At 51.6% G+C, this 115,317-nt stretch overlaps 1 protein-coding gene across 1 annotated transcript; it reads right to left on the bottom strand.

The window, feature by feature from the left end:
* Nucleotides 1–24,446: 24,446 nt before the first annotated feature.
* On the bottom strand, nt 24,447–111,247 carry TEAD4 (TEA domain transcription factor 4). Its single transcript, NM_001435873.1, is given in 13 exon segments — nt 24,447–24,757; nt 24,855–25,007; nt 26,888–27,028; nt 42,681–42,854; nt 43,861–44,000; nt 45,436–45,491; nt 46,017–46,060; nt 47,077–47,205; nt 52,364–52,426; nt 53,537–53,601; nt 73,548–73,802; nt 110,585–110,677; nt 111,163–111,247. Coding segments are annotated over 11 exon segments (1,305 nt in total). The 5' UTR covers nt 73,774–73,802; nt 110,585–110,677; nt 111,163–111,247; the 3' UTR covers nt 24,447–24,643.
* Between the last annotated feature and the right edge of the window lie 4,070 nt (nt 111,248–115,317).

Below are 115,317 nucleotides of genomic sequence, written 5' to 3'. Positions count from 1 at the left end.
CACCCTGCTAATTTTGGAGTTTTTTGTAGAGATGGGGTTTCACCATATTGTTCAGGCTGGCAAGGTTCTTACTGCATCAGAGAGAATAGATGGTAAATGTCTCTTATCAGATCCAGAAAGGCACCAAACTTGTAGTTAATTCTCTCCTGGGTCAGGAAAAGACCTGGAAATAAAAGGGGGATTGTCTACAGAATGTAGATTTCCTCCACAAGAGACAGCTTTGCAGGGCCATTTTTAAATATGTCAAAGATATATGTTTTGGGGGAAAATGCTATAATTTATTTCAAAACCTGCTATGTCACGTGATGCTATACTAGAGTCCGATTGGAATTTGGTGTCTTATTGCTACAGAGTCTTTTTGTCAGTCTTAAGATCTCTGTTTTGATGTTAATGCTGGTCAGTTGTGCCTGAATTCCAAAGGCAGGAGGGCGTAATGAGACATGTCCTAACACCTATTCCTATCACCACCCAAACCGGTTTTTCAGGTTTACTTTGGAATGCCCTCAGCTGAGGTGGCAGGGGGCATTCAGTTGGCTGGGGGCTTAGAATTTTATTTTTGGTTTACAGCTAAAATTCCAATAGAAGCCCACTGGCTTTCCAGTGAGAGGAACCAGAGAGTGGAGCCCAGAGTAATCAAAGTTATCAAAGAGTGAGGGGTGAGACTTGGAAAGGAGAAAGCCAGAGAAGAGAAACCCAGAATTCTGTATATAAACTCTGCCTAAGTCTCTGATTCCTGCTGAACCTCACATGAACAGGGAAACCTACAGGCAGCCTAGCTAGAGATAAAAAAACTAAACTGAGGCTGGTCACGGTGGTTCACACCTGTAATGCCAGCACTTTGGGAGGCCGAGGTGGGCAGATTGCCTGAGGTTGGGAGTTCAAGATCAGCCTGACCAACATGGAGAAACCCCGTCTCTACTAAAAGTACAAAATTAGCCGGGCATGGTGGCACGTGCCTGTAATCACAGCTACTTAGGAGGCTGAGGCAGGAGGATCGGAGAATCGCTTGAACCCAGGAGGTGGAGGTTGCGGTGAGCCAAGATTGTATCATTGCACTCCAGCCTGGGCAACAAGAGCGAAACTCCATCTCAAAAACAAAACAAAACAAAACAGAAAATATTAAACTGAGACCAAAGCTCCTGCCCACTGAAGGTAAAACCAAGTTTGTAATTTGAATTTAACCAAGTGAATTGTCTGCTAAAGGAAAAAGATTAGCCTTTCTCTGAGGAATTAAATAGAACCTAGAGTCTCCTCAACATAACCTTCAAAATACTCATGATATGATCCAAAATTACTAAGCATACAAAGAACTGGGAAAACATGACCCATTCTCAAGGTTAAAGCAAACAACAGAGGCTAATCTCAAGGTAACTTGGATGTTGGAATAATCAGAAAAGGATTTTAAGGCAACTACTATCATTATGCTGAAGAATATAAAGAAAAACACACACATAATGAACAAATAGGAAGCCACAGCCAAAAATTACAAAATATTAAAAAGAACAAAATGGGAATTTTAGAACAAAAATACGTAGAATAAAAAATTCACTGGCTGTGTTCAGTGCAGTGCACCTGTAATCCTAGTTACTCAGGAAGCTGAGGTGGGGGGATCACATGAGCCTACAAGTTTGAGACCAGCCTGGGCAACATAGCAAGACCCCATCTCCAAAGAAAAACAAAAAATTAACTGGATGTGCTTAATGACCATTCCATCATCTCAGTGGAAAGAGCAAATGAACTTGAAGAGAGATCAATGGAACACTGGAAAGAAAAAGAGATAACCAAGCCTCAGAGACCTGCGGAACAATATGAAAATGTCTAATGTATGGATAATTGGAATTTCAGAAGGAGAAAAAAAAAGAAATGAGACCAAAAAATATACTTAGAAGCTTTTGGGGAGGTCCACAGATGGGTTCATAGAATTCACAGTGTAAGGGTAAGGATTTGGCTAAGGCAGAAAATATGACAGCACTTGCATCGCAACAGGAGGTGTAAGCACTCAACAGGTTTATTTTGCCCACGGCCCGGATAGAGCCAATTTATCAAGACAGGGGAATACAATAGAGAATTTTTTTTTTTTTTTTAGACAGAGTCCTGCTCTGTCACTTAGGCTGGAGTGCAGTGGTGCGGTCTTGGCTCACTGCAGCCTCTGCCTCCCGGGTTCAAGAGATTCTCCTGCCTCAGCCTCCCAAGTAGCTGGGATTACTGGCACCCACCACCACGCCCAGCTAATTTTTGTATTTTTAGTAGAGACGGGGTTTCACCATGTTGGCCAGGCTAGTCTTGAACTCCTGACCTCAGGTGATCCACCTGCGTCAGCCTCCCAAAGTGCTAGGATTACAGGTGTGAGCTACTGTGCCTGGATTTGAAAGAATTTAATTCATGCAGAGCTGTCTTAACAGAAGACCAGAGTTTTGTTACTCAGCCTCCCTGAAAATTCAGAGACAAGGGTTTCTCAAGGATGGTTTGGTGGGTCGGGGGACAGGGAGTGGGGAGTGCCGATTGGTTGGGTCAGAGATGAAATCATAGGGAGTTAAAGTTCTCTTCTGCTGAGTTGGTTCCTTGAGGGGAGCAGTGGGGACAGGACTGGTTGGCGAGTCCAGGCAGAGCCACTGATCATCAGAAATGCAAAAACCAGAAAAACATCTCAAAAGGTCAATCAGATTCTACAATAGTGATGCTATTTACAGGAGTAATTGGGGAAATTCCACATCTTGTGACATCTTCAATAATGACTGGGAATCGTTTCACTATGTCTACACCTTAGTAGAATTCAGACCCCTCTCATCCTCCTAATGCAATGGCCTTTCGTTAGCGTTACAAGGGCAATTTAGTTTTGGGGCTATTATCATTTAAGTTATGAACGAAATTTCCTACAAAGTTAGCTTGGCCCATGCCCAGGAATCAGCAAAGACAGCCAGCATGTGAGGCCAGCAGCAAGATGGAGTCAGCCATCCCAGATTTCTCTACAGTGATAATATGGCAAAGGCTATTTCAGAGGGAAAAGAAGTATAGGATGAGAGCAAATACAGGCGGATTTATAGGTTGTAGATGGGAATTTTCGTTTGGTCACTTCTATTTCCATGTAAAAGCGAAAGAAAGAAAGAGAAAGGAAAAGACAAGTCAGGCGCATTGGTTCACACCCATAATCCCAGCACTTTGGGAGACAGAAGAGGGAGGATTGCTTGAGCCCAGGAGTTTGAGACCAGCCTGGGCAATACAGTAAGACCTTGTCTCTACACAACATTTTAAACTTTGCTGAGTGTGGTTGTACATGCCTGTGGTCCTAGCATCTGGGAGGCCAAGATGTAAGGAACACTTGAGTCTGGGAGGCAGAGGTTGCAGTGAGCCGAGATTGCACCGCTGCACTCCAGCCTAGGCCACAGAGCAAGACCTTGTCTCAAAGTAAAAACGAAAGAGACAAGGTCATCTGCAAGTGGAGGTTTGAAGGAAGGGCCAGGGGCTTGGGGAGATCGACAGGGGTTTGAAATAATCGCTGTGGGAGAGTAAGTTCATCAGACAGTTATCAGGGCTTCCCAGGTGGAGTGAGGGCCCCTCTGGACATAGTAGTCATGAATTGATGTAGAACTGATATGCGCTGTTGTGTGACTTTCCCAGAGGCTGCCTGAGAGCAGGCACGGTAACAGATAGTTGGGTCCATACACAGTTGGGATTTTGCCAGATAGGATAAAAAAAATGACAACAGACTAAGATGAGGGCTTGACCAAGATTGTTAGAGACATGGACTCTAAGCATGATAAAGGAGGAAGGAAGGGAGGGAGACAGCTGATGGCGTGGGGATAAGTAGAGACAGCCACAGATCAGAGGTGCTGATGACGGTGAACAGGTGCACTGCGGGTACCCGCACAGGCCAGCCGTGGGGAAAGGAGCAGCAGTCAGAGAAGGGGAGAGTGAATACTCAGTGATTTGGAAGTGGAAAGTCTCAACTTCCAATAGTGCCAAAGCCCAAACTGTGACTGTGGAAGTGGGTGGCTTAGTGATAGTACAGGTGATCTTTAGGGAGGAGGAAGTCAAGAAGCTGAGCGTCCAGTTGGACTGTGGACAATTTCACCCAAACCAGGGCTGAACTGACCTAGGATGACAGCAGCACACAAGTGAGGAGGAAGTGGTGAGACTGATGCAGAGATCTTGGAAGAAGGAGGGACCTGCAGGTCGGTGGATGACGGAAGCTTTCAGGAGGGGAAGAGGGTGTCATAGCTGTACGGCTGAGACTCAGAAAAAGCCTAAGGGAAATGGAAAGCAAGGAAGACAATGACCTTACTGCCCAGCTTTTAAGCTGTGGCATCGGGAAAATGACAGCCACCACTGTAGGAGGGCTACGGAAGACACAGTGTGTGCTGGGGTATGATTGCATTTATCTGTGGCTGCAGAACAAATTACTACAGATTTAGAGGCTCAAAACAACACACACTTAGTATCTCACAGGGTCTGTGAGTCAGTCTCAGCATAGTTTAGCTGGGCTGTCTGCTGGGGATTGCAGGAGGCTGTAATCAGGGGGTTGGCCACATTGCCATCTGGAAGCTCCACTAGAAGAATCTGCTTCTAGCTCACTCAGGGTGCAGCAGAATTCGTTTCCTGATTCCTCACTGGCTGTCTGCTGGAAGCTGCCCTCAGTTCTTAGCCACGTGGGCCTTTCCAACGTGCTGCTCGTTTCACTGAGCCAGCAAAAAGTCTCCAGAACAAGCCTGTTTGCAAGACAGTCTCATATAATATCACTCCATCACAGCGTGACGTCCAACCCCGCTGCATATTCTGTTCATTAGAAGCAAGTGACAGGTGCACATGTACTCAAGGAGAGGGCATTACACAGAAGTGTGAGCACCAGCAGCCAGAGATCATGGGGGCCTCTTAGGGTGTGTCCTCTTCAGAAGGGGTGAGGATATAGGGTGTTTGCTGGTTACGCCAGGGCAGCATGGTGGAGGAGGTGGGATGTGGGGAAGGTGGGAGCTGGGTCAGGACAAGAAAGGCTGAGCACTTGAAGATGAGGGTGTGATAGGTGACAAGGAGAGGGGCTTGGACTTTGGGGACAAACTGATGGAGATAGAGTTCTCTGCTTTTCTCCATTGTATGCACTGTGAAAAAGAAATCTGCTTATTTATGAAAACACATGTGTGGCCGGACGTGGTGGCTCACGCCTGTAATCCCAGCACTTTGGGAGGCCGAGATAGGCGGATTGCCTGAGGTCAGGATTTCAAGATCAGCCCGGCCAGCATGGTGAAACCCCGTCTCTACTAAAAATACAAAAAAACTTAGCCAGCCACGGTGACCGGTGCCTGTAATCTCAGCTACCCGGGAGGCTGAGGCAGGAGAATTGCTTGAACCCAGGAGGCGGAGGTTGAGGTGAGCCGAGATCACGCCATTGCATGCCAGCCTGGGCGACAAAGCAAGACTGTCTCAAAAAAAAAAAAAAAAAAAAAAAAGTGTTAAAAGGTTAACTTTGTCAGATGCATGTTAATTATATTTCCTCCAGAAGCTCTCTGACGGGCAGGCCACAGAGACCATCTGAGAGGAACCCTGAAGATAACAGGGAGAAACAATGAGAAACTGACATCCCCGATCTCCAGTACCAAACGCAGGGAAGAGTCAGAAGGCAGCGATTGCTCCGGGAGAGCAGGGAGCCCACGCCGATGTTTGAAATTGAAATCAGGCTGGGTGCGGTGGCTCAAGCCTGTAATCCCAGCACTTTGGGAGGCCGAGACGGGCGGATCACGAGGTCAGGAGTTCGAGACCATCCTGGCTAACCCGGTGAAACCCCGTCTCTACTAAAAACTACAAAAAACTAGCCGGGCGAGGTGGCGGGCGCCTGTAGTCCCAGCTACTCGGGAGGCTGAGGCAGGAGAATGGCGTAAACCCAGGAGGCGGAGCTTGTAGTGAGCTGAGATCCGGCCACTGCACTCCAGCCTGGGTGACAGAGTGAGACTCTGTCTCAAAAAAAAAAAAAAAAAAAAAAAAAAGGGAAATTGAAATCAAAGCCTCGTGAATTCAATAGAGTTGGGTGAAATGAAATTGTGTGACTGTCAATAAAATGACCAGAGGATGGCCGGGCGCGGTGGCTCACGCCTGTAATCCCAGCACTTTGGGAGGCCGCGACGGGCAGATCACGAGGTCAGGAGATCGAGACCATCCTGGCTAACCCGGTGAAACCCCGTCTCTACTAAAAACTACAAAAAACTAGCCGGGCGTGGTGGCGGGCGCCTGTAGTCCCAGCTACTCGGGAGGCTGAGGCAGGAGAATGGTGTGAACCTGGGAGGCGGAGCTTGTAGTGAGCTGAGATCCAGCCACAGCACTCCAGCCTGGGTGACTGAGCGAGACTCTGTCTCAAAAAAGAAAAAAAAAAAAAGAAAGAAAGAAATTGAAATCAAAGCCTCGTGAATTCAATAGAGTTGGGTGAAATGAAATTGTGTGACTGTCAATAAAATGACCAGAGGATGGCCGGGCGCGGTGGCTCACGCCTGTAATCCCAGCACTTTGGGAGGCCGAGGCGGGTGGATCACCTGTGGTCGGGAGTTCAAGACCAGCCTGACCAACATGGAGAAACCCCATCTCTACTAAAAACACAAAATTAGCCAGGCGTGGTGGCGCATGCCTGTAATCCCAGCTACTCGGGAGGCTGGGGCAGGAGACTCGCTTGAACCCGGGAGACGGAGGTTGCGGTGAGCTGAGATCACGGCATTGCACTCCAGCCTGGGCAAAAAGAGCAAAACTCCGTCTCAAAAACAAAAAAAACAACAACAAAAAAAATGACCAGAGGATGATGGTTGATAAGACACACAAGGATTATAAAAGTGAAGATGGTAGATCTGAAGCCCCCGCCAGGGTGTCTGGGATCTAAGTGGATATACATCCATTTATGACGTTAAAAAGTTCATTAATGTTTTAATTGGAATACACATATGGGGGGAAGGAGGTAAAAAAAAACATATATATATATATAGTTGTTATTATAAAAGAAGAATAAGCTGGAAGTTAAAAGGGCACAAAAAAATGAAAACCTTTTATAACAGGATGTATTTTTTTAAAGGACTTTGACTTGGAGTTGAATTAGACACATCAGCGCGAACTCATTTCCCAGCTCCCACTGGAGCGCACTAGAAACAGACACCTGCCTTTGGTTCTCATGTGGATAATGTGATTCGCACCATGAGCGCCCAGACATAACATTCACCTAATAACATCTGCCACTCAGAGAAACAGGGCTCCTTGGGGAATAGCTGATTCCATACCTTGGTGCAAGAAAAATCATACTCGGCCTAAGTAGACTTTGCTAGAAGTATATAAGTTAAAAAACAAAAATGTTTGAGGTAGTGTTAAAAGGAAAAAGGACACAGCATAAAAAGTCAAAGCCGGCCAGGCACAGTGGCTCACGCCTGTGATCCCCACACTATGGGAAGCTGAGGCAGGAGACTCACTGGAGGCCAGGAATTCAAGACCAGCCTGGACAACATAACGAGACCCCATATCTACAAAAAATGAGAAAATTAGCTGGGTGTGGTGGTGCATACCTGTAGTCCCAGCTACCTGGGAGGCCGAAGTAGAAGGATCCCTTGGGCCCAGGTGTTCAAGGCTACAGTGACACTGTCTCTAAAGAGAAAAGAAAAGAAAGAAGAAAAGAAAAGAAAAAAAAAAAGGCAAAACTGTGATCATCTGATTATCAAAAAGAAAGCAAAAATCTAGTGAAAAGCCTGAGTCCATAACGGTATTGGATGCGGGTTATACTAAAAGAAGTATATGTGAGTTCCTGAAAATGTCCTGTTTTGTTGTTGTTGTTGCTGTTGTTTTGCCAAAGCCAATTGTTCTGAAGTGTCCACTTTTCAAACAATGTGCATACCATAGCCAAGTTTTGATTAATAATTAAGCTATGAATTTCTTGTACTTATGTATTTATATCGGGCAATGAGAGTTAAAGGACACTCAGGGATGAAAGATGCACTGAGTTATTTAAAAACAAAAACAAAACAAAACAAAAACAGTGAGAGTTCTATGAATCTTGTAAGTGCTGCAGGCAAAATTTGACCAGAGGAAGCCACCCACACTGATCATTGCCAGCCTGGGAGAAATGATTGCAGGAGGCACATCCAGGCCCCACTCCCAGACCCAGTACCCAGGCTCCAAGCAACTCTCCATGCCGGAACAGCAGGGCAGCTCCAAATCTGGAACTCATAACCTGATCTGTAACTGTCTCTCAGACCTAAATCTTCAACGGAGCCATTTCAGCCCAACTATGAGGCTAATTCTGCTTTCTTTCTTTGGATGGAGGCAATTTTTTTTTTTTTTTTTTTTTTTTTGAGACGGAGTCTTGCTCTGTAGCCCAGGCTGGAGTGCGGTGGCCGGATCTCAGCTCACTGCAAGCTCCGCCTCCCGGGTTCCCGCCATTCTCCTGCCTCAGCCTCCCGAGTAGCTGGGACTACAGGCGCCCGCCACCTCGCCCGGCTACTTTTTTGTATTTTTTAGTAGAGACAGGGTTTCACCGTGTTAGCCAGGATGGTCTCGATCTCCTGACCTCGTGATCCGCCCGTCTCGGCCTCCCAAAGTGCTGGGATTACAGGCTTGAGCCACCGCGCCCGGCCGGCAAATTTTTATATTTAAAAATAAAGAAGACAATGGACACAAACATAGGTTAATACTCTTGTGATAGCTTTAGGGGGAGTATGTTAGTAACTACTGCAAACATTGGGATGATCTGGGTTTTATCTGCTTTTTAGTTGAGGTAAAATTCACATAACATAAAATTAACCACTAACAACTTTAATGTATAGAATTTTAAAATCTGCTTTTTAAAGTGTTGAAAAAGCGTAAAAGCATGTGACATTAAACTTGTGATATTAGTTTAGTATTTAGGTAAATTAAGTTTGGTAGTTAAATGCTCAAATAAATCTAATTGGGTCTATAAATTGAGGCTATGTTTTGTGAATAGCGTTTAAATTATTATTGTTGGGCCGGGCGCGGTGGCTCAAGCCTGTAATCCCAGCACTTTGGGAGGCCGAGACGGGCGGATCACGAGGTCAGGAGATCGAGACCATCCTGGTTAACACAGTGAAACCCCGTCTCTACTAAAAAATACAAAAAAACTAGCCGGCCGAGGTGGCGGACGCCTGTAGTCCCAGCTACTCGGGAGGCGGAGGCAGGAGAATGGCGTGAACCCGGGAGGCGGAGCTTGCAGTGAGCTGAGATCCGGCCACTGCACTCCAGCCTGGGTGACAGCTCGAGACTCCGTCTCAAAAAAAAATAAATAAATAAATATAAATAAATAAATAAATAAATAAATTATTACTGTTAAATGCTTAGTGTCTAAGATTTTGTTAGATTTGTAAATCTGCCTTGTTAGATGTTTGATTATTAATATTAATATAGTTTAAACAGCCTAAGCTAATTTAATTAATCAAGCTTATAAGTAATATTTAATGTTTAGAGAATTTATAAGCTAATCAGGCATTAATCAAAAAACAAGTGATAGAAATACTAGATTTATGAGCAAAGTAACATAAAAATACTAGATTTATGAGCAAAGTAATAAACTGTATGAGTTGAACTTAAATTAACAAAACTAGCGTTGAGAATTTACAACTTTGGGTACAGTGGTTCACGCTTATGGTTCCACCATTTTGGGAGGCCGAGGCAGGAGCATCACATGGGACCAGGAGTTGAAGGCTGCAATGAGCCATGATTATACCATCGTGCTCCAGTTTGGGTGACAGAGCGAGACTCTGTCCCCCAAAATAAAGTAAAACAAAAAAAAAATGAAAACAACAATAAAATGTACACCTTCGATAAACTGGAAAAACAAGTAAAATTCACAAATAACTTTGTTCCTCTCCATGCATAAAAGCTTCCCTCAGGCATTAAAAACTCAACTGACAGTGACTTAGTAGTTTATAAACTAATACAAAAGTATAGAAAGCGATTTATTTGTTGAAATTTTGACAGTTAAAAAATATTACAAGTCAAAAGGAAGCACCTCTTTCAAATTTAATTTTCTTTCATTCATTTTTATTGGTGTTTTGTTTGTAAAGAGAAAAGTCACTAATTTTTACAAACAGTGATGAATATGCTGCTCAAATACATACAGAAGGAAGTCTCTGTATTCCACTCATATCCCTACTCCGTCTCCACGGGAGAGGAATTATTATGGATTGACCATGGCCTTGGGGTGATCAACCTGTACCTGGTCAAAAAGTCTATCTCTGTTGCTTCTCAAACTTCAGGAACCCCCTGCAGATTCTGACTGGGAAGGACGGGAGTGCGTGGGGTGAGGTTTGCACGTGCCGTGAGCTCCCAGAGCTGCCACCCTTCCGGGGACCACGCGCTGAAACCAGAAAGTAGGTGCTGTTCACAAGTGAGCGCCTGTGCATGTGGCTCTTTCCGCCGTCCCAGTGAACACAGGCGGGGGCTGCTCCCTCAGCGAGGCCCGCCCTCTCTCTCTGTAGTGTTGTTTTGTTACAGCGAAGGGGTCTTGTTATGTTGCCCAGACTGGTCTCAAATCCCTGGACTCAAGCAATCCTCCCGCCTCAGCCTTCCAAAGTTCTGGGATTACAGATGTCAGCCATTGCATTTTGTTTCACACAACAGCAGTGACCTTGTCTCAGGAGGTTTTGGGGCACCTGCCCCCTCTCACTTCTGCATCTCACACTCCCTCTGTTGATCTAGTGTGTGTGTGGCCTTGCCTCTATCACAGAGATCCGATCCAAGAGTAGTTTGGCTACGGCTGGGAGGGGGAGAAATAGCATAGGAGACCTGACACAACTCTTAAGTTGTTATAAGCTCCTTCAGGGCAGGGACTTTGATTTTATTCACTGCTGCAGCCCCAGCAGTCAGAACAGCGCCCAACACACCCTAGGTGCTTAGTACATGTTCATGGGATGAATGAGGCCTGGTTGGACACTCGGCATTCCTAGAATTCCTCCTGGAGGCCCCAGGGAGGACACAAACCCAGAGGAGGGAGCAGAGCAGGGGGCTAACGAAAAATGGAGGCCACAAGGGGAATGTGATGAGATGCCAAACCAGGGAGAGCAAAAGCAAATATCAAAGGCAGGGACTCCAGCCAGGAATCAAGACCCAGCGAGATGAAGAGACAGAGCAAGTGGGCCGATTATAAGCCGGGAGGGGCTCGAGGCCTTCCCAGGAGCAGGCATCTGAGGCGCGCTTTAATGTGTCTCCAGGGCCAGTGCTAGGGTGGATCAGTCAAGATGAAAGGGGCACAGTGATGTGATGGACAGAATGGTCTTTCCTGGGGGCTCTTCATTCTCCAGAACTAATGCTGGGAGACAGCATGTGGTCTAAGAAGTCACAGGCTGGCTTTGAGTCGCAACTTCCACTCTGACTGTGTAAACTTGAGCAAGTTACGTAAAAGTCACTCACCTTCGCTTGCTGTTAAGATGGTGCAAACCCTTAAACGGCTTAAAATCAGAAATCTGTCTGTCCCCGGCAACTGCAGCATAATATTGCCGTACACCAGCCGCAAAGGGTCTGTGCAGGATTGGTGTGGATTTAGAGAGAGAAATTGGAAAGAAGTCAGCCAAGTAGTCACTGGAGGAAAAGCCGAGTAAGAGAATCATGCCAAATTTCAGAACTTCTCAGCTTGGCCTATGAGGGAGGGAGACGGCAAAGAGAAGCAGATCCCTTTGATTCCAAGAAAGCATTTGTATAGTCACAAGACACTCAGCAGACTCTTGATCTGAACATCTGATTAGTCCCTGATTACTTCTCAGCTGGGATTGTTATGGCACCAGCTGGCAAGCACATTTCCCTCTCGTGGTGGCTGTCTCATTTTTACTTCCCTCTATTCTCCACAATTTCCTGCACCCCACATCACCCCTATAGAAACGGAAGTATTTTACTAGCCTGGGCAACATGGCAAAACCCTGTCTCTACAAAAAAATACCGAAAAATTAGCTGGCCATGGTGGTGCGTGCCTGTGGTCCCAGCTACTCTGGAGCTTGAGGTGGGAGGACTGCTTGAGCCTGGGAGGCAGAGGCTGCAGTGAGCCAAGATCAGGCCACTTCACTCCAGCCTGGGCGACAGAATGAGATCCTGTCTTAAAAAAAAAAAAAAAAGACAAAAAGAGAGAGAGGAAAGGCAGGAAGGCAGGAAGGCAGGAAGGGAGGGAGGGAGGGAGGGTAATTGTTGCACCAAAAAGGGATTGCTTAATGCTGGTGCTCTCTGGGGCCTTCAGGGACAGCTTCCAACTCTCCTACCTGGCCTTAGGCAAACCCTACACATTCATCACCTGCTGTCCACCCCTTTTCATGGGCACTGCAGAGGAGCCAGGACTTCCAATTGAAGTACAGCGCAAGATCTGCGACTTAGTAACCAAGTGGCGTGAGTGAGTGATTTCTCTGAGCCTCTGCATCTGCATCTGTGAAGAGGATGTCTACAGTATCACAGTGTAGCTGTAAACAGCAAGCAAGACACTGTATTTGAAAGTGCTTTGTAAACTGAAAAGTGCTGTAGTCAGGGTGGCTGGGCAAAGTGGTTCATGCCTGTATCCCAGCACTTTGGGAAAACAGGGCAGGAGGATCACTTGAGTACAAGAGTTCGAGACCAGCCTGGGCAACATAGTGAGACCTCCATCTCTAAACAATAAAATAAAATAAATTAGCTGGGTGTGATGGCATGCACCTGTAGTCCCAGCTACTCAGGAGGCTAAGGTAGTAGGATTGCTTGAGCCCAGGAGTTTGAGACTGGCCTGGGTAACATAGTGAGACTCCTGTCTCTACAAAAAATTTTAAAATTAGCCAGGCGTGGTGGCACAAGCCTGTGTCCCCAGCTATTCAGAAGGCTGAGGTGGGAAGATCACTTGAGCCCAGGAGTTCAAGGCTGCAGTGAGCCATGATCACGTCACTGCACTCCAACCTGGGCAACAGAGTGAGGCCATATCTAAAAAAGAAAAAACAGTTTCCAGGGATAGTGGTCAAATGCTACTGACAGAAAGTTAAGATGAGGGCAGATAAATGCATTTGTCGTAGAGACCCCTGGTTTCCTTTTCTTCCTGAGTAATGGGACTCCTCCGTATGGCATATGGTCACTTGGAATAAAAACTACATTTCCTAGAGGCTTCTACAGCTAAATGAGGCCAGTGGAGGTAAGCAGAAATTTAATTTCCAGAAATGTCCCAAAAGGGAGGGGCATGCTCTTCTTCACTCCTTTTTCTTTTCATTTGAATGGAATGTTACGTAACAGTCTTGGATTTCCTGAAGCTCTTCTGGACCATGATATGACCTTAGGAATAGAAACTACCCGTGGTAAGGAAACAAGGTAAAATGATCCTGGGGCTAGGTCCGGTGTCTCACACCTGTAATCACAGCACTTTGGGAGCCCAAGGGGGCAGACTGCTTGAGTCCAAGAGTTTGAGACCAGCCTGAACTGGTCAAAAAAATACCCCAACATGGTGAAACCCTGTCTCTACAGAAAATACAAAAAGTTAGCTGGGCATGGTGACACACATCCAGAGTCCCAGCTACTCAGGAAGCTGAGGGAGAAGGATCCCTTGAGCTCGAGAGGCGCAGGTGGCAGTGAGCTGAGATCGTGCTACTGCACTCCAGCCTGGGTAACAGAGTGAGACTGTCTGAAAAAAAAAAAAAGATCTTGGGTCCTTGATACCATGGAGTATCATAACAATGATGGACAGATTTCATGAGAGAGAAATACATTTCTATCTTAAATCACTGATATCATGCCATTGCACTTCCAGCCTGGGCGACGGAACAAGACTCCATCAAAAAAAGGGAAGGGGAGGGGAGAGGAGGGGAAGGTAAGGGAGAAAGAGAGAGAGAGAGAGAAAGGGAGGGAGGGAGCGAAAGAAAGGAAAGAAAGAGAAGAAAAAGAAAGAGAGAGAGAGAGAAAGAAAGAAAGAAAGAGACAGAAAGAAAAAAGAAAGAAAGAAAGAAAGAAAGAAAGAAAGAAAGAAAGAAAGAAAGAAAGAAAGAAAGACAGAAAGACAGAAAGACAGAAAGGAAGGAAGGAAGGAAGGAAGGAAGGAAGGAAGGAAGGAAGGAAGGAAGGAAGGAAGGAAAGTTGGAGTGCGGTGGCTCACGCCTATAATCTCAACACTTTGGGAGGCTGAGAAGGGTGGGTTGCTTGAGTCCAGGATTTTGAGACCAGCCTGGGCAACATGGTGAAAACCTATTTCTACAAAAAAAACGCAAAAATTAGCCAGGTGTGGTGGCGGATATCTGTAGTCCCAACTACTCTGGAGGCTGAGGTGGGAGGATCACTTGAGCCAGGGAGGCGGAGTTTGCAGTGATTTGAGATCATGCCACTGTACTCCAACCTGTCTCAAAAAAATAATAAGGGAAAGAAAGAAGAAGAAAAGCAAGCAAGCAAGCAAGCAAGGGGCTGGGCATGGTAGCTCATGCCTGTAATCCTAGCACTTTGGGAGGCCAAGGGGGACGGATTACTTGAGGTCAGGAGTTTGAGACCAGCCTGGCCAGCATGGTGAAACCCCGTCTCTACTAAAAAATACAAAAATTAGCCAGGCGTGGTGGTATGTGCCTGTAATCCCAGCTATTTGGGAGGCTGAGGCAGGAGAATTGCTTGAACCTAGGAGGTGGGGGTTGCAGTGAGCCGAGATCACACCACTGCTGCACTCTAGCCTGGGTGACAGAGTGAGACTCCTTCTAAAAAACAGAAGGAAGAAAAGAAGGAAGAGAGGGAGGGAGGGAGAGAGGGAGGGAGGGAGGAAGGAAGGAAGGAAGGAAGGAAGGAAGGAAGGAAGGAAGGAAGGAAAGAAGGAAGGAAGGAAAGAAAGAAAGAAAGGAGAAGGGGAAGGAAGCTGAATCCCAACCCAGGCAAAGCCACAAAGGAACATGACTCATACCACCAAACCCTTCAAAAGTCATGAATTGGTGGCACCAGGTATCTCCGGAAGTAGAGGTAGAGATGGGGCCAAAGACAGAAGAATTGATCAAATTGAGCTCAAGAAGCGAGAGATTCCCCAAATCTCTCCTCAACCCCGTGCAGTCGGGGGATTTCCCCTCCATAGCTCAGGCAGCAGCTGGGAGTTCTCTCCCTGGGGGACACTAGATACAGCGGAACACAAGAGCACAGTGCATAAAACAGGGGGATTAGTGAAAGTTTCCATACTGCAGGTTGAGACGTTCCAGCACTTGGTTCCCAGAATGCGGGTGGCCACAGGCTCTAAACAGCAAGAAATTGAAGAAACCCTGTCCATGGAATTTGACCAGGTCAGGAGGAAATACCCTAAATAAACCCACTTCCTAAAATAAGAGCCCAGCCAGATGGTCACAGAGCACGACCCAGCCTCCAGCACCTGCTGCACAGCCAGAGCCTCTCATCAGCTCTTAGCACCCAGTCTTAAGTTTGAACAACCAGGACTGCTGGGCTTCTGAGGAAAGGCTCCGCCATGAATGGCCAAGACAAAAGCGAACTGGGCGGAAACAGATGGAGCGGGGGAAAAACACCACCTCCCGAAACCGCTACTCTCCTCTCGTAAAAGATTGAAGATACACCCTTGTGGACGAGGACCAGGACGTCACTCCAGCCCTCTTTCTCCACCGGAACACATGGGCTCTCCTGCCTCCACACACCAGCCCTGGGCTCCTTCCCCAGGTCTTCATGTGGCTGGTTGCTGTGTCGCCTCAGAGGGGTCTTCAAGGACCACCCACTCTGAAAAAGCCCTTCCAGCTACCCCCTAATGCAGGAGCGGGCAACCTTTTTCTGTGAAGGGTCAGAAAGTAAATATTTCAGGTGTCGTGAGCCGTCTATGGTCTCTGCCACGACCACTCAACTCTACCACTGTGGCACGGAAGCAGCTGGAGAAGATCTGTAAATAAGGGGCTGTGGCTATGTTCCAATACAACCCTATTTATGGCCAGACGCAGTGGCTCACACCTGTAATCCCAGCACTCTGGGAGGCCAAGATGGGCGGATCGCTTGAGTCCAGGAGTTTGAGACCAGCCTGGACTACATGGCAAAAACTGGTCTCTACAAAAAAAATACAAAAATTAGAAAGGCGTGTGCCTATGGTCCTATCTACTCTTGAGGCTGAGGCAGGAGAATTGCTTGAGCCCAGGAGGTGGAGGCTGCAGTGAGCTGAGATAGCACCACTGCATTCCAGCCTGGGCAACAGAGCAAGACCCCATCTCACAAAACAAACAAACAAAACTCTATTTGTGGACACTGAAACTGGAATGCCATATCATTTTCCAGGGTCACAAATGCTATTCTGCTTTCAATTTTTATTCAATCATTTTAAAACATAAAATCCTGCTGGGCATGGTAGCTCACACATCCTAGTGCTTTGGGAGGCTGAAGTGGGAGGATCACTTTGAGCCTAAGAGTTCGAGACCAGCCTGAACAACATAGCAAGACCCCACCTGTAGAAGACATTTTAAAATTAGCTGGCAAGGTGGTGCAGTCCTGTGGTCCCAGCTACTCGGGAGGCTGGGGCAGGAGGATCACTTGAGCCCAGGAGGCTGAGATTGCAGTGAGCCATGATTGTGCCATTGCACTCCAGTCTGGGCAACAGAGCAAGACCCTGTCTCTAATTAAACAAATGTAAAAACCATTCTTAGCCAGAGGTGATCGTGTGGGCCAGTAGCCCCAGCTACTTGGGGGGCTGAGGCAGGAGGATCGCTTGAGGCCAGGAGTTCAAGACCAGCCTGGGCAACATAGTGGGACTCCGTCTCTAAGAAAAACAAACAAAATAGGCGCTGGGCTGGATTTGGCCAAATCCTACTCCAACACGTCATCTGGTTTTTGTTTTGTTTTGTTTTTTTTGAGACGGAGTCTCGCTCTCTCGCCCAGGCTGGAGTGCAGTGGCCGGATCTCGGCTCACTGCAAGCTCTGCCTCCCAGGTTCACGCCATTCTCCTGCCTCAGCCTCCCGAGTAGCTGGGACTACAGGCGCCCGCCACCTCACCCGGCTAGTTTTTCTGCATTTTTAGTAGAGACGGGGTTTCACCATGTTAGCCAGGATGGTCTCGATCTCCTGACCTCGTGATCCGCCCGCCTGGGCCTCCCAAAGTGCTGGGATTACAGGCGTGAGCCACTGCCCCCAGCCTCATCTGGTTTTATTTTCATCAAAGCACACATCACTTCCTGCTGTTTTCTTGTTTACCTTCCTTTTCCGTTGCTTGTTTCTGGGACGTCTCCCCTGCTAGAAGGGAGGCCACAGGAGAGTGAGGACCTCTGCATTCTGCCCCGCTGTATGCCCAGCACCTAGGACCGTACTTGCATCTAGTGTCTGCTCAGGAAATGTAGCTGTCGGCTGTGGTAGAATAGCCGCTGGGCCGCACCAGCCACCCTCACCCTGCTCATCACTGCTGCAGTGCCTGAAAGGACAACTCTCAGGGGCAATAACGGGACTCCCAACCTGGCTCCTCCCACATCCCTTCCGCTTGTGTTTTCCGGTTCCTTTCCCCTTCCTTGCTTTCGTCAGTCTCAAACTGTAAGCCTGTCTGTGATGCCCAGCACAACCCACAAGCCTGAACCAAAAAGAACTCAGTCTACAGCAGACCCTCCTCCACCCTCCCGGCCCTAAAGGTGAGGGGCCGTGTCGGGTCACTGGTCCAGTCCACAGTCTGAAAGGAAGGTGCGGAGCATGTGACCAGCAGGCCTCGAGTCTCCCCACCCAGACGGGGAGAGGAAGCAGGGAGAAACTGTTCCAGGTACAAAGGGGGCTTCCGAATGGTCCCCCTCTGAACCCTGAACTACTGAAAACGCGTGCAGTCGAGCAGCCAACTCTCAGGTGCTCAGTAGCGTTTGGGGAATGGCCACCGGCTTCGTCCTGTACCCTCTTCAGCAGCATCGTCACTTTTCCGCATGATGTAATGCAGCAGTCCTCGACTTTTGTGGCACCAGGGACTGGTTTCATGGAAGACGATTTTCCCACGGATGGCGGTGGGGGGAGTCCAGGGGGTATGGTTTTGGGATGAAACTGTTCCACCTCAGATCATCAGGCAATAGATTCTCTTAAGAAGAGTGCAACCCAGATCCCTCACGTGCACCGTTCACAATAGGGTTTGTGCTCCTATGAGAATCCAATGCCACGGCTGATTGGACAGGAGGTGGGGCTCAGACAGTGATGCTCGCTCTCCCACCCGCCGCTCGCCTCCTGCTGTGTGGCCCGGTTCCTAACAGGCCGCAGTTGGGTACCGGTCTGCAGCCCAGGGGTTGGGGACCTCTGAGAGCATGGACTTGTGGTGGCAAAACGTTGTTGGGCATGGCGACTCACACCTGTCATCCCAATTACTCAGGAGGCTGAGGTGGGAGGATTGTTTGAGGCCAGGGGCTCAAGACCAGCCTAGGCAGTAAGTATAGTGAGATCCCATCTCTAAAAAAAGAAAACAAACAAAAAAAAGTCATTGCTAACCGATGTCCAGAAAAAAGGATTTCTTGATCCTCGGATGGGAGAATTCAGGTCCCTGTAATGGATGCAGCGGCATCAGGTCCTCAACAATGGCCTGCAATCCTTTAAGGCCGTGCAACTCCCTGCGTAAGCACTGGCACCAGCTACCGTATGCAAGCGACCTGGTGCTCCATGGAGGAAGGAATGTGCTGACAGGCAGAGAGAAGCACTCGCATGTGCTGGGAGCGGTGCTGTTCCATGTGAATTAATGAAGCGGCACTTGGGCGTTATCAATCACGCTGTTCTGATGTTGGCTAGCAAGTCAGTCATGTGGGCTGCTAGTAAGTAAGCTTGCTTATTCCTGAGCCAAGTGCTAGACTCAAGTTCCTAGGATGCCAAGCTGTGGATCACATCTTGCCGGCCCCTGCCCGAACCTCTCCCTTTGGCCACTCTTCAAATCCAGTGGGTCCTGGGTCCATTATTGTTCCTCCTACAGGTGCAGTGCTCACAGAACCTGGTGACAGAACTCCTGGAACCTCGCTTGGGGACAGTAAAGGACTGATATAACCACATGGCCATGGAGACACTTGTTCCCAGGGAACCCAGTGATACTGGCTTGAACCTGACCCCAGGCTTGGAGGCGTCCCCGAGTGCTTTTCATTCTCTGAGATGGGGGGTTGGGTGGGAGGCTGGGCAGCTTGCACGGCTGAGTGCCCGCTTCCACTGCCTCGCTTCAGGCTATGATGGCCTCGGTGACCGCGACCTGCTGCTTCCACCTCTGCGCTCTGTGGACAGGTGTGCACCTGTCATTTCCAAGAAAAAGATCATGCACACAAAGGCCTTTGTGTATGTAGCAAACTTTACTGAAGATTTGGAGATGAAGGGGCTTTACATAGCAAAAATACAAAAAACTGAAAGTTGAGTATTAGACATCCATGAGCTTAAGAAGACCCAGCCATTTCTACCAGTGGGGCTCCCGCCTTCTATGAAGGCACCTGTCCACCTCTCCCTGCCATTTCTCAGGAAGCTGAATGAAAGTCAGACTTCCTGATGCTTTCTTAGAGTATTTTAGTCCTCCATTTGCTGCCCTCCCTTTCTTTTATTTTATTTATTTTTATTTTTATTTTTTTTTGAGACGGAGTCTTGCTCTGTCGCCCAGGCTGGAGTGCAGTGGCCGGATCTCAGCTCACTGCAAGCTCCGCCTCCCGGGTTTACGCCATTCTCCTGCCTCAGCCTCCCGAGTAGCTGGGACTACAGGCGCCCGCCACCAGCTAGTTTTTTGTATTTTTTTTAGTAGAGACGGGGTTTCATCGTGTTAGCCAGTATGGTCTCGATCTCCTGACCTCGTGATTCGCCCGTCTCGGCCTCCCAAAGTGCTGGGATTACAGGCTTGAGCCACCGTGCCTGGCTTTTATTTTTTTTGAGATAGGGTCCCGCTCTGTTGTCCAGGTTGGAGCGCAGTGATGCAATCTCAGCCCACTGCATCCCTGACCTCCCGCGCTCAAGTGATCCTCCCACCTCAGCCTCCCAAGTCGCTGGGACTACAACAGCCCTGCTGATTGTTCTGTTTTTTGTAGAGATGGGGTTTCGCCATGTTGCCCGAGCTGGGCTCAAGTGATCCTCCCGCCTCAGCCTCCCAAAGTGCTGGGATTACAGGTGTGAGCCACCGCACCCGGCCTGTCTTTCCTTTCTAGACTATCCCTTGGGGCCTCTTTCTCCCCTTAATGGGTCACAAAGTTATCTCCCCAATTTAGAACACTCCCTCCCCTTTCCTGACACCAGGGTGAAGATATAAAACTTGCACTGGGCAGTTCTCGCGAAACCAAGACTCGAGGTCTTCTACTCACCTTCTTTGAGGGACATTAGAGCTTTTTTTCCTCTAAAAATAAGTATGCGTGATGTGCGTGTGTTTTAGGGGTGGGAAGGGCACAGTCAGGAGACATTTTTACACGCCCACATTTCACATTCCCTGAGCGCACGCCATGAGTGAGGGGCGGCCCTGCTCCTTCACACGCCATGACCTTTCCTCCTCCCGACAGCAACCCCAGGTCGGAGACTTTATTCTCATTTCACAAATGAGATTATGAAGTTCCCAAGGGGGTGCTCGTCCAAGATCACATGACTCGTAAGAGGTCAATTTGATCACTGGCCTGGCTTAACTTTAAGTTCTTTTTGGAGACGGAGTTTCGTTCTTGTTGCCCAGGCTGGAGTGCAGTGGCACGGTTTCGGCTCACTGCAACCTCTATCTCCTGGGTTCAAGCCATTCTCCTGCTTCAGTCTCCCTAGTAGCTGGGATTACAGGTGCCCACCACCACACCCAGGCGGTTTTTGTATTTTTAGTAGAGATGGGGTTTCACCATGTTGGCCAGGTTGGTCTTGAACTGACCTCGGGTGATCCGCCCACCTTGGCTTCCCAAAGTGCTGGGATTACAGGTGTGAGCCACTGTACCCAGCCAAGTGTACATCCTTAAGAACAACGTACATAGATTGGGGAAAAGTGTCTCGTTTTCATTCTGAGAGCTAATACAACAGGGAGTGTATGAAGAGGTCAAACAAAGGGACCACTGGGTGGAGCACACTGCCACTCCACCTCGCCTTCCCCCTCTGTGCCACACACCTGATGCGGCCCCACCCAACACAGCCACGGCCCTCCTACCCCCCACCACCTGCCTGGTGTCCTCTGAGTCTCAGCCCAGCAGAGGGAGCAGGTGCACGCTCTAAGCACACACACGGTACAGGAGCTGGGCGAGGCCAACCATGCCAGCCCCTCGCTCCACACCCCACTGGCTTCCGTTCTGAAAGGGAAGAACCACACACACACACCCCCCAAACTCCTGCGTGGGTTTCTCTGTTAGAAAGATCATCCTGCTCTGAAAGACGGGGGCCAATGGGAAACAGTCTGCTGGCTCATGCCTGGACCCACTGAGAGAGACGGTCCATCTCCCGTCCCCATTTCCACCTGGACAGTGCTGCCTAACTCGGATCATGTCAGAATGGTGGAGGAGTCTCTATCCCCACAGGGCTCAGGGACCCTTCTTTGCCTCACAGGCCCCATTGACATGACCGCCTGCCATGCACATTCGCTCCCTCATCAAACGGAACCAGGCAATGAGGTCTCACTGCGCAGAGCTGAGTTTTGTGGGAAGAAACTGAAACACACACACATGCCTCTCTGAGGTCCAGAGCAGCCTACTGCTGTTTTTTAGAAAATCCGATCAAAAAGACTCCCTTGCTTAACACACGTCCAGGACTTCCCACCACACTGGGTAAAGTCCGAAGCCCTCACCAAGAGAGGGGGCACCACCGGGCCGCCTGCTGCCTTTCCCCACCTGGAATGCGCTGGTCCCTCCTCTCTCCGTTCACTCTGTATTCTGGACACAGTGGCCTCTTCTCTGTGCCTGGACACATCTGTCACCTCCCTGCCCCCAGCACCTGCTGTTCCCTCCGCTTGGAATACTGTTCCCCCGGCCCCCCAGGGCTGGCTCTTCCTGCCCTTCAGAATCAGCTCAAGCCCCACCACCTGCGAGAGGCCTCCCCCAGTGACTCGACCTCAGCACCTGCACAGCCTCACCACGCCCGCCTGTCTCCTCACCTGCTTCCTCTTTGCTTCCCAAGGAGCCTGTCTGTCGTCTTCCTCCCTGACACATTCCCACTGACACATCCCCAGTACCTAGCACAAAGCAGAAGTTCAATAAGTATTTGCTAAGTGAATGAACAGATGCACGAATCGTCCAAGCAAGTTAGCGGAGCTCTCCGTGCCACATTTGCCTCATCGGTAAAATGGGGCTAGCACAGTACCCATTGGGTGAGGATGAGAGGAGACGACAGAGGCACCTGCGTTCAGGTACCAAGCATGTGACAGGGGTTCTAACAAGGCGTAAATGGAATGCCTCTGACACACAAGGGCAGGCATGACTAAGCCTTCTGCACAAGAAGAGGGGATTCCTCTTTGGCTCTGGAAGAATGAGCGACAGATGGCAGATGGAAGATGGGATGAGCACTACTGGCCGGGGGTGCTGGGAAGTAGGTGACTCAGGGTGGCTAGTGGGGAGGCAGCAGGGAGCCTCAGAGGACGCTGCAGGCGAGGTGGGGCCAGCTCACCTATTTGTCTCAAGGGTCATGGTCTGCACCACACCACGGGGAAGGCAGCTAAGTCTGCCACCTGCTATGGTTGACCGGCTTGGATTTTACACCTGTAAGGAGGTGACTGTCCACTAGGCTGCTGAGGTCAGTTCATAGAGGGAAGGAAGACTCACAGCCAACACCTGGACCCAAAAACATCTGCACTGACCTCTTCCCCAGCCAGGACACAAAAAGGTTATCTCTTTAAATGTGCATTTGTCCTGTGGCCAAGAGGCTGCTGGCACAACACATCCTTCTGCCACAGGGCTGGTGCTGCCAGTCAAGCTAGAAGGACGGCCAACCCCAGCTTCCCATATTCAATCCCCCAGGGACAGGGGAGGGGCGAGAGTGAAGGCAAAGGCTGTGCTGGTGCCTGGTGGTGAGGGCAGGAGAGCCTTACACAAACACAAACCCATGCGGGGACATACAGGCACCTGCTCCGGGGCTCCTCCAACCCCAGGTTCCCCAAGAGCCCACGCCCCAGCTTCTGATGAGAGCTGGGCCTCCAGACTGCGCAGCTCTGCAGCCTGGCAAGAGGTGTAGCGGTGGTCCTGATGCCCGGAGAGGTTTGGTTAAAGCTGTTCTGTGGTAAGACAGTGGGGGCTGGGCCATGGAGGAGCGGGAGACTAGGCTGCTGGCCTCTTCCCCAAATCTGGGATGCTGCCAACTTCCCTCCATCTGCTTCCCTAGAGGCCGCCCACCCCTTAAGGGCAGCTCCCCTCAAACACTAACCTTCCCTGAATCTCCTGCACCTTAATCTCTCCCGTCTCTGAACGCCAGTGGCTTTGAGGATCACTTAATAGTTTTCCAGCCTGACTTAGTGAGACTGCAAGCTCCTATGATTAATAACGACGTATATTTAGGGAAATGTGTGGGGTAGTATGCTAGGCACTGTAGATACACGAGGTAGGTTACTGTTATACAAATTTTACAGATGGGGAAACTGAGGCACAGTGAAATGAAGTAACTTGCCCCAAGGTCACTCAGCTAGTCTGACTCCAGAGCCCTTGCTCCTAACCACACTCCATGACACCTCTTCGATGCTGTCTTACTTACTTACGTAGTCCCACGCCATATCTCCCCGAGCGCTGGACACACGATAAACATTAACACCCCTAGGTTGAATCTTCCTTCCCTTTCCACTCTAGGCTACTGATCTGTGGTTCCTATGAGGGAAGATGACCCCAAAGAGCCACTAGGTGGCAGCAAGGAGCCGGATTCCGGCCTCCCCACGGCAGGGAGGGAGGGAGGGAGGAGCTCATTGTTAGGTGTATTTAGTGCACCTTGCACCAGGCACTTCCGGGACTTCGTATCTTCCCACTCTACAGAGAGGAAAGGGGACTAAGGTTCAGACAGGTTGACAAATGCCCAAGGTCAGGCAGCTTAGAATACTAGGACCGAAGCCAGGACTGGCAAAACTCTGAGCCCACGCCAGTTCTCAGGAGAAATAAACCCAGGAACCCCTTCAGCTGCGTATCTAAGTCCAGGCTCCTCAGCCCCGCTGCCTCCTGCCCTCCCAGCCTCCTGCCCTCCCCACCTCAGTCTCCTTCGATCTGAAACCAGCGCCCCCAGCGTGGTCATGGAAGATAGTCATGGCATCCGCATCCACTGAGATGGACGGAAACTATCCAGAGAGTTCTGACGGTGTCCCCGTCCAACAACTGTCACCTCCACACCTAAAACCCGCCCCCCCGGGGACGGGGCCTCTCTGTGTGAACCGTCCTGCGAGTGCAGCAGGGGTGCACATGGCTGCGGGTGCATAGCCCATGCATTCCTTGGACCTCCCGGCGTGGCCACCGCCACAGTGCAGGGGCTTGAGAGGCAGCACGGGGACCGTCACATCTTCGGTTCCAGGGTCTGGTGATGTTCCTGGCTGAGTCCATTGGGATGCTGGCTTCAGAAATGCCCGGGGTGCGTCTCTGAGCACTGCTTCTGGCCTGCCTCCCAGATGGCCCCATTGCTCCCCCAGTCCCTCCCGAGGCTCACACAGCCAGACCAGGTCCTCTGAAAAGACACAGCATCTTGGGTTTATTTGGGGTTGGGCACTGCAGGTTCAGGCACAGTTTGTTCCTGGGTAGAGTCACAACTGCTCCTCTCAGCTCTCTCGGCACTTCAGGGGCTGCCCCTGCAGGTCCCCTCCCCACGTCCCCGTTTCCTGCACACACGTCTCTTCCCCCCTCCCTGCTCCCCGAGTCTCTCATTCTTTCACCAGCCTGTAGATATGGTGCTGAGCCCCATGCTCACTGGCTGACACCTCAAAGACATAGGCGATGCACAGCAAGGTCTCCTGTGTGTCTCTGTTGGTGACCACCTGTGGGAGAGAAAAAGACAAGGGTGAATAAGGCCCCAGATGAGGGCACGCCCTCGCTGCTACCCACACACAGACTCCAGCCACACCCGCGGCACACCTGCAGGATGGTGAAGTTCTCCAGCACGCTGTTCATCATGTACTTCTCGGGGAGATGCTTCAGCTTGTGGATGAAGTTGATCATGTACTCACAGAGCGGGGACCGGTGGATGCGGTAAGAGTAGTGTCCATTCTCATAGCGAGCATACTCTGTCTGCAGGGCCCGGGGACAGCAGGGGCTTAGAATCCCATTCTGACCACCTTCGGCCCAGACCCAACTCCATGGGAAGCCCCAGGACCCAGACCCAACTCCATGGGAAGGAAAGGCAGGAGGCCTAGGGGCCCTTAAGAAAAGAGTCACCCCCAGCCAGGGGCCGTGGCTCACGCCTGCAATCCCAACACTTTGGGAGGCCAAGACAGGCGGATCACCTGAGGTCAGGAGTTCAAGACCAGCCTGGCCAACATGGTGAAACCCTGTTACTATTAAAATACAAAAATTAGCCAGGCACGGTGGCACGCGCCGGTAATCCCAGCTACTCTGGAGGCTGAGGCAGGAGAATCGCTTGAACCTGGGAGGCGGAGGTGGCAGTGAGCTGAGATCATACCACTGCATTCCAGCCGGGGCGACAGAGTAAGACTGTCTCACACACACACAAAAAAAGTCACCCTGTTAGGTTGGTGGACGTTAAACAAGACCTCCTTCCTCCACGGGTGACCGGCAGGAACCGGGGATGGCAGGAGGGGAGCTTAAGGAGATACAGGAGCAGTGGGAAGGAGCCTCTCAATCCTGGCTGTACGTGAGGACACCGCGGGGGATACACACGGACCCCCGGGAGTCTGGTGGTGATCATGCAAGTCTCCATATCTACACGCACCCATGCACGTGCACAGAGGAGCACGTATAAAGCTGGTGAGATCTGAACCAGCTTGGTGGACTGCATCAATGTCAATTTCCTGGGTGTCCCCTTTATACTTTAGTTATACAAGACATTGCCAGGGCAAGAACAGGGTAAAGGGCACATGGGATTATGATCCCAAGTGGATCCACAATTATCTCAAAAGTTTTACAAAATTAATTAGAAATAAATAATTGGAGGCACTTTTTAAAAACCAATAATGCCTGGACTCTACCCTAGAGATTGAGGGGTGCTGAACGGGTTTCAGGCACTGGTGTGTTTCCAAAGCTCCCAGGAGACTGTAGGGTGCAGCCAGGTGGAGAAGCACTGGGGGAAGGAATCTCTCTTCCCTGATGCTGGCCTGGCATCTGGCTGCATTTGGCATGAGGAAGGTCATCAATAACTGATAGGCTGTGAGACTAGGACTTCATGAATTCAGACCAAGCTGGGGACAGGGTGAGGAGAGGGACGCAGACCGGCCTGCATGGCGAGGGGGTCTGGTTTAACAAGTGTGTGGGCGGCACAGGGTCCCGGACTCTCAGAGTGCACAGGTGTTTCGGGTCGGAGGCCTTCAGTCCCAGCTCCTTGTCACGGCCACTGTGCAGCGGGCCCAGAACACAGGGTGCTGCAGGAGACTGTGTCACGGACAGTGAAGACAACTTGGCCCTTGTTTAGAGATAAACGGAGGATTTTATCACAACCCCCCAAACACCCAGCGGAAAGCAGGGTGGCTGGGTGGGGGATCCCCCTGAATGTGGGCTCCTCACCACTGTCCTGCACTGCCCTTGGCCGGGGGTTTAGCCGAGTGGGAGAAACCACTGCCTAAAAGGCAGGCCTGACTTTTCTGTAACGTCCACTAGAGCGGGGTCTTCAGGTCACCCACAAGTAGAAAATCAGGGAGTTTTAGGCATTCATGGAGCAAAGTGAGCAGCGGACGGAGATCCTAGGCACCCAGGCCTGCTTCTGCACTAGTGAGCGGTGTGACCACGTGCGGGCGGTCGGGGGAGGCCTCTGCTCTCTCTGGGCCTCTACTGTGAAGCCAGAGGGCTGGACTAGGTAGATGCCCCAGGGCCCTGCCTGTGCTGCGGCTCTGATCTTGGAGAGGACCGGGGGCGCCTGTAAGGACGTGCTTGGAAGATCCTGAACGGGCAGCAATGGCTCTGGGGAGCGCCCCTCACCCACCAGGGTGGCCTCCTACCTCAACTTTCTCCACCACCTGCTTGCCGAAAGAGCAGACCTTGGTGGAGCAGGTGATAATCATGTTCTCGGGGCTCTCATACTGGCTGGAGACCCCATAGAAGGAGCTGCCTTCATCCTCGATGTTGGTGTTGAGGTCTGCCTGGAGGGAGACAGGGGGAAGCCGAGGGAGGGTCAGCAGGTGCCGTGTCAGACGGGAGCATCAGGGAGACCTCAGGGTCCCGGTCCCGGCTCTAGGGCTGGGAAGAAATCAGACTGAGGGTAGACAGTAGGACGCTGGAAAGCCTCCACCATCCTCTACATCTCTGCCTGGTACAAAATCAGGTCGTGTTGCCTAAATCATGGGAAAAGAGGACACTGGGACCCACATAGTTTCAGGCCACTGCTGCCTGCCCAGATACTAACACACCCAGCAGGTGGGAGCCCCAGATTCCATCTTTAAGACTTCAAGTTTCATAGTTTAAGACTTTGTTCTTGTTAAACTGCAAAGGTTTGAATCTCTATCAGACAGCTCTATTTTAGTTGGAATGCATCTATCAGAATCGTTCCAGAGTGAATTCTGATAGTGCAGGAAGCATGAGAACAGAAAACCAGGGCAGGAGACCGGCAGGGCGGAGGGTGGAAGGGGTGAAGGGTGCTCCTATCTCATCCTCTTGTCTCGCCGGAGACCTGATCGATACTCCCTCAGAAACGGCTCTGGGGCTGGCTTCTTGCCCCTCTAGGCATTGCGGGGTCCTGCCACCTTGGATCTTTTGACATCTCTGCTTCAGCCTCCAGCGCAACCTCCCTGGCACCAGCTGTCCCTCCCTTTGGTTCATTCTCTTAACGGCCCTGGGAGTCTCTTCAGAAGACGTCACTGCACCATCTCATTGAGCCATTTAGCCACAAGGGACAGGAGTCTTGGTCCCTGGCCTGGCTCACAAGGCCCTTCACAGGCCCAGTCACTGGTCCTCTAGGTCAGCTTCTCACCTTGCCTCCAACAGGCTGCTCTTCCTTCCCCTGATAAAAGCAGAGCCCAGAGGGCCTCCTGCTGAATGTCGGGCTGATCTGAAACTTCTCTTCTAGAAAAGGCAGAGTAAGACTCTGTGCCGATCTCACACCCAAAATCACAGCCTCGGTTTTATCCATGACGGGTCCTGACTGTTAGCCTTGCCCACCACCACCCAGCTGGTAAGTGAGAGATCCCAGGTCTTCAGGCTCCAACCCCAAGACTTGTCCCAAACCAGCAGAGTGCCACCGCGAAGAAAGGAAGGCACCACACAGACAAGCTCTGGGGACTCTGAGGCAGGAATTGTATTCCTAAAGCCCTACGCCTCTGAGGGGACCCCATGCCCAGAACTTCAGCCCCACATCAAACATCTGAGCCAAGGGTGCTAAGAGAACAAGTGAAGACTCAGAAACAATGCACAGGCACATTACAAAAGGTTTATTCCCAGGGGCGGCCAGTCCTCCCACCCACACCCCCCGTCTGAAATCACTGCAAGCTTCACCCAGAGCACAGCCCTATGAGTGCAGTAGAGCTTCGGGCCTTGGTCAAGCTTCTGACACCAGGGACTCTTCTGTGCGAAGATGAGGGGATCCCTAGAACCCCAGGAAGGTTTTGGCCAGATTCAGAGCCAGGCACCAAGCAATTCTACTACTGGCCATGAGGGGACACTCAATCATTATTTTTCTCTCCTTTGGAGAGAAGTTTTCCCAGAGCAGGACCTTTCTCTAGACTGGCGGGGGGTGTCGATTGTCTACAGCACAATAGAAACATTATGTAGCCACCAAAAACGCTGAGAAGGACCTGCATGTATTATCATGGATGACTACAAACACACTGAGTGGGAAAGCAGGCTACGGAGCAGAATGAGGGTGGATTATGTTTATGATGAGGAAAAAAAGGCTGTTTTCATGCTGAAACAGAATGGCATATGGTTCGGTGCATCTGCCTCGGCTTTGATGAGGCCATTAGGGAAAAAGAGCATTCGAGTCAATGCTCATCCTCTGAAACAGAGAGCAATGCTTACCCTAAACGCCCTCCACTACCAGCCCTGGGCCGGCCTCAGTCTCCCCACTCTGTCTCCATCTGTGATGCTGGGAGGGAGGGGATGACACATGGCAGGCAGGGTGCCCAGGGGGCACGGCAGAGGTGGCTGAGGCCTCTGCCAGATGAGATTTAACTGTGGCCGTGACTGGCCCAAGGTCTTACAGGCAAATGTAAGGCAAATGGGACCAGAACCTGGGCTTTCGGGTTTCTATTTTCTTCTTCTTTTTTTTTTTTTTTGGTTAAAGACAGAATTGTGCTCCATCACTCAGGCTGGAGTGCAGTGGTATGATCACGGCTCACTGCAGCCTTGAGCTCCTGGATTCAAGCAGTCTTCCCACCTCAGCCTCCTGAGTAGCTGGGACCATAGGCATGTGCCACCACACCTGGCTAATTTTTTAAATTTTTTGTAGAGGCAGAGTCTCGCTATTGCCAAGGCTGGTCTCAAACTCTTGACCTCAAGTGATCCTCTCACCTTGGCCTCCCAAAGTGTTGAGATGACAGGTGTGAGCCACTGCACCTGGCCTGTCTCCTATTTTCTCTAAGTCACCTGCTCCTCCTAGGAGACTGAGTTTGTCAGACTGTTTCTAAAAAGGGGCTGGGGGATAGTTTGTGTCCTCAGGACATGCTGCAGCTAGAAGTACAGGGCAGAAATGTGAACCATGCCTGAAATGCCGCTGGCAGGAGGCCCAGCTGCCTGGGAAGGACGCACTGGACATGGTAGGGAACACCACGAGGTGAGGCCAGGCATCAGTGTTGGTGACCCTCAGACTTCAGCCACGCATGGCCCCTCTGATCAATGCCACATTCATGTGTCATCCACTACACATCCTGATTCTTTTAAATCAACTCACTTTTATTCCCTAACTCCTTTCTAAGCAACAAGTCCATGAAATCAAGGATTCTATTCTTTCTCACATAGATGAAAATAACTATATAACTTTTTTTAATTTTTATTTTTTGAGACGGAATCTCGCTGTCACCTGGGCTGGAGTGTGGTGGCGCAATCTCAGCTCACTGCAACTTTTGCCTCCTGGGTTCAAGTGATTCTTCTGCCTCAGCCTCCCGAGTAGCTGCGATTACAGGTACCCAGCACCACACTCAGCTAGTTTTTTTTTTTTTTTTAAATGGAGATGGGATTTCACTGTGTTGGCCAGGCTGGTCACGAACTCCTGGCCTCAAGTGATCCACCTGCCTCGGCCTCCCAAAGTGTTGGGATTACAGGCATGAGCCACCACATCGGGCCTATAACTATTTTTCAAATAAAATCATTTTAGAACATAGGGATTAGGCTTCGCCATGTTGCCCAGGCTGGTCTCAAACTCCTGGGCTCAAGCGATCCTCCTGCCTCCGCTTCCCAAAGTGGGGGGGATTACAGGAATGGGCCACTGAGCCTGGGCAACTACATAACTATTAAAAAAAAAAAAAAAGTTTATTCATATGGCACCTTAGAAGAACCCATGTGCCAAGCTGGGAAGGACTGGCACCCACACCTCCCAGCTCTTCCAGACACACAGAGGCAGCAGCTGCCCCCAGCCCCCAGGAGCATTTGGCACATCCCCCTCCACTACCCTGTCTGTCATCATCTGTCCAGACGTCCTTGTCCCCTTGCAGACAGGATGCTGGAGGCAAGAACTAAGCTCTCCCAGGGCCGTCAATCAAGGTTGCAGGCAGCTGTTCACCCTCTCACCTCCGGGTGGCACCAGTGAGAAGAGCAAGGTCCCTCAGTCACAAGCAGGAACCTCCCCTGTCCTGCTCACCCTGAGTTTGCACCCCAGCTCCACCCCCATCTCAAATACACTCCTCTGTCATCAGCTCGCGTTCCCTGGCTCTTCCCATTGCTCGGGTGCCCGTTTAGCCAGCCCAGGCCAGCACTGCTAGAGGCAGGGGGGCCCAGAGAGGCTGAGACACTGTTTCTGCTTCACGGAATTTCTAATTGGGAGCAAACAGAATACAGGTGCTGGGGTTGCGCGGGGGGTCGGGGGAGAAAGAGAGATCCCACAATCAGCCCCAGAACTCGTGGTCACACTGCACAGACCCGGAACACACCAGCCGGCCACGCGGATGACCCGCCCCAGAGCACCTCGACTCTCTCAGTGCCTGGATCCTTCTAATTACAGCCCCACCCCTTCTCTTGCAGCTATACTCCTGACATCTCCTGTCCACCCTCATATCTCCCCACACTGAGCACCTCCCCAAAACAAGCTATGCTTCTCGGCCTAAGGAAAAATGGGAGCTGCCCCCGTCCCCTGCCCCGTGAGTGCCCCCTTGCAACCCTCCCTCCACCCTATTCATAGCTGTGCGTGCGGGTGGGCAGCTCACAGGCTGTGCCTGGAACAGGTGTGGGGGATCGGGTGACTGACAGATGAGCAGAGACAGCCGCAGCCCGGGTGTGGGGGCCTGGAGGGGCTCAGATTCATTGTCATGTGCTGGTATGTGCCTGGGAGAAATGTCAGGGCCTGAAAGGGAACAGCAGGCTGAGATGGGAGGAAGGCCTGGGGTACTCTGCTGCCTCCACGGTGCAGCCCGGCTCTGCCCGGCATTTCCAATGTGCAGAGCGGCGTTAATGGTCACCAGTGACCAAAGGCCCCCTCTCCCCGGCCTCAGGGACAGGTGGCCTCTGCTGGACTTGCAGGGCTTTGGGGGAGGAAGGGGCTTCATTGCACCAGTCCCTCGCTCCAGGCCCTGTGGCACTCATCAGACAGTGCACAGCCCCAGCAGCCTCAGGCCTTCAGGCTGGCAGATGCCACTTACAGCTGGAAATGTGTCCCAGCAGTCCACAGCGCCCGCAGTAAGAGCAGTAACTCAGGGCACAGGCAAGGAGGCGGGACTGGGGACGGACAAGTCCTCCTCCCACTCCAGGGGTTCTGATTGCCTCTCCAGCGCGCACACTCAGGGCCTGGGAGCCGGGACTGAGCAGACAGCCAGGCAGGAAAAGAAAGGCTCCGGGAGAGGCGACGCCGTTTCCTTGCCTGAGGAGTTTTCCTTCCTAATTGTGTGTGGCCAAGTTCACACCAGCTGATGGTGGGGGAAGGCGGGGCCGGACCAGGGAGCAGAAGCCCAAGCAGCCCGTGGGGACCCACGATTGACGCGAAGTCTCGCTGTCGGCAAACACGAGTATTTACCTTTCCCCGCCACATACGTGTCTTCCTCTGGTGCCTCTGCCCGCCCCACACATGCAGAGGAGGGAGCAGATGACCGCCAAGGTGCCCTGGCCTCCGGCGCTCCCTCGTCTCTGATTTCACCCATCCTCACCCCGCCCAGGCCGCTGGCACTCAGAGGGCTCAGGCAAGGGGTGGGGCAAGGGTAGGCCACCGCCCCCGACTCAGTACCAGCCGGCCACACACACGGGGTCTTCAGCGACACAGCCCCTGGCAGGTCCCCAAGATGAAACTGCTGACTATTCACACAAAGAAGCAGAGGCACAGGAGCCAATATTTGCCCAGGACACAGTTTTCAAGTGGTAAAACTGAGACTCTACCCCAGCTGGGCCAACTGCTGCCCACCGTGCCCTGCCATGACATGCCAGGAGGGCCTTGCTGGTAGGCACCCCACACTCCCCTGTCCAGTGGCTCCTGCCCCAGGACTCTGAGACTCACGCTGGATCCTCCCATCCAGAGTGCGAGCTCCTGGGAGCTGAGGCCCGCGCTGGGTCCGCACAGCACATGGCCGGAACACACAGTCCACAAGGGAACCCGCTGAATCCCATATCCTTGGCTATCCCAACTCTCTCTTCTCCCATCAACCCCCACCTCCAAACTCCCCTAAGAGTCAGAAGGGAAGAGAGGACACGGGCCACCACCAAGTTTGGAAAAGTACCTGCTAGGTCCTCCTTCGTCCCTGGCAACCTTAGTCTCCATGCAAGGCCACTGCCCTCTTTTCTGAAAGGGATATCTGAGGTCGAGAAGACACAAGAAGTGCAAGTGCCTGGCTCTACACTGACTGCACGGAGCTAACTCTGCTCTCCCCACGCTACCACTGCCTGCTGTTCCTCAGGGGCTGGGGATCTGTTTTAGACAATTCAGAGCCTTCTCCAGTGGGAGCGGGAGAAGCTCCAGGACGCTGCATGGAGGGCAGCCAGGGACTTTGCAAGGAAGACTGTTCAGTGTGGTGGCTCCAAGCACACACCCTGGGGTCAGGCTGCTCCGGTATGGATCCATGGTCTGGTATGGGTCGGGTACTACAAACTGGGCAACCTTTGGCAGGTGATTTCACCTGTCTGTACCTCAGTTTCCCCCTTGCGGGGAGGTTACCCACAGTCTTGCTGTGGTGAGGACGGACATGTTACTCTATGTAACGTGGTGAGCAGAGCGCGACCGTCATCTCTCCCAGTCTGTCTGGGCCCAGCTGTCTCACGGCATGTACCCAACAGGAGTGCCCACAGGACAGGGGTCACCAGGCCCTGGCTTATTCCATGCCTCAGTTTCCCCTACTTGTGAAACAAGAGACCTAGGATGGTCCTCGCCTGGAGGGTGGCTAGAAGAACAGAGAATATTACCAACAGCTAAAGGCGAGAGGGTCCCGGACACGCCATCTGCCGCTCCAAGGCAGTGGTCCCAAGAGTGCTTCCTGCCACTGCCAACTGGGTCTCCCCTCTGACCCTAACTGTACCCCCAGGGTCCTGAGCCACGCCAGGAAAGAGCCACAGATCGGCTCACCTAAGCTCCTTCCCCTGAGTCAGGGCTGAGCCTGGACAGGCCAAGGGGGCGAGTGATCAAGCAAGGGTGGAGGCTTCTCCAGGGGCTGGAGGTCCCCTTAGACTCAGCACGGCTGGGAGTCGCCACTGCCGGCTGTACAGGTTCCAATTCCCACATCCAGGGCTGGAAGGGAGACTGGGAGATGATTTAAGCGCCTCCTGAGAAAAAGTGGACAGTATCCTGCCTCCCGCGCCACACCCTGAAGCCAGCCTCTCCGGCTGAGGTCCTTAGGAGGCGCATGCCTCTTGCCTGGGCTCCACTGCAGGAGCCTCACACCTGCTTCCAGTCTGAGTGCCGGAGTTATCCAACTAAGCACAACTATGGCCACGTCCTGCTCTATTCAAAAACCTTAAATGACTCCTCACCACTTAAGGAGAAGGGCTGACAAATATTTCCCTGGCTACGCCACGTGGCCGTGACCGTCCACCCAGCACTCCTCCCTGCCAGAGCCTTCTCAGTCCGGCACTCCAAACAGCGACTGCCGACCCCTTCAAAGTGGCACACAGGCGACACCCATCATCCTGGACACCTGGCTCAAGGTGGGAGACAGACCACACAAGTTAATTTTTTTCCCTTCCAGAGACCCAGCTAGAAGGATAATGGCAAGGAACTTTTAAAAATGTGCAGGGCCGGACGCGGTGGCTCAAGCCTGTAATCCCAGCACTTTGGGAGGCCGAGACAGGCGGATCATGAGGTCAGGAGATCGAGACCATCCTGGCTAACACAGTGAAACCCCGTCTCTACTAAAAAATACAAAAAACTAGCCGGGCGAGGTGGCGGGCACCTGTAGTCCCAGCTACTCGGGAGGCTGAGGCAGGAGAATGGCGTAAACCCGGGAGGTGGAGCTTGCAGTGAGCTGAGATCCGGCCACTGCACTCCAGCCTGGGCGACAGAGCCAGACTCCGTCTCCAAAAAAAAAAAAAAAAATTGGCCAGGCATGGTAGCACACGCCTCTAGTCCCAGCTACTCAAGAGGTTGAGGCGGGAGGATCACTTGAGCCCAAGTTCAAGGCTGCAGTGAGCAATAATCATGCCACTGCACTCCAGCCTGGAAGACGCAGCAAGACCTTGTCTCTGAAGAAAAAAAAAGAATGTGAAAAGATACTCAACAGAATGGGAAATAATTACAAATCATAGAACTGATAAGGAACTTTCATCCAGAACCAAGAACTCATAATTCAGTAATTTAAAAAACCCAATTTATGGCCGGGCGCGGTGGCTCAAGCCTGTAATCCCAGCACTTTGGGAGGCCGAGACGGGCGGATCACGAGGTCAGGAGATCGAGACCATCCTGGCGAACACGGTGAAACCCCGTCTCTACTACAAAATACAAAAAAACTAGCCGGGCGAGGTGGTGGGCGCCTGTAGTCCCAGCTACTCGGGAGGCTGAGGCAGGAGAATGGCGTAAACCCGGAGGGCGGAGCTTGCAGTGAGCTGAGATCCGGCCACTGCACTCCAGCCTGGGCGACAGAGCCAGACTCCATCTCAAAAAAAAAAAACAAAAAAACAAAAACCCAATTTATTATAAAAATGGGCAATGGGGTTGGGCACAGTGGCTCTCGCCTGTAATCCCAGCACTTTGGGAGGTTGAGGTAGGTGAATCACTTGAGCTCAGGAGTTCAAGACCAGCCTGGGCAACATGGCAAAACTCTGTCTCTACCAAAAATACAAAAATGAGCTGGGCATGGTGGTGCGTGCCTGTAATTCCAGCTACTCAGGAGGCTGAGGTACAAGAATTTTTGGTTGAACCTGGGAGGCGGAGGTTGCAGTGAGCCAAAATCACGCCACTGTACTCCAGCCTGGGTGACAGAGCAAGACTCTGTCTCAAAAAGAAAAAAAAAAGAAAAAGGGCAATGGATCCGAATTTCTGAATTGGTATTTCTACAAAAAAGATCTACAAACGGCCAGTAAGCACATGAAAAGATGCTCACCATCGTCAGTCATCAGGGAAATGCAAATAAAAACCACAACGAGATACCACTGCACGTTCACTAGGATGGCTACAGAGAATATCAAGTGTTGCTGAGGATGTGGAGAGAACAGGATCTTCACACCCTGCAGGTGGGAATAAAACTGGTGCAGCCACTTCGGAAGACGCTTGGGAGTGCCTCAAGAAGTTAAACAGAGTTGCCGTGACCCAGTAATTCCACACGTAAGCAGGTGCAAATGAAAATGAATGTCCACACAAACACCTGCACGTAATGTTCACAGTAGCAGTGCTCATAATAGCCAAGAGGAGGAAGTCACCCAAATGCCCATCAACGGATGAATGGATAAAGCATGTGGGCTTATCCATACAGAAGGAAGTATTTGGCCATGAAAAGGAACGTGCATGCTAAAACGTGATTGAACCTTGAAAACATTATGCCAAGTTAAAGAAGACAGTCACAAAAGACCACATCCTGTATAAACCCATTTATATACAATGTCCAGAACAGGCAAAGCTTCAAAGACAGAAAGTAGATTATTGCACAGGGCTGGGGGCTGGGAGTGGGGAGTGACAGCTAAAGGGAACAGGGCTTATTTTGGGGATGACGAAAATGTTCTAAAATTGATTGTGGTGAAGGTTACACAACTTTGTGAATATACTTAAAAACTCTGAATTGTATACTTTATTTTTTGAGACAGGATCTTGCTCTGTTGCCCAGGCTGCAGTGCAAGTGGCGTGATCTCTGCTTACTGCAACCTCCGCCTCACAGGCTCAAGCGATCTTCCCACCTCAGCCTCCCGAGTAGCTTGGATTACAGGCACGCACCACCATGCCCGACTAATTTTGGTATTTTTGGGAGAGACAGGGTTTTGCCATGTTGGCCAAGCTGGTCCCCAACTCGTGGACTCAAGCAATCCACCCGCCTTGTCCTCCCAAAGTGCTGGGGTTACTGGCACATGCCATCACGCCTGACTAATTTTTGTATTATTTTTGTAGAGCCAGGTTTTTGCCATATGCCAAGGCTGGTCTCAAACTCCTGAGCTCAAGCAATCTGCCTGCTTTGGCCTCCCGAACTGCTGGGATTAAGGCGCGAGCCACTGTGCCTGGCCTGTATGTTATAAGCATGTGAGTTGTATGGTAAGGTAATTACATTGCAAGAAAGCTGTTAAAAAAATACAGACAGGCAGCTAAGAACTAAAGACACTGAAGAAAACCCTCCAGCTGGAAAGACGAGGACCAAAACAGACAGAAAAAAGAAATTAAAACGAAACAAAGACAAAGAAAGGAGCAGGAGGCTGGGCATGGTGGCTCACGCCTGTAAATCCCAGCACTTTGGGAGGCCAAGGCGGGAGAATCATTTGAGGTCAGGAGCTCGAGACCAGCCTGGCCAACATAGTGAAACCCCTCCCTCTACTAAAAATACAAAAATTAGCCGGGCGTGGTGGCGGCGCCTGTAATCCCAGCTACTCGGGAGGCTGAGGCAGGAGAATCGCTCGAACAGGGAGGCAGAGGTTGCAGTGAGCCGGGATCACACCACTGCATTCCAGCCTGGGCAACACAGCAAGACAGTCTGGGAGTGGGTGGGGGAGGGTTAAGAGCAGGAGAAAACTTAAGAAATAATGCTCACTTCATACCTTTAAGAAAAAGAAGAGGCCGGGCGCGGTGGCTCAAGCCTGTAATCCCAGCACTTTGGGAGGCCGAGACGGGCGGATCACGAGGTCAGGAGATCGAGACCATCCTGGCTAACACGGTGAAACCCCGTCTCTACTAAAAAGTACAAAAAACTAGCCGGGCGAGGTGGCGAGCGCCTGTAGTCCCAGCTACTCGGGAGGCTGAGCCAGGAGAATGGCGTAAACCCGGGAGGCGGAGCTTGCAGTGAACAGAGATCCGGCCACCGCACTCCAGCCTGGGTGACAGAGCGAGACTCCGTCTCAAAAAAAAAAAAAAAAAAAAAAAAGAAAAAGAAGAGAAAAACTACATCCATCAAACATCTTGATGCCATCACAGAACAAGAAGGAGCTCTGGAAAATTAAAATGTCAGAGCCAAAATTAAATATTCAACAGAAGGTGTGGCAGAGCTGCTGCTGTATTCCATTAATCCAATTCACCCTGAACTGCAGGATGCACACTTCATAAACTACCCAGAAAAAACAAAATGTCACCAACTGAACTCAGATACACGCATAAAAGGATGGATGCAGCTTCTTCTACAGTATTAGAGCTCTGATTTTATCCAGAACGGCAACTTACCCAACTAAAAAAGTACCTTTCCCTGGTTCCTTACAGCAAGATGCAACCATACAACTAATTATATGTTGTGTGGGACTTCCGGGCAGGCCCCTTGCAGGGAGCTAAACTGGCTTCTTTTGATGCTTGGAAGATGGATACAGTGGCTAGAACTCCAGCCGTCAAGACCCTGAGTACAGAAGTCATACACTGAGGACAGCAGACAGACAGAAGCCAGGTCCCTCATTATGTCAGGAGTGCTGGGCCAGCCCTGGACAGTCTTTACCTCTAGCTTTCCTTGATGTGAAAGAAAAACTATTTATGCCACTGTTTCTTTGGGGTTTGTGTGATACGCACTTGGATACAACCTTAACTAATTCAGAAAAGGGTTAGAAGACAAAATTAAGGAAATCTCTAAGAAAACAGACCAAGAAAGTAAATTGGAAAATAAATGGTAAAAATTGTAGAGGATAAGTCCAGGAAAATAAAGAAATGGTAAACATCATAGAGGGTTCCAACATCATAACAGAGATTCCTGGAAAAGAAAACAGAAAACAGAGGGAAAGAAATTATCAAAGAAATAATACGAGTAAATTTCCCAAAACTGAAAGACTAATCTCACAGTGAAAAGTGACCACCAAGTACCCAGCTCAGCACTGGGAAGTAAAACAACACATATCCCAAAGCTCACCAGTGTGAAACTGAACATTAGGGAGAAAGAAGAAATATTACAACTTCCAGAGGGGAAAAAAAAAAAACCCAAAAAACAAAAAACAAGTTACATAATAAAGGATAGGGAATTAGAATGCTAGCAGACTATTTATGTCAGAAGATAATGACAAACGCATTAAAAAATGATCCTTGAAAACCATTTCTAGGCCAGGCGCGGTAACTCATACCTGTAATCCCAGCACTTTGGAAGGCTGAGGTGGGCGGATCACTCGAGACCAGGAGTTCAAGACCAGCCTGGCCAACACTGAAAAATCCCATCTCTCTTAAAAATACAAAAATTAGCCAGGCCTGGTGGCAAACGCCTGTAATCCCAGCTACTTGCAAGGGTGAGGCATGAGAAGTGCTTGAACCTGGGAGGCGGGGGTTGCAGTAAGCCAAGATTACATCGCTGCACTCCAGCCTGGGCAACAGAGCGAGACTCCATCTCAAAACAAACAAAGACCCTGTCTCAAAAAAAATAGCCATCATTTTCTAGGGAAAATGATGTATGATCTAGATTCTTTACCCAGACTACCAACACCAATCGGTCAAGTATAAGGATATAATAAAAATAATGACATTTCAAAGTCATTTTTGAAATGTCTTTTCAAAAGACATTTTGAAGCAAGGTCATTTATGTACCGTGCATCTTTTCTTAGAAGGTACTAGAGGATGTGTTCCCACAAAATGAAGGGGTTACACCAATAAAGAGAGAAATGCAAGAGCTAGGAAAGTGTACATTCAATATAGGGGAGGCTCAGGATGACAACTGTAGGGCAAGCCTAGAGAAGAACACGTTCGGGTTGGGTGTGGTGGCTCACACCTGTAATCCCAGTACTCGGAGGCCGAGGTGGGCAGATCACCTGAGGTAAGGAGTTCAAGACCAGCCTGGCCAACATGGTGAAACCCTGTCTCTACAAAAAGACAAAAATTAGCCAGGCAGGATGGCGGGTGCCTGTAATCCCAGCTACTTGGGAGGCTGAGGCAGGAGAATGTGCTTGAACCCGGGAGGTGGAGGTTGCAGTGAGCCGAGATCGCACCATTGCACTCCAGCCTGGGCGACAGAACGAGACTCTGGCTCAAAAAAAAAAAGAATAACACATTCAAACTGGAGCAGAACAGAGGCAGCCAGGAGGAAGATCTCCAGGAGAAAGGAGAAATGGATAAATTATCTAATAGTTCTGAATATTTGGGGAAAAAAATTTAATTTTGTATGGTGGTTTTGATGGAGCAATCTGTAAAATTTTAAGAACAGGCTTATTAAAAAATATGCAATAGCCATTTATTTTCAGGAAAAAAAAAGGTGTACAAGAGGTAAAAATGTAATCATAATACCCTTCTTGACTCTTTTTGTTTTGTTTTGTTTTGTTTTGAGGCAGGGTCTTAACTCTGTCACCCGGCTGGAATGCAATGGTGCGATTTTGGCTCACTGCAACCTCTGCCTCCCAGGCTCAAGCAATCCTCCTACCTCAGCCTCCCAAGTAGCTGAGACCACAGGCGCATGCTACCACCCCCAGCTACTTTTTGTATCTTTTGTAGAGACGGGGTTTCATCATGTTGCCCAGGCTGGTCTTGAACTCAAGTAATCTGCCCACATTGGGTTCCCAAAGTGCTGGGATCACAGGGATGAACTGCCACACCCAGCCCGTTCTTGGCTCTTTGGTGATCAATCTACATTGTCAAAACATGTGAACGTTTTATGACTTTTGCTAAATTACTTATTGGATATTATTACATTGGGATGATAAGGGGGAAAAGTGGAATGAAAATAAAATGTCTTAATCCGGGCATCGAGATATAGCAATATAAGCATATTACTTAGAACTAAAGAGATAAAGCCCAAAATAAACAGCTGAAATTTGCAATGACTACCTTTGGGGATTGGGATTTGGGTGTGGGGAGGAGTAGGACAAGAATATGATGCTTTCCATTCTTTTTTTTTTGAGACAGAGTCTCGCTCTGTTGCCCAGGCTGGAGTGCAGTGGCATGATCTCGGCTCACTGCAACCTCTGCCTCCCAGGTTCAAATGATTCTCCTGCCTCAGCCTCCTGAGTAGCTGGGATTACAGGCGTGTGCCACCACGCCTGGCTAATTTTTTTCTTTTTTTAAAGTAGAGATGGGGTTTCACCATGTTGGTCAAGCTGGTCTTGAACTCCTGGCCTTGTGATCTGCCCGCCTCAGCCTCCCACAGTGCTGGGATTACAGGCATGAGCCACCGCGCCTGGCCCTTCATTCTTTTTTGTTAAATAAGCCTCCTGGTATTAATTAACATTTTAACCATAAACATGCATTGATTTAAAAAGAAGACCAAGTAAAATAAAATATTACTTATTTTTCATTCCAAAACAGGTTAAAACTCAAACTTTAGCATGATCAAGACCTTCCAGAATGTAACTCACTTTCCCAGTTGTCTCCTCTTATTCCCTCTTTCATACCTTTACCTACGGCTTCAACTTCACTCCAGAGCTCACTTCCTTCTGCCTTTACTACTCATGCACTCCTAGGCTGCAACAGCCTTGCCCATCTCTGCCAACAGATATGCCCATCCCTCAGGCTGGGGTCCAACTTCCATCCTACTAGTTGAGCGCAAACGCTAAGTGTCTTGAAGGTCAGAGGCCATAGGTCTCAGTTCCAACACTTGTCCCTTCTGGAGACAGCCTGCCCCCACGTTCAGCTGTGGGTGAGAGCCAGGCTGGGGGCTGCTCACTGGGAGCTGGCAAAGTCATCCGAACGTGTATGTAAACTTTGGTGTGAATACGCGTCTTTCTAGGAAAAGTAAAGCTTTCAGATTAGGAAAATGGCCTGGGAGCAAATAAATGGTAAGAATCTCTGCACAAGAGGCATCGAAAAGAGCGTGTAAGGCCGGGCGCGGTGGCTCACGCCTGTAATCCCAGCACTTTGGGAGGCCGAGGCGGGCGGATCACAAGGTCAGGAGATCGAGACCATCCTGGCTAACACGGTGAAACCCCGTCTCTACTAAAAATACAAAAAACTAGCTGGGCGAGGTGGCGGGCGCCTGTAGTCCCAGCTACTCCGGAGGCTGAGGCAGGAGAATGGCGTGAACCCGGGAGGCGGAGCTTGCAGTGAGCTGAGACCCGGCCACTGCATTCCAACCTGGGCGACAGAGCGAGACTCCGTCTCAAAAAAAAAAAAAAAAAAAAAAAATACAAAACAAAATTAGCCGGGCGTGGTGGCAGGCGCCTGTAGTCCCAGCTACTGGGGAGGCTGAGGCAGGAGAATGCCGTGAACCCAGGAGGCGGAGCTTGCAGTGAGCCGAGATCGCGCCACTGCACTCCAACCTGGGCGACAGAGCGAGACTCCGTCTCAAAAAAAAAAAAAAAAAAAAAAGAAAAGAGCGTGCAGAGAGCTGAAGGGGAGTGGGGAAGAGAAGAGGGATGTGGGCAGAGCCACCAAAACCTCAGTCCATGTCCTGAGAATATTCCAACCCTCAGTCACAGAGCCTGATTTCCTGTCCTTCCTCACTGCTGGCTTCATTAGCACTTATCTGCCTGACTCTCTCCTCGCACCCCTTTTCTGCACATACTGGGCCCGCAGGAAGCTAAGCTCCCAGGGCAGCTACCGTACCTCTGGGCCTCAGACAAGACGTTTCTAATGGAGGGGGTTCTACCCACAAAACACCTGCCCAGGGGTGAGGTGGGAGGGCCGCAGAGGCCAAGTCTATGGGCTGAGCTATCTGAGAAGTTGGGTGGGTGTTTCTTCTGGGGTGGCCTCGCCCATCCAACACTTCCCTCCCCTTCTCCAAGCTCTGTTCAGCCCAACATGCCCTGGACATGAGCACTGAAGGACGAGCTCCAGGCCCGGAAACCCATGCAGGACTTGTCATTCAAAGACCTGGGTGACGAGGGCGCTCCTCATCATGTCTTCACTCATCCCCGTAGGGTCCCCTTTGTCTTTTTCTGGAACTTCACCTCCTGAGGGCTCCACGTCTTGCCGGGGTTAGCTGCCATCACCACCCACGAGACAAGGCTTCATTCGACTAGGCCAGCTCTCTGGGATCACCGCCTTGTTCCTCAGCTCAGCTCTGACCACCCCATAGCCATGCTGGGCTTGCTCTCCCCTTCTCACTGGTGCCACCTCCCCAAGTTTCTACTGTGGCAAGGGCACGCTCTGGGTACTCTCGCCCCATTCTCACTACCACGGACGCCCTGGTGGTAGGAAGGAAGAGTTTATCACAGGCTTACCCAGAACTTCACGAGAAAAAAGGCATTGGAGGGTCCCCGTTCAAAGAGCTCCTTGAGTCCACCCTTTTTCTCCGGGAATTTGTCATAGATTTGGCGGATGTCCACGGCTTCGAGGTAGGGGTCGCTGTAGCTTGGGCTGGACTGGCCAATGTGCACGAACAGGTGCTTGTTGTACTGTAGAGAGAGTGGGTCTGAGGGAGGCGGAGCACAGGCCAGACGGTCAGACAGCCCCGGCTCTGCATGCCCACCACGTGACCCGGCGCAAGCCGCTTGGCCTTTCTGGACCATAGTTTCCCCGTGAGTGAAATGGAGATGGTAAAAGACTTCTTTTATTTTACATCCTGAACTTCTAAGAGTCTATTCGGTTCACAGGGTCGTCAGCTAAAAAGAAGTTTGAGCTGGGCACAGTGGCTCACACCTGTAATCCCAGCACTTTGGGAAGCTGAGGTCAGGAGTTCAAGACCAGCCTGGCCAACATGGTGAAACCTAGTCTCTACTAAAAATACAAAAATTAGCCAGGTGTGGTGGCGGGCACCTATAATCCCAGCTACTCGGGAGGCTAAGGCAGGAGAATCGCTTGAACTCAGGAGGCAGAGGTTGCAGTAAGTTGAGATCACACCACTGCACACCAGCCTGGGCGACAGAGCAAGTCTCTGTCTCAAGAAAAGAAAAAAAAAAAAGTTTGAAGATGTCAGAGTGAGAAGGGCCCTGGCATCCTGTCACGTTGGCCTCCTCCAGGTCCCCCTCTGATCTTTGCAGGTGACGCTGGTCACCCAGGACACTGGACACTGAAGGGGACAGGCTGGCATCCCGTAGGATGTGGAGCAGACGCACAGGAGACTCCCCAGCTTCCTGCCTGCCTCTCAGAGCCAGGGAAAGGCTGGGACAGTGTGGGGGTGGGGCTGGGACCACAGCGACCTTGGACTAAGGGTTGGTTGGGTTAGGAGGGGAGGAACACAGGACAGGGAGGGAGGAACAGGGCACTGGGCCAGGGAGGAGGGAAAGAGGGAAGGGGGTGACGTGAAGGAGGAAAGGAGTCGGGGGAAGGATGGAAGGAAAGACCATAAAGGAACAAGGAACTTGAATTAAGCCCCAGTGTGGAGTGGGACAAGAGCACTGGAAGCAGAAACAGAGGCAGAGGGGGTGGCGGGGAGCCAGCCAGGCACAGGCCAGGACCTACCGTGTCCGGGTCCTGCTGCTGCTCCAGGAAGGCTGAGAACTCCAACATCCAGAGCTTGGAGCTGGCCACGCTGCGGCCCTGCCACGGGGGTGCCGGGGGCGCAGAGGGCGATGGGGCGGGCCCTGCAGGAGACTCAAACCCTGCACAAAGCGAGAGAGGCACATGGAACCTGGTCACGGACACCCGCCCTGCCCGCACCCTCTGCAAGGACCCCCGGCCTCCTCGGACAGACCCGTGCTGCCTGGGGGGCCTCCTGTCTCCCTAAACGGACCTCCTAGCAGAGGTGGAGGGGAGAGTGCAAGGCTTGGGCATCCCGGAGCCTCTCTGGTGGGGAGGGGCTCGCCTGGTACAACTCAGGCCGCTCAGGACTCTGCACGGAACCGCCCAGCAAGACTGGATTCTGGAGGGCAACTGGGGTCCTGCAGGACCACGGCTTCCAGAACAGGCACTGTTCAGTTCCTGCCGTCCAGCAACTTCTGTTCCCGTCGGGGAAATAACCAGATGAATCAACTATTACAATGTGGCATCGCCCTGGAGAGACGGGGACGTTTCCTGTGTGCGTCACAGGTGTCTCCCCAGCTCCCAGAACAGGGCCTGGCCCAGAAGAGGCTCTCCATCCAGCGCTGCTAACAGATGAACCTACTCCATCCTACTGTAGTTTAGATCATGTCCTGAAGGCAACAGGGGGCCAGGAAGGCACCCTAAGCCTGGAAGCAACACCAGGAGACTGAAGCTCTGGTGAGTGACAGGGTGACGAGAGGAGGTGAGACGGGACAGGGAGCCGGTGAAGAGGCTGCTGCAGGAACGCAGGCAAAAGCCAGCAGGCCTGGAGTGAAGACAGGGTCAGCGTGGACGGGAGAGGACTGCCATGAGACAGAGGGTGGACGGGACCTGACGCTGTGACTTCGTTTTGATGTGTGAACGAGAAAAAGCAGCCTTCAGGACCTGGGGGGCAGCAGGGCTGCTCTCAGTGGCAGGAAAGCCAAGGGGCTGGGCAGGCAGAGTCCACACCAGAATGGGCAGTTTAAGGGTGAGGAGCTGGTCTTGCCCTACAGAGTGGGAGGTGGTGAGGGCCCCTCCCGAGAAAGAGGCGAGAACAGAGCGGAGCCTGTCAGTGAGAGGGCGGGGGGGGCTCCTGTCGGCAGAGCTGGCTGCCTCCACCAGGTCTTCTTTCACAAGGGTCCCTCTTCTCGGGAGGGGCCCCAGGCTGGTGAGTTAGACACCCCTCAGCCCTCCCAGGAGCCAGGTGTGCGAGGCACACTGCAGTAACAAGGTAGGCCAAGTGGGGCAGCCACCCGGGCACAGGCACTGCCCTTGGAAGGCATGTGCCCCACAAGCCCTGAGCACAGCTGGGAGGGGACAGGGACAAGGCAACCCGAAGGGCACAAAGGGGCTTGGCACACGGCTGAGGTGTGCTTCCTGGGGGCAAGGAATGGGGTGTGGCCAGGGACCAGGATGTGTGGTCGGAATGCGTGATGGGGCAGCATCTAACAGGGACATGCAGGGGCCTGGACCCAGAGGCCGGAGCCGCACAGCTGCGATGGATGGCAAGGGAGACACGCAGCGCTCACCCACCTGGCAGAGGCAGCGGAGGCTGGACAGCATAGGTTTGCTGAGAGAAAGGCTTCACACTGCGGGAGAGAGAAGAGGGGAGGTGTTAGCCTCGGGCAGGCTGCCACCACGGATCCCTGCACTGGGGCCAGTGGTCTCTGTGTGGTAGGTCCTGGTGGTCTGGATTTCAGTGGTCTTGATGGGCCTCGGCCTCCTACTCCCGCCCCTGCCGACTCCCTTGGGTTTCGTGGTGGGTCACAGACACAGCGTGTCAGATGAAGAAATCCACCCCTCCCTTTCCTCCTCCCAGGCCAGCCCGAGATCTGACTCCCAGCCTCCTCCCCTGGGGGACCTCAGCTCTGGCCCTGCCTACACCCTGGACAGACTGGGGTTTTGGCAAATACCACCCTAGGGTGTGGACATCACAGATGAGCCCAGTGATGCCTGAGAGTAGGAGAGCCCAATCCCAGAGCTCAAAGCCATCCTGAAAGGCGGACCCCAGCAGCAGCCCCAGCACACCCTGGGGCCCGGGCTCAAGGTCATGAGTTTATGAGTTCAAGTTCAGTTCAGGGAGCAACTGGCAGCAGAAAGCAGGCCATACTCACTCATGGGACGCTCCGGCTTGGCCTGGCAAAGCTCCTTGCCAAAACTGAGGAGGCAAAAGGCATGGAATCAGCATGGCCCCAGGTGCACCCAGGGCCCTGTGGCATGGGGGTGGGGGTGGGACAGGGCAGGGCCTCCACTGGGAGGAGAGGCTGGAGCCCTCGCCCTCGTCTAGCTAGTGAATGCTAACAGACCACAGCAGCACCCCCAGAGTGGGTTTCAGGGGACTCTCAGGCCCTGTGGATGAGGGGCTCCGTGGGAAAAGCACCCAGGTGTGGTCCACACTGCACAGGACAACCCCCTGCAGAGTCACAGTGCAGACCTAAGGCTCGGAAAAGTCCCAGTGCCAAGAACCCACTTAGTGCCAAGGGTCCCGAACGTACCCACAGCACCACTGTGTCCCATCTGTTTAACATGCGGATGGACGAGTGCTCTCTGGGACACACTTTGAAAACTGCTGTGGCCTGGCACTGCCCCTTCCTCACGTGCCTACGGTGGTGCTGCAGGTGCCTTGAAGACTCATTTAGTCCCTGGAGCCAAGAAACCTCTCCGAGGAGACAGCTCTGAAAAGGGGCTTTTCTGGATCATTCTGAGAGTGTGGCCAACATGGTCATGGCTGGGAAATTTAAAATCTGACCAGGGGTTTGTTCTTGGGCACCAGCTCTCCACCTGGCAGGAGGGCAGGAATGAGGCTGCATGGCACGGGCTGCCCAGGGACATGCTGGTCTCAGGCTTCAGCTCAGCCACCTTGGCTTCAGCTTCCTCATCTGTAAATTGGGCCAACTTGGCAGAGCTACCAGTTGGTCAGCTCCTGGAAGCTCCCATTTCCCCCTTGTGAAAAGTCTGCAGTCACTGTTGAGGACCCAAAGAAAGGCATCCCAATATCAGCCACGCCAGGACTTGTGTGGCCCCTTGGTCTTGTTCCCTCCTTCCCTGACTGCCCTGGCCAATAGGACTCAGGTGAGAGAAATCTGGGCTGGCCAATGCTTCTGGTCCTTCTGAACAGGGAGGAGGGAGGAGGAGAGGGCTGGCCTGGCCTCCGGCTCTCGGCAGCCCACTTACCCCTGAGACTGCTGGGCGGCCGGGGCCCCGGGCGAGGGCCATGCTACTGTGGAAGGCCGTGGCGGAGATGATCTGTGCAGACGACATGGCAGCCATGCTCTGCAGGGCCTTGTCCTTAGCTGCCTGGTCCTGGGGGAGACATTGCAAGGGAGGACCTCAGCAGGGTCACTAGTCAGGCTGAGGCCAGGCGGGTCTGGCTCTGGGGTCGGGGAAGCTGTCTCACTGCCAGTGGCCAGAGCTGGGGGACCAGGCGTTAAGTCTGTGCCATGCTATTAACTTGTTTTACAACTGATAAAAAGTCACCTGGTTTCCCTCGTCAGTTTTCTCATCTGTCAAAGGGGCATGACACTTGCCCTGCTTATTTCTTCAGAGCTTAGAGAGACATTATCTGCCATTTTATTAATTACGGGGCCACCTCGAGAACGAGGGTCTTCTATGCTTTGCTCACCTCTCTACCACGTGTGCCCAGCTCAGCACTTGTCTTGTGAAAGCGAAGCATAAATTTCTGCTGGATCCCGACTCAAGTGCACAGAAAGCATCGTCCCTGGCCACACGGGCTGTCCGGAGGCAACAGACCATTTCCTGTGGCCCGACCTGCCTCGGTCCTCCCTAAGGATCTCCCTGGGCACTGCAGGCACCTGGGACTCACCCGTCTTTCATGGATCAGAAGGTAAATACCCACTGTCTGCCCTCCAAAGGCTCTAAGACCCCAGAGGATGGGTTCACCCTGAATAGGCCCGGAACAAATGACCACACAGGGAAAGCCACGTGGATGGCACGGGTAACAATAGTAATAGTTTGTTATATTCGTATAAGCCAGTGGTTTCCATCCTGAGTGCCTGAATTCCAAAGGTCTTCAAAACCAATGACACAACATTCCCTAATGGAAATTGTGTCTTTTTTTTTTTTTTTTTTTTTTTTTCAGAGACAGGGTCTCGCTCTGTCACACAGGCTGGAGTACTGCACAATTGTGGCTCACTACAGCTTCAAACTCCTGGGCTCCAATGATCTGCCCATCTTAGCCTCCTGAGTAGCTGGGACCACAGGCATGCGTTACTGTACCCAGCAGGGATTATCCCAAAAGACCACACACACCCAGGCTGGAACAGCAAGTATCATGCACTGTCTGCAGCTTTATCAGGGCTAAATGGCTCGACTGAGTCAACTCAGGAGCTCTGATTAGAAATTTGGTATCTGGCCGGAAGCGGTGGCTCATGCCTGTTATCCCAGCACCTGGAGAGGCTGAGGTTGGTAGATTGCCTGAGCCCAGGAGTTCAAGGCCAGCCTGGGCAACTTGGCGAAACCTGTCTCTACAAAAAATACAAAACTTAGCCAGGTCTGGTGGTGTGTGCCTTTGGCCAAGCTACTCAAGGAGCTGAGGTGGGAGGATAGCTTAAACCTGGGAAACAGGGACTGCAGTGAGCTGAGATTGCACCACTGCACTCCAGCCTGGGCAACAGACCAAGAATCTGTCTAATTAAATACATAAATATCTTTATGATTATTATTTTTTTTTCAGACAGCATCTCATTAGCCCAGGCTGGTCTCAAACTCCTGGCTTCAAGTGATCCTCCCGCCTCGACCGCCCAGTGCTGAGATTATAGGCATGAGCGACTGCCCCCAGCCATGAATTTTTTTTTAATGAGAAAGATAAAACCATTATTGAATAACTAATAATAATTAACTTGGTAGATCCGGATCTCCCTTAAGTGACACAAAGGTTGAGAACCTCCCAACTACTTGGGAGGCTGAGGCAGGAGGATCACCTCAGCCCAGGAGGTCGAGGCTGCAGTGAGCTGTGACAGCACTAATGCACTCCAGCCTGGGCGACAGAGTGAGAGTCTCTAAAAAATAAAGTAAAAACAGAAGTTGAGAAGCAACGGCGGGCCTTGCACCTCACAAGCTCTTCGGAGGGATGCCTCGACACGGTCCACACTGCAGCTCCATGAGGCGCGCAGCACCGCAGCCCGGAGGCTCAGAGAGGCTTAGTGCTCCCCTGCCGTCCTGGTGCCGTGCAGGTGTGGAGCCAGAACACAGCAGGCCCTTCCACTCAGCCTCTCAAGGTGACCATTTCACCCATGTGGCATGAGGCAGCCCAGGGAAGGTTTTCAAGAACACGACCTCACTGCGTCCTGAGACTGGCAGGACTAGTAGGATCCTTAAGATGAAGAAACTGAGGCTCCGAGAATTTGGGTGACTAGGGTGCTGAGAGTGGTGAGGGTGGCCAGCTGAGCTCGGTCCAGATTGGCACACAGGGGGCCGTGCAAATGAAGGGGTCGGGGGAGACGCATCATAGAGGGCGGTGGGGAGTGGGGAACCGTTCTGAGCAGTGGGTCATTGTCAACGTGGACAAAGCAGTGAAACAGATGAGGTTTGTCCCTGGTCCTTCCTGGCCTCCTCCCCACTGTCCTTTTGGGGCCAAACTTGGGCTTTGCTCTCAGAGGTTGTCTCTGATAACCAAAGAGGGAGCTAACTAGTAAGTCTAAGGGTGTGTCTCATCCAGGGACACTTGCAGTTTTCAGGAGGAAAGCGCCCAGGCCAGCCCCCGGCCTCTCCCCGCAGGAGGGCATGAGGGACTTGGCAGGCGCACCCCCGCGAGCCCACAGACCTCGGCACTTAACTGCATCACGAGGCCGGGGCTGCACCTGCTCAGTGCCTGCCTTCCTGGACACTCGATCTAAACAAACGGCTGGGGCTCAGGAAACCACGGCCTGAGCAGGGTAGGGCAGGGGTCAGGAGGAAGTGGGAAGGACCTGATGGGAGTGACAGCAGTAGCCGGGCAATGGAGCCAGGGAGCCACTAACTGGGGCCGGGAGGGGCACTTGGATATCACCTTGCTCGTCTGTCACTTTACAGATGAGGAAACTGAACAGAGCTCCAGGAGGTCCCAGTGACTTTGCCCAAGTACCCACAGCCATGGGGCCGAGCCAGGCCTAGGACCCAGCCTCTCACTCAGGGATTTCTACCGGATCACTCTCTAACCCAGAGCTTAATCACTTCGGGTTCTAGATTCTTTGAGAATATGACAAAATCCTCACAGCAATCTCTCCAAGAAAACTCACATATACATGGAAATTTGCATATTTTAAGGAGTTTATGGCTCCCCTTGGTGTCTGTCCAGCCATCCACTGAAGGCTGTCCTTGGGCCCCAAGTCAGAACCTGTGGACAAGGATGAATACAATTCCCTGAGGCAAATTTGGGCCTCACAGCTGGCCCCCAAGGAGTTGCCCTAAACGCAGCAGTGGGAAGTCTATTCACTGTGGTCATCTGCGGGTCCCGGTGAGCCAGAGGCGGACAAAAGAGGGGAAACAGGGAGCAGGGCTAGGTTGTGGGTGCTTCCAGGGTACACTAGCCAGGCGGAGAGGCAGGCAGCAACAGCTGAGGGCTGGTCAGCTGTCCCAGGGAAAAAGGAGCGAGGTGCCAGGCCACAGTTGTGGGGCTTGGGGAACAGCTGGGCTGATGGCAGGAGGAATGGAACTGAGTGGGCAGTGGGGTGTGGCTTCCTAGGAGGCAGAAAGGTTTGTGGTTCCCACCCACTCATTCTGAGATTCCAGTGTCAGGATCATGAACTGCCAGGGCCAGACGGGACCTTCAAGGTCATCTAATTCAGTGGCTTTTCTTTAATATAAAAAATATTTTTAGAGATGGGGTCTCACGATGTTGCCCAGGCTGAAGTGGCCAGTCACAGGTGCAGTCACAGCTCACTGCAGACTCCACCTCCTGCCTTCAACCTCCAAGTAGCTGGGATTACAGGTGTGCGTGCCCAGCTAGCCCAGTGGCTTTTTTTGAGATGGAATCTCACTCTGTTGCCCAGGTTGGAGTGCAGTGGCACTACCTTGGCTCACTGCAACCTCTGCTTCCCAGGTTCAAGTGATTCTTCTACCTTAGCCTCCCCAGTAGCTGGGATTACAGGTGTGCGCCATCACACCTGGCTAATTTTTATATTTTTAGTAGAGACAGGGTTTCACCATGTTGGCCAGGCTGGTCTCGAACTCCTGACCTCAAGTGATCCGCCCACCTTGGCCTCCCAAAGAGCTTACAGGCGTGAGCCATTATGCCTGACCTCCCAGTAGCTTTTAAACTGGGTTCTGAGGTCCCCTAGAGTCCAAGTGTCATGAGGTAGGAAAGGATTCACGGGAGGAGAGGAGCCTTGCCAACCTAGCTTTGACCAGAACAGCTCCTCTGATAACACATCAGGGTGATATTTTGTTGGGAGAAAAAAAGGAAAGGGGCTACATTGCTTTAAAAAAAAAATGTTTGCAGGCCAGTCCCAGTGACTCATGCCTATAATTTCAGCACTTTGAGAGGCCAAGGCAAGAGGATCTCTTGAGCCCAAAGGTTTATGGACCTCTCAGGCAAAATAGGGAGACTCCGTCTCTATAAAAAAATAGAAAAAAATGGCCGTGCAGTGGCACTTGCCTGTGGTCCCAGATACTCAGGAGGCTGAGGTGGGAGGATGGTTGGAGTTTATGAGGTCAATGCGGCCGTGAGCTATGATTGCGTCACTGCACTCCGCGTGGGTGACGGAGATCCTGTCTCTAAAAATACATCAATAAAAACGTTTATAAATGGTCTAGACTTAATGCCTCAAATGTCAGATCTTCCCACCGACTGGCTGTGCAGGCTCTGTGGTCATCATCTCCCTGATGGAGAGCTCACACCCTCCTAGTGTTCACCCAAAGGCCCCCAGTTCCAGGGTCCCAGAGGCCTGATTCCTGTGGGGAGCAGCATTCCCCTACCCCGAGGGGAATGCTGCAACATCAGGCCCCCCAGAGCTGTCACCTATGAGCAGGGGCCCTGCAAGACGGGGCTGACCCAGGGAAGGGAAGGAACCCCCAGTCCCACAGGGCAGGAAGCAGGAAGGAATTCCCCAGCTCCCACAACACCATAAACGCCACCCCCACCCCCACAGCAGGTGCCCCCCATGCCCCTGCTGCTCTACATGCTCTGGTTGAGGGCACTAAAGCGCCCTCAAGAAATGAGGGCTGGCGGGTGATCCAGCTGCTCTGAGCCATGTGAGCCCCTCTCTAAGCAGGAGCCAGCGAGGGGGGATCCCAGCAGGAGCCTGGCCTGTAGCTCCCAGGGTGTGGGGAGACAGGCGTCCACCACTTGGCCCTCTTGTGCGGATGGGAGACAGGTTACAGGCCCAACCTGGCTTTCCTCAACAGAGAGAAGCACACTGACTCACACACCAGCAGCCACGCCCTGACCCCAAAGGGAAGGCACACTGCTGGAGAAAGCCACCACTCCTGGCCCCTCCAGCCCCCAACCCTGCAGTTTCCTTACCTTTAGCTTGGCCTGGATCTCGCGAGCTTTGCGACGAGCCAGCACCTGGATGTGGCTGGAAACCTGTGGCAGGGAGAGAGGGCTCCGGTCTCTACCTCCCAACAACCTGTGTTCCCCAGCCTGGCTTCCGGCTTCCCGACCCTCGCCCTCCACAGCCCTCGATCCACATCTGTGGACAAAATGAATGAATGAATGAAAGGGTCAACTGGTCGGCCCTCAGTCCTGCCTTGCCCAGCTAATCCAGAAGCTGGCAATATTTCAAAAGCGCAGCGCCAGCAGGGAGCAGTGGCTCACACCTGTAATCCCAGCACTTTGGGAGGCTAAGGCAGGTGGATCACTTGAGGCCAGGAGTTCGAGACCAGCCCAGCCAACATAGTGAAACTCCATTTCTACTAAAACCACAAAAATTAGCTGGGTGTGGTGGTGCATTCCTGTTATCCCAGCTACTTGGAAGACTGAGGTAGGAGAATTGCTTGAACCCAGGAGGCGGAGGTTGCAGTGAGTGGAGATTGCATCACTGTACTCCAGCGTGGGCAACAGAGCGGGACTCTGTCTCAAAAAAGAAAAAAAAAAAAAAAAAAAAGTAGTGCCAATGTTTTACTGTCTGTCCTGGTGTCCTGGAGAAGGATAAGAGGGGGCTGTTGACTCTCCAGAGAGGGAAGGAGTTTCCTCCTAAGTGATGACAGCAGGGACCCCAAGAAAACTGAACCACCCAGCCGGGCATGTAATCCCACGCCTGTAATCCCACCACTTTGGGAGGCTGAGGTGGGTGGATTACATGAGGTCAGGAATTCCAGACCATCCTGGCCAACATGGTGAAACCCTGTCTCTACTAAAAATACAAAAAATTAGCTGGGCGTTGTGGCGGGTGACTATAACCCCAGCTATTCGGGAGGCTGAGGCAGGAGAATGGCTTGAACCCATGAGGCGGAGGTTGCGGTGAGCTGAGATCACGTCATTGCACTCCAGTCTGGGCAACACGAGTGAAACCCCGTCTCAGGAAGAAAAAAAGAAAAACTGGACCACCCGTGACACGCCCAACAGAGATAACTCATCCAGAGCTGCCGCCCCTTGAAAGCCTGCGTCTGGTCCTGGGAGGGCCTGGCCCACCTTGGGAGCAGGCTGGTGCTGGGGTACCACCCCTGGGACCCCTACCCGTCTCTTGAGGCCCACCTGCTTCCTGGTGCGGGTCTTCCCTGTCCGGAGCTTGATGTAGCGGGCAATCAGCTCGTTCCGACCTGCAGAGACACCAGCATCCTCAGCGGAGAGGACAAAAGGCTGGAAGCGGTGAGGGGGTGCGGGGCACCTTCTGCGGGGGAGGAGCCCTATGCTCCCTCTCTGCCCATCCTAAGCAGATCTGTGGGGTGAGGATTCTGTGGGTTCCCTCTCTGGATCACAGGGATCTCCCAGCAGCGAGAGGAAGACAAGGCCTCACTGTGGGGACTGAAACCTGTGAACAAGGTTAACAGGGCCCATGGCCACCAACCACACACAGCCTGAGGAAGTTCCAGAGCCTCCCTTGACCCCCGGCACCGTTCCTCAGCACTGGCCACCTCCTCCCCTCTCCCCACACTTTCTCCTGGGGCCTTCTGCACACTTGGGAGGCTCCAGGGAGGTGCCCGGCCCTCGGCCTTGCCCTGTGTGACTGCCACCGTGCCCTCCGCCTCTGTAAACGAGTGGGAGTGTCCAGACTTCTTGTGCTGTCTGCAGGCAGCAGCAGGCATGGGGGGTGCAACTGCTGGAGACACTTAGTGACCCAGAGAGGAGGCCTGAGCCTGTTCGCTCATAAAGAAAAGCCAGTTAGTGCACATGTGCAGCCCCATGGCAGACTCGGAGCCCTCAACAAGGAAGGCTGAGCACTCCCCATGGGCCCAGCCCCCGAGGGACTGCCGCTGTGCCTGAAGCATCCTGGAAAACCCCAAAGAGCGTCCATGGCTTCCAGTATTGAAAAAGATGATGGAAAGGGGTTCCTCATCTCAAAGCGTCACCTAGTTCAGGAGTGGCATGTGCCCACACAATGAAATCCATGGGTGCTACGGACAGGGGCGTGTTCACAGGACCAGGGGCCAGTTCGGGCTGGGTGGTCAGGCAAACCCTTGGGTGGCCCTTGACCCCTGGGTAGTGTTAGACCATACAGAAAAGCAGCGGGTGAGGAGAGGCAGAGCAAGAGGGTTTGAGTGCGGGCATCAGAGGGAGCAGCTGCCAGCCCGCCCCGTCCTGCGGAGCCTGGAGGGCTTGCGGCTGTCCGCAGGAGGCAGCTGCTGATGGTGGGGGAGGTGAGGGGAGTGGGCTGCCGGCCACCTGGGTTGTAACCAGAGTGCACGGCCACGGCCAAGCTGACCCCCCAGCTGACCTTTCCCCAATGCCAAGGCCAAATGAAGAGGCTACTCTCCAGAGGTACTGTCGGCCAGAAAAGGTTTGCCTGTGTCAGAGGAAGGAGGGAGGGGAGAATCGGAGTCTGGGGACATTGTCCGTGGGCTGTTCTGCACCTAAAACCCTGAGTCCACAAGACGTCTCCTCTCAAAGCGTTCTAGGGAAAGGCTTTGGCGGTCCAGTGAACGGTCGACAGTTCTACCCTAGGTCTAGCTAAAGTCACCCGTGCAGCATCTCGGGTGTAAGTCATCACCAGTGGGTGAATGAACTAGGGCCACAGACCTGCGAGCTGGCGAGCCAGGCTAGAGCCTGGCAGCTCCACAAGTGAGGTTTGGGAGCATGGTAAGTCTCTCCCCTTTAAGGACCTTCACTCAGCCTTCTCTTTTCTTTTTTTTTTTTAAGAGACGGAGTCTCGCTCTGTCGCCCAGGCTGGAGTGCGGTGGTGCGGTCTCGGCTCACTGCAAGCTCCGCCTCCCGGGTTCCCGCCATTCTCCTGCCTCAGCCTCCCGAGTAGCTGGGACTACAGGCGCCCGCCACCACGCTCGGCTAATTTTTTGTATTTTTAGTGGAGACGGGGTTTCACCGTGTTAGCCAGGATGGTCTGGATCTCCTGACTTCGCGATCTGCCCGCCTTGGCCTCCCAAAGTGCTGGGATTACAGGCCTGAGCCACCGCGCCTGGCCAGCCTTCTCTTCTTGAATCTAGTTCCTTTAAGGTTTTTCCTGCAGATTTTTCCAAATTTCTACAAATGTAGGAAACAGACCTCAACGCTGGCTCAGTGAGAACCCTCTGTGGCTCAGTTTCCTTTTCTGTAAAATGAACATGCTCTAGGCCCAAGTAAGTAACCCAGTTCAGAGACTAGTCTGCAAGCAAGGAAGAGCATGAGGGAGGAAGAGGTTCCCAAGAGCTGCGAAGTGGGTGATGGTGTAGCAGGAGGGATGGGGATGGCAGACCATCTGGGATACAGTTCTTGGTTGCTCCTCTGGCCCGTGCCTTGCACACAGGTTACCGTGTGCTCATCGGTTGTCCGTGTCTGTCTTTCCTTGCTAGACTCTCGACAGCTCAGAGGAAGAGGCCATGCATCCGTTCAAGTCTGCATGTCCAGTTCCTGGCACCTACTCGCCGAACGAATGAACGAGTCTGGTGTGGCTCCACTTCCAAAACAGATCCAGAATTCATTCAGCCACTGTGCAGCACCGCACCTTCCAGGGTCCAAGTTCCCGTCATCTCTGGCTTGCATTAGGATCATCACCTTCCATGTGTATTCCCTACTCCCAGTCTGCTCAACATAGCAGCTGCAGCGACCCTATCGAAATTCAGAAGCACTCCAACGGCTTCCATCTGCCCCAGATTAATGGTGTCCAAGTCCTTACAACGGCATGGAAACCCCTGCAGGATGTGGCCACCCCAGTTCAGTCACCTCTCTGATCTAGTCTACCTGCTCCATCCTAAACCTCTTACTGTCCTGGGATGCACCAGGCCCACACCTGCCCCACCAAGGTCCCTGTGCTTCCTGTTTCTCCTCCAGGGAACAATCGGCCCCAGAGTCCCACACCACCTGCACCCCTCGGGTGCCACTCTCTCTTCCCTGACCACCCCACCGAGGGCTGAAGTCGTACTCCTACCTGCCCACCCTGGCACCCACCGCCTTTCCTTTTCTCCACAGCACCTTCTAGCATAACACATAATCTAACTTATTTCAGTACCATCTGTGCCCCCACCCCCATCAGAACCACAGTCCAGGTGAATAGGGATTTTTGGTCCATTTATTCACTTTTTTATACCCAACACCTAGAAAACTGCCTGCATACTGTAGGCGTTCAATAAATACTTGCTGCCTGAATGACAAGGGAATGAATGCTAAGATGCTGGTCAGATGTCCCGTAACTGTTTTAGTATTCTCAGACAAAGGAGTGAGTTAAATACACGCAAATAACCTTATACTTCTGATTAGTCTGACGTAACTTTCAAAGCGCCGTCCTGTCCTGGTCTCATTGAACTTTTCTGTACCTGAGCAAACCCCGACTTTTGTGAAGACTAAGACATTTAGAAATTGGGAGGCCGGGCCTGGTGGCTCAAGCCTGTAATCTCAGCACTTTGAGAGGCTGAGATGGGCGGATCATGAGGTCAGGAGATCGAGACCATCCTGGCTAACACAGTGAAACCCCGTCTCTACTAAAAAAATACAAAAAACTAGCCCGGCGAGGTGGTGGGCGCCTGTAATCCCAGCTACTCGGGAGGCTGAGGCAGGAGAATGGCATAAACCCGGGAGGCGGAGCTTGCAGTGAGCTGAGATCCGGCCACTGCACTCCACCCTGGGCGACATAGCGAGACTCCGTCTCAAAAAAAAAAAAAAAAAAAAAAAAAAAAATTAGGTTAAAAACTTTTGGAGGCAATGGACATATTCATTATCTTGATGGTGGTGATGGCTTCACAGGTGCCTCCATCTGTCAAAATGTATCAAACTGTCCACTTTAAGCATGTACAGTCTGTTGTATGTCAGTTCTACTTCAATGAAGCAAAAATTAAGTTTAGGGACTTGGAAGGGGCCCGTGTAAGTGCTGGGTCACCTCATGAGCTTCACAGTAAATCCACCTCCTCCCTGCAATGGGCAGGTAATGATACCTATTTGCCAGAGAATTGCTGTCCAGGTGTGACTCTTGGCTCAGGGGCTTTAATATGGCCCGAGGCCCGGTCCAGCCAGGATGCTTAGTTAACGGAACCTCCTGTCATCAGGCAGGACCGCCCCATAACAGTGCTGTTTCCTCCACAGCCTGTAGTGAGCAGCAGTAGGGAGACCTTGCCCCCCATCAGCTGAGACCCTCACCCCAAACATCACAGAGGACTCAGCCTCTGCAAGGAACCCCTGCCCACCACCCCACAACTACCTTCACCTCCTGCCACAAGGTTCCAGGGCTCTGCTGCTAGAAACGGCATCTTAGCCCTGGGCGAGAGGCTAGGAAGCGGGCAGGACAGGAGCCACACCAAGCGGTCTAAGGCAGGCTCAGCTGTCTTCTTTTTTGTTTTGTTTTGTTTTTCTGAGATGGAGTCTCGCTATTGCCCAGGCTGGAATGCAGGTGGTGTGATCTTAGCTCACCACAACCTCCGCCTCCCGGGTTCCAGTGATTCTCCCACCTCAGCCTCCCAAGTAGCTGGGATTACAGGCACACACCTCCAACGCCTGGCTAATTTTTGTATTTTTAGTAGAGGCAGGGTTTCACCATATTGGCCAGGCTGGTCTCGAACCCCTTACCTCAAGTAATCTGCCCACCTCAGCCTCCCAAAGTGCTGGGATTATAGGCATAAGCCACCACACCCAGCCCGTCTTTGTATTTTTTTCTATTTTTATCTTTTTTTTTTTTTTTTTGAGACGGAGTTTCACTCTGTTGCCCAGGCTGGAGTGCAATAGTGCAGTCTTGGCTCACTACAACCTCTGCCTCCCGGGTTCAAGTGATTCTCCTGCCTCAGCCTCCCAAGTAGCTGGGATTACAAGCATGCGCCACCACACCCAGCTAATTTTGTATTTTTAGTAGAGACGTGGTTTCTCCATGTTGGTCAGGCTGGTCTCGAACTCCTGACCTCAGGTGATCTGCCTGCCTTGGCCTCCCAAAGTGCTGGGATTACAGGTGTGAGCCACCACACCTGGCTTTTCTTTCTTTTTAAAACTGTACATACTGGTTGACTAGCCCTTATCTAACATGCTTGGAACAAGAAGTGTTTCAGATCTGGGATTTTTTCAAATTTGGGGGCTATCTGCATTATATACTTACCAGTTGAGCATTTCTAATCCTAAAATCCATCAGCACTCAAAAAGTTTCAAACTTTGGAGTATTTCAGATTTTGGATTTTCAGATTTGGGATGCTCAACCTGTATTTCTGGGGTACAAAGTGATGTTATGATATATATTTATATAATGTGAAATGATTAAATCAAACTAATTAACATGTCCATCATTTCAAATACTCATCATTCTTCATGATGAGAACATGAAATTTACTTTCTTAGCACTTTTGAAAAATGGAATACATTATTATTCGCTGTAGTCACCACGCTGGGCAATAGGTCTCCAAAAACATCCCTCCTTGACTGGGCGTCATGACTCACACCTATAATCCCAGCTCTTTGGGAGGCCGAGGCAGGAAGATCGCCCAAGCCCAGGAATTCAGGATCAGCCTGGGCAACATAGTGAGACCCCACCCCATCTCTGCAAAAAAATAAAAATAAGGCCAGGCACGGTGGCTCACGCCTGTAATCCCAGTACTTTGGGAGGTCGAGGTGGGCGGATCACAACGTCAGAAGATCAAGATCATCCCGGCTAACACAGTGAAACCCCGTCTCTACTAAAAATACAAAAAAACTAGCCGGGCGTGGTGGCGGGCACCTGTAGTCCCAGCTACTCAGGAGGCTGAGGCGGGAGAATGGCGTGAACCCGGGAGGTGGAGCTTGCAGTGAGCCGAGATCGCGCCACTGCACTCCAGCCTGGGCGACAGAGCGAGACTCTGTGTCAAAAAAAAAAAAAAAAAGAAATAAAAATAAAAATAAAAAAATAATAAATTAAAAATTAAAAATTAGCCAGGTGTGGTGGCACATGCCTGTAGTCCCAGCCACTCAGGACGCTGCGGCAGGAGGCTCACTTGAGTCCAGGGGATTGAGGCTGCAGTGAGCCGTGATCACACCACTGCACTTCTGCCAGGGAGAGAAAGACCCTGTCTAAAACAAACAAACAAACAAACAAACAAAACAGAAAAAAAAAACTAAAAACCAAAAACATTTCCCCATCTAACTGAAACTGTGTTCTTTGACCAACACCTCCCGGTCGCGCCCGCCCAAGCCTCCAGCAACCACCTTTCTACTGTCTGCTGTGAGCTCCGCTGTTTTAGATTCCACCTCTGAGTGAGCCCTCCGGGCATCTGTCCTTCCGGGTCTGGTGTATGTCACTCGGCACACTGTCCTCCAGGTTTGTATCTGTTAAAGTTGTGTTTTTCCCCTGGCTGTCTGGGGAGCTTCTACCTCCTCTCCCTTGCTGGCTCATCTCAGACCCTCCAGCCTCGTTGTGCTGGTCAGGGGTGATGCCGGCAGTTGAGAACCTCCTGTGGGGCAGTGAAGTGTGGGGTGTCTGTGGGTGTCTGTGGGTGTTTCAGACAAGGGGAACAGGCAGCTTCCTTCCTGCCACCAGGGGTGCTCTAGAGGTCAACGCAGCCATGTCACTGCCTCCAGGCCAGCTGGTATCTAATCCAGGCTTTACACACAGAGGGAGCTGCTGTGGCCTGTCACTCCGATGACAACGTTAATGACAATGAACGCTTGCTGCACACCTCCTCAGTACCAGTATCTGTGCGGACATGGATATGTATCCTGTGACAGCTTATCTGCATTCACCCTTTCGATCCTCACAACAGCTCCATGAGGGTGGTGCTGTCATCCACCACGGACAGGGAAACAGCAAGGTTGAGAAATGTCCTCAGGGTCACAGGCAAGCAGGTGGCTGAGATCCGGGTCCACGTAGCCTGGTGCCAGTGCCCATCTGTGACTACTGCACGGTACCACTCCGAATGAACAGGGAATTGGAGGTCACTTCTCTTAGAAGCAGGGCTGGACCACGTGACTCTAGAGGTCCTGTTTAGCCTGATGAAGATGAAACGGAAGCCCAGAGAGGGGAAATGACTTATTTATAGTCTCATGGCTTGCTAGTGTCCCAGGCACCACGAGGTGTTTTCCAAGGCTGTCCCCAATGCTTTGAGACTCCTATTTGCTGGCTGTTTTCCCCTAGGATGTGTTCCCCCAACAGGGCTGAGCTTCCTCTGCAAGGGACGATGCTGCTCCTCCCCTTTGGATCAATCCCCCAATTCCTAAGTCTCTGCATGAAGTAAGGTCCTGGAGGGAGATCTGACTATTTGGACCTGAGGTCCTGCCCACCACTCATGAACAGTGGTACCCAGAGCTGATGGGAGCCAACGTATCCTGGATCCTGTAGACACCAGGAGGCTCCCAGAGTCAGGGACAAGCACAGAAGGGAGTAGGGAGCGTGGGCCTACAGGCAGAGCGTGGGAACCAGAGTAAAGACCAGCAAAGGGCCATGGCAGTGAGAAACTTGTAAGGCACCCAGCCGAGGTGGTGGCGGTGGGAAGGCTTGTCCTTGTCCCAGCTCTGCCCCCAGCTGCATAACCGCAGGCCCTCTCCCTCTGGTGGCTGAGAACACAGGCTGGGGCAGGAGGAGGCCAGTCGGGCAGCTGCGCATTGCAATGTGGCAGGTGGCCTCGGCCAACCCCAGCGCAGGCCTGGGTGGGGCTGGGAAGGACAACCCTGCCAGACTGTGGCCCATCTGTCGGAGGACATGTGTCCAGCAGCCCCCAGCTCACACAGCTCACACCCACGGCCCCACCCCACCAGGGGCAAAGGCTGCCCATGGAGAAACAGGAGCCGTGGCCCAAAGGCTGAGGATGGAGCATTCCCGAGGCAGCGTCCGTCCACGAGGAATCTCCGCTTTCTCCTAGCCCCACACCCAGCCTCACACACACCCTGCCATCACATAGCACCACTAAAATCGTTACCCCAGCTGCACAATCCTGCCTGGGCTAGGTCATTTCTGTATCTCATTTCCTCTGCGCCGAGTCCCCTCTCTCCGTGGCAGCCCACCCCCCAGGCCATAAACTATTAAATGGCATGGAGTAAGTCAAACACCCGCCACTCAGCAGAGGGCCAGCAAGGTCAGCGAGTATTGTTAATATTGTTAACGAAGCCCTGTTATAGTGAATGCTATTGGCTTTCAAACTTGAAAAGGACTGAGGATCTGAGGGCACAAGCCTCCCCACCAAAGAGCGGGTGGAAGCGCACGTGGACATCTTCGGTTCACTGTAGGCCTCGGTGAAGCGAGCAAGCACCATATTGCACCCCTGCAGGTTGGGGCTCAGGGAGAGGAGGCTGGGCCCATCCTCCCTGCCCCACCCTAATCCCCAGTGGCCTGGAAATGGGAACCGGGATGTGTGTGGGGGCGTGCAGCTATCCAGGGATCAGCTGAAGCCATAAACACCTGGGGCTGGAGGAGGAGGCTATTTGTGGAGAAGGAACTTCTGACTGAAGCCTGAGAAGGCAGCAATTGGGCCTGACATTCGAGCTGTTCCTACCATTGTCCCTGGAGGGCTCTGAGGCTTCGGTGAAATCAACCAGGCTTCGAGGCCACAGCCCCAGGAAGCACCAAGAAGCCGGCCCGGCTCCCCACCCAAGAGGACATGCCCATTCCTGCCTCAGTCTCTGTCCTAGTCGCGCTCCCCCACCACGCCGTGAGCTCCTCGAGGGCAGGTGCATGTTCCCTTCACCCCATGCTGTGCATTTGGCACCTGCTGTGTGCTCTCATCCCTGCTACTACACTAGAAGGCAAGGTCTTATTCCAATAACCTCATGAAAGGATGCTCTGCAACACGAATCATTAAGGAAATGCAAATCAAAAACCACAAGATAGCGCTTCACACCCGCTAGCATGGCTACGATCCAAAAAATGGAAAATAACAAGTGTTGATGAGGATGTGCGAAATCAGAACTTTTGTTCATTGCTGGCGGGAATGTAAAGTGATGCAGCCGCTGTGGAAAATAGTTTGGTGGTCCCTCAAAAACTTAAACATAAAATTACCATATGAGCTAGCAATTCCAATCCCACGAGAACTGAAAGCAGGGACTCGAGAGACCTGTACACCAGTGTTCATCGCAGTATTGGTCATAGTAGTCAAAAGGTAGAAGCGATACGAATGTCTATCCACAGGTGAACAGATAAGCAAGATGCAGTCTATCCATACAATGGAATATTACTCAGTCTATTTTTTTTTTTTTTTTTGAGACGGAGTCTCACTCTGCCGCCCAGGCTGGAGTGCGGTGGCCGGATCTCGGCTCACTGCAAGCTCCGCCTCCCAGGTTTATGCCATTCTCCCGCCTCAGCCTCCCGAGTAGCTGAGACTACAGGCGCCGCCACCTCGCCCGGCTAGTTTTTTGTATTTTTTAGTAGAGATGGGGTTTCACCATGTTCGCCAGGATGGTCTCGATCTCCTGACCTCGTGATCCGCCCGCCTCAGCCTCCCAAAGTGCTGGGATTACAGGCGTGAGCCACCGCGCCCGGCTACTCAGTCTTTAAAAAGAAGGAAATTCTGACACACGCTACAACATGGATGAACCTTAAAGACATTGTACCAAGTGAAATAAGACAGACACAAAAGGGGAAATACTGTATGATTCCATTTTTCTTTTTCTTTTTTGTTTGAGATGGAGTCTCACTCTGTCATCCAGGATGGAGTGCAGTGGCGCGATCTCAGCTCACACTGCAACCTCCACCTCCCAGGTTCAAGCAACTCTCGTGCTTCAGCCTCCCAAGTAGCTGGGATTACAGGTGTGCACCACACCCAGCTAATTTTGTAACTTTTGTATTTTCAGTAGAGACGGGTTTTCACCATGTTGACCAGGCTGGTCTCGAACTCCTGACCTCAAGTGATCTACCCATCTTGGCCTCCCAAAGTGCTGGGATTACACGTGTGAGCCATCACGCCTGGCCTGATTCCACTTTTTTTTTTTTTGAGACAGAGTCTCGCTTTGTCACCCAGGCAGGAGTGCAGTGGCATGATCTCGGCTCACTGAAACCTCCGCCTCCCGGGTTAAAGAGATTCTCTTGCCTCAGTCTCCGGAGTAGCTGTGATTACAGGTGTGCACCACCACACCCAGTTAATTTTGTAATTTTGTATTTTTAGTAGAGACGGGGTTTCATCATGTTGGCCAGGCTGGTCTCAAACTCCTGACCTCTTGATTCACCCGCCTCGGCATCCCAAAGTACTGGGATTACAGGCGTGAGCCACCACGGCTGGCTTGATTCCACCTTTATGAAACGCCTCGAACAGGCAAATCGTAGAGGAAGAAAAGAGAACAGGTTACCAGCGGCTGGGGCAGAGGGGAATGGGGAATTACTGTTTAATGGGTACAGAATTTCTATTTGAGATGATGGAAAAGTTCTGGAAATGGATGGTGATGATGGCTACACAAGAAGGTGAATGTACTTAATGCCACTGACCTGCACACATAAAAATGGCTTAAATGGTTAATTTTATGTAATGTATATTTTTTCACAATAAAATAAACCAAAACATCCCCCACAAAGGCAATAGCATTATGACTTCCACTTTACAAAAGGAAAGTGAAGCCCAAGGAGGTTAAATAACTTGCCCAAGGTCACGCCAGCTCTCGGGGCAGAGTAGATTTGAACACTCCGTCATCAGGCCTCCAGGCACCTGAAGCCAGGGCTATAGGCCGTAGGGAGGAGCATGGGAGCAGCTGGAAACCCACAAGGCAACAAAGCAAAGAGGAGCAGAGAATCCCGCGAACGAGGCCATGGTGAAGAAGTGGGGGCAGGAGCCCAGGTGAGACTCCTAACCTCTGTCCCATCGCCTTTGTGAACAGACCCCTCGACCTGCTCTACTCCCAAACTCAGCCCGAGTCCGGGTCCGGTTCTGCCTCTTAATAGCTGTGTGACTCATCCACAAAACGAGGGCATCCCTTCACCACTGACAGTCTGATGAATCAACAGTGCTTTGCCCAGACCCTCCATCAGGTCCCCCAAACCCACCGTACAAAGTCCCGCCTCTAGGCCGATGCTCACAACCTCTCCGCCCCCTGGCCTGGAGCACTGCTATGGTTTGAGTATCTGTCCCCTCCAAAATTCAGGTTGAAATTTAATCCCCCATGTGGCAGTACTGACAGGTGGGGCCTTTACGGAGTGATACGGCCCTGAGGGCACTGCCTTCGTGATGGATTAACCCACTCATGGATTAATGGGCTAACGGGTTAGCACGGGAGTGGGACTGGGGGCTATCTCAGAGAAGAGGAGGCCTGAGCAAGCACAGCCGGCCCCCTCGCCACGGGATGCCCGCACCACCTTGGGACTCTGCAGAGTCCCCTCCAGCACGAAGGGCCTCACAGATGCAGCCCCTCGACCTTGGAGCTTCCTGGCCTCTGTAACTGTAAGGAATAAACTTCTGCTTTATTACCCAGTTTCAGGTATTCTGTTATAAACAACAGAAAACAGACCAAGACAAGCACCCACGCTCAGCTCCGCTTCCTTCAAGACAACTTCCAAGATAAATCTGGTTGATGCTGGCTGTGGACAACGCTGGTGTCTGCCTGGGTGGCTAACTGTCCAGAGAGGTTTCTCCTGCCCCTCTCATTAGACCATGAAGTCGTGGAGAGCAGAGACCACACGGCCTCAGTACGGCCTGCCCAGTGGGGGTGGGCGCTTAATGAGAGCTGACGGGCAGCTAATAGGATGGCCCAACTGGGACACAGGAGGGGAGAAGCAGAGAGAGAGGCAGGGAAAAGAAGAGGCAGGAAGACTCGGGAAAGTCAAGAGCAACCTCAGGAAGGTGAGCAGCATAGGAGGCAGAAAGGGATGAATGCAGAGGAAACCCCAGAGCTAGCCACAGCCCTCCAGAGAGCAGGAGGTGGGACGCGAGCCCACCTGGCCAGCACTGAGTGTGAGGAGTGGGGAAGGCGAGGAGCAGGCAGAAGGGGGCGAGAAGTTGTTCAAATCCCACCACCTGCATGCTAGGCTAGGCCGACTGCGAGCCTGGCCAAAGGAGGTCAGGGAGGCCAGCATTGGCTGTGCCAGGGGGAGGGTCACACAGTGACAGGGCAGAAATGAAAGCGGCTGTGGGCAGGAGAAGGCAAGCACCCCGGGCCCGGGAGCCGGCCCACGAGGGTGAGAGGTGCTCAAGGGGAGGGCTGGAGCCAACAAGCGTGGGAGATTCAGCTCAGAAATAGCAGGTGTTAATCTGTCACGCTGCTTTGCATGTCATCTGCATGTCTGCCTGGCCTTGGTCAGTGTGTCCTATGCTGGATGTGTCATGGCCGCAGGCCTAACCCCTGTCCTCAAACAGCTAAGGCCAGGTCCCCAGGTCAGGAGTCATCCTCTCAGCCCCACCCCATACCCCACTGGGCCAGCCCACTTGGAAAGGGACTGGCGGTCTTTGGATGCAGGGAAGTGAGGGGTGAGAAAAGACCAGAGCTCTGGGGATGCCGGAAGCAGCTGGGGGCTCAGAATGGGGCTGGGGTACACAGAGGATGGGAAGCGCAGGTCCCCGAGGGGAAGATGAGAAGACAGGAGGGGAGCAGCCACAGTGAGCTTAGGTCTGAGTCAGCTCTCAGCTTGGCCTCCCGTTCTGCCTCCCAGAGGGCCCATCCCACACACTGGGGTGAGCTCAGAGCTATCTATAGCTCCCAGCCGGGCCGGGCAGCTCTGCCTGCTGACGGCCCTCCATCAGTCCCCACGCAGTCCTGCCTTGGCTCGGCCCCCGGGACTGGTAAGAAGAGAAGGGGTGAGCGGGTGTCTGGATCCCAGCAGAACCTATTCTCATGCAGGACAGGTGCTGTGGGGGCTGGGCGGTTGTCAGAGCCTGCAGTACAGCCTCCAGGGCCCTGCCCAGGGCCTGACCCACCTGGAGCCAGGGCCAGGCAGCGGAGGAGCAAGGCCATGCAGTTGACAGAGGAGCGCCAAGCTCAGAGGCAGGAGAACTGGGTTAAAGCCCCACTCTCCACTTCCGACTTGAAAGACCGGAGAAACTCTTGGCTTCCCTGGACTTCCATTTCTGCATGTGTAAGCACAGATGCCATTCCTCCTTCCTCGAAGGGACCCTTGAAAGGACCGAAAGATCACCGATGCCCAGGATGCTGGGAGCGCTGGCGTGTTATGAAGCACAGGGAAGCAGCGCCTCTGCCCCTCCTCGCTCTTCCTCCAGGCCCTCCCGAGCGTCCCCACCCCAAACCCCTCCCCGGGTCTCAGCACAGGGAAGGAGCAGCATCCGAGATGCTAACATGGCCAGGACGGTTTGCCAAACCATTTTCAGTCTGCTTCCCCGAGCCAGTGGCTTCCCTCCTGCCAAAGAGAATTCCAACCCAAGGCCTGCCAGAGATCCACAGCCTGGCGCTTCCCCAGGCTTGGTCACAGTCTCTTAACCCCAATATCTTTATATGTGAAGCAGGTTCAGAAACATCTACCTATAAGAACTAAATAAAACTAAGTATCCACCCAAATGTCCATCGGCAGACAAATGGATAAACAAAATGTGGTCTATACAATGGAATATTACTCAGCCTTAAAAAGGAAGGAAACGCCAGGCGCGGTGGCTCAAGCCTGTAATCCCAGCACTTTGGGAGGCCGAGACAGGCGGATCATAAGGTCAGGAGATCGAGACCATCCTGGCTAATACGGTGAAACCCCGTCTCTACTAAAAAATACAAAAAACTAGCCGGGCGAGGTGGCGGGCGCCTGTAGTCCCAGCTACTCGGGAGGCTGAGGCAGGAGAATGGCGTAAACCCGGGAGGCGGAGCTTGCAGTGAGCCGAGATCCGGCCACTGCACTCCAGCCTGGGCAACAGAGCAAGACTCTGTCTCAAAAAAAAAAAAAAAAAAAAAATACAAAAAACTAGCCGGGCGAGGTAGTGGGCGCCTGTAGTCCCAGCTACTCGGGAGGCTGAGGCAGGAGAATGGCGTGAACCCAGGAGGCGGAGCTTGCAGTGAGCTGAGATCCAGCCACTGTACTCCAGCCTGGGCGTCAGAGCGAGACTCCGTCTCAAAAAAAAAAAAAAAAAAGGAAGGAAACTCTGACCTAGGTTACAATACAGATAAACATTGAGGACCTTGTGTTAAGTGAAATTAGCCAGTCACAAAAGGGCAAATGTTTTATGATTCCACTTATATGAGGTAACTAAAGCTTTAGTCAAACCCATAAAGACAGAAAGCAGAACGGTGGTTGCCAGGGCTGGAGGGTGGGGAGGATGGCAAGAATGGGGAATTATTGTTTAAAAGGTAAAGAATCTCACTTTGAAATGAAATATTTCTGGTGATGGGTGGTAGTAATGGCTGTACATCAATGTGAATATATTTAATGCCATCAAACTATAAAAAACTATAATGATTAAAATGGAAAATGTTACATATATTTTACACACACATACCCCCCCCCAAAAAAAGCAAGTACTCAAAAGCCCTTGGTCCCCACAGGTGCTCAATTCCACAGATGTCTGTTGATTTACCACATTCTGGCATCTCCACGGGGCCCTCCCAGACACCCGCAGCGCCCTCCGTCCTTGCCCCTTGCTGGATGCCTCATGCACACTTAGGATTTCCAGCCCATCTCTGCCTCTAAAGCACACAGACCTGGCCTGTAAAGGGTCAGGGCACACACCACGGCTCCCCAGCCAAGCCGTTTGCCCTTCCCTGCACTCCCCCTGCCCTTTCTCATTTCATACCTAAGCTCATAGTCTATAGCCATCCGCTCCTCCACCAAAGCAGAGGAAAGAGCCTGGGGGTCCCAGAGGCTGCGTCCCTCCTGGCCAAATGGGAACAATCTCTGCAAAGCACCCAACACCACACCAGACACCCCCAGGTGCTCCATACACAGCTGTCTCCCCCATGATGCTTCCCCAGGCACTAAAAGTAAGAAGCAAAACTTCACAAGTAGAAGTGGAAGGGACTTCACAGGATGCAGAGGAAGAAAATCCCAAGATGGCCGGGTCTACTGGGACCCTGAGTCAGCAGTGGCTCACGCCTGTAATCCCAGCATTTTGGGAGGCCAAGGCAGACGGATCATCTAAGGTCAGGAGTTCAAGACCAGCCTGGCCAACATGGTGAAACCTCGTCTCTACTAAAAATACAAAAATTAGCCGGGCGTGCTGGCGGGCACCTGTAATCCCAGCTACTTGGTAGGCTGAGTCAGGAGAATTGCTTGAACCTGGGAGGCGGAGGTTGCAGTGAGCCAAGATCGTGCCACTGTACTCCAGCCTGGGTGACAGAGTGAGACTCCATCTAAAAAAAAAAAAAAAAAAAAAAAAAAACCAAGAAAATCGCAGAATGACAGTTGTGCAACAGGCCTGGGGGGCATCTGGCACAGAATAAAGCAGGAGGGCAGCGGCCTCCGGGAGGATTACTTTTAGGAAAAAAAAAATCTTAGGTCACCTGGTATACTGGACCATATTAAGAGAATTTTAGGCCAGGTGCAGTGCCTCACTCCTGTAATCCCACCACTCTGGGAGGCCCAGGCAGAACTGCTTGAGCGCAGGAGTTCACGATCAGCTCGGGCAATGCAGCAAGACCCCGTCTCCACAAAAAATAAAAAAAGTAGCCAGGCAAGGTGATGCTTGCCTGTAGTCCTAACTACTCGGGAGGCTGAGGTGGCAGGATCGCTTGAGCCCAGGAGGTAGAGCCTGTGGTGAGGCAGTGAGCTATGACTATGCCACTGCACTCCAGCCTGGATGACAGAGCAAGACCTTGTCTCTTAAAACAAAGAAGAAAAAAAAAGAGTGAGAATTTTACTCTTTTCTGAACAGTTTGAAGATAAACTAATGATAGATGTAGAAACAAGTGACCAAATGAAAAAAATCAAGAACATTATCTCCAGGAAAACCAAAAAGCTGTATGAGAAAAGAAACGTAAAACTATATGGAACAGCTGTGACCAATGTTTACTTTGTAAAGATACTAAAGTCTCGAATATAAGTTTAATCAAAAACTATAGGAAGGCCAGGCAGGTGGCCTGGGCAGAAGGCTGGCTGTAATCCCAGCACTTTGGGAGGCTGGGGCAAGAGGATGGCTTCAGACCAGGAGTTCGAGACCAGCCTACACAAGGCAGTGAGGCACCATCTTGATAAAATATTTATTTTTTGGCCAGGTACTGTGGTTCACACCTGTAATCCCAGCACTTTGGGAGGCCGAGGCGTGCGGATCTCCTGAGATCAGGAGTTTGAAACCAGCCTGACCAACATGGTGAAACCCCATCTCCACTAAAAACGCAAAAATTAGCCAGGGGCCTGGGTGGCAGGCGCCTGTAATCCCAGTTATTTGGGAGGCTGAGGCAGAAGAATCGCTTGAACCCAGGAGGCGGAGATTGCAGTGAGCCGAGATAGCGCCACTGCACTCCAGCCTGGGTGCAACAGAGCAAGACTCCGTCTCAAAAAAAAAAAAAATTTTTTTTTTATTTTACATTTATTTTTTACTTTTCTCACTCTGTGACCTGTAATCTGTAGCCTGTAACTCTCACTCTGTCACCCAGGCTAGAGTCCAGTGGTACAATCTCAGCTCACTGCAACCTCCGCCTCTTGGGTTCAAGCGATTCTCCTGCCTCAGCTTCCCAAGTAGCTGGGACTACAGGCATGCGCCACGATGCCTGGCTAATTTTTGTACTTTTAGTAGAGACGGGGTTTCACCATGTTGGCCAGGCTGGTCTCGAACTCCTGACCTCAGGTGATGTGCCTGCCTCGGCCTCCCAGAGCGCTGGAATTACAGGCATGAGTCACTGCGCCCGGACTTTATAAAAAACTTTACAATTAGCCAGGCATGGTCGTAGGCACCTGGCTATGGCAGTGTATTGCTGGATTTTTCCAATGCCTCTTGCTCCTAAATACGGTCACAAGACTGGGTTCCAGACAGTAAATATACCAGGGGTTAGTTTCCCAGTGTCTTCCTTAAAGGTAGCCAGGTCACTCTTCATCCCATTCTCCTGTCTGCTAGCTGCAATGTGACTCCTGGAACCGAAGCAGCTGCTTGGGCCTTAAGGGAATATTCACAAAGGAAGTCATGCTCATGAGCCACAAGACGGAAGCATCTGGGTCCCTGAGAGCTTCATGGAGCAGAGCTGCCACACCTTCCCTAGACTACCTACCCTCCAGACATTTATAGGAAAGAGAAGGAAATTTCTCTTATATAAGCCACTGCTATTTGGGATCTGTTAAAGCCAAACTTCATCTTAACTGCCACAAACACATTCAAGTATTTTATTTAGAAATACAGATGCAAGGTCAGGTGTGGTGGCTCACACCTGTAATCCCAGCACTTTGGGAGGCTGAGGCAGGTGGATCATGAAGTCAGATCAAGACCCTCCTGGCTAACATGGTGAAACTCCATCTCTATTGTGCCACTGTACTCCAGCCTGGGCGACAGGGGAGAGAGCGAGACTCTGTCTCAAAAAAAAAGAAACACAGATTCAAAGAAAAAAGAAATACAGATGCAAATGGTAGAATAAAAAGATGAGGCCAGGCGCAACGGCTCACACCTGTAATCCCAGCACTTTGGGAGACCAAGGTGGGCAGATCCCATGGTCAGGAGATCCAGACCATCCTGGCTAACATGGTGAAACCCCATCTCTACTAAAAATACAAAAATTAGCGGCCGGGCGCGGTGGCTCAAGCCTGTAATCCCAGCACTTTGGGAGGCCGAGACGGGTGGATCACGAGGTCAGGAGATCGAGACCATCCTGGATAACACGGTGAAACCCCGTCTCTACTAAGAAATACAAAAAACTAGCCGGGCGAGGTGGCGGGCGCCTGTAGTCCCAGCTACTCGGGAGGCTGAGGCAGGAGAATGGCGTGAACCCGGGAGGCGGAGCTTGCAGTGAGCTGAGATCCCGGCCACTGCACTCCAGCCTGGGCTACAGAGCGAGACTCCGTCTCAAAAAAAAAAAAAAAAAAATACAAAAATTAGCTGGGCGTGGTGGCGGCGCCTGTAGTCCCAGCTACTCGGGAGGCACAGTGAGGCAGGAGAATGGCATGAACCCGGGAGGCGGAGCTCGCAGTGAGCCGAGATCGCGCCACTGCCCTCCAGCCTGGGCGACAGAGCAAGACTCCGTCTGAAAAAAAAAAAAAGACGAAGAGTTGGCATCTAGGAAGATCTAGGAAGCTGCACTTGGGAATGAGTAGAAGAGGCCCAAACGACTTCTGTTTCCGCTTCAAACCTTGTACTACAATTTTATATTTTAAGCGATGCACATAAAATATACGTAATTGTAAAAAAGAAAAAAAAAGGCCAAGGGCAGTGGCTCATGCCTGTAATCCCAACACATTGGGAGGCCGAGGCAGGCCGATCATTTGAAGTTAGGTGTTCAAGACCAGCCTGGCCAACATGGTGAAACCCAGCTCTACTAAAAATACAAAAATCAGCCGGGCGTGGTAGCACATGCCTGTAGACCCAACGACTTGGGAGGGCGAGGCAGGAGAATCACTTTAACCCACGAGGCAGAGGCTGCAGTGAGCCGACATTGCTCCAAAAAAAAAAAAAAAAAAAAGAAGAAGAAAAGCAAAGCCGGGGCAGTGGCTCATGCCTGTAATCCCAGCACTTTGGGAGGCCAAGGCGGGAGGATCACCTGAGGTCCGGAGTTCAAGACCAGCCTAACCAACACGGAAAAACCCTGTCTCTACTAAAAATACAAAATTAGCCAGGAGTGGTGGCGCATGCCTGTAATCCAAGCTACTCAGGAGGCTGAGGTGGGAGAATCGCTTGAACCCGGGAGGCAGAGGTGGCGGTGAGCTAAGATTACGCCACTGCACTCCAGCCTGGGCAACAAGAATAAAACTCCATCTCAAAAAAAAAAAGAAAAAGAAAAAATAAGCAACCATCAGAGCAAGAAGTGGTCAGAGCAGGGACGATCTGGAGGGCCGACCCAGAAGTAAGGGAGACTCTGGGGAAGGTGAGCAAAGCAACAGTGGTGGGGGTGGCACCAGTGTTGGGTGCGGAGGAGAAATGAATGGAAACCCGTGAGAGTGGGCAGCTGGTCTGGGGCTATCCTGTTGGAAGCTAGGCAGAGGCCTCGTTGTCACTGACTTCAGCCATTTAGAGACCCACTCAGGGCTCTCCATCCTGCCCCAAGACCACTGTTTTGAGCTAGGGTTCCCAGAGGACTTTCCAGTGGGAACAGAAGCCTGATCTGGGCCTTCCAACAGCCATTCAGTTTTCATTCTGGCTTCAGTTTTCTTTCTTTTTTATTTTTTTTGAGATAGGGTCTCACTCTGGCACCCAGGCAGGAGTGCAACAGTGCAATCACGGCACACTGCAGCCTTGACATCTTGGCCTCAAGCGATCTTTCTGCCTCAGCCTCCCCAGTAGCTGGGACTACAGGCTAGCACCACCACACCCGGCTAATTTTTAAAAAATTTTTACTAGAGGTCGTGTCTCGCTTTGTTGCCCAGGCTGGTTTCAAACTGCTGGCCTCAAGTGATCCTCCCACCTTGGCCTCCCAAAGTGCTAGAATCACAGGCTTGAGTGAGCCACCATGCCTGGCCCCTGCTTCATTTTTCCAGATGCCCCCTCTTCCATCCAAAAGTCATTGTGGCCCCATGCCATCTGCTCGGTCCTTCCCACGTGGCGCTGAACAGTTTCTGTTGTGTTCTGAACCCCAGTCACTCACGAAGATCAAGCCATTTCTAGTGACCCTCTGCCGCGCTGGGGGCCTTTCCTAGGGGAGTGGTCTCCAGCACTCTGCCTCTCCTAGGAGCTCTCCAGGCTGCGTTGCAGAGCCAGTTATCTGTGAGTTCACATTTCCTGCACCCCAGATGATGGGCTGGGACTAGACCTGCCCAACCCACACCAGGCACACAGAAGGCCCGGCATGTATCTGCTGCACGAATGAGTAAGTGAATGAGGGAAAGAGGGGATGACTGAGCATCCTTCAGTCAAAGTGGGCAGCCTGGTGCTCAGGCACCTGCTGGGGTACAGCTTGTGGGGTGCTCCCCGTCTGCTCTGGGGGGACGTTCTACCCTACCCAGACTCGCCCTTTCCAAACTCTCCAAGATTCCCACTCCCACAGCTGCTCACCGCCAGGGGCCCCACCCTCCACACCCCCTCACAGGCTTCTCCTCAGGGCCCCCATCCCTGGGAGCCCAGGAAGGAAGAAAGCAGTGTTCACATGACGAAGTCCCAAGTGGCCATCCCCCTCCACGGCCTGGCAGGAACCCCAAGGTTTCTGGGTGGGCCCCTTGCCTCAGCCTCAGGTACGGGGCCGAACCTGACGGGCTCCTTACCGTACATCTTGCCCTCGTCCGACAGGATAATTTTACGCCGGCCACAGGGCGGGTAGATGGCCAGGGCCTCCTGGAAACTCTGCTCAATGTCCGGGCTCCACACGCCCTCTGCATCATTGTCGATGGGCTTGTCCAGCGCCTGACTGCCCCCAGAGACGTTGCTCCCCTCAGGGGAGTTGGGAGAGCTCCACTCGTTGGAGGTAATGGTGCCGGCCTTGCCCTCCAAGGCTCCGCTTGGAGGAGCGCCCGTTGGACCTGTGGGGACAGGAACCGCAGCCCCGGTGAGAAGTGGACGAACTGTGTGGGTCATAGGATGAGGGCACTCCAGGGAGTGCCAGAGCCCAAATCAGTTGCTCAGGAAGCAAAGCATCAAGTGACAGGTCTGTGAGAATCAAGCCTGGGGTCTTGAACAGGTCATTTCTCCTCTGGAGAGCTCGTCTTCCCATCTGTCGAATGAGCACAATGACCTAGGCACTCCCTGACATCAAGGTTCTAGGAACCCAGGCAAGGGCTGAGAAGTAGGAGACAAGGACGCAGTGCCAGGGATGCACTGACATTAAATCAACACTGGGCAAAAAGCATGCAAAATACTGGGGACTATTGGTGGGAATGCAAAATTGTGCAGGCTGGGCGCCGGGGGTCACACCTGTAATCCCAGCACTCTGAGAGGCTGGGACAGGTGGATCACTTGAGGTCAGGAGCTCAAGACCAGCCTGGCCAACACGGTGAAACCCCATTTCTACTAAAAATACAAAAATTAGCCAGGTGTGGTGGCAGGCACCTGTAATCTCAGCTACTCGGGAGGCTGAGGCAGGAGAATCGCTTGAATCCGGGAAGCAGAGGTTGCAGTGAGCCGAGATCCCGCCATGACATTCCAGCCTGGGCGACAGAGCGAGACCATATGACCCAACATCTGGGTATATACCCAAAAACAGGGAAAGCAGGGTCTCAAAGAGATATGTGCACACTCACGTTCATGGTGGCATTATTCACAAGAGCCAAAAGGTAGAAACAACCCACATGTCCATCAATGGATGAATGGATGAACAAAATGGGTCTATACTTACAGCAACACACAAGCTTTAAAAAGGAAGGCAACCTGGACACGTGCTGCAGCACAGCACTCTGTCTGGGGGCAGAGTCTCCTGATTAGGACATTACGCTGAGTGAAATACGCCAGTTACAAAACAACCCAAACACGACATGGTTCCACTGACGAGGTATCTAAAGCAGCCACATTAGGCCAGGCACAGTGGCTCATGCCTACAATCCCAGCACTTTGGGAGGCTGAGGCGTGAGGATCCCTTGAGCCCAGGAGTTTCAGACCAGTCTAGTCAATATAGGGGGACCCCATCTCTACAAAAAAATTAATTAAAAAAAAATCACCCAGGTGTGCTGGCTCACACCTACAGTCCCAGCTACTCTGGAGGGTGAGGGGGGAGAATCACTCGAGCCTGGGAAGTCAAGGCTGCAGTGAGCCATGATTGCGCCACTGCACTCTAGCCTGGGTGACAGAGCAAGGCAGTCTCAAAATAGATAAATACAATACAATAAAAATAAAGTAGTTGGCAGGGTGCAGTGGCTCCCAGCACTCGGGGAGGCTGAGGCAGGAAGATCATTTGAGTCCAGGAGCCAGCAAGACTTCATCTTTACTAAAAATGTTAAAAAAAAAAAATGTTTTTAAGTGGTCAAACTAATAGAAACAGAGTAGAATGGTGGTTACCACGGGCTGGTGGGAGAAAGAAACAGAGACTTGTGACTTGAGGGGTAGAGTTTCGGTTTTGCACGATGAAGAAGTTTCTGGAGATCTGCCGCACAGCAACGTGAATATACTTAACACTACCAACCTGGATACTGAAAAAGGGTTAGGATGGTAAACTTTGTGGTCTTTTTTACCACAACGAAAAATTTTTTTTTTTTTTTTTTTTTTTTTTTTGAGACGGAGTCTCGCTCTGTCGCCCAGGCTGGAGTGCAGTGGCGCGATCTCGGCTCACTGCAAGCTCCGCCTCCCGGGTTCACGCCATTCTCCTGCCTCGGCCTCCCGAGTAGCTGGGACTACAGGCGCCCACAACCGCGCCCGGCTAATTTTTTTTTGTATTTTTAGTAGAGACGGGGTTTCACCGTGGTCTCGATCTCCTGACCTTGTGATCCGCCCGCCTCGGCCTCCCAGAGTGCTGGGATTACAGGCGTGAGCCACCGCGCCCGGCCCCGAAAAATTTTTAAAAATGCATATACAATATAATATAGGTCACTGTTCTCCTGTTCCCTTCCCGACTCAGGCTCTCTCTAAAAGAAACAGTCTGGGCAGCTCCTCACACACTGGTGCAATGGCAGGATTGACTTTCTGGTGCCTCTGGGGGCTCATGGCCACAACCCCGCCTTCCCCTAACATGAAACAAATCCAGTGACCTCTCGGCTCCAACCATCCAAGCTGTAAGCTTCCAGACACAGTTCTCAGGGGTTTATGAAAGAGCAGGACGTACTAGTCATCTTAAGGAAGTTTTTGGGTTATGAGTACCAGGTGGGAACCACGTACCTCCCACAGCCCTCCCAGAGCCCCCAACTTCTCCCCATCCCAGCCACTGAGTCCACTTGTAAAGGAGGACCTCACCCCACCACACACATTGCCCGTCCCTTCTCCCTGACCAGCCTTGAAGAGTAATGCAGTCCAGCAGCCCAAACCCAGGCTGGGGGTCTAAACCCCCGAGTTCACCACTTCCACCTCGGACCCTCTAAAGTGAGACCTCCCAGAGCGTTCCTTATCACTCCCCTCCATACCCTCAAACCCCTCATCTCCCACCCACGGCCTGTGAGAAGGACAATGTCCTTCACAGAGAGGCACTGTGAGGGTGGGGGTGAGGGTCGAGGGAAGGGAGGGGCTAAGTGTGGGAGGCACATCCCAGGAGGAGAGGGTCAAAAGGAGCTTGGCAAAGCAGCTGGCGCAGACATGTAGTGGGAAAGAGGGTAGAGCCACTGATACTTAAAGCAGGAACCGGCCGGGCACAGTGGCTTACACCTATAATCACAGCACTTTGGGAGGCCAAGGCAGGTGGATCCCCTGAGGTCAGGAGTTCAAGACCACCCTGGCCAACACGGCGAAACCCCGTCTCTACTAAAAATAAGAAAATGAGCCGGGCATGGTGGCAGGTGCCTGTAATCCCAGCTACTCAGGAGGCTGAGGCCAGAGAATCACTTGAACCCGGGAGGCAGAGGTTGCAGTGAGCCAAGATGGTGCCACCGCACTCCAGCCTGGGCAGCAGAGCGAGACTCCATCGCAAAAAAAAAAAGCAGGAACCCCCTCCCCACAAGGAAACCTAAGCCAGCTCCTTCAGCTTGCTGAAAAGGGCACTGAGGCCCAAAGGCCTAAGGACGCGCCCAAGGTCGCGCAGTGAGACCAAGGTGCAGGCCAAGGTCTTGTTCTCAGCCCTTCAGAGTCACTGGTCTTTTTAGTGTAACAAGTATCGTCTGTGGTCTCTGTGGCTGTTTAAGTCAGTTTTCATTAGAGTTTGTCTGGGGGCAGAGTCGCTTGATCAATAATAAACTATCTTATTCTCTTACCAGAAATTCTGGTCTTGACTCTATTCTAAACATGAAAACATTTTTCCATACTTACAAAACAAATGTCTTTTTTTGTGTGGGGGGGGGACGGAGTCTTCCTCTCTCACTCAGGCTGGTGGGCAGCGGTGCAATCTCGGCTCACTGTAACCTCCGTCTCCCAAGTTCAAGCGATTCTCCCACCTCAGCCTACGGAGTAGCTGGGATTACAGGCACACATCACCACACCCAGCTGATTTTTGTATTTTTAGTAGAGACGGGGTTTCGCCACGTTGGCCAGGCTGGTCTCAAATTCCTGACCTCAGGTGATCCATCCACCTCGGCCTCCCAAAGTGCTGAAATTACAGGCGTGAGCCATCATGCCCGGCCCAAAACAAACTACTTGAAAGAGTTGTCAACTTTAATTTCTGGCAATATAGTAGATAAGATGATTTTAAAACTCTCATTTTATAAATAAATTTATAAACAATTGAGCAAAGCTCCCTTAGTAATGAGGAAGCTGGTTTTTTATTTTTCATCACTTTAAATTTTTACATTTTTTTTTATTTTTTAGAGACAGAGTCTTGCTCTGTCGCCCAGGCTGAAGCACACTGGCAAGATCATAGCTTAGTACAGCACTGAACTCATGGGTTCAAGAGATCCTTCTGCCTCAACCTCCTGAGTAGCTGGGACTCTAGTCACACACCACCATGCCTGGCTAATTATTTATTTATTGTAGAGATTATGTATTTACTGTAGAGGTCTCACTATGTTGCCTAGGCTGGTCTTGAACTTCCAGCCTCAAGCAACTCTCCCTCCTTGGCCTCCCATGGAGGCAGCCACCATGCCTGGCCACAACTGGGTTATAATGGCTGCTCAGAGATGAGACCTTAGACCGGAGAGATGCAGAGAAGCTGAAACTGGGAACTATACCTACATCCTCAGAGAACCAGTAGAACACTGACAAAATATGACAGTGAAGATTCTCTGGGCCAGGCGAAGCAGCTCATGTCTATAATCCCAGTACTTTGGGAGGCTGAGGTGGGAGGATCATTTGAGGTCAGCAGTTCAAGACCAGGCTGGCCAACATGGCAAACCTCATCTCTACTAAATATACAAAAATTAGCTTGGCATGGTGGCACATGCCTATAATCCCAGCCACTCGGGAGGCTGAAGCAAGAGAATGACTTGAACCTGGGAGGCAGAGGCTGCAGTGAGCTGAGATCGCGCCACTGCACTCCAGCGTAGGCAGAGACTCCATCTCAAAAACAAAAACAAAACCAAAACCAAACAAACAAAAAAAAAGATTCTCTGTCTTAGCCTAAATTCTAGATATAAAAAAGAATTCTTTTTTTTTTTTTTTTTTTGAGACGGAGTCTTGCTCTGTCGCCCAGGCTGGAGTGCAGTGGCCGGATCTCAGCTCACTGCAAGCTCCGCCTCCCGGGTTCATGCCATTCTCCTGCCTCAGCCTCCTGAGTAGCTGGGACTACAGGCGCCCGCCACCTCGCCCAGCTAGTTTTTTGTATTTTTTAGTAGAGATGGGGTTTCACCGTGTTAGCCAGGATGGTCTTGATCTCCTGACCTCGTGATCCACCCGTCTCGGCCTCCCAAAGTGCTGGGATTACAGGCTTAAGCCACCGCGCCCAGCCAAGAATTCTTATAAAAAAAAAATTTGTAACCAAGGGCCTACCCTTTAATGGATTTGAAATTTGAATTTGATATCGCTTAGTAACCTCCAGTCAATTCTTAAAAATAAACAGTGGTCCCAGGTGGAAAATCTCTGAAGAGATTATGTTTAAATGATTATTGACCTAAATAAGGAATTGTAAATACGGGAAAGAACAAGGTATTATCAAAAATACAAAGTAGGCTGGAAAAAGAACTACATCAAACATTTAAAAATAAACATTTTAGTCACTGAAATTAAAAACTCAATGGTTGGGATTAACAAGTTAGATACAGCTAGATAAAGAAGTAACAATCTGGGCCGGGCGCGGTGGCTCAAGCCTGTAATCCCAGCACTTTGGGAGGCCGAGACGGGTGGATCACGAGGTCAGGAGATTAAGACCATCCTGGCTAACACGGTGAAACCTCGTCTCTACTAAAAATTACAAAAAACTAGCCGGGCGAGGTGGCGGGCGCCTGTAGTCCCAGCTACTCAGGAGGCTGAGGCAGGAGAATGGCGTGAACCCGGGAGGCGGAGGTTGCAGTGAGCTGAGATCCGGCCACTGCACTCCAGCCTGGGCGACAGAGCGAGACCACGTCTCAAAAAAAAAAAAAAAAAAAAAAAAAAAGAAGTAACAATCCGGAAGACAGAGCTGAGGAAATTACCCAGATGTATTTTTTAAATGACAGTAAAGAGCAAGGAGAACAGAATAAGGCAATTCAACATCAGAATTCCAGAAAAAGAGAACATAGAAAATAAATAAAGTAGAGCAACATTGGAAGAGATAATAGCAGGCAATTTTCCAGATGAATAGAAGAGATGACTCCAATAATTCAGGAACCATGCTCAATCCTAACCAGGATAAATTCAAATAAAAGGAACACATAACATAGGGACACTGCAGAATACCCAAAACAGAGATCTTTAAAGCAGGGAGAATGAAAAAGGGCAGATTATCTAGAAAGGAAGGACTATTAAACTGATAATGAACTTCTTGGCCTGGTGTGGTGGGTCATGCCTTTAATCCCAGCACTTTGGGAGGCCAAGGCAGGTGGATCGCTTGAGGTCAGGAGTTTGAGACCAGCCTGGGCAACATAGTGAGACCCCTGTCTCTGCTAAAAATACAAAAACTAGCTGGGTGTGGTGGTGGGCGCCTGTAATCCCAGCTACTTGGGAGGCTGAGGCATGAGAATCGCTGGAACCCAGGAGGTAGAGGTTGCAGTGAGCCCACATTGCGCCACTGCACTCCAGCCTGGGTGACAGAGGGAGATTCTGTCTCAAAAACATCAACAACAAACCGATAGCAAACTTCGTAACAGTAACACTAGAAGACTCAATATAACATCACCATACTATTAAAAGAAAAGATCTGTTAATCTGGAATTTAAAACCCAAACAAAAAATCATTCAAGAGTGAAGATTAAACAGAGGCATTTTTAGACAAAAATAGATAATTTACCAATCAAAAAGCCTCACTGAGAAAAACAGGGCTGGGCATGGTGGCTCAGACCTATAATCTCAGCACTTTGGGAGGCCAAGAGGCAGGAGGATTGCTTGAAGCCAGGAGATCCCACAGGGTGGGGGCTCGGTTCCGTGGGACTGCCTCCCACTTCTGATGCCAATCCCATGCCCTGGGTTGTTCTGCCTGTGCTTCTGACCCACCAGCTATAGATGAGGTTCCTACAGTCCTCTTCTTAGGATCAATTAACCTGCCAGGGTAACTCACAGAACTCAGAGAAACACCCCCTACCTTGACCAGTTTATTATAAAGGATCTCACAAAGGATAAGAGACACACAGGGCAAGACACGTGGGAAGGTTGGAGAAGCTTCCATGTTCTTTCCTGGGTAAGCCACCCTTCAGGTCCCTCCACGTGTTCGGCTTTCTGGAAGCTCCTCAAACCCAGTCCTTCTAGGTGTCCATGGTGGCTTCATTACATAGGCATGATTGATTAAACCATTGGCCATTGGTGATCAACTTGACCTTCAGACCCTCTCAGCTCCCTGAGGTTGGAGGGTGTGGCTGAAAGTTCCACCCCTCTAATCCCACCTTTGGTCTTCCTGGAGTCTGGTCTCATCCTGAAGCTACCTAGGGGCTGCAAGCCCTAAGTCGACTCATTAGCATACAAAAAGACACATCATTTTGAAGATTGCAAGGATTTTAGGCGTTGTATCGCACGAAACTGAATGAAGTCCCAATATATCTTTTTTTTGTTTGTTTGAGCTTTTTTTTGGCCCAGGCTGGAGTGCAGTGGTGCAATATGGGCTCACTGCAACCTCTGCCTCCCAGGTTCAAGCGATTCTCCTGCCTCGGCCTCCGGAGTAGCTGGGATTACAGGCACCTGCCACCTCGCCCGGCTAATTTTTGTATTTTTAGTAGGGACAGGGTTTCGCCATGTTGGCCAGGCTGGTCTCGAACTCCCAACTTCAGGTGATCCACCCACCTCAGCCTCCCAAAGTGCTGGGATTACAGACCTGAACCACCACGCCAGGCCCCCGGTATACATTTCACAGTGTCACAATACTTAAATAAATGGAGAGAAACTGTGTGTTCATGAAAGGGACAACAATATTATAAAGATGTTGAATCTCTCCAAATAAATCATAAATTCAATAAATTGTGATTTTTTATTTTATTTTTATTTTTTTGAGATGGAGCCTTGCTCTGTCACCCAGGCTGGAGTGCAGTGGCGTGATCTCAGCTCACTGCAATCTCCACCTCCCAGGCTCGAGTGATTCTCCTGTCTCAGCTTCCCAAGTAGCTGGGATTACAGGCACGTGCCACCACCACGCCTGTCTAATTTTTATATTTTTAGTAGAGACAGGATTTCATCATGTTGGCCAGGCTGGCCTGGAACTCCTGACCTCAAGTGATCCTCCTCCTCAGCCTCCCAAAGTGCTGGGATTACAGGTGTGAGCCACCGCACCCGGCCCTGAAATTGTGATTTTAAAAAATTCCACACAGTTGTCCACAAAGCTTAACAAGCTGATTCTGAAAACGCATGGAAGAAGCAGGAGCAGTCTGCAGTCTTCCGAGTCGGCTCCAGGCTCCCTTTCTCCATATTCCCTGGGCTCCATATTTCACCAGATTCATTCCATAGATTTGTCCCTGGGTTCTGACCTGACCTCTTCTTTTTAAACCCTTAACGGACTCCTGCGGGGATCCCCACCCAAGGCTTGCATTCCCACTCTATTGGTTTAATCCCCAAATCTGTGTATCTTTCCTGAGGTGAAGGTCCTCACAGCAACTGCCTACCAGGCATCTCTAATCAATCTCCAGAGCTCCTCAAACTCAACAAGCCCAAAACCAAGTGTTCAGCTTGCCCCCCAGTCCTGTTCCTCCTCCTCGGCTCTCTCTCAGGAAATGAACCACTATCCACACAGAGACCAGAAAGCTAGGAATGCAGCCGTGCACTGCATACCAAAATTTCGGTCAGCCCCAAACGTTCATTCAAAGGGGGTCCCATAAGATGACAACGGAGCTGAAAAATTCCTATTGCCTAGCGATGTCAGAGCCATCCTACCGTCGCAGAGCCACACATTCCTCACGTGTGTCTGGTGGCACTGGTGTACACAAACCTACTGTGCTGCCTGTTGTAGCACACAAGTCTAGCATACACAATTATGTACAGTACACAATCCTTAATAAATGACTACGTTACTGGTTTATATATTTACTATACTATACTTTTTATCATCTTTTTTCTATTATATCTGTTTTCTCTATTTTTTTTTATTTTTTGAGACAGAGTCTAACTGTCACCCAGGCTGGAGTGCAGCAAGTGGTGCAGTATCAGCTCACTGCGGCTTCTGCTTCCTGAGTTCAAGCGATTCTCGTGACTCGGCCTCCCAAGTAGCTGGGATTACAGGCATGCACCACCATGCCCAGTGAATTGTTTTGTATTTTTAGTAGAGGCAGGGTTTCACTATGTTGGCCAGGCTGATCTCGAACTACTGACCTCTGGTGATCTGCCCGCCTCGGCCTCCCAAAGGGCTGGGATTGCAGGCATGAGCCACCGTGCCTGGCCTTTATCATCATTTTAGAGTGTACTCCTTCTACTTATGAAAAAAAAATGACTGTAAAACAGCCTTAGGTAGGCCCTTCGGGAGGCATTCCAGAAAAAGATACTGTTACCCTAGGAGATGATATCTCCATGCCCCTAAAGGGAGTTACTGCCCCTAAAGGGTTCCTAGTGGGACAGAACGTGCAGGTGGAAGGCAGTGATACTGACAATCCTGACGCTGTGCAGGCCTAATGTGCACGTTTGTCTCTGTTTTTATTATTATTTTTTATTTTTTTGAGATGGAGTTTTGCTCTTGTTGCCCAGGCTGGAATGCAATGATACGATCCCAGCTCACTGCAACCTCTGCCTCCCAGGTTCAAACAATTCTCTGCCTCAGCCGCCTGAGTAGCTGGGATTACAGGCAACTGCCGCCATGCCTGGCTAATTTTTTGTGTTTTTTTAGTAGAGACAGGGTTTCGCCATGTTGGCCAGACTGGTCTTGAACTCCTGACCTCGTGATCCACCCGCCTCAGCCTCCCAAAGTGCTGGGATTACAGGTGTGAGCCACTGTGCCTGGTTGGTATGTCTCTGTTTTTAACAACAAAGTTAAAAAGTAAAAAAACAGCCAAGGCAGGTGGATCACGAGGTCAGCCTGAGACCAGCCTGGCCAATACGCTGAAACCCCGTGTCTACTAAAAATACAAAAATTAGCCGCGTTTTACCCCATATAGGTACACAGTGAATGGAGCTTGCAGGACTGGAAGCTGCTCTGGGTGAGTCAATGAGTGAGCGATGAGTGAATGTACACTACTGTAGGCTTTACTGTATACTATTGTACACTAGGACATTACTGTAGACTTTATAAAAATAGATACTTAGGCTACACTAAATGTATTTAAAATGTTTTTTCTTCAAGAATATATGAACCTTGGCTTTCTATATCTTTTTTACTTTTTAAACTTCTTAATTTTTTGATTCTTTTATAGTAACACTTAGCTTAAAACGCAAACACCTCACGCCTGTAATCCCAGCACTTTGGGAGGCAGAGGCAGGCGGATCACGAGGTCAGGAGATCGAGACCATCCTGGCTAATATGGTGAAACCCCGTCTCTACTAAAAATACAAAAAAATTAGCCGGGCATGGTGGCGAACGCCTGTAGTCTCAGCTACTCAGGAGGCTGAAGCAGGAGAATGGCGTGAACCCAGGAGGCGGAGCTTGCAGTGAGCCAAGATCACGCCACTGCACTCCAGCCTGGGCGACAGAGCAAGACTCTGTTATGAAAGATAACATATTTTACTTTCACTGTACCTTTTCTATGTTTGGGTATGTTGAGATATACAAATACTAACACAGTTACCATTGTGTTATAGTTGCCTATAGAACTGAGTATAGTCACATGCCGTACAGATTTCTAGCCCAGGAGCAATAGCTTGTACCATACAGCCTGGGTGTGTCGTAGGCTATACCATCTAGGTTTGTGTAACGATGCTCTATTATGTTTGCACAAGGATGAAATCGTCAAGAGACACATTTCTCAGAAGGCATCCCCTTCGTGAAGCGGCACATGACTATGTTTTGACTTTTCCCTCTTATTAATAGCTCCCACATCTAATTAATGACCACATCCTGTCTTTCTGTCGCCTAAATGTCTCCTAAATCTACTCTATCTCACAGCCCTAATCCAAGCTTCCACCAACGCACATCTGGATGACTCTGGCAACCCCATTCAGGCTCCATAATCTCTTCACTCCAGCCAGAGTGATTTTTCTAAAATGCAAACCTGATCACACGATGCCACTACCTAAAAATTTTCAATGCCTTTTCTTTGCTCTTAAGATAACGCCACACACTCCATGATGGGATTTTCTAGCGCTTGCATCTGCTGATCCCTGTTCTCCGGCCATACCTTCCGCCCACAGGCACCACCCTCTGTACTTCCTTCTTTGCACCCACCAAATCACCCCCCAACATGCTAGGCTTTCTCCACTCCTGGTGGAAGTGCCACCTGAAACTTCCCTTTCCTTGTTCACCTGACCAACTCTTGCTCAGCCTTAAGGTCCAGCCACATGTCACTTCCTCTGGGAAGATGACTCCAACCTTAGCAGACTCCTGCCTTTCCACAGCCAGCCCCCATCTCCCAGTAAGCACCGGTCTCCACCATCCTTTACACACCATGGGGACAGGGACAGCTGTCTTCCTCTGCAGTCCTCGGCACACTGCAGCGCTGATGAACACAGAACGAACAAACGAAGGGATATTTGTTAAGTGTTATTGTGGAATAATGATTTCTCTGTGGGGAGAACAGATTGCTCTGTGCTGAGTTTCGGGAAACAAAAGAAACCTCAGGAAACGTCTGGATTTTGGCATACCAGAAAAAGAGCTTGAATCGTGCATAAATCCCTTTTCGGCTTATTTTGGAGGCTTGTAGAATGGAAGTGTGATGTATGGGAAGCAAGAGCCTGGCTTTGGTTCCAGTTCTACCACTAACTGCACAACCACAGACAAACCACCTCATTTCTCTGGGCCTCATTTTGCTCATCTGTAAAACAAGGAGGATGCCCTCACTGGGATCCAGGGTCCTTTCTGTGCTAGCGTATCTGTGGTTCACACTCCCTCCCCAGATCCCGGAAGTCTCCAGTGGCCTCTAAAAGTACGTTGCACACTTTCACGTGTGGCTCTGCTCAGAAGGCTGGGGAAATGATCCATCCTGGAGGGCTGTCCCGAAGGAGAGACGACATAGTGAGATGTCATCTAGTGTAGGACCTGACACAGTCGGTGCTCATAAGAGCTATTTCTGGCCAGGCGCAGTGGCTCACGCCTGTAATCCCAGCACTTTGGGAGGCCAAGATGGGCGGATCACAAGGTCAGGAGATGGAGACCATCCCGGCTAACACGGTGAAACCCTGTGTCTACTAAAAATACAAAAAATCAGCTGGGCGTGGTAGCGGGCGCCTGTAGTCCCAGCTACTCGGGAAGCTGAGGCAGGAGAATGGCGTGAACCCGGGAGGCAGAGCTTGCAGTGAGCCGAGATCGCGCCACTGCACTCCAGCCTGGGTGACAGAGCAAGACTCTGTCTCAAAAAAAAAAAAAAAAAAAAAAAAAGCTCTTTCTTACTGTCTTCATTATTACTGAGCCATAAACAATGCCAAGTGGAAGGTCTCAAGCCCTAATGCCTAATATTAATACTTAATTAATCATTTTAATATCTGAGGCCTCTTAAGTCCTGGTTGTAGCCTAGATTTTCTTCTGGACCTGACACTAAGTACAGATGGATGCCCTGAGTCAGGTGGAGCGAGCGGTGGAGGCCAGGATGTCAGGAGATGGAAAGAAGGGCTGCCACCTCCCTCACCCCACCTGATCCCTCCTATGGTCTCTGGGCCCTGCTCCTTCTCAGAATTCCCCTTCCTTCACCCAAGCTGAGCTGGACTGGCCTGGTAAAGCGGGTACCATCAGTGCCTGCAGAAGTTGGGCCTAGGGCAGCCCAGCAAAACACACACGTGGGGAGAACCAAAGACTCCTAATGCCAGACCCTGCTCCACGAGTGGGGTTTTCTGAGGACCTGCACTCCATGTCCCCAGGATTGGGTCTGTCCCAGGAAAAGCAGGGCAGCAGGTCATCCAAGGCCCTGGGCCACAGGATTTGTTACCGAAATGGAGTTGCTCCCAGCCCCACGCGTCCCTGGTGCTCCAGGTTCACAGCCATCACTGGCGAGCTTCTCCTATCTGCCCCCGGCCCACGTCCCGGGGCTGGCAGCTGCCTCCCGCCAAACCTCCCACGCAGCGCCCTGCCCTGAGGCTCATGGAATGGGGTAAGCCAGCACCAGCCTCCTCCTCCTTCCCCAAGTGCTCCACAGTGACCCAGAAGGGCCTGCCAGGGGAGAGCCGGAGGCGGGGGACAGATGGCATCATGGAGCTGGGCCATGCGCTGTGAACAGAGGAGTAAAAATAATCCCAGACTTGGTTCTCAGGGCTCAGCCCAGGAGCCTCTACTCTGCCTCAGCCCCACCCAAAAGCTACAGGGTAGCCCCCAGGGCAACCTCAGACCAGCAGGTTGTTCCACCCTCAGGCCCACAGGTGCTAATTACTCAGGAATTTCCAGAAGGATCAGGAATGTATGGGCTTTTATTAAGATCTCCCTAATACTCAGAACAGTAAGCTCCTCCAAAAACACTTCCAGGACAGGAAGAGAATCAGGATTCGAAGACCTGCCCTGAGAAAAGGCAGAACCAGACCCCAGGCCAACCTAACATCCTCTCCCCAGCCCCGTCCATCTCCCCTCTCCCCAGTCCCACCCTCTCCCCAGTCCCGTCCATCTCCCCAGCCCCGTCCCCTCCCCAGGCCCGTCCATCTCCCTAGTCCCATCCTCTCCCCAGCCCCGTCCCCTCCCCAGCCCCGTCCCCTCCCCAGTCCCGTCCATCTCCCTAGTCCCGTCCATCTCCCTAGTCCCGTCCTCTCCCCAGTCCTGTCCATCTCCCCTCTCCCCAGTCCCATCCTCTCCCCAGTCCCGTCCATCTCCCCAGTCCCATCCATCTCCCCTCTCCCCAGTCCTGTCCCCTCCCCAGCCCCGTCCCCTCCCCAGCCCCGTCCCCTCCCCAGCCCCGTCCATCTCCCTTCTCCCGTCCATCTCCCCAGTCCTGTCCATCTCCCCTCTCCCCAGTCCCGTCCCCTCCCCAGCCCCGTCCCCTCCCCAGCCCCGTCCATCTCCCTTCTCCCGTCCATCTCCCCAGTCCCGTCCATCTCCCCTCTCCCCAGTCCCGCCCTCTCCCCAGTCCTGTCCATCTCCCCAGTCCTGTCCATCTCCCCTCTCCCCAGTCCCGTCCATCTCCCCTCTCCCCAGTCCCGTCCTCTCCCCAGTCCTGTCCATCTCCCCTCTCCCCAGTCCCGTCCTCTCCCCAGTCCCGTCCATCTCCCCAGTCCCATCCTCTCCCCAGTCCCGTCCATCTCCCCTCTCCCCAGTCCCATCCTCTCCCCAATCCCATCCTCTCCCCAGTCCCGTCCTATCTCACGCTCCCAGAGCCCTCCTTTCAGAGCCTTCTGTGGCCATTGTGATCCCTAAGCCCCTCACAACTCCTCCAGCCTCTAGAGCTGTGACCGAGAATTCAGAAGAAAACATCCTGACTTTGGGGGTCACCGGGCTTCATCTCTCAAAACAAGAAATGAAGAAGTCTCTTCATTTTAAGAGATTTCATCTCTTAAAATAAGACAGGGGAAAGAGGAGCAGCAGACCCCAGCCTTCTTCCAGGCTCATCCTCACTACCCTGCAGCACCCCTGGGCTCCTCACCATCTCCTGAGCCCCAAATCTATTCCTACTGCTTCCCTGCTTAGGGTGGGCCTCAGTACTAATTTAATTCCTGTCAACAGTCCATCAACAAACTCTTGAGAGGCCCCCTCCACCCTGAAGGCTTCCCTGAGTCCCAGTTCCCAGAGGCCCCTGAGCTGCTACACCGATTGCCTGAATGTGCAGTGCTACTCTGGCCCATCAGTTGTCTGTCTTCCATGCTAACTAGGCTTGGAAACTCAGGAGCTAGGAGACAAAGAGAGGAGGCCAGGGGACCTGGGCGGGAAAGAAGAACCTGTCCTGCAGGCAGTGCCAGGTGGGCTGTGCTGCCTCCTCACACAGTGCAAGCCTCTGTGCAGTGGGCAGGGGACCCTGCAGGACGGATACAGACAGCCCAGCCCTTGTGGGAGGCCTGAGTGTCAAAGAGGTGCCCAGGACACTGAGGGACACACGCTTTACTACTTTGACACTAGGAGGTGCCAGTTTCGAATGCCTACAGGCACTGGGCAAAGCACTTCATGACATCTTCCTCCAGTCCTGCCCCTATCCCGTTGAGGTGACGCGGAGGCTCCTCAAGGGGAAGTGCTGTGTCCCAGCCCAAAGTCAGTAAGAGTCAAGGCTCAGTCTGCGGCTCTGAAGCCCTTCCCCACTGCAAGCTGCCTCTTGCCCAGCATGATGCTGCTTTTTTTTTTTTTTTGAGATGGAGTTTTGCTCTTGACCTCAAATCATCCGCCCACCTCACCCTCCCAAAGTGCTGGGATTACAGGTGTGAGCCACTGTGCCCGGCCATGATGCTTCTTTGACCTATTTTGCCAACACTTTTTTTTTTTTTAATTGAGACAAAGTCTTTCTCTGTCGCCCAGGCTGGAGTACAGTGGAGCGATACGGGCTCACTGCAACCTCCTCTCCCTACCTAGGTTCAAGAGATTCTCTTGCCTCAGCCTCCTGAGCAGCTGGAATTAGAGGTGTACACCACCACGCCCAGCTAATTTTTGTATTTTTTTTTTTTTTTTTTTTTTTGAGATGGAGTCTCGCTCTGTCGCCCAGGCTGGAGTGCAGTGGCCGGATCTCGGCTCACTGCAAGCTCCGCCTCCCGGGTTCCCGCCATTCTCCTGCCTCAGTCTCCTGAGTAGCTGGGACTACAGGCGCCGCCACCTCGCCCGGCTAGTTTTTTGTGTTTTTTAGTAGAGACGGGGTTTCACCGTGTTAGCCAGGATGGTCTTGATCACCTGACCTCGTGATCCACCCACCTCGGCCTCCCAAAGTGCTGGGATTACAGGCTTGAGCCAGCGCGCCCAGCCTAATTTTTGTATTTTTAGTAGCGGTGGGGTTTCACCATGTTGGCCAGACTGGTCTCGAGCTCCTGACCTCAAGTGATCCGGCCACCTCGGCCTCCCAAAGTGCCGGATTACAGGCGTGAGCCACCACGTCCGGCCTATTTTGCCAACACTTCTGTTGGCAATAGGAAGGCGGATGATCTGACTGCAGCATGAGGGATGCAAGTTAGACGTGCAGAGTAGGAGGGAGGGGTAGCCTGGATCGGCAGGCTGAGGGGAGCTAGAGAAGTTTCTCTCTGCAGACATGAAGACTTCCTGGTCGCTTTCGTCGCGTGGACCCCACTGTTCCCACAGCCTCCAGCGAAGGTCCCAGCTGAGAGGCAGGGTTCCCAGGGTTTGTGTGAGGAGAGAATCGCAGGGAAGAAAACGGCCTCCAATGTACAAGTGAGGAGACTAAGGCCCTGAGAGGTGAAGTGACTAAGGCCCTGAGAGGTGAAGAGACTAAGGCCCTGAGAGGTGAAGAGACTAAGGCCCTGAGAGGTGAAGTGACTTGCCTAAGACCACAAAAGCCGTTAAAACTGGGACTACAACTACATCTCAGGCCTGCACTTTTCTGCCACACAATTCCGACCTCCATGACTGAAACTGGACGCCTGTCAATGAGCACAGGAGAGGGTTTGTTCCCAGGAGGAGAGGAACAGGCTCCCCTGCCAGAAAGACCTCTCCTGCTGACTCTCATGCCTAAATGCCTAACACCTCAGCACGGGTACTTCAGTCCTTGTGCCCTTCATTCACTCACTGTTCGCTGGGCATGTACTCTATGCCAGGCATTGGCCACTGCTCTGGTATAAATGTGCCCCTCAAATTCATGGGTTAAAAACTTAATCCCCTGGCCAGGCGCGGTGGCTCACGCCTGTAATCCCTGCACTTTGGGAAGGTGAGACGGGCGGATCACGAGGTCAGGAGATCGAGACCATCCTGGCGAACACAGTGAAACCCTGTCTCTACTAAAAAAATATATAAAAAACTAGCCGGGCGAGGTGACGGGCGCCTGTAGTCCCAGCTACTCGGGAGGCTGAGGCAGGAGAATGGCGTAAACCCGGGAGGCGGAGCTTGCAGTGAGCTGAGATCCGGCCACTGCACTCCAGCCTGGGCAACAGAGCGAGACTCCATCTCAAAAAAAAAAAAAAAAAAAAAAAACTTAATCTCCAACACAAGAATGTTGGGAGATGGAGCCAAGAATGTTGGGAGATGGAGCCTTTAAGAAGTGATTGGGTCATGTGGGCTCTGCCTTCCTGAATGGATGAATGCTGTCGTCTCAGGAGGGAAGGACAGTCATCTATGAAGATGCAAGTACAGTCAATCCTCATTAATCACAGAAGTCACAGATTTTGTATTTACAAGTTTGCCAACTTGCTAGAATTTCTAACCCCCAAATCACTACTCCCAGCACTTTCACAGTCATTGACGGACACATGTGTGCACTGAGAAGCCACAAATTCTCACTGCCTGACATGCGCTCCCAGCTGAGGTCGGTGACGCTGCACTTTGTCTACCTGGGTCAGTTCTCCTGCTGTAAGCAAGTGTCTGGTTCCGGGTCTATTTAGTGCTATGACTTCTGCACTTCTGTGGGTGGTTGTGCTCCTTCAAGTGGCCCCGAGCATAGTGCAGAAGTGCTGTCTACTGTTTCTAAGCAAAGAATGTCAAAAGGCACCAGGAGAATCAAAAGGGGAAGCAGCCCAAATGTCCATCAATAGAGGAATGCATAAACAAAATGTGGTGCATCCACGTAATAGAATATGATTCAGCCTTAAAAAGGAATGAAATGGCCGGGCACGGTGGCTGATGCCTGTAATCCCAGCACTTTGGGAGGCCGAGGCAGGCAGATTACACGAGGTCAGGAGTTCGAGACCAGCCTGACCAACAAGGTGAAACCCTGTCTCTACTAAAAACACAAAAATTAGCCGGGCGTGGTGGCAGGTGCCTATAATCCCAGCTACTTGGGAGACTGAGGCACAAGAATCACTTGAACCAGGGAGGAGGAGGTTGCAGTGAGCTGAGATCACACTACTGCACTCCAGCCTGGGCAACAGAGTGAGACTCCATCTCAAAAAAAAAAAAAAAAAAAAAAAGGAATGAAATCCTGACATAGGCTACAACATTGATGAACCTTAAGGACATTGCGCTAAGTAAAACAAGCCAGCCATGAAAGGACAAATCTCATACGATTCCACTTCCATGAGGTACCGAGAATATGCAAATCCATAGAGACAGCCGAAGAGAGACTATCGGGGCTGGGGATGGGGCAATGGGGAATTTCATTCATAACATTAACAATCATGGTCAAGTGCCGTGGCTCACACCTGTAATCCCAGCACTCTGGGAGGCCAAGGCGGGTGGATCACCTGAGGTCAGAAGTTCGAGACCAGCCTGGCCAACATGGTGAAACCTTGTCTCTACTAAAAATACAAAAATTAGCCAGGAGTGGTGGTGCAGGCCTGTAGTCCCAGCTACTCAGGAGGCTGAGGCAGGAGAATCGCTTGAACCCCAGAGGCAGTGAGCCAACATTGCACCACTGCACTCCAGCCTGCAGACTCCCTCTCAAAAAAAGAAAAAAAAAAAAAAAAACCAAAAGACAAAAAAACAGGCAGTTACTGTTTAATGGGTACAGCATTTCCGTTTGGAAAGATGAAAAAGTCCTGGAGATGGAAGCAGGAGACCGCAGCACAACTGCGAATGTCCTTAATGCCACTGAACTGCACATTTAGAGTTCAAATGGCAAATTTTATGTTACATATATTTCACCAAAAAAACTGTTTAAAGTGCAAGAGGAGATAGAAGACAAAAAGAAGAGGGCAGAGAAGGAAAAGAGGGACTGCAGGAAACCTGGGCCCAAAATACAGGAGACAAAGGAAAGGGCCTGGTTACAGCTGGAAAGGAAAAGGGAAGGACAGGACAGTCCCCAGGTCACAGGCAGGTGCGTCCCTAGGGATGGAAGGAAAGGGAATGGTGGAGAAGGAAAGAACCCAGCAGAGAAATGGATTGGGCTGGGCTAGGCTGGGCCAGGCCGTGTACTCAATTAGAAACAAACAGATCCCACTGTGATTTCGGAAGGGCCACGGCCTGCTGGAGGCCAGAAAAGGGCCCTTCTCAGAAAACAAGACCAAGAAAACCTAGGTGTCCCGGGGCCTGAGCTCCCACCACTGGAGTCCCTCCCTCATGTTGAGCAGTGCCCCTTCCTCTCCTGAATGCAACAGGTTCTCAGGGAAAGGCCACATGGAGTCTGGGACACATTAAAGATGTCTCAAAGTCCTGTGACCTGAGTTAAACCTGCCTCTCACCAGCCACGTTGCACAGCTGTTCAGGAACTTACTGAACCTCCCCCAAAGCTTGTTTCATCACCTGTCAAACGGGGATGAGCATTCCTGCCTGCAGAGCCACTGAGGACTGAGAAAAGCAAGTAAAGCCCCTGCAAGGCAACGCACGGCAGCACCATCCCGGCCATCCTTTGGTGTGAGGCCTTCGTCACACCCGGCTTCAGGACGGGACAGGAACGCGGAGCGGGTGAGGGGAGGAGAGGCTCCACAGGCCTTCGCAGGCTATGGAGATGTTGGAACAAAAGTCAGAGAGCTGGACCCCTTGAGCAATGCCTAGTCAAAAGAGAGAGGGAAAAGGTGGTACGGGGGAAAGGGAGAGAGAGCAGGAAGCGGGGAGAGAGGGAGAGAGGGAGAGAGAGAGAGAGAGACAGAGACAGAGAGAGAGAGAGAGAGAGACAGAGAGAGACAGAGAGAGACAGAGAGAGAGAGAGAGAGAGACAGAGAGAGACAGAGAGAGACAGAGAGAGACAGAGAGAGACAGAGAGAGACAGAGAGAGACAGAGAGAGGCGCCATGGGGCAGAGATTTAGCGTTTGGGCTCTGAACTCGGATGCCTGAGCTCAGATCCTGGCCCAGCCTCACAGGGACCTGGGAGTCCTGAGCAAGCTACTCGACCTCTCTAAGCCTCAGTGTCCTCCCAACCACTGAAGAGGCACCAATGCAATCTCAATCTCCCCAAAGAACTGCTGTGAGGATTGAATCCCATCATGTCCATGAGACAGGAGCACAGAGCCCGGCCCAAAAAGGGGCTCCTCATACATTCTCCGTCATTGCCCTGTAGTCATCACGAAGGGTGATGGAGGGCGGGATGGAGAGGAAGGAGCAGGAGGCCTGCAGGTTAGCAAGAGGGGAGGTAATAAGTAGGTGGAGATGGCCTGGGATGCAGGCCAGCCGGGAGGAGTCTCCAGTGGGAGGGGCAGCTCAGAGAGCAAAGGAGGGAGATAAGATTCCTAAATGCTGCAGGCCCAGCTCAGGCCCAACCCAAGCAGTCTCGTCCCACCCAGCCCCCAGGCCTGGGCAGCAGTGGGGTGGTGAGTACAGGCCTGGCCCCAGTATCCCATCTCCTCAGCTCTCAGGGAGGTGGAAGCTGAGACCTCACCGCCCCCGCAACCACCCCTTCTGCGTCAGGGGCGTGGGTATCTGCAGGCCCCACCCAACACATGCAGGAAGTGGGTCAAGGCAAGTGGTGAACAAAGCCCTTGCCCCTGGCCTCCCCTCAGCCTCTGGACTGTGATGAAACAGTCCAGGTTTAGTTCCAGAACAGCGCCCGGCCCAGAGGCCCCTGGAAACAGGCACCCAGAGGAAGGCCCATTTGCTTCCAAGCGCAGCTTCGCCACAGATTCGCGGTGCCTCTTGAGCCAGTCACTTCCCCTCTCTGGGCCTCAGTGCCTTCATTTGCAAAAACAAAAGGTGGGGGAATGTAATATTAATCAGCAAAAAAAAAAAAAGAAAAAAGAAAAGAAATGAGCTGGCCAGGTGTGGAGGTTCACGCCTGTAATCCCAGAACTTTGGGAGGCTGAGGTGGGCGGATCGTCTGAGGTCGGGAATTCAAGACCAGCCTGGCCAACATGGTGAAACCCTGTGTCTACTAAAAATACAAAAATTAGCCAGGCGTGGTGGCACATGCCTGTAATCCCAGCTACTCGGGAGGCTGAGGCAGGAGAATCACTTGAACCTGGGAGGCGGAGGTTGCAGTGAGCCGAGATCGTGCCACTGCACTCCAGGCTGGATGACAGAGTGAGACTTTGTCTCAAAAACAAAAAAAAAAAGAAAAAGAAATGAGCTATGAAGACATGGAGGAAATTCAAATGCGTATTACTGAGAGAAGCCAATGTGAAAAGGCCACATAGTGTATGATTCCAACCATATGACATTCTAGAAAAGGCAAAACTACAGAGACAGTCAGAAGATTGATGGCTACCAGAAGTGGGAAGGAGGGATGAACAAACGGAACCTGGAGGATATGGGGAACAGTGACACTACTCTGCATGACACTGTAATGGTGGGTACACGTTATTACCATGTGGCAAAACCCATAGAGTGGACAACGCCAAGAGGGAACCCTAATGAGAACTATGGACTAAAATAACGTGCAGGCCGGGCGCGGTGGCTCACGCCTGTAATCCCAGCACTTTGGGAGGCCGACACGGGCGAATCACCTGAGGTCAGGAGTTCGAGACCAGCTTGACCAACATGGAGAAACCCTGTCTCTATACAAAATTAGCCGGGTCTCTATTAAAAATACAAAATTAGCCGGGCATGGTGGTGCATGCCTATAATCCCAGCTATTTGAGAGGCTGAGGCAGGAAAATTGCTTGAATCCAGGAGGCAGAGGTTGCGGTGAGTAGAGATCGCACCATTGCACCCCAACCTGGGCAACAAGAGGGAGACTCCGTCTCAAATAATAGTAATAATAATAACAATGTGCCAATATTGGCTCATTAACTGCAACAAACGTACATCAATTGCAACAAATGCAAGATGTTAAGACTAGGAGAAACTGGGGGCAGGGCAAGAATGTACCTACGGGAACTCTGTACTTTCCGCTCAAGTTTTCTGTAAACCCCAAACTACTCAAAATTATAATCTTTTTTGTTTTTAAAGGTTGAGAGTAAGACTATCTCCTCGGGGCCTTTCTTCTAGAATAAAGCAAAAGTTGCCATGACAGGGATACTAAAAAATAAATAAATGGCCAGGCACGGTGGCTCAAGCCTGTAATCCCAGCACTTTGGGAGGCCGAGACAGGTGGATCACGAGGTCAGGAGATCGAGACCATCCTGGCTAACACGGTGAAACCCCGTCTCTACTAAAAAATACAAAAAAAAAAACTAGCCAGGCGAGGTGGCGGCGCCTGTAGTCCCAGCTACTCGAGGGTGGCTGAGGCAGAACGGCGTGAACCCGGGAGGCGGAGCTTGCAGTGAGCTGAGATCCGGCCACTGCACTCCAGCCTGGGCAACAGAGCCAGACTCCGTCTCAAAAAAAAAAATAAATAAAAATAAAAATAAACAAATAAATAAATACAAAATTTTAAAAGTAAAATAAAGCAAAAGTTATGAAAATACAGTACTTGAGAGGCAAAAGTACTGAACCAAACCAGTTGGCTTCACTTTAAGTAGGCGTGTCCTAGGAAAATGCAGATCTGAAAATATTAATAGATTTAGCCCTGGAGTGACTAACAGAAGCGCTTGCCCTGGAATCCCATCAAAGCCAGCACACTTGTTTCCTCAGCCTTGGGGGTGGGTTTGCCCTCAATCAGCTGCTGTCTCAAAGAGAGGCAGGAGGGTCCCACCCTGTCAGAACCCAAGGGTCAACCCAAACCAGGTGTCCAAGCAGCACAGGCACCCCGGGTGGGGCCTCGGTACACGCCCTGCCCAGGGAGAAGGAGGAGCCAGGCAGAAGAGGGAGTCTCCACATCAGGGAACGCCTTCCAGGACCCAGAGCCTCAGGGAGCCACAGGACATCCTGAAGGCAGCGAGGCAGTAGGAGCTCCAGGAAAGTAGGACTCTTCAGCTCTGCCCTGCTCTCCAGCCCTATGGCCTAAGCACCTCTAGAAAAGCACCTGCACCCCCGGGGGAAGAATGAAGACTCGAGCGTCTGGACTGGGCCACAGCTCTGAGGACACAGGAACAGGTGGGGTTAGAATGAGCTTGGACAAGAGGTGGGAGGCGGCATCCATCCTGGCCTTGGTCATTTTTCATAGAAGTCTTCTGTCCCAGAGCCACCCTGCCTGGTCAGGGATAGGAAGGAAGATTATGATGGTTCAGATATTCTGTTAATAGCTCAAAGCCGGACGGGCACAGTGGCTCATGCCTGTAATCCCAGCACTTTGGGAGGCCGAGGCAGGTGGATGGCCTGAGGTCAAGAGTTCGAGACCAACCTGGCCAACATGGCGAGACCTCCCCCATCTCTACTAAAAATACAAAAATTAGCCAGGCGTGGTGACTCAAGCCTGTAATTCCAGCTACTCAGGAGGGTAAAGCATCTTGAACCTGGGAGGCGGAGGCTGCAGTGAGCCAAGATCGTGCCACTACACTCCAGTCTGGGCGACAGAATGAGACTGCGTCTCAAAAAAAAAGAAAAAAGAAAACAAAAATAGCTGGAAGCCTTCACTCAGACCCTACGCTGAGGTTACCATCCCAGAGGACCCACCCTGACCCAGAAAACTCACCCCCACTGACTCTGTCTTGCACCAGCCACACACCCAGTACCTTACTCCTGCAGGCCTGACGGTTACCGCACCTCCCATTCCAGAGGGCACGGTCATCCGGTTTGGAAACAAGGCCATGGAAGTGGTTGAAATGTAGGCTGGACATGAACATTTGTTTTTCTGGATGGGACCAGCCCAGCCTGACCCAGCAGGCCATTAGCAGCAGACCAGGTGCAGCCCGCCAGGCAGGAAGGATGCCTGGCAAACCAAAATTCCCACCTGTGCCTCTCATTCTGAACCATGCTCTATGCCAGGAACAGAGCTTCTTGGACTCCTCTTTTTCATAGGTCATTCTCTAGGTGTATCCCACTTCTCATTCCTGGTCCCATCTTGCACTCTGAGAAAGGCCACAGTTCGGGACACCAAACTCTTGCCTCACTTTCATCGTTCCTCACTCCCATCATCTTCTGAAGATTTTCTCCATAAATTAATTTTCTCCAAACATCTGTAAATCACATATCTGACTGTCCTGACAAACAACCTGTATCCAGAATATTAAAGAACTCTCAGAACAACAGCTGGGAATGGTGGCACACACCCACAACTGTGGGAGGCCGAGGCGGGTGGATTGCTTGAGCCAGGAGTTCAAGACCAGCCTAGGTAACGTGGCAAAACCCCATCTCTACAAGAAGTACAAAAATAAGCCAGGCATGGTGGCATGTGCCTGTGGTCCCCACTACCCAGGAAGCTGAGGTGGGAGGGACACTTAAGCCTGGGTGGTCAAGGCTGCAGTGAGCTATGACCTTGCTGAGTGAAAAAAGCAAAGACGCAAAGAGCTACGTAACTGCAGGATTCCATTTGTGAGACATTCTTGAAAGGCAAAATTACAGGAATGAACAGATCAGTGTGGCCAGGGGATGGCATGAGGGGAACGGGGAGGGATGACCTCCAAGGGGCCACTGCATGACGGAATTGTTCGGGGGATGGAACTGTCTTGTACCTTGATGGTGGCGGTGAAAACACATTCTGTGCATTCGTCAACACTTACTATTTACCAAAAACAGTGTATTTTGCTGTATGTATGTTAAAAATAAATTTAGGGGAAGATTCACTCTATTTTATGGAATGAGATGTTATTCTACAGACGCAGTGGCTCATGCCTGTAATCCCAGCACTTTGGGAGGCCGAGGTGGGCAGATCACCTGAGGTTGGAAGTTCGAGACCAGCCCGACCAATATGGAGAAACCCTGTCTCTACTAAAAGTACAAAAAATTAGCTGGGCATGGTGGCGCATGCCTTTAATCCCAACTACTCGGGAGGCTGAGGCAGGAGAATTGCTTGAACCCAGGAGGCGGAGGTTGCAGAGAGCCGAGATTGCACCACTGTACTCCAGCCTGGGCAACAAGAGCGAAACTCCGTCTCGAAAAGAAAAAAAAAAAGAGAAATGCTACCTGATGCTAAATAAATAAACAAATGTAAAATAAGACCTTCTTATCCTGCCCAGAGGGTCAAGGTCAAACACACCCTGTTCATAAAGCCACTTGGCCAGGTGTGGTGGCTCACACCTGTAATCCAAGTACTCTGGGGGTCCGAGGCAGGAGGATGGCTTGAGCCCAGGAGTTTGAGACCAGCCTAGGTAACACAGTGAGATCCTATCTCTAGAAATAATTTTTAAAAAATTAGCCAGGTGTGGTGGCACACGCCTGTGGTCCCAGCTACTCAGGAGGCTGAGGCAGGAGGATTGCTCGAGTCCAGGAGATCAAGGCTGAAGGGAGCTGTGATCACACCACCACACTCCAGCCTGGGTGGCAGAGTGAGACTCTGGCTCACGCCTATAATCCCAGCACTTTGGGAGGCTGAGGCCAGGGGATCGCTTGAGGTCAGGAGTTCGAGACCAGACTGGCCAACATGGTGAAACCCCGTCCCTACTGCAAATGCAAATGCAAAAAAAATAGCTGGGCATCATGACACGTGCCTGTAATCTCAACTATTTGGGAGGCTGAGGCAGGAGAATCACTTGAACCTGGGAGGCGGAGGTTGTAGTGAGCTGTGATCGCGCCACTGCACTCCAACCTGGGTGACAGATGAGACTTCACCTCAGAAAAAAAAAAAAAAAGAAAGAAGATGTAAAAATAAAACCCGCAAAAAACATAATACCCACTTATCTCCCCTCCTCTCATCACTTCATGACAATAGCCCTCAAATCACTACATTTCCTCTGTCTTCTCAAGGATATTTCTCTCTCTTCCTCTCTCTGTCTGCTTCCCTCTCTCTTACACGAATTCACATAGACATATACACGCTTGGCAAAACCCCACCCATTCTCAAAGCCAGTTCAGCTGCCTCCTCCTCTTGGGACAGAATCAATCGTCCTTTACCAGGTACTGCCACATACGCTGCTTGTGCATGTTCTTTCATCTAGAAGCATGTTACTGCTAGCTTCACAGTCCATTTCCCTGCAAGCTCCGTGAGGACAGGAACCAGGACTTCCAATCCATACTCCTGCTGCACCTAGCACAGTGCCAGGCACACCGTGAGTGCTGTGACTGCTGTGGATTGGGCGAGGGCAGATGCAATCGGAGGGAGCTGATGCCAAGAGAGGAGAGCTGGCCGTGCTCTGAGGAGGTATGGGAGGCACTAGTACAGCTTACTTCTTCTCTTGCATAAGCAGCAACTATTGCTTCAACCTCCAAGTGCTGGAAGTGACCCCACCTCTCATTCCAACATGAGGTCATGCAATTTATGATGGAGCATTTCCGAGGATGCTTTTGCTTCCTGCGTGCCACCCAGCACAGTTCAAGCCCCGGGCAGACAGATGCTCAGGACGCACCTGCTGAGGGATGGGAACCTGTCTTGTCATCAGGATGCTGTCATTTCTCACTTCCAGAAGGCAGGCGCTCTTTACAGCAACGAGTAGATTAGGATCTTCGTATCTGAAGTCCGTTTCATTACAGAGAACTACCACTGTACGGGCATAGGCTATCAGTAACTCCACAGGGCCACTCTACAATTGGGTTTTTCCACACACATCATCGACCCCTACCTCTTACAAATTCCAGCTTCGATAGTTTTTAAGAACCATTTATAGGTCCTTAAGTTATTTGACAAACACACAGTGGTTATTATGTGCCAGCGAAAGAACTAAGCACTTTACAGATAGTAACTCATTTAGTCTTCACATACACCATATGAGGTTGGTTCGATTAACCTTATTATCCCACCCAGGTGTTAAGTGGCAGAACAGAGATCCAACCAAGCCACACTGTGCCAACCACGGCCACTAGCCCCACGTGGTTACTGAACACAAGAAACGTGGTTAGTCCAAACTGAGATGTGTTGTTAAGTGTACAATACACACTACAGTTCTAACGCTTTGTGTGAACAAAAGGTAAACTATCTCACTGATACTTTTTACTACTGATTACATGTTAAAATGATAATATTGTAGACATAGGTTAAATGATATGTTATTACAATGCATTTGACCAGTTAATTTTTCCTTTCATTTTTCAAGAGACAGGGTTCTCGCTATATTGCCCAGGCTGGTCTCAAACCCCTGGGCTCAAGCAATTCTCCCGCCTCAGCCTCCTAAGTAACTGGGACCATAGGCAAAAGTCACCGCACCCAGCTCTTTTTACTTTTTAAATGTAGCTCCTAGGCTTACATTGATTTCTACGGGACAGCACCACTCCGGAGTCTGCACTGACAGCCACTACTGTCTGGGGTTGTGGGGGTCATCTTCCCCACCCTGCAGCCTCAGGGCAGGACCCAGATTCCGCTTGTTCCTAACACCGTGCTCACTTGGACAAAGATGATGGCAGCCACGCAATAATTCCCTCATCTCCCCATTCTGCTTCCTCTGACTGCTCGGACACTGCACCCTCGTCCCAAGCCTTGCCTCCAGCTCCAGGTGCAGCTTAGCGCTACCTCCCTGTGGCAGGAATCCCGAAGTGTCAAGGTGGGAAAATGTTTCACACATCATCTAATGGAACCCCCGCATGCTGACACGTGGAGAAACTGAGGCCCAGGACCACAAAATCTTCGAGGAAGCAGTGGCCCTGGGGGTGACCTAGTCCAATTTCCCAAGCAGGGCAGAGACTCCTCCAAAGCGTCCCTAACAAGTTCTACATAATGAAACTCTGTGTGCCGCAGTCCTTTGGTACCTGTGGGGGATTGGTTGCAAGGCCCCTAAGGATACTGAAATCCGAGGATGCTCAAGTCCCTCATAGAAAATGGCACAGTGTTTGCATATAACTTACGCACAACCTCCCATGAGCTTTACATCATTTCTAGATTACTTATCATACCTAACACAACGCACGAACATCACTTCATTTGCATGGACTCAATGCAGCTTTCAGTGAGCAGCAAATTCAAGTTTTGTTTTTTGGAACTCTGTGGAGTTTTTTCCCCTGAACACTGTCGATCCAGGGTTGGTCGAATCCATATGGAACCCACAGATACAGATGGCCGACTGTAGTTTTACGTGGTTCTACATAATGAAGTAATAGACTTCAGGTCAGAAGGACCTTATCTGCTGCTGCTGCAAAGTGTGCCTACCTTCTAGAAGTGGGAAATGACAGCACCCAGATGCTGGGCGGGTTCTAAGTCCTCATCCAGCCTCTGTTAAGACACTCACAGGCCTGGCACAGTGGCTCATACCTGTAATCCCAGCACTTTGGGAGGCTGAAGCTGGAGGATCGCTTGAGGCAAGGAGTTTAAGACCAGACTGGGCAAGATAAAGATAGCAAGACCTTGTCTCTACAAAAAGTTTTAAAAATTGGCAGGCCATGGTGGTGCATACCTGTCATCCCAGCTACCTGGGAGACTGAGGCAGGAGGACCATCTGAGCACAGGAGTTTGAGGCTACGGTGAGCTATGATCACATCACTGCACTCCAGCCTGGGCAACAGAGCAAGATCCTATCTATTAAAACAAAACAAAACAAAACAAAAAAACACCAACCTGGGAAACACAGAGAGATCCTGTCTCTATAAAAAATAAAAATTAAAAAAAAAAAAATGTTAGGCAGATGTGGCATTCACCTGTGGTCCCAGCTACTGAGACCTGAATAGCTGAGAAAGCTGAGGTGGGAGGATCACTTGGGCCCGGGAGGTTGAGGCCACGGTGGGCTGTGATTGCAACACTGCACTCTAGCCTGGGTAACAGATAAGACCCTGTCTCACAAAAAAAAAAAAAAAAAAAAAAAAAAAGGACTGGGCGCGGTAGCTCACGCCTGTTATCCCAGCACTTTGGGAGGCCGAGGCGGGCGGATCACCTGAGGTCAGGAGTTTGAGACCAGCCTGGCCAACATGGAGAAACTCCATCTCTACTAAAAATATAAAATTAGCCAGCCATGGTGGTGAATGCCTGTAATCCCAGCTACTCAGGAGACTGTGGCAGAAGAATCACTTGAACCTGGGAGGCGGAGGTTGCAGTGAGCTGAGATCGTGCCATTGCACTCCAGCCTGGGCAAAAGAGCAAAACTCCATCTCAAAAAAGAAAAAAAAAAAAAAAGCCACATGTTTGAGATCAGATCACTGGTAGGGGGTAGGGGAAGACCCATAAAAATGGTGAGCTCAATACTTAACAGCCCAGGATGTATAAACTTTCCAAAACCAGATGTGGCTTCCAATGTGGCCTGAGTGTCACAGAGCTTAGTGGGTTAAAGCTCCTTTGACATAGACCTTACCACAGCACTGGCCCACACAGGCTTATGGTTTAATGGGGCAGTTTAAGAGTCAGACTGACCTGGGTACAAACTCCAACTACAGTAAAACTTCTACAGTGTCCCCTCTATAAAGTAGAGGTTAAAAAACAAAACAAAAAAAAACCAACCAACCAACCCTTTCTCACAGGGCTAAGAGGATGAAATGAGACGATGGAGGCAAAAATGTCTAGAATAATGGTCTAGCACCTAGTAGGCACTAATATGTTCATTTCCCTCTCCCTTCCTTCTTCAGCCAAAAACCCCAGGCCTTTTCCCGCAACATGAATTAATAGTAACTCCCACTCTATTCCAGACTTACATGATTAATGTTTTGAACTTAAATGCAGGATTTTACACTTAGACCTATTAGATTTCTTCTTGAGATAAGTACATGTTCAACATTGCTCAATGTCAAGTAATTTTTAAAAGCTAAAACCTAAAAACAATTTTTTAAAGTCAGTAGGGCATAAATATAGTGTAGTCATAGAATGAAATGTTACTCGGATCCTTAAAATTATGATTTTAAATAATTTTTACGACTTGTACTATTACCCATTAGATAGCATTCAGCAGGGAAAAAAAAGGATAGAGTATAATTGCAATTATGCTAAAATACATAGATTTGCACGAACACAAATTTGGAAGGACACTCACCTAAATATGAGCCACCCCGAATTATAGTATTATGTATCATTTTGTTTTTTCCTTTATGGCTTTCTTTATTTTCCAGGGTTTCTACAATGTATGTGTATTAATTTTAAGAGAGAAATATTTTTAAACTTCATCTTTCTACTTAATGGCAGCATTCCAGTCAACTGAGATGATTATGAACCCTGGTTGTATCAGCCAATGTTTGCCACCCTCAACGCCCATGGAAGTGAGAAACAGGGCCGGGTGCGGTGGTTCACTCCTGTAATCCCAGCACTTTGGGAGGCCAGGGCAGGTGGATAGCCTGAGGTCGGGAGTTTGAGACCAGCCTGGCCAGCATGGTGAAACCCCATTTCTACTAAAAATACAAAAATTAGCCAGGTGTGGTGGCAGGTGCCTGTAATCCCAGCTACTCGGGAAGCTGAGGCAGGAGAATCGCTTGAACCCAGGAGGCGGAGGTTGCAGTGTACCGAGATCGCGCCATTGCACTCCGGCCTGGGCAGCAAGACTCCGTCTCAAAAAAAAGAAATAGGCCGGGTACAGTGGCTCACACCTGTAATACCAGCACTTTGGGAGGCCAAGGCGGGCAGATCACAAGGTCAGGAGTTCAAGACCAGTCTGACCAACATGGTGAAACCCTGTCTCTACTAAAAATACAAAAAATTAGCTGGGCATGGTGGCGTGTGCTTGTAATCCCAGCTACTCAGGAGGCTGAGGCACGAGAATTGCTTGAACCCAGGAGGCAGAGGGTGAGCCAAGATCACACCACTGCACTCCAGCCTGGTGACAGAATGAGACTCCATCTCAAAAAAAAGAAAAAGAAATGAGAAACAGAAGACACGGGCCACACGGGCTCCTGGGAGAGGCTCGTATCTATGGAAAACATAGAGGACTAAGCCAAAGAGAGCCCTGCGGCACATCGCGGGGACCTCCTCACAGTAACACAAGCTCAGGAGTCAGGAGTCAGCATCCAGTGTAGTGGGTCAAACAGTCACACAACCAACTCCCCGCTGGATCAGCCAGACCACACTGCTTTCTCTTGTACCAAGAAGATCATTAGACTGAAAAGCCTCACTGAACATTCCTCCACTCAAATTAGAGTTGTTTTCTCTAAGATTTGGTAGAGTGAACCCATGTCGGCTACTAGGTATCTCAACTTCATGTTCACACTCTCCACAGATTGTTTGTTCAAAAATCTAACCAAGGCTGAGTGCAACCATGTACACCTGCAGTCTCAGCTACTGAGGAGGCTGACGTGGGAGGACCGCTTGATCCTGGGAACAAGGCTGCATGAGCCATGATGACCGCATCACTGCACTCCATCCTAGGTGACAGAGCAAGACACTGTCTATGATCATAATAATAATTTTTTTTTTTTTGAGACGGAGTCTCGCTCTGTCGCCCAGGCTGGAGTGCAGTGGCCGGATCTCAGCTCACTGCAAGCTCCGCCTCCCGGGTTTACGCCATTCTCCTGCCTCAGCCTCCCGAGTAGCTGGGACTACAGGCGCCCGCCACCTCGCCCGGCTAGATTTTTGTATTTTTTAGTAGAGACGGGGTTTCACCGTGTTGGCCAGGATGGTCTCGATCTCCTGACCTTGTGATCCGCCTGTCTCGGCCTCCCAAAGTGCTGGGATTACAGGCTTGAGCCACCGCGCCCGGCCAATAATGGTAATTTTTAAAAATTTATTACACTGAAATTATTTTTGATAATATTAGAGTTTAAGAAAACACTAACATTAACTCCACTTTTTTTCTTTCTTTAAGGTGGCTACTAGAAAATTTTAAATTGGCAGGGCATGGTGGCTCACACCTGTAATTCCAGCACTTTGGGAGGCCAAGGCAGGAGGACTGCTTGAGCCCAGGAGTCTGAGGCCTGGCTGGACAACAAAGCGAGACCCTATCTCTACAAAAAAACTTTACAAATTAGCCAGGTGTGGTGGCGTGAACCTGTAGTCCCAGCTACTCAGGTTAAGGCAATGAGGATTGCTTGAGCCCAGGAGTTCAAGACTGCAGTGAGCCATGATTGCACCACTGAACTCTAGCCTGGGAGACAAAGTGAGACTCTGTCTCAAAAAAGTAAAAAATCATTAAAAAACAAAATCTAGGCCGGGCGCGGTGGCTCAAGCCTGTAATCCCAGCACTTTGGGAGGCCGAGACAGGCGGATCACGAGGTCAGGAGATCGAGACCATCCTGGCCAACACAGTGAAACCCCGTCTCTACTAAAAAATACAAAAAACTAGCTGGGCGAGGTGGCAGCGCCTGTAGTCCCAGCTACTCGGGAGGCTGAGGCAGGAGAATGGCGTAAACCCGGGAGGCGGAGCTTGCAGTGAGCTGAGATCCGGCCACTGCACTCCAGCCTGGGCAACAGAGCGAGACTCCGTCTCAAAAAAAAAATCTAACCTAGGATTGGGCAAGGAATCAATTCTAGGAGTCTGCCCCTTCCGGGGTCCCCATCTTGCTCCCTTGAAGAAACAAATCAAGGCAGCATGTGTTGTCTCCACTACTCCTACCCTCCTTCCAGGTCCTGGCAGTGGTTCTGGGGTCACTCCTACACCTTCTCTGGGACCCCAAAGCTGGCAACCTGAACTCAGGAAAAGCAGCTCATGTGGTCTGACTCACAATTCTCCCAGGGCAAGCTGTGGCCTTCTCACAAAGTCTGGTCCACCCTTACAAAGATGGAGGCAAGATAAGAGTCCTCCGCCTCCAGAACATGCCACCCGCTGTCTCGCTCTGCCTGTGGCTAAAGAAACCCCTCATGGCCAGGCAAGGTGGCTCACGCCTGCAATCCCAGCACTTTGGGAGGCCGAGGCGGGTGGATCACCTGAGGTCGGGAGTTCGAGACCAGCCTGGCCAACATGGAAATACCCTGTCTCTTTAAAAAAAAAAAAAAAAAAATTAGCCAGGTGTGGTGGCGGGCACCTGTAATCCCAGCTACTCAGGAGTCTGAGGCAGGAGAATTGCTTGAATCGGGGAGGCAGAGGTTGTGGTGTGCCAAGATCACAGCATTGCACTCCAGCCTGGGCAACAAAAGCAAAACTCCGTCTCAAAAAAAAAAAAGAAATCCCTCATGTTGTCCAATGACCCCAGCCTGGGACTCCCTGCCCAGAGCTCTGCCCACAACCCAACATCACTGTTCCAGCCACAATTGCCCAAGGCTCACTGCCAAGGTGGAGGCCAGCCAGGGAGCAACAACACCGGCCTTTTATCCTGCCCAGGATGATTCACAAAGACAACTCAGGGGCTTGAGGGGAAGGGGAAGACCAGGTCCTGGCAGGGGCAAGCGTGGCACGAGAGGAGGCTGGCAAACACGAGAGAGCGTAAAACTCAGCACAGAACCGACACTGAGCTCCAGCTTCACACTGAGTCAACAGTCCCCTTTGGAGGAGGGCCCCACCCCAGAGGCCCACCCTATGTGTCATCAGCCCCTCCCCAGCGCCCTCTGCACTGCCCCCAACCCTCTACCGGATATGCAATCCCATCCCCCAGGAGGGTCACCCCTGCCTCAGCACAGCTCCCATTTCCTGCCCCTGGTGACTCCTCTGAAGTCTATTGTTCCCATGAAGTTTGGGTCAAAGGAAGCAGAGTCCCCACCCATGGGGGCCCGCCTGCCTACACCAAGCTAAGGAGCCGGCCCCCGCTGCAGGGAGCCTGGCCCATCCTCTGGCCCTTCCAGCAGCCCCCCTGTACGAAATGCAGGAGGACGTAGGCATAGATCTTGGAGACCTGAGTTCTAGTGGAAATTTTCCCAAATATCCAGTCCCTACCAGCTGAAGGCCCCAGGGCCAGATCACACAGGTGTGATTAGAATCTCCCAGATAGGAGCCGGAAAAACCAAAAGCAAGGGAAGAACTGTCATTTCAGAAGGGGGTCCAGGCAAAACCGGAATTAGAAGAGAGGAGCTGGAGACTGTGTGCTCCCCAGTGCCAAAGCCCTGCCCCCACCTCCACCTGGGCCCCCCAGGCTGCTGACAGCCCCCTCACCCCCCCTCACTGGAGAGCAGCTGTTCAGCTCCAATTTCAGAGCTTTAAAGGGAGCTGTCGTCCAACCCCTGCCAACAAAGGGTCATGGGGGCAAAGGAAGACAGGCAAGGTAAAGCCACCCTCACAAGCCCTGAATTTCCAACTGCCACTGGACTGACCTCAATGCAGGAAAGGCAAGGTCCAAAGCTGGGGACCAACGTCCTCCACTTCCACTGGGAAGGAGGAGGAGGAGCTACAGGTTTGGCAACAGGCATTGCTTTGTGACAGTCATGGGGCAAGACTCCAGAGTGGAAATCAAAGGAGGTTGTGACATTTGCAACCCAGGAGATCTAAAAAGATAGGGAGAACCTTCACCTGGCGGCTCATCAAGGGGAGAGGAGGGTGTGTTTTAAAGACCCGAGGCCCCTTCCAGACTCCACAGATAGAACAGTGAGCCGGCTCCTTCCCCAGAGCAGCTAGGTGCTTTCGGCCAGGATGGAACAGAGTATTTCTGCTCCTACCAACCTTATCTGAGCCACAAGGCACGGCCCAAGTCAGTCTGCTCCAGCTTCCCCGCCTGTTGGATGAAGGCGGCTGGGGGGAGTAGGGAGTGCACAAGCACTGCAATCCACGGGGTAGGAGACAGAACGCCAAAGGGAGAGCATCGGTTCTAATCCCCGCTCTGCCACTCGCCAGGGTTGCGGCGTTAAGCAAGTTACTGTCCCTCTAGGGGCATCAGTTTCCCCATCTTTAAAATGGGAGACTTAGGCCAGGTGCAGTGGCTCACGCCTGTAGTCCCAGCACTTTGGGAGGCCGAGGTGGAGTTCAAGACCAGCATGGCAAACATGGCGAAATCCCGACTCTACTATAAAGTACAAAAAACGGCTAGGAGTGGTGGCTCACGCCTATAATCTCAGCACTTTGGGAGGCTGAGGCGGGCAGATCACCTGAGGTCGGGAGTTCGAGACCAGCCTGACCAACATGGAGAAATCCCGTCTCTACTAAAAATACAAAATTAGCTGAGCGTGGTGGCACATGCCTGTAATCCTAGCTACTTGGGAGGCTGAGGCAGGAGCATCGCTTGAACCCGGGAGGCAGAAGTTGTGGTGAGCCAAGATCACACCATTGCACTCCAGCCTAGGCAACAAGCAGCCTAGGCAACAAGAGCGAAACTCCATCTCAAAAAATATATATATATGTATATAAAACTAGCCGGCCAGGAGGCTGAGGCAGGAGAATTGTTTGAACCCAGGAGACGGAGGTTGCAGTGAGCCAAGATCATGCCACTGTACTCTAGCCTAGGCGACAGAGTGAGACTCTGTCTCAATAATAAATAAAATAAAATAAAGTAAAATAAAAGTGAAATAAAATAAAATGAGGGACTTAGATGCTGACATTAGGGTATCTAATAATGTTCAGCAAGCTCACCCTGGGGCCAAGGCAAAACTGGAATCAGAAAAATAGAAGCTGGCACTATGTTCTCTGGTGACCAAGCCCTGTCTGTCCCCCTCCCTCCTGGCCTGGGCCACTAGGACCCTGATTCCTAAGGATGCAGAACACAGTGTAGGCCTGGCTCATAGTAAATGCTCGGTCCATGTTTGCTAAATAAACATGATAGACAGGGCAAGGTTTCTCAGATGGTGCTCAGAGAAACACGAATTCCAAAAACACTAATCCCTAGGAAAAAGAGGTTCTTACTGAAATAAGCTTAGGAAACACTGGATACAACAGCTATCCTATGGAGTCCGTGGGATGTGCCAGGCACTGTGCTACTGCGTGGGGGCTCTGCAAACATCGACTTTTCACAGGAAACTTTCTGGACAGACAAGCTCCCCTCCTATTACCCACCAGGTAACAGCCTGAGAGCCTTAAAGGTAGTGAGAGACTCAGAATTTGTACCCTGGTCTGCCTGACACCAAACCTGTGCCCTTTCCACTCCATCAATGCTGCTTTTAGACCATCGCACACCAGGCTGAAGAGGTGAGAGGATGAGGTGTTTCCCACAAGAACATCTGAATCCTCAGGATAGATGGAGGAGCAGGGACAAGAACCCCCAATCCCCGAGACAGTTTCTGGCTCCTTCCTTCCAAAAAGCCCTACACATTATATCCACATTGAGGCCCTCATGCAACAGGCTACTCATTCCTCTTCTCAAAGGAAGTGCTGAATGTCTAGCAAGTTGGAAAGAATGAGGGATTCTTCTACTGGGTTACCTGGTTAGCTCCAAGGAGAGTTAAACCAGGAGAAAGTTGTTCAGGCTGGTATACCTCCCTATCTGTTTGTCCTTGGGGGCCAACTTAAAAGCAGTATTTACACAAGTCTCCAGATTCAAAACTGTCTCCTCTTTCTGAGGGATCCACCCCAACAAACCTTCCCAAATCTCACTCACCCATCCCCTCCCCCAAAGGCAAAGATCTCAACTTCCTTCAGCCTCCTACCAGCTTGTTCTCGGAACCATTCCAGGCAAGCACAAGCCCCTGCCCCCGAGAAAGTCAGCCTCCTGGCTGGAAGAGGCAGGTGGCGACAGCTTCCTTCCAGCTCTGCCCGGTCCAGGGGAAACGGAGCCTGGAGGCCACACACTCCAAAACCACAGCCAAATTATCCCTGCACTCAGGCAACCAAAGACACTGACTCTTGCCCACGGCTATGTAGGGAGGAAGAACAGTCCTAGCCAGAACCAATATCCTCGAAGAGAAACACACACTCAAGAGACGTGGCATCACACACCTACTCAGAGATACTCACACTTTCAGAGAGCCCCTTCTTACGCAGACACATACACACACTCTGTCACTCACGTTCAACACAAACAGATACGCCCACTGGAAGCCAAGGTGAGTCACACGTGAATAGATATCACCCACACAGAGACTCAAAGCGAGGGAGACGCGCAGTCAGTTGTCACACAGATTCAGCACAGACGCAGTCAGTCCGCGAGGCCTCAGGTGCCTGAGCGCAGCGGGGGAAATGTTCACTTTGGGGTTTGAAAGTTCTGCTCCCTGGATCGATTCACTAGTCTCCATCAGGGAACACAGCAGCTTCCCAAGCCCTGGGGTGTAGGACCTTTTGCAGGCGTCCCCCCACTTTCGCATCGCCTGTGCACTTAAAACAGGCAGTCCGCTTACCACCAGGTCTCTCCCTTCCAGGCTCAAAAAGGGCCCAGCAGAAAAGGGGCATGGGTGCTGAGTCTCTTCTGTTGCCGACGCTCTCGGTTCTGCCTCTCCGGTCCTTTCCACACCGGCCTCCCTCTTCCCCAAAGTCCCGAGTGTCCACCCCCCTTACCCGCCCCTGGAGCCGCTTCGCCTCCACCAGCCTCAGTCGCGCCGCCTCCACGTGCCTCGCTCTTCCCAGTCTCCTCCCGAGAGGGAGCACCGCACTCACCGCGCAGACTCCTGCCCTCCGGCAAAGTCCCACCAAGTCCCCGCTCCCCAGCCTTACCGGTCCCAGGGTTCGGGAAGGTGGGATGTGTGCGCTAAGCCAGTTCCAAGGAGTCCGCCCCGAGCGCCAACTCTTCTGGCCGCGGCGATCGCTCTGCGGGGACGACAGGGCGTCAGCGCGTAGAGCCGGGCTCCGGCCGGGGCCGACGGGCGGCGCAGTGAAGGCGGGGCCGCGGGGCCAAGCCCACCCCGCGCCGACCGGCCCCGGTGCACCCAGCGGAGCGGAGCGGAGCGCGCGGGAGGGAGGAGTTTTCCCAGAATGGGACTGACGGGAAAACACGGGGATCCCTATTCCTGGAGGAGTGAGTCAACCGGGAGCGAGGAGGGGAGCGCGGGGCGGACGGGAGGGAAGCGGGAGAGGGGCAGCGAGCAGCGTCGGAGCGCGGAGGGAAGCCAGAGGTCGGGACGGAGCGCGCCGGAGCGCAGAGGTCCGAGGCGGGAACGCGGGCCGCGGAAAGAAAAGAGCAGCCGAGCACGCGGCGCGAGCGGTCGGCTGCGGCGGCGGCGGCGGCGTGGGGCGCGCGGCCCGGGAGGGCGCCGGCGGGTGCGGCGGGCGAGGCGGGCGCGGGCGCCTCTCACCTGGCGGGACGCGGCGGCGCCGGAGCTGCGGCCCTCCCGCCCCCTGGCCTCGAGTGTGCGAGGAGGACGCTGGAATGCGCGGAATGAGGGCTGGAATGAGATGCGCGCCGCGGCGGGAGGGAGGGAGCCGGAGGGAGGGAGCCGGAGGGAGTGGCGGCCGGGCCACCGGCACCTCGGGGAGGAGACTGCGCGGAGCGCGGGCGGGCGAGGGGCAGGGCCGCAGGGGCGGGGCGGGGCCGGGCTGGGCCCGGGCGGGCGGCGGGGGAGGGGGTCGAGGAACCGCGGGGACCCCTCCACCCCGGCCTCGGCTGCGGCCCCCACGCCCACTCGCCCTTCGATCTCTCCGCTCCGACTCTTTGCCTGCTGGTTGCGCGCCCCGCGCCCTCCCGTCCTGGCGGGGTCCCGACTCTCTTTCCCAGGAGCCGAGAGCCTTCCTCTTCGCCGGGGTGGGGCTGTCCCGGGGGGAGGTGGACGGGGCCCGGCCTCCCGCCCCGCCACCCGGCGTCCCTCCGTGCGAGTCCCTGGGAGGCCGGGGAAGGGGCGGGCGCCCGGCGCGCAGGAAGGGCTGCTCCCTTCCCTGCGGCTCCCACCAAAGGACACTTGCTCCGGGGAACCAGGAAGCAGGAACTCGCGGGCTCCATTCCCGGATCCGCCGCCAGTGCCCCCTCGCTTGCCCTCCCCGGCTTTAGCCCTTTCCGTTTTTCTCTCCTGCCCCTTGGGCATCTGTAAAACTGCCACTACGAGTAAACCACATGGGAGAAAGGGCACTCGGTTTGAAGTCCATGTGGCATGCCCCGAGACGCCTTTTGGGCTCAGTGACTCAATGAATATTCATCTAATATGTATGATGAATCCAGATACTGTGAAGACCAGGATCAGCCCTCAGCACCTGCCCTCAAAGAGCCCAGAGTTTAGCTGGGGAGGCCTCGGAGTATACTGCCATCGGCGAGAGTCTGGACTTCAGACACACATGCCCAGGAGTCTCTTGTTGGGGCAGGGGGTGCTGGAAACACGCTGGGCTCCTTGTTTGGAGACGCTCAGGACAAACGGGCTTAAAGCAGTGTGCTGGCAGACAGTGCCATCATCTACCTGGCCAGGAGACTGAAACCAAAGGACTTTTGGCTTTTTCCAAAAATCAAGTCCAAACTTTTCTGGGGCGTTATCACTTAGCCTTGTGTTGGGTGGTTGTCTAGATCTTATCTCCCTTGCCAAACAGAAACTTCCTTGAAGACAGAGTAATGTCTGATTTATCTTATCTTTCACACAGAACCAGCCTGGTGCCTGGGATAGGGAAGTGCATGATAAATGCTGCGTAAATGAAAAACAATTGCTACCGTGGAAGATATTGAAAGGAAAGTGCTTTCGGTGCCAAAGTTGTTTCCAAGAGAGGTATTCCAAAAGTCTTTCAAGCAATGACGCCGTCACTGAGCTAAGCATCCACTCCTGCAAGGTGAAGGCGTTGAAGACGCAGCCCTCATTTGAATAGATGAATTGTGGTATTTTTATTAAATAATGAGTCATATCAAGGCTTGGTCATGCCTCATGCACATGAAAAGACCAAAACACAAGGCAGCGTATCAGCACCACGTGAAATACACACTAAGCACCAACTATTTAATTCAGCAATCATAGGGGGGGCGCGGTGGCTCACGCCTGTCATCTTAGCACTTTGGGAGGCCGAGGCAGGTGGATTGCTTGAGCCCAGGAGTTCGAGGCCCGCCTGGGCATCATGGTTTCCTGCACCTGTAGTCCCAGCTACTCAGGAGGCTGAGGTGGGAGGATAGTTTGAGCCCAGAAAGTTGAGGCTGCAATGAGCCGTGAATGCATCACCGCAAGCCAGCCTGGATGACAGAGCGAGACCCTGTGTCAAAGTAATTAATAATAATTATATGAATTCAGCAATCATTTGAGTGTTTGTTGACTTTGACACCGCACTAAGGGAAGGGGTAGGTCCCTTTCCTCAAGTAGTTCCAGTCTAGGTGAGAAGACAGACAATTATGCCGAGTTCAATGGGAGCGCAAGGGCAAGAACAGTGAAATCCAAGTTACAGTGCATTTGATCTCACTTTTGAGGATAAATGAGGGTTTGCCAGACTGAGGCTGGAAACCCCATTTAAGACACGTGGAATAGCGCCTACAAAGGTGAGGCAGCCAGTCTGCTGGTGTGTTTAGCGAAGGTTTGTAAATGGGTGTGACTGGAGAATAGAGATGTGGATAAGAAGATGGAAGGTAGTGGATAACAGACTTTGAAGGTCATTGCATGCCATGCTGAAGATTTGGGCATCAAAAAAGACACAAATGTGACATAATCAGCACCACCATCAAGAAGATCCTCTGGCAACAGTCTTGGAGTTGGACTGGAGACTCGGGGTGCCCTAAAACTCAAGCCGTGGTCCTGAGGTTGAGGAGGAGGGGAAGGAGCTAGAAAACAGTTCAGATCATTTGGCTGTGTAGTGAGAAAACAAAAATCGCTAACTTTTAACAGCTGAACAATGGTTGGTGTCAGTAAGTGAGATAAGAATTCAGGGCTGCGCGTGGTGGCTTACGCCTGTAATCTCAGCACTTTGGGAAGCTGAGGCGGATGGATCACGAGGTCAGGAGTTCGCGACCAGCCTGACCAACATGGAGAAACCCTGTCTCTACTAAAAATACAATATTAGCTGGGCGTGGTGGCGCATGCCTGTAATCCCAGCTACTGGGGAGGCTGAGGCAGGAAAATCACTTGAACCCGGGAGGCAAAGGTTGCGGTGAGCCGATATCACGCCATTGCACTGCAGCCTGGGCAAAAAGAATGAAAGTCTGTCTCAAAAAAAAAAAAAAAAAAAAGAATTCAAGCAAAAGGGGAGCGGGGTAAGGTCGGAGGGGGATCCAGCCAGGTTCAGGGGACAGAGAGGAAGGCAGGACAGAGTCCAGAGTGGAGACAGGGAAGCAACACCAGTGTCACGTTCAGCATAGACTGCTGAGAATGAACCTGGAGATCTTTATTCCCCTCACGTCTCAGCTATCCAAGATATCAGTGATCCAAGCTGGAAAGGTGTATCTTCAGGATCATGACTTTCTGGCCCATACCCTTACAGTCTCTGGAGCTTTGGGGAACTCAGGCTTGGAGCTGTTGAGGAACATCTAGGTAAAGGAAAGTTAACAGATCTACAAATTCTGAAGAGTTAAAGGCAAGGTGATTTTACCCACACATCAGCCCTTCCCAGGGATGTTTACATTTCTTTTTTTTTTTTTTTTTTTTTGAGACGGAGTCTCGCTCTGTTGCCCAGGCTGGAGTGCAGTGGCCAGATCTCAGCTCACTGCAAGCTCCGCCTCCCAGGTTTACGCCATTCTCCTGCCTCAGCCTCCCAAGTAGCTGGGACTACAGGCGCCCGCCACCTCACCCAGCTAGTTTTTTGTATTTTTTAGTAGAGACCGCGTTTCACCGGGTTAACCAGGATGGTCTCGATCTCCTGACCTCGTGATCCGCCCGTCTCGGCCTCCTAAAGTGCTGGGATTACAGGCTTGAGCCACCGCGCCCGGCCACATTTCTTAAGGGACAGGACCCTAATTCACTGACCCTCAGGAATGAGTCTTTTGGTGGAAATATTTCAGCTGTCTGGATCCTACAAATGGATCCTCACTCAAGCTTGATGGACTGTGCAGGAGGAGGAGGGTAAGGGTGTGTGCAGGGCCGGGTGGTTTCATGTAGGGGTATTTGTGTTGGCTACATTCCAAAGTCAAAGTTAAAAATCACATTAATTGGGCACAGTGGGTCAGGTCAGTAATTCTAGTACTTTGGGAGGCCAAGGTTGGAGGATCTCTTGAGCCTAGGAGTTTGAGACCAGCCTGAGCAATATAATGAGACCCTACCTCTACCAAAAAAAAAAAAAAAATTAGGTGGACATAGTAGCACACGCCTATAGTCCCAGCTACTTGGGAGGCCGAAGTGGGAGGCTTGCTTGAGCTCAGGAGGTTGAGGCTGCAGTGAGCCATGACTGCGCCACTGCACTCCAGCCTGGGTGACAGAGCGAGACTTCATCTCAAAAATAAATAAATAAACCAGACACATTCATAATGTAAGTGGAAAAGCAGATTCTAAAAACTACATATAGGGGCTGGGCATGGTGGCTCACACCTGTAATTCCAGCACTTTGGGAGGCTGAGACAGGCGGAT

This window comes from Macaca mulatta, chromosome 11 (assembly GCF_049350105.2).
Source record: "Macaca mulatta isolate MMU2019108-1 chromosome 11, T2T-MMU8v2.0, whole genome shotgun sequence".
Lineage (NCBI taxonomy): Eukaryota > Metazoa > Chordata > Mammalia > Primates > Cercopithecidae > Macaca > Macaca mulatta.
This window is presented reverse-complemented; position numbering and strand designations above follow the sequence as displayed.